Genomic DNA, 144,179 nt, shown 5'->3' on the forward strand with positions numbered 1-144,179 from the left:
CAAAGACTGATTTTTTTGGCGTAAGCTTAGAAATGTGAAGTAAAATATTTTTGATCTATTTAAACTATCACTGACTTATTCTTGGCCCCAGTTATATGTGTGCAAAGGACAACAGAAGTCTGGTTAAGGAGAAGTATTGCCTTTTGCAGTGAGACAGATTCACAGACATCTTGCCTGCCTAACCCCCAACTCATGTTTTACTCATCCAGGGAAGCTGAGTTAATATGAGTCATATCCTATCATCCCACAAGGTGATTGGAATAAAGCTAGAAACCTCACCCATAATTAGATAATGTTTTGGGGAAACTTTATTATCCACTGACCCACAAAGAATGGCATAGAATGCATAATAAGAATCCTGGCAGCCTGTGCCATAGCTTCTGAAACAATTTGTCAACTTAGGGAAAAATGTATGCTACTGGGCTGAACTGTGTGTGTCTTTTTCCTCTTTTTTCCATATCCACCATTTCAAAAATTTAGGTCAAATTACAGTGCAAGGCATATTAAACAAATTCCAAGGAATTTCACTAGTTTGATTTTTAAATTCCAAGACAATGCCAAAGTAATAATTATATTTTACTTTGCTTCTTTTCTAAGGAAAACTATATAATTTTCTTTCACCAATAGTCTACAACCACGGGTAGCTAAATATATAAAGTACTAAACATACAAACATACTAAACATACAAATACAAAAAAATTATATTTGTCCCAACAAGGGAATCAGTTTATTTCAGATCACCTTTCTTAGAATCACATATCATCATTATAAATGAGATAAAAACAGGTAAACTATATGTTAAGGATGTCTGAGGAGTATAAATAGTGTGAACCTAGACAGCAGTAGTGACAAAATTTCTGCTTTCTTTTATGATTGCAGAAGAAATGCATGTTATTAGTTGTACTTTCCAAGAAAAAAAGACCAGTTAAACAGAGAGTATCACATAAAAATTGATGATCTTCTCAGCAGAGAACAAGATGGCAGAGGAGAAGGCAGATGTGGAGTACATCTCTCCTATGGATACATCAGAAATACACCTTCAGACACAGAAGTGCATCCAGAACACCAGCTGAGAGGAGACACGGGTACTTGACCAGTGGAAAAGATTATATAGGGCCAAGCAAAACTTGGTAGGACAAAGGAACTAGGAGGAACAAACAGGAGTGTTAGTGGGAGTGGACCTGCCCTCAATGGGTGGGAGAACGGAAGCAGGGGTTCGATCCCAACAGCAGGGCAATTGTCTGAGTCAGAGGAGAAACATTTAAGCCTGAGAATGAAACAGCTGATCTGTGGCAGACTCCTCTAAACAAATAATAAAACAAAAATACAAACTCAGTCATCAGCAGACAGGTTTACACCTCACTCAGCTTTGCCCATCAGAAGAAAAACAAACAGATAAATAAAAACTCAGCACAAATCTCACCCTATGCAAAGCTGACACAAACCACTGGACCAAATTCAGTCCAGTTCATTTGCTCAGTTGTGTCTGACTTATTGCGACCACAGGAATCACAGCACGTCATGGCTCCCTGTCCATCACCATCTCCCGGAGTTCACTCAAACTCACATCCATCGAGTTGGTGATGCCATCCAGCCATCCCATCTTCTGTCATCCCCTTCTCCTGCTGCCTCCAATCCCTCCCAGCATCAGAGTCTTTTCCAATGAGTCAACTCTTTGCATGAGGTGGCCAAAGTACTGGAGTTTCAGCTTTAGCATCATTCCTTCCAAAGAACACCCAGGACTGATCTCCTTTAGAATGGACTGATTGGATCTCCTTGCAGTCCAAGGGACTCGCAAGAGTCTTCCCCAACACCACAGTTTAAAAGCATCAATTCTTTTGCCCTCAGCTTTCTTCACAGTCCAACTATTACATCCATACATGACCACTGGAAAAACCAGAACCTTGACTAGATGGACCTTTGTTGGCCAAGTAATGTCTCTGCTTTTAAATATGCTATCTAGGTTGGTCATAGCTTTCCTTCCAAGGAGTAAGTGTCTTTTAATTTCATGGCTGCAGTCACAATCTGCAGTGGTTTTGGAGCCCAGAAAAATAAATTCTGACACTGTTTCTACTGTTTCCTCATCTATTTCCCATGAAGTGATGGGACCAGATGCCATAATCTTCATTTTGTTGAGCTTTAAGCCAACTTTTAACTCTCCTCTTTCACTTTCATCAAGAGGCTTTTTAGTTCCTCTTCACTTTCTGCCATAAGGGTGGTGTCATCTCCATATCTGAACTTATTGATATTTGTCCCGGCAATCTTGATTCCAGCTTGTGTTTCTTTCAGCCCAGTGTTTCTCATGATGTACTTTATATATATGTTAAATAAGCAGGGTGACAATATACAGCCTTTATGTACTCCTTTTCCTATTTGGAACCAGTCTGTTGTTCCATGTCCAGTTCTAACTGTTGTTACCTTAGAAGGGCAGAAGCAAATGAAGAAAGAATTCAAACTTCTTCAAGGAAAGAATTAAAATTTCCTTGATGTCTGGGAAAAGGAGACCTGAAACACAATAATTAAAAAAAAAAAAAAAGAAGAAGAAGAAGAAAGAAAGAAAAGGCAGAGAAATACTGCAAAAATGAAAGAGCAAATTAGAAACACAGAAGTCCAAATAAAATGAAGAGGAAATAGGAAAATTACCTGAAAAAGAATTCAGGATAATGGTAGTAAAGGTGATCAAAAACCTTGAAAAAAAATGGAGAAAATGTAAGAGTTAATTAACTAAGACCCAAAAGAATCAAAGAATAAACATACAGAGAAAAACAACACAATTACTGAAATTAAAAATACCCTAGAAGGAGTTAATAGCAGAATATCTGAAGAAGAAAAACTCTTCAGTGAGCTGGAAGATAAAATGGCAGAAATAACTACTGAAGAGAAGAATAAAGTAAAAAGAATGAAAAGAACTGAGTATAGTCTCAGAGATCACTGAGGCTATATAAAACACATCAACATTCTAATTATAGGGGTCCCGGAAGAAGAAGAGAGAAAGAACAAATAGGAGAAAATTTTTGAAGAAATTATAGTTGAAAATTTCCCCAACATGGAAAAGGAAATAGCCAATCAAGTCCAACAAGCACAAAGAATCACATACAGGAAAAAACCAAAGAGAAACATGCCAAGACACATGCTAATCAAACTGACAAAGACAAAACACAAAGAAAGAATATTAAAACCAACAAAGGAAAAGCAAAAAGTAACATACAAGGGAGACCCCACCTGCTTAACAGCTGATCTTTCAGCAGAAACTCTGTAGCCCAGAAGGGAATGGCAGGACATATTTAAACTACTGAAAGGGAAAAATCTACAACCAAGATTACTGCACCCAGCAAGGATCTCATTCAAAATTGAAGGAGATATAAAAAGCTTTTCAGACAAGCAAAGTTAAGAGAATACAGTACCACCAAACAAGCTTTACAACAAATGTTAAATGGACTTTTATAGCCAAGAAATACAAGAGAAGAAAAAATATCTACAAAATCAACCCCGAACAATTAGAAAATTGCAATAGGAACATATATATCAATAACTACTTTAAATGTAAATGGATAAATGCTCCAACTAAAAGACGCAGATTGGCTGAATGGATATTAAAATAAGACCCATATATATGTTGTCTAGAAGAAACCCACTTCAGACCTCAAGATATATATAGATTGAAATTGAGAGGATGAAAAAATATATTCTATGCAAATGGAAGCAAAAGAAAGCTGGAGTAGCAATCTTCATATCAGACAAAATAAACCTTAAAATGAAGATTACCAGAGATAAGGAAGGATACTACATAATGATCAAGAGATCAATCCAAGAGGAAGACATAACAATTGTAAATATCTATGCACCGAACATAGGAGTACCTGAATACATAAGACAAACACTAACACACATAAAAGGAGAAATTGAAAGTAACATGATAATAGCAGGGACTTTAACACTCAACTTACACCAATGGGCAGATTATCAAAACAGAAAATTAATAAGGAAACACAAGTATTAAAGGATACATTATATAAGATGGATCTCATTGATATCTTCAGGACATGCCATCCAAATGCAGAAGAATACACCTTCTTTTCAAGTGCACATGGAACATTCTCCAGGATAGACCACATCTTGGGTCACAAATCAAACCTCAGTAAATTTAATAAAACTGAAATTATATCAAGCATCTTCTTTGACCACAATGCTATGAGACTAGATATTAATTACAAGAAAAAAACTGAAAGAAACACAAACACTTGGAGATTAAACAACACATTTCTAAATAACCAACAGGTTACTGAAGAAATAAAAGGGAAATCAAAAAATTTATACAAACAAATCATAAAGAGAACATGACAGCTCAAGACCTATGGAATGCAGTAAAGCAGTTCTAAAAGGGAAGTTTATTGCAATGGAATCCCAACTCAAGAAACAAGAAAAAGATCAAAGAGACAACCTACCTTTACACTTAACGCAACAGGAAAAGAACAAAAAATACCCAAAACTCAGTAGAAGGAAAGAAATCATAAAGCTAGGAGCAGAAATAAATGAAAAAGAATGAAAGAAACAAAATTAAAGATTAATAAAACTAAAAGTTGGTTCTTTCAGCAGATAAGCAAATTTGACAAATCCTTAGCCAGATTCGTCAAGAAAAAAAAAAGAGAGAAGAATCAAGTCAACAAAATTAGAAATGAAAAAAGAGAGGTTACAAATATGATGCAGAAATACAAAAGATTATGAGACTATTATGAAAAACTATATGGCAATAAAATGGATACCCTGAAAGAAATGGAGAGATTTTTAGAAAAGTTCAGTCTTCCAAGAAAAAAGCAAGAAGAAAGAGAAATTATGAACAACTCAATCACAAGCACTGAAATTGAAGCTGAGATCAAAAATCTCCCAGAAAACAAATGCTCAGGACAAGACGGCTTCACAGGAGAATTCTGTCAAAAATTCAGAGAAGAGTTAATGCTTGCTGCTGCTGCTGCTGCTAAGTCACTTCAGTCGTGTCCAACTCTGTGCGACCCCATAGACGGCAGCCCACCAGGCTTCCCTGTCCCTGGGATTCTCCAGGCAAGAACACTGGAGTAGATTGCCATTTCCTTCTCCAATGCATGAAAGTGAAAAGTGAAAGTGAAGTCGATCAGTCGAGTCCGACTCTTAGCGACCCCATGGACTGCAGACTACCAGGCTCCTCCATCCATGGGATTTTCCAGGCAAAAGTACTGGAGTGGGCTGCCATTGCCTTCTCCGGAGTTAATGACTATCCTTCTAAAACTCTTTCAAAAAATTGCAGAGGAAGGAAAACTTCGAAATTCATTCTAAGAGGCCACCATCACCCTGATACCAAAACCAGACAAAGACAACACACAAAAAGAAAACTACATTCCAATATCACTGATGAACATACATGTAAAAATTCTCAAAAAAATTTTAGCAAAGAGAACTTACCAACACATCAAAATGCTCATACACCATGACCAAGTTGGGTTTATTCCAGGAATGCAAGGATTCTTCAATATACAGAAATCAATGTGATACACCATATTAACAAAGTGAAAGATATAAACCATGTGATCATCTAAATAGATGCAGAAGAAGATTTTGACAAAATTTAACACTTCTTTATGTTTAAAATTCTTCAAAAAATGAGCATAGAAGGAGCCTAGCTCAATATAGTAAAGGACGTATACGTAAACCTACAGCAAACATTATTCTGAATGTTGAAAAACTGAAAGCATTCCCCCTAAGATAAGGAAAAGACAAGGTTTCAACACTTTCTTTCATGACTATTATCCAATAATATTCTGGAAGTCCTAGCTTCTGAAATCAGAGAAGAAAAAATATAAAAGGGATCCAGATTGGAAAAGAAGTAAAGCTCTCACTGTTTGAAGATAACATGATAATGTACATAGAAAATCCTAAAGATAGTATCAGAAAATTACCATAGCTAATCAGTGAATTTAGCAAAGTTGCAGGATACAAAATCAATACACAGAAATCACTTGCATTTATATCTACTAACAATGGAAGATCAGAAAGAGCAATTAAGGAATCAATCCCATTCACCATTGCAACAAAAAGAATTAAATATCTAGGAATAAACTTACCTAAGGAGATGAAAGAACTGTACACAGAAAATTATAAGACACTAATGAAAGAAATCAAAGATAACATGAACAGTTGTAGAGATATTCCATATTCCTGGGTAGGAAGAGTCAATATCGTGAAAATGACTATACCACCAAATGCAATCTACAGATTCAATATGACCCCTATCAAATTACCAATGCATTTTTCACAGAACTAGAAAAAAAAAAAATCACAATTCATATGGAAACACAAAAGACCCTGAATAGCCAAAGCAGTCTTGAGAAAGAAGAATGGAGCTGGAGGAATCAATGTTCCTGACTTCAGGTTATGCTGCAAAGCTATAATCATCAAGACAGTATGGTACTGGCACTAAAACAAAAATATAGACCAATGGAACAAGTAATTATCCTCCAATAAGAAAATTAATTTAAAAATGATCTATTTTTCTTTCTTTTGGTGCTTTTTTTTTCTTTTAAATTATTTTTATTATTATTATTATTTTTAATTGAAGGATAATTGATGCTTTTGTACTGCGGTGTTGGAGAAGACTCTTGAGAGTCTGTTGGACTGCAAGGAGATCCAATCAGTCCATCCTAAAGGAGATCATTCTTGGGTATTCATTGGAGGGACTGATCTTGAAGCTGAAACACCAGTACTTTGGCCACCTGATGCAAAGAGCTGACTCATTTGAAAAGACCCTGATTCTGGGACAGACTGAGGATAGGAGGAGAAAGGGACGACAAAGGATAAAATGGTTGGATCGCATCACCCACTTGATGGACATGTGTTTGGGTGGACTCCGGGAATTGGTGATGGACAGGGAGGCCTGGTGTGCTGTGGTTCATGGGGTCGCAAAGAATCGGACAAAACTGAGAGACTGAACTGAACTGAACTGAACTGAACTGAACTGAACTGAACTGAATTGCTTTACAGAATTTTGTTGCATTCTGTCAAATGAATGAATGAAATTGTGAGTCAGCCATAAATACACATATATTCACATCCTTTTGAACCTCCCTCCCATCTCCCACCACATCTCACCCCTCTAGATTGATACAGAGATGCTGTTTATGTTTCCTGAGCCATGCAGCCAATTCCCATTGGCTATCTATTTTACATATGGTAATGTAAGTTTCTATGTTACTCTTTCCATACCTCTCACCCACTACTCCCCTTTCCCTATGTCCATAACTGTATTCTCTATGACTGTTTGTCCATTGCTGCCTTGGAAATAAATTCTTCAGTACCATTTTTCTAGATTCCATATATATGCATTGGACTATGATATTTATCTTTCTATTTCAGACTCACTTCACTCTGTAAAATAGGTTCTAGATTCATCCACCTCATCAGAACTGACTCAAATATGTTCCTTTTTATGGCTGAGTAATATTTCATTGTGTATATGTGCCACAATTTCTTTATCCATTCATCTGTCGATGGACATTTAGGTTGCTTCCATATTCTAGCTATTGTAAACAGTGTTGCAATTAACAATGGTATACACAAGTCTTTTAATTTTGGTTTTCTGAGGGTGTATGCTAGGAGTGGAACTGCTGGGTCATATGGTGATTTTATTCCTAGTTTTTTAAGGAATCTCCATAAAGTCTTCCATAGTGGCTGAATCAGTTTACATTCCCACCAACAGTGCAAGACTCTCCAGCATTTATGGTTTGTAGACTTTTTGATGAGGGCCATTCTGACCAGTGTGAGGTGATATCTCATTGCAGTTTTGATTTGCATTTCTCTAATAATGAGTGATGTTGAGCATCTTTTCACATGTTTGTTAGCCACCTGCATGTCTTCTTTGGAGAAATGTCTGCTTAAGTCTTTTCCCCACTTTTAGATTAGGTTGTTTGTTTTTTTCTGGCATTAAGCTGTATGAGCTGCTTGTATATTTTGGAAATTAATCCTTTGTCAGTTGTTTCATTTGCTATTATTTTCTCCCATTCTTAGGGGTGTCTTTTCACCTTGCTTATAGTTTCTTTTGCTGTGCAAAAGCTTTTAAGTTTAGTCAGGTCCCATTTGTTTACATTTGTTTTTATTTCCATTACTCTAGGAGGTGGGTAATAGAGGATTTTGCTATGATTTATGTCTTCGAGTGTTCTGCCTATGCTTTCCTCTAAGAGCTTTATAGTGTCTGGTCTTATATTTAGGTCTTTAACCATTTTGAGTTTATCTTTGTGTAGGGGTTAGGAAGTATTCTAATTTCTTTATTTTACATATAGCTGTCCTGTTTTCCCAGCACCATTTATTGAAGAGGCTGTCTTTGCCCCACTCTATATTCTTGCCTCCATCGTCAAAAATAAGGTACCCATATGTGCATGGGTTTATTTCTGGGATTTCTATCTTGTTCAAATGGTCTATATTTCTGTTTTTGTGCCAGTACCATACTGTCTTGATGACTGTAGCTTTGCAGCATAACCTGAAATCAGGAACGTTGATTCCTCCAGCTCCATTCTTCTTTCTCAAGACTGCTTTGGCTATTCAGGGTCTTTTGTGTTTCCATATGAATTGTGATTTTTTTTTTTTCTAGTTCTGTGAAAAATGCATTGGTAATTTGATAGGGGTCATATTGAATCTGTAGATTGCATTTGGTGGTATAGTCATTTTCACGATATTGACTCTTCCTACCCAGGAATATGGAATATCTCTACAACTGTTCATGTTATCTTTGATTTCTTTCATTAGTGTCTTATAATTTTCTGTGTACAGTTCTTTCATCTCCTTAGGTAAGTTTATTCCTAGATATTTAATTCTTTTTGTTGCAATGGTGAATGGGATTGATTCCTTAATTGCTCTTTCTGATCTTCCATTGTTAGTAGATATAAATGCAAGTGATTTCTGTGTATTGATTTTATATCCTACAACTTTGCTAAATTCACTGATTAGCTATGGTAATTTTCTGATACTATCTTTAGGATTTTCTATGTACATTATCATGTTATCTTCAAACAGTGAGAGCTTTACTTCTTTTCCAATCTGGATCCCTTTTATATTTTTTCTTCTCTGATTTCAGAAGCTAGGACTTCCAGAACATTGTTGAATAATAGTCGTGAAATAAAACTGTTGAAATCTTGTCTTTTTCCTTATCTTAGGGGGAATGCTTTCAGCTTTTCAGCATTGAGAATAGTTTGCTGTAGATTTATGTATACAGCCTTTACTATGTTGAGGTAGGCTCCTTCTACGCCCATTTTTTGAAGGGTTTTAAATATAAAGATTTCCAGTTGAGCTAGTTCAAATCTGTGAAAGTGCTACATTCAATATGCCAGCAAATTTGGAAAACTCAGCAGTGGCCACAGGACTAGAAAAGGTAAGTTTTCATTCCAATCCCAAAGAAAGGCAATGCCAAAGAATGCTCAAACTACTGCACAATTTTGCTCATCTCACACACTAGTAAAATAATGCTCAAAATTCTCCAAGCCAGGCTTCAGCAATACGTGAACCATGGAATTTCAGATGTTCTGCTGGTTTTAGAAAAGGCAGAGGAACGAGAGATCAAATTGCGAACATCCACTGGATCATTAAAGAAGCAAGAGAGTTCCAGAAAAATAGCTATTTCTGCTTTATTGACTATGTCAAAACCTTTGACTGTGTGGATCACAATAAACCGTGTAAAATTCTGAAGAGACGGGAATACCAGACCACCTAACCTGCCTCTTTAGAAACATATATGCAGGTCAGGAAGCAATAGTTATAACTGGACATGGAACAACAGACTGGATCCAAATAGGAAAAGGGGTACGTCAAGGCTATATATTGACACCCTGCTTATTTAACTTATATGCAGAGTATATCATGAGAAACGCTGGGCTGAAAGAAGCACAAGCTGGAATCAAGATTGCTGGGAGAAATATCAATAACCTCAGATATGCAGATGGCACCGCCCTTATTGCGCAAAATGAAGAGGAACTACAAAGACTCTTGTTGAAACTGAAAGAGGAGAGTGAAAAAGTTGCCTTAAAGCTCAGCTTTCAGAAAACTAAGATCATTGCAACTAGTCCCATCACTTCATGAAATAGATGGGGAAACAGTGGAAAGAGTGGCTGACTTTATTTTTTGGGGCTCCAAAATCACTGCAGATGGTGATTGCAGCCATGAAACTAAAAGACACTTGCTCCTTGGAAGGAAAGTTATGACCAAACTTGATAGCATATTAAAAAGCAGAGACATTATTTTGCCAACAAAGGTCCAACTAGTCAAGGCTATGGTTTTTCCAGTGGTCATGTATGGATGTGAGAGTTGGACTGTGAAGCAAGCTGAGTGCCAAAGAATAGATGTTTTTGAACTGTGGTGTTGGTGAAGACTCTTTCGAGTCCCTTGGACTGCGAGGAGATCCAACCAGTCCATTCTAAAAGAGATCAGTCCTGGGTGTTCATTGGAAGGACTGGTGCTAAAGCTGAAACTCAATACTTTGGCCACCTCATGCGAAGAGCTAACTCATTGGAATAGACTGATGCCTGGAGGGATTGGGAGCAGGAGGAAAGGCGATGACAGAGGATGAGATGGCTGGATGGCATCACCAACTTGATGGACATGAGTTTGAGTGAACCCTGTGAGTTGATGATAGACAGGGAGGCCGGGTGTGCTCCGATTCATGGGGTCATAAAGAGCCAGACACGACTGAGTGACTGAATTGAACTGAACGTAAACATAAAGAGGTGTTAAATTTTGTCAAAGGCTTATTCTGTACCTATTGAGATGATCATATGGTTTTTATCTTTCACTTTGTTAATATAGAGTATCACATTGATTGATTTATATATACTGAAGAATCCTTGCATTCCTAGAAGAAACCCAACTTGATCATGGTATATGAGCTTTTTGATGTGTTGCCGAGTTCTCTTTGCTAAAAATTTTTTGAGGATTTTTGCATCAATGTTGATCAGCAATATTGGCCTGTAATTATCTTTTTTGGTGGTTTTGTCTGGCTTTGTTATCAGGGTGATGGTGGCCTCATATAATGAGTTTTGAAGTGTTCCTTCCTCTGCAATTTTTTGAAAGAGGGTTGGAAAGATCGGCATTTTCTCCTCTCTAAATGTTCAATAGAATTCTCCTGTGAAGCCACCTGGTCCTGAGCTTTTGTTTTTTTGGGAGATTTTTGATCACAACTTCAACTTCAGTGCTTGTAATTGGGTTGATCAAATTTCTATTTCATCCTGGTTCAGTCTTATAAGATTGAACACTTCTAAGAATCTGTCTATTACTTCCAGGTTATCCATTTTATTACCATAGTGTTTTTCTTAATAGTTCTTATAATCCATTGTATTTCTACACTGTCTGTTTTAACTTCTTTTTCATTTCTAATTTTGTTGGTTTGATTCTTCTCTCTTTTTTTCTTGATGAATCTGGCTAAAATCATGTCAATTTTCTTTATAATATAAAAGAAACATCATTTAGTTTTTTAATCTTTACTATTGTTTCTTCCATTTCATTTTCATTTATTACTGCTTGGATCTTTATGATTTTTTTCAGCTCAGTCCAGTTGTTCAATCATGTCTGACCCTTTGCGACCCCATGGGCTGCAGCATGCCAGCTTTCCCTGCCCATCACCAAATCCCAGAGCTTACTCATCCTCTATCATCGCCTTCTCCTCCTGCCTTCTATCTTTCCCAGCATCAAGGTCTTTACAAATGAGTCAGTTCTTCACATCAGGTGGCCAAAGTATTGGAGTTTCAGCTTCAGCATCAGTCCTTCCAATGAATATTCAGGGCTGATTTCCTTTAGGATAGACTGGTTGGATCTTCTTGCTATCTAAGGGAATCTCAAGAGTCTTCTTTAATACCACAGCTCAAAAGCATCAGTTCTTCAGTGCTCAGCTTTCCTTATAGTCCAGCTCTCTTATCCATATGTGACTACTGAAAAAACTATAACTTTGACTAGACAGACCTTTGTTGTAAAAGTAATGTCTCTGCTTTCTAATATACTGTCTAGATTGGTTATAGATTTTCTTTCATGGGGCAAGTGTCTAATTTTGTGGCCACAGTCACAATGTGAAGCTATTTTGGAGCACACGAAAAGAAAGTATCTCAGTGTTTCCACTTTTTCCCCAACTATTTGCCAAGAAGTGATGGTACCGGATACGTTGATGTGAGTTTTCTGAAGGTTGAGCCTTAAGCCAACTTTTTCACTCTCCTTTTTCACTTTCATCAAAAGGCTCTTTAGTTCTTTGCTTTCTGCCATAAGGGTGCTGTCATCTTCATATATGAGGTTATTGATATTTCTCCTGCTAACCTTGACTCCAGCTTGTGGTACATCCATCCTGGTATTTCTTTAGATGTACTCTGCATAGATGTGAAATCAGTCAGTTCAGTTCATTTCAGTTGCTCACTCGTGTCCAACTCTCCGTGACCCCATGAATCGCAGCATGCCAGGACTCCCTGTCCATCACCAACACCCAGAGTTCACTCAAACTCATGTCCATCTAGTCATTGATGCCATCCAGCCATCTCAGCCTAAGTTATCCCCTTTTCCTCCTGCCCCCAATCCTTCCCAGCATCAGAGTCTTTTCCAAAGAGTCAACTAATCACATGAGGTGGCCAAAGTATTGGAGCTTCAGCTTTAGCATCATTCCTTCCAAAGTATCCAGGGCTGATCTCCTTCAGAATGGACTGGTTGGATCTCCTTGCAGTCCAAGGGACTCGCAAGAGTCTTCTCCAACACCACAGTATAAAGCATCAATTTTATGGTGCTCTGTTTTCTTCACAGTCCAACTGTTGCATCCATACATGACCACTGGAAAAACAATAGACTTAACTAGATGGACCTTTGTTGGCAAAGTAATGTCTCTGCTTTTCAATATGCTCTCTATTTGGTCATCAATTTTCTTCCAAGGTGTAAGCCTCTTTTAATTTCATGGCTACAGTCACCATCTGCAGTGATTTTGGAGCCCCCCAAAATGAAGTCTGACACTGTTTCCACTGTTTCCCTTTATTTCCCATGTAGTAATGTGATCACATGCCATGATCTTCGTTTTTTGAACTTTGAGCTTTAAGCCAACTATTTCACTCTGCTCTTTCATTTTCATCAAGAGGCTCCTTAGTTCCTCTTCACATTGTGCCATAAAAGTGGTGTTATCTGCATATCTGAGGTTATTGATATTTCTCCTGGCAATCTTGATTCCAGCTTGTGCTTCATCCAGCCCAGCGTTTCTCATGATATACTCTGCATAGAAGATAAATAAGCAGGGTGACAATATACAGCCTTGACATACTCCTTTTCCTATTTGGAACCAGTCTGTTGTTCCATGTCCAGTTCTAACTGTTGCTTCCTGACCTGCATATAGGTTTCTCAAGAGACAGGTCAGGTGGTCTGGTATTTCCATCTGTTGAAGAATTTTCCATAGTTTATTGTGACCCACACAGTCAAAGGCTTTTGCATAGTCAATAAAGCAGAAATAGATATTTTTTTCTGGAACTCTCTTGCTTTTTCCATGATCCAGCGGATGTTGGCAATTTGATCTCTGATTCCTCTGCCTTTTCTAAAACCAGCTTGAACATCTGGAAGTTCATGGTTCATTTACTGCTGAGGCCTGGATTAGAGAGTTTTGAGCATTACTTAACTAGCATGTGAGATGAGTGCAATTGTGCAGTAGTTTGAACATTCTTTGACATTGCCTTTCTTTGGGATTGGAATGAAAAGTGACCTTTTCCAGTCCTGTGGCCACTGCTGAGTTTTCTAAATTTGCTGGCATATTGAGTGCAGCACTTTCACAGCATCATCTTTCAGGATTTGAAAGGGCTCAACTGGAATTCCATCACCTCCACTAGTTTTACTTGTAGTGATGCTTTCTAAGGCCCACTTGACTTCACATTCCAAGATGTCTGGCTCTAGGTGAGTGATTATACCATCATGATTATCTTGGTCATGAAGATCTCTTTTATACAGTTCTTCTGTGTATTCTTGCTACCTCTTCTTAATATCTTCTGCTTCTGTTAGGTCCATACAATTTCTGTCCTTTATTGAGCCCATCTTTGCATGAAATGTTCCCTTGGTATCTCTAATTTTCTTGAAGAGATCTCTAGTCTTTCCCATTCTGTTGTTTTCCTCTATTTCTTTGCATTGATCGCTGAAGAAAGCTTTCTTATCTCTTCTTGCTGTTCTTTGGAACTCTGGATTCAAATGCTTGTATCTTTCCTTTTTTCCTTTGCTTTTTGCTTCTTTTCTTTTCACAGATATTTGTAAGGCCTCCATAGACAACCACTTTATTTTCTTGCATTTCTTCTCCATGGGAATGGTCTTGATTCCTGTCTCCTGTACCATGTCACAAACCTCTGTCCATAGTTCACCAGGCACTCTGTCTATCAAATCTAGTGTATTACATCTATTTCTCACTTTCACTGTATAATCATAAGGGATTTGATTTAGGTCATACTTGAATGGTCTAGCGGTTTTCCCTACTTTCTTCATTTTACGTCTGAATTTGGCAATAAGGAGCTCATGATCTGAGCCACAGTCAGCTCCTGGTCTTGTTTTTGCTGACTGTATACAGCTTCTCCATCTTTGGCTGCAAAGAATATAATCAATCTGATTTTGCTGTTGAGCATCTGGTGATGTCCATGTGTAGAGTCTTCTCTTATGTTGTTGGAAGAGGGTGTTTGCTATGACCAGTGTGTTCTCTTGGCAAAGTTCTATTAGCCTTTTCCCTGCTTCATTCTGTATTCCAAGGCCAAATTTGCCTGTTACTCCAGGTGTTTCTTGACTTCCTACTTTTGCATTCCAGTCTCCTATAATGAAAAGGACATCTTTTTTGGGTATTAGTTCTAAAAGGTCTTGTAGGTCTTCAAAAAACCATTCATATTCAGCTTCTTCAGCATTACTGGTTGGGTCATAGACTTGGATTACCGTGATATTGAATGGCTTGCCTTGGAAATGAACAGAGATCATTCTGTCATTTTTTAGATTGCATCCACATACTGCATTTTTGACTCTTTTGTTGACCATGATGGCTACTCCATTTCTTCTAAGGGATTCCTGCCCACAGTAGTAGATACAATGGTCATCTGAGTTAAATTCACCCATTGCAGTCCATTTTAGTTCGCTGATTCCTAGAATGTCGATGTTCACTGTAGCCATCTCGTTTGACGTCTTGCAATTTGCCTTGATTCATGGACCCAACATTCCAGGTTCTTATGCAGTATTGCTCTTCACAGCATTGGACCTTGCTTCTATCACCAGTCACATCCACAACTGGATATCGTTTTTGCTTTGGCTCCACCCCTTCATTCTTTCTGGAGTTATTTCTTCACTGACCTCCAGTAGCATATTGAGCACTGAAGAAGTGAATGGCAAGCCACTTCAGTATTCTTGCCTTGAGAACCCCATAAACAGTATGAACAGTATGAAAAGATATTAAATAAGAAGTTTTAAAATATACAGTCTTTACCAATTTGTAACCAGTCTGTTGTTCCATGTTTAATTCAATTGTTGCTTCCTGACCTGCATATAGATTTCTCAGAGGCAGGTCAGGTGATTTGGTATTCCCATCTCTTGAAGAATTTTTCACAGTTTGCTGTGATCTACACAGTCAAAGTCTTTGGCATAGTCAATAAAGCAGAAATAGATGCTTTTCTGGAACTGTATTGCTTTTTTAATGATCCAAAGGATGTTAGCAATTTGCAACTCTGGTTTCTCTCCCTTTTCTAAATCCAACATCTGGAATTTCATAGTTCATCTACTGTTGAAATCTCACGTAAAGAATTTTGAGCATTACTCTTCTAGCGTGTGAGATAAGTGGAATTGTGTGGTAGATCGAGCATTCTTTGGTATTTCTTTTCATTGGGATTGGAATGAAAACTGACATTTTCCAGTCCTGTGGCCACTGCTGAGTTTTCCAAACTTGCTGGCATATTGAGTGCAGCACTTTCACAGCATCATCTTTTAGGACTTGAAATAGTTCAACTGGAATTTCATCACCTCCACTAGGTTTGTTCATAGTGATGTTTCCTAAAGCTCACTAGAGTTCGCATTCTTGGATGTCTGGCTCTATGTAATTGATCACACCATCGTGATTATTTGGGTCATGAAGATCTTTTTTGTATATTTCTGTGCATTCTTACCACCTCTTCTTAATATCTTCTGCTTCTCTTAAGTCCATACCATTTCTGTCTTTATTTTGCCTATCTTTACATGAAATGTTCCCTTGGTATCTCTAATTTTCTTGAAGAGATCTCTAGTCTTTCCCATTCTATTGTTTTCCTCTATTTCTTTGCACTGATCACTGGGGAAGACTTTCCTATCTCTCCTTGTTATTCTTTGAAACTCTACATTCAAATGGATATATCTTCCCTTTTCTCCTTTGCCTTTCATGTCTTTTCTTTCCTCAGACATTTGTAAGGCCTCCTCAGAGAACCATTTTTTGTTTTGCTTTTCTTTTTCTTGGAGATGGTCTTGATCACTGCCAACTCTGCAGTCTCACGAACCTGTATCTCTAATTCTTCAGGCACTCTATCAGATCTAATCCCTTGAATCTATTTGTCATTTCCACTGTACAATTGTAATTAATTTGATTTAGGTCATACCTTAATGGTCTAGTGGTTTTCCCTACTTTCTTCAATTTAAGTCTGAATTTGGCAATAAGGAGTTCATGATCTGAGCCACAGTCAGCTCCCAGTCTTATTTTTGCTGACTGTATAGAGCTTCTCCATCCGTGGTCGCAAAGAATAAAATCAATCTGATTTCGGTATTGACCATCTGGTGATGTCCATTTGTAGAGTCTTCTCTTTTGTTGGTGGAAGAGGGTGTTTTCTATGATTTCTTTCCTTCTGCTACTTTTGGTGTTTTTGTTGTTGTTGTTGTTCTTTTTCCAGATTTTTTAGGTTGTGTATTCCATGTTTTACTTGTTTCTTAAGGTAGAATTGTTTTGTTATAAACTTCCCTCTTAGAACTGCTTTCGCTGATTCCCAGAGGTTTTGAGTTGTTGTCTTTTCATTGTCATTTGTTTCTAGAACTATTTTGATTTCCCTTTTGATTTCTTCAGTAACTTGTTGGTTATTTAAAAACATGTTGTTTAATCTCCACCTGTTTGTGTTTCTTACAGTTTTTTCTTTTTCTTCCTTGTAATTGATATCTCTTCTCATAGTGTTGTGTCAGAGAAGATGCTTGATATAATTTCAATTTTATTAAATTTATTAAATTTATTATTGTGTTAAGGTCAATTTCTTTTATGCTTGTTAATGTTTGTCTTATGTATTGAGGTGATCCTATGTTGGATAAATAGATATTTACAATTGTTATGTCTTCCTCTTGGATTGATCTCTTGATCATTATGTAGTGTCCTTCCTTATCTCTTGTAATCTTCTTTACTTTAAGGTCTACTTTGTCTGATATGAGGATTGTTACTCCAGCTTTCTTTTGCTTCCCACTTGCATGGGATGTATTTTTCCATCCTCTCCCTTTCAGTCTATATGTGTCTTGAAGTCTGAACTGGGTTTCTTGTCACAGCATATATATGCGTCTTTTTTTTTTTTTTTTTTTTAATCCCTTTAGCCAGTCTGTGTCTTTAGTTGGAGCATTTAGTCCATTTACTTTTAAAGTAATTATTGATATATTTGTTCCTATTGTCAATTTCCTAATGGTTTAGGGTTGATTTTGTAGATCTTTTTTCTTCTGTTGTATTTCTTGATTATGGAAGCCCTTTTAAAATTTGTTGTACATCTTGTTTAATGGTACTGAATTGCCTTAACTTTTTCTTGTCTGAAAAGCTTTTTATTTCTCCTTCAACTATGAATGACACCTTTGCCAGGTATTGTAGTCTTGGTTGTGTATTTTTCCCTTTCAATACTTTAAATATATCCTTCCATTCCCTTCTGGCCTACAGAGTTTCTGCTGAAAAATCAGCTCTTAGCTTATGAGGTTTCCCTTGTATGTCACTTTTTGCTTCTCGCTTGCCACTTTTAATATTTTTTTCTTTGTGTTTAGTCTTTGTTAGTTTGATTAGTATGTGTCTTGGTGTGTTTCTCCTTGGGTTTATCCTGTATGGGAATCTTTGTACTGCTTGACCTTAATTGACTTTTTCCTTTTCCATATTGGGGAATTTTCAAATATAATATCTTCAAAATTTTTCTGATAACCTTAACTTTCCTCTTCTTCTTTTGAGACCCCTATAATTTGAATGTTACTGCATTTGATATAGTCCCAGAAGTCTCTGAGGCTATCCTCAGTTCTTTTCATTCTTTTTACTTTATTCTACTCTTAAGAAGTTATTTCTAGACTTTTGCATTGCAGCCGTTCTTACTGGTGTGAAATGGTACCTCATTGTGGTTTTGATTTGCATTTCTCTGATAATGAGTGATGTTGAGCATCTTTTCATGTGTTTGTTAGCCATCTGCTGGAGAGGGTGTGGAGAAAAGGGAACGCTCTTACACTGTTGGTGGGAATGCAAACTAGTACAGCCACTATGGAGAAGAGTGTGGAGATTCCTTAAAAAATTGCAAATAGAACTGCCATATGACCTAGCAATCCCACTGCTGGGCATACACACTGAGGAAACCAGAATTGAAAGAGACACATGTACCCCAATGTTCATTGCAGCACTGTATATAATAGCCAGGACATGGAAACAACCTAGACGTCCACCAGCAGATGAACGGATAAGAAAGCTGTGGTACATATACACAATGGAGTATTACTCAGCCATTAAAAAGAATACATTTGAATCAGTTCTAATGAGATGGATGAAACTGGAGCCGATTATACAGAGTGAAGTAAGCCAGAAAGAAAAACACTGATACAGTATACTGACACATATATATGGAATTTAGAAATATGGTAATGATAACCCTGTATGGGAGACAGCAAAAGAGACACAGATGTATGGAATGGACTTTTGGACTCTGAGGGAGAGGGTGGGATGATTTGGGAGAATGGCACTGAAACATGTATACTATCATGTAAGAAACGAATCACCAGTCTATGTTCAATACAGGATACAGGATGTTTGTGGCTGGTGCACGGGGATGATCCAGAGAGATGATATAGGGTGGGAGGTGGGAGGGGAGTTCAGGATTGGGAACTCATGTACACCCATGGCTGATTCATGTCAATGTATGGCAAAGCCAATACAGTATTGTAAAGTAAAGTAAAGTAAAAATAAAAATAAAAAAAGAAGTTATTTCTGCCATTTTATCTTCCAGCTCACTGATTTGTTCTTCTGCTTCAGATATTCTGCATAGATTGATTCTAGAGTATTTTTAATTTCAATAGTTGTGTTGTCTATATTTATTTTTTAATTATTCTTAGTCTTTATTAATTGATTCTTGCATTTTCTCCATTTTGTTTTCATGGTTTTTGATCATCTTTACCATCATTATTCTGAATGCTTTTTCAGGTAGTTTGCTTATTTTCTCTTCATTTCTTTGGAATTTCTGTGTTCCTAATTTGTTCCTTCATTTGTGTAGTGTTTCTCTGCCTTTTCATTATTATTAATATATATATATTTTTAACTTAATGTGATTCAGGTCTCCTTTCCCAGACTTCAAGGTTAAATTCTTTCTTTCTTCTGGTTTCTGCCCTCCTAAGGTTGGTCCATTGGTTTGTGTCAGCTTCACATAGGGTGAGATTTATGCTGAGTTTTTTTTGGTTGTTTTTCCTCTGATAAGCAAGGCTGAGTTAGGTGGTAATACTGTCTGCTAATGATTTGCTTTGTATTTTCTTTTTTTGTTGTTGTTTTTGCTTAGATGAGACTTCCTGCAAGGGCACTACTGGTGGTTGGGTGATTCCAGGTCTTATATTCAGGTGGTTTCCTTTGTGTAATTTCTCACTATTTAAGATTAGTTCTAGGGTTAGTTCTCTGGTTGTCTAGGGTCTTGGAGTCAGTACTCCCACTCCAAATGCTCAGGGCTTGATCTCTCTCCAAAAAGCAGCCTATGTCCAATCTACCAAGAAAAATTTCACCTGAAATGAAAGGACCTTTACTCGAGTTCAAATAGCAATGCACAAGAACACAATGGAGCAGTGGAAACTCGGTATTGCCTGCCATGTGGATAGGCCTCCTTGGATTGAAACAGATGACTAGAGGGTCTGTCTTTGGCTGTGGTCAGCAGAACTCTGGTGTTTATTAACATTTGTTTTTATTTCTAGCAGGTACTCAAAACTTACACAATCTCTTCTAAAGAAACAAGACATTTTTACAAGTTAGTCCATGGAAATGGACTTGTGCAGAGAGATACAAGTCTTCATAAAAGTGTTTCTATTTTAATATAAAAAAGAAGAGATTGTTTGACAGAAAAACAACAAAAATAATCATGGGATTTCAGAAATTACAAAGGGATAGATAGATATGAATGACAAATATTCAGGTCTCATTTTGAGTCTCCCCTCAGTCTCCTATGGATATTGCCTCAGCCTAAGAGTATGTCATAACTCAGTGAAGAACATGGCATAAGTTTTTTGACAGGTTACCAGCAACACTACACTCTATTTATTTGGGTCTATCATATAGTCAAAACTTTGTGATTTTTGATTACTGGGAATGACTACAACATGGTCATGACTGAGAGGAAATCACTTAAGTTGTAATTAATTCTGCTTCAGTACATGCCTTAGGAAAAACTGCAACCTGACAGCTGTCCTTCATCCCTAGTTTTCCTGGTCATTATTTACAATGAAGTCAACCAAGCACTGTTGAAACTGAATACTAGATAGAGGGTGTCCCCTTCCTTTAGCACGAGCTGTTTTATACACAATTGTGAAAATGCTAGATTTGCCTTCAGTGCTTTTCTGCCCTCACAATCATATTTGGTACCCTGTACTACCTGTTAGCCACCTTGCTACCTAAAAATAACTGCCAGGTAATATAAGATTTAATAAACTAATTCAAGTTCTGGCATCAATGTTTCAAAATGGTTAATAAAATATAAATATTTTGAATAATGGTTAATATTTTAACCAAAAGAAATACATCTTATATATATCATTACATTCTTCTTTCTGAAACTATATTTAAGCAATAACAACTTTTTCACATCACTTACATCAGCATTTTCCAACTCCAGTGTGCATTTGGGTTCTATCACTTAGAAGGACTTATAAAATACTGATCACGGGGCTCTTCTTGAGACTGATTTGGTACACATAAGAGTAAGGGCTTTGGAGTATGTGTTTACAAAGAACAGCCAGGATTGAAGGCAGCTGATTAAATCACATCTTTGAACAGCAGCAGCTTAGACTGTATGAATTTAAGATTGGTGTGGGTGATTTGATTCGTTTTCTACAGAGTGATTTGATATGAATTTGCTTTATTGCATATTTGGGTAAATTCAGGAGATTCTGCATGTTGAATTAATAATAAGTAAGATGAGACGATAGTGGATCATCTTATTTCTATGGTGTTACATGTCTGGTCAATGATTTCACCTTCCATCAATGTCCATAGTTTTTCTATTGAAATAGTTCATTGTCATTATGCTGTTCCAGAAAGGTAGATGCCTCTAAATGGCTTAATATATGTTTTTTTTTTTTTCTTTAAAGTTTTTAACATGAGAATATTAGATTCTCAGATGTGATTTTAGGGAGAAAACATATTGGTAAAAATGCCTATGTATTAATCCTTTAAACTGTGGTTTTATAGTGTTCATTAGACATACGTTTTCAAATAGTGTTGCATATTTGTGTGCTATCCAATCTCTTTATAGAAGATTCACATAGGTATTCACTAGAGATTAATAGGTAGTTAAATTCTGTCCCACCCTCCACTCTCTACCTTAACTCAAGGTCTAGTGGAAATTATGGTTCATTAGACTTCAACAAGTTTACATAGATGTGTTTATTCTAATCAATGTGTCTGAGAAAAGTTACACATCAAGAAACAGATGGCATCCTGGATTTTAGGCAATCACAGAAGTTTAGGAAATGCTTTATTTAACTTTCGATGTACCTGCTCCTACAAAATCCAAGCAATTTTTGATTGTTTTAATTCTGCTTCACATTTGAATATTGTGTAGTATTCTTTAAGTGTTCAGTTTGTTCTCACTGCTCATCTGTATCATAATCAACTATTTTCTGTAACTAGAGAAATCTCAAAACAGGTGTTTAAAAGTGCTGCTATTTTCCATTTGGCTTTCAAAAGGAGAACAATACAAACAATCATTTCCCTCAGCTTTGGCTCTGCACCATGGAGAAAATGCCATAACAGAAGCAATATCTCAGAAATAAAGCAACATGTATTCTGTCTTCTGGGAAAGCTATGGGGCACTTGAAAGATGACTTGGTTGTGGGACAAGCACTGCAAAAAGGGAATAATTAGAACCCAGCTGTCATTATTATTAAGATAAGGAGAGAACAGGATAAGGAACAGGTGGAAATACATTATGAATTGTACATAACTTTAAAATGCATATGTTTAATGACACCATTTTTAAGGGGCCATTAAATCTTTCCTTTTTTTATATCAGTCTACATAAGAGGGAAAAACTCAGGTTATCCAGTATCCCTTGCACTGAGCTTTTGTATGAATCTTCAAATACCTGTACTCTTTATTTGATCCCTTCTCAGCTCCAGAATTTCTTTCTCTTTGCTTTCTAATATTCATCCTCAAACTATTTCCTGATAGTTACTTACTTACTCTAACTAAAGTGTTACTCTCCTTTGAAGGCACTTATATTCCCAGCAGCTCTCTCAAATTCTGGCAGGTTTTTTTTTTTTTTTTTTTTTCCCTTCCACAACCACAACACAACTGAGTCTAGAAGTAAGGCAGGTGATCTCCTTCACTCCTTTTCCATGTTTAATTCTCAGCAATTTGCTAAAACTGTTCTTGCCAAGTACACGTTTGTCTCACTTTTTTTAAATCCAGTATTCTTCATGTTTATTATTAGTTTTTATCTTCATTGATTTAAAAAAGGTGACATTGGATCCAGTAGATGATTCTCTTCTTGGATTTACTTTCTTCACATTGCATTGAGAAAACCACTGTCTCTCCCCCGCCTCCCCCTCTCCCCCCCCCCGAATACATCACTAGTAACCCTTATCAGTTTCTCCTGATGATCTCTGCTCTTCTCTTTGACATTTGTTGACATTCCATGGGAACTTACAATTATCCCTGTAGTAATGCTCAGCTTCTTTCTCAAACCCTACATTAGTTCATCATGAGATCCTCTTAGCTCTACTCTCAAATATCTCCTCAATATGGTCTTCAGTGCCACTTCCCTATTCTCAACTTCTCCTACCCAGATCAATGCAATAGGTACAGCCTAGGAAGTCTAATTATTTCCACTTTTATCTCTTGAATAAGTTATGGACTGATTTAGAGAGAAATATTAAATTCTGTGATTGTAAAATCTGAGAAGAATAGATTCTATATGACAGTCTTAATTTTCAACTTTAATATCGAAGAAAGGCATAACTGCTGCCTAGGGTCAGAGACTGGAGAAAAGAACAGATATCTTTAAAAACTTAGCTGCATCTGAGAAGACCATGTATCTGTTCACAATTATCAGCAGAGAAAAAAGAAAAAAAGAATAGCTCTAACTCTCTTTCCCTTTCTGATCATAAATTATAAGGTCACTAATTACACAGCAAATTTCTAGCTATCATACTGCATTTTCTGTATTAGCTTGTATTCCATAGTTCCCATATTTAACAGGAGGGACTATTACATTCAAAATACTGTAAGTGGCTATGCCTCTAAAATACAGAATTTGGAAAGAGTTAGATAATCATAGAACATGATATTGACTAAATTATAGTTCGACCAGAACCATGCCATCAGAAAGGGAGTTATCTTTAAGCTCACAATCTAATCAGTACTGAGAGCAGTTTACTATTTTGATGCTATAAAGCAATGTGGATTGCTGTGCTGCACTGTGCTTAGTCATTCAGTCATAAAAGAGTCTTTGCAACCCCATGGACTGTAGCCTGCCAGACCCCTCAATCCAATAGGGTTCTCTAAGCAAGAATATCGGAGTGGGTTGCCATGCATTCCTCCAAGGGATTCTTATCTACCCAGGGATAGAACCCAAGTCTTCCACATTGCAGTCGGATTATTTACCATCTGATTCACAAGGAAAGCCCAAGAATATGGGAGTGGGTGGCCTATTCCTTCTTCAGGGGGAATTCCAGATGCAGGAATTGAACCAGGGTCTCCTGAATTGCAGGTGGATTCACTACCAGCTGAGCTATCTGGGAAGCCCAACACGGACTGCTAGCAAAAACAAGAGTGGGAGTTGACTGTGGCTCAGATCCTAACTCTTTATTGCAAAATTCAGACTTAAATAGAAGAGAGTAGGGAAAACCACTAGACCATTCAGGTAGGACCTAAATCAAATTCAATAAAATTATACAGTGGAAGTGACAAATAGATTCAAGGGATTAAATCTCTTAGATACAGTGTCTGAAGAATTACGGACTAAGGTACCTAACGTACCTGGAGACTGTGATCAAAACCATCCTCAAGAAGAAGAAATGTAGAAAGACAACTGTGTTGTCTGAGGAGCCCTTACAAGTAGCTGAGAAAAGAAGAGAAGCAAAAACCAAAGGAGAAAAGGAAAGATACATCCATCTGAATCAACAACAAGTAAAGTTGCTCATGTCTGACTCTTTGTGACCCCATGGACCGTAGCCCACCAGGCTCCTCCATCCATGGAATTTTCTAGGCAAGAGTACTAGAGTGGGTTGCCATTTCCTTCTCTAGGGGAACTTTCTGACCCAAGGATCGAACCTGTGTCTCCCGCATTGTGGGCAGATGCTTTACCCTCTGAGCCACCAGGGAATGCCAACAGTTTCAAAGAATAACAAAGAAAGATAAGAAAGCCTTCCTAAGTGATCAATGTAAAGAAATAGAGGAAAACAACAGAATGGGAAAGACTAGAGCTCTCTTCAAGAAAATTAGAGGTACCAAGGGAACATCTCATGCAAAGGTGGGCACAGTTAAGAACAGAAATGGTATGGGCATAAAAGAATCAGAAGATATTAAGAAGAGGTGGCAAGAAGATACAGAACTATACAAAAAAGATCTTCATAACCTAGGTAACCTTGATGGTCTGATCACTCACCTATAGCCAGACATCCTTGAGTGCAAATTCAAGTGGACCTTAGGAAAGATCACTATGAACAAAGCTAGTGGGGATGATGAAATTCCAGTTGAGCTATTTCAAATCCTAAAAGATGATGCTGTGAAAGTGCTGAGCTTAATATACCAGCGAATTTGGAAAACTCAGGACTGGAAAAGGGCAGCTTTCATTCCAATCGTAAAGGAAGGCAATGCCAAAGAATACTCATACTACCACACAATTGCACTCATCTCACACACTAGCAAAGTAATGCTCAAAATTCTCCAAGCCAGGCTTCAACAATAGATGAACCGTGAACTTTCAGACGTTGAATGTAGTTTTAGAAAAGGCAGAGGAACCAGGATCAGATTGCTATGATCCATTGGATCATAGAAAAAGCAAGAGAGTTCTAGAAAAATGTTTGCTTCTGCTTTATTGACTAGGCCAATGCCTTTGACTGTGCGGATCACAACAAACTGTGGATAATTCTTCAAAAAATGGGAATACCAGACCATCTTACCTGCTTCCTGAAAAATATGTATGAAGGTCAAGAAGCCACAGTTAGAACCAGACATGGAACAATGGACTGGTTCCAAACAGGGAAAGAAGTACATCAAGGCTATATATCATCACTCTGCTTATTTAACTTCTATGCAGAGTGCATCATGGGAAATGCCAGGCTGGATGAAGCACAAGCTAGAAACAAAATTGCTGGGGAAAATATCAATATCTTTCATTGATATTTTTGAAATATCAAGATATGCAGATGATGCCATCCTTTTGGCAGAAAGTGAAGAGGAAATAAAGAGCCTCTTGATGAAAGTGAAAGAGAAGAGGGAGAAAGCTTGCTTAAAACTCAAAATTCAGGAAATGAAAATCATGGCATCTGGTCCTATCACTTCATGGCAAATAGATTTGAAAACAATGACAAACTTTATTTCGGGGGGCTCCAAAGTCACTGCAGACGGTGACTAAAGCCATGAAATTAAAAGATGCTTACTCCTTGGAAGAAAAGCTATGACCAATGTAGACAGCATATTAAAAAGTAAAGACATTACTTTTCCCACAAAGGTCTGTCTAGTCAAATCTATGTTGTCATATAGGGATATGAGAGTTGCTCCATATAAAAAGGCTGAGTGCCAAAGAATTCATGTTTTTGAACTGCAGTATTGGAGAAGACTCTAGAGTCTCTTGTACTGCAAGGAGATCAACCCAATCAATCCTAAAGGGAATCAATCAGGAATGCTCATTGGTGGGACTGATGCTGAAGCTGAAGCTCCAAATCTTTGGCCATCTGATGCGCAGAGCTGACTCATTAGAAAGGACTCTGAGGTTGGAAAGATTGAAGGTAATAAAATATTGGATGACAGAGCATGAGATTTTTGGATGGCATCACCAAATAGACAGACATGTTTGAGCAAGCTCCAGGAGTTAGTGATGTAAGGAAGCCTTGTGTGCTGCAGTCCATCGGGTTGCAAAGAGTCGGATATGACTGAGTGATAGAACTGAACCAATAATGACTGAAACTCTCTATGGAGCTTATAGACAACACATTGATAATAAACTTCCACTCATTTAAATTTTAACTTCCTGAAATTAAAAGTACTCACAGTTTGGTATGCTTTCCTATATACATTTGTCTCTTCTTGAAAAAAAAAAAAAAAAACAAGCTTTCTTGAAAACTAAAAATCAAATCATATTAAACATACCACTATAAAGATTGATTTTTAAAATTTAACAGCAAACCATAGGTATGTCTCTGATACATCCATAAAGATCTAACCCACTTTTAAAATCTTCTATACTATTTTCTAGTATGAATGAATAATATATGATTTAATCATTCCTGTATTACAGAACATTCAGGTTTTCTCAGGCATTTGGACCTTCAAAAATTCTGTTAATAGAGATTCCCTGGTGGTTCAGTGGTAAAGAATCTGCCTGCCAATGCAGGAGACACAGGTTCAATCCCTGGTCCAGGAATATCCGACATGCCCCAGAACAACTAAGCCTGTGTGCCACAACTATTGAAATTGTAGTCTAGAGCCTGCGAGCTGCAACTACTAAGCTCACATGTTGCACCTACTGAAGTCCAAGCATCCTAGATTCACTGCCCCACAGAACAGAAGCCACTGCAAAGAGAATATCATGCACCACAACTGGAGAGTTGCCCTTACTCACCACAACTAGAGAAAAGCCATACAGCAAAAAAGACTCAACATAGCCAAAAATAAATAAATAAAATTTAAAAATAATTCTTTTATAAATATATATAAATAGATGAATAGATAAAGTAGATAGATGTATAGAGTAGATATGATTAAATATTAATATAGATATTTTCTTAGCTTCTTATCTGTAATAGCCTCTATTTGAATTTATGCAAAATATTGAATAGATTTTAATGTTCATATTTTCATTGCATTAATTTGACTATAGCTAAACTTTTTCCATTCACAGTATAATTTAATTGTTTAAACTGAGACCATCAGCAGCACTTTTACTTAAACTTTATTTCTAATAAAATACATTGATAAAATCACCTTAATATTAAAAAAAAAAATAATAGGCAAAAATGTTAACCTGCTATCACTCCTCTGAAAGTGTTTGGTATTTTAATGTGAAATGTCTACTTTGCATTATAGACATCAACACATTTAACTAAAATATAAGTGGCTATTCAGCTGGCAAAGTTCCTAAATAATGTAGTTTTCAAAACAGCAGAAATCAGCAAAGAAAATTTAGTTGAAATTCATTTTAAACTTTAAATCATTTCTTGAGGACAAGGAAATCAGGGTGAAGACAATTTAATCCATGGAAAGTATCTTTAAAACTTTTCTCAAAATCTTACCCACTCAATTTTCTCTACATATTGAAATTTTTCCCCACAGACTTCAACAGCCATACAAAAAGTCTGTTATCCAGTTCATGAAGCTTTTTTCTTTCATTTCACATCACTTTTTTCAAACCCTATAATTTCTATCCTATTCTGAAACAAGTTCCCCTCTTTGTTTCTTTTTCTTATTGTTCCTAGTCAGTTATACAAAATACCTAAGAATATGTTGAGGAAGAAAACAGATGCTAAGAACACTCATAGGTCAATATTTTTTTTTTTCCAATCATATTGATCTTAGAAGTCTTTAGTTGTTAGTTATTCTGAAGATTTTCTTACGATGATTGATTTTATTAGAAGGGTGATTTTGTATAGGAGGGTGATCACCTCAAAAGTGATTCAGTTATTATATTCAAGTATTTTTCATGTAAGCTTTTCTTAAGTAGAGAGATGTATTAAATTTTCTTACAAATTAAAGAAACATCATAAACATATATCTTTATTTAATAAACATGTTTCCATAGTCTAATATCAGTAACACAATACAGTGTAGATATTATGACAGAAAGTTTTTCAGATGCTTATAGATGGTGGAACAACTAGCACATCAATTAATTAGTGCTTTTGCTTTATGTTTCTATCATAAAAATTAACATTTAAATATTATTTATTTATGAATACAGATATGAACATGTTACTCTTGATGAAATGTTGGTAAAAAGTTAAACATTTTCTCTTATATATGACAGACAAAAATGACTAATAAATCTAGAGTCATTTGTTCCAATAAATAGACTAATTAATTGACATGCTTGAAACTAATTAATAATAATAGATTAGTAAATCAACAGTTTGAAAATATCTACTTAAACATAATCATATGCAATCATGATGCAGCTGTTTTATCATTAGATATAACAGTTATACCTGACCATTATCTTAACAAAGTATCCTCTTTATATATATCTTTAATCCTCTGTGAAAGTGAAAGTGAAGTCTCTCAGTCGTGTCTGACTCTTTGCGACCCTGTGGACTGTAGCCTAACAGGCTCTTCTGTCAATGGGATTTTCCAGGAAAGAATACTGGAGTGGGTTGCCATTTCCTTCCCCAGGGGAACTTCCCAACCCAGGGATCGAACCCTGGTCTCCTCTGTAAAAAGCATTAAATATTTTTTAAAAGTTAGTAGATGGGCCAATTATAATATTAAATAAGGTTTGAAAAATATTTAAAACTCTTAGATTTGATATAATAAAACTGACTATTCTCTTGAGTGTAGGTTCAAATACAATTATAAAACAAAATAGAAACAGATTTTATTCATTTCATCAATTTTTAAGGAATTTAATTTGTAAATTAGTTATTTAATTAATATTGATTAATTGGAACTTCTTTGATAAATGAGACAATCTTACAAAAATATTGATTCTGAATGAAATAAAAGATTATTGAATAAGTTATGATTGATGAAGGTGATCCTTCCTTAGAAACTCAATAGTTTTCTGCTCTTAGGTAATTCATTTTATTTTAAATGGAACTTTGGGTTTTACAGGTAAAGTATGGAGCAAGAATACAGTCAGTAAGCCAAGGTATTAGAAAATTCAATTCCATAGCTACTTACCGAACATCCGCCTTTAAGGCTATTAGGCATACTTCAAATCCTGAAAGATGATGCTGTGAAAGTGCTGCACTCAATATGCCAGCAAATTGGGAAAACTCAGCAGTGGCCACAGGACTGGAAAAGGACAATTTTCATTCCAATACCAAAGAAAGGCAAAGCCAAAGAATGCTCAAACTACCACACAATTGCGCTCATCTCATATGCTAGCAAAGTAATGCTCAAAATTCTCCAAGCCAGGCTTCAGCAATACGTGAACCGTGAACTTCCTGATGTTCAACCTGGTTTTAGAAAAGGCAGAGGAACCAGAGATCAAATTAACATATGCTGGATCATGGAAAAAGCAAGAGAGTTCCAGAAAAAACATCTATTTCTGCTTTATTGACTATGCCAAAGCCTTTGACTGTGTGGATCACAATCAACTGTGGAAAATTCTGAAAGAGATGGGAAAACCAGACCACCTGACCTGCCTCTTGGGAAATCTGTATGCAGGTCAGGAAGCAACAGTTAGAACTGGACATGGAACAACAGACTGGTTCCAAATAGGAAAAGGAATACCTCAAGGCTTTATATTGTCACCCTGCATATTTAACTTCTATGCCGAGTACATCATGAGAAACGCTGGACTGGAAGAAACACAAGCTGGAATCAAGATTGCCGGGAGAAATATCAATAACCTCAGATATGCAGATGACACCACCCTTATGGCAGAAAGTGAGGAGGAACTAAAAAGCCTCTTGAAGAAAGTGAAAGAGGAGAGTGAAAAAGTTGACTTAAAGCTCAACTTTCAGAAAACGAAGATCATGGCATCCTGTCTCATCACTTCATGGGAAATAGATGGGGAAACAGTGGAAACAGTGTCACGCTTTATGTCTTTGGGCTCCAAAATCACTGCAGATGGTGATTGCAGCCATGAAATTAAAAGACGCTTACTCCTTGGAAGAAAAGTTATGACCAACCTAGATAGCATATTCAAAAGCAGAGACATTACTTTGCCGACTAAGGTCCATCTAGTCAAGGCTGTGGTTTTTCCAGTGGTCATGTATGGATGTGAGAGTTGGACTGTGAAGAAGGCTGAGCACCAAATAATTGATGCTTTTGAACTGTGGTGTTGGAGAAGACTCTTGAGAGTCCCTTGGACTGCAAGGAGATCCAACCAGTCCATTCTGAAGATCACCCTGGGATTTCTTTGGAAGGAATGATGTTAAAGCTGAAACTCCAGTACTTTGGCCACCTCATGCGAAGAGTTGGCTCATTGGAAAAGACTCTGATGCTGGGAGGGATTGGGGGCAGGAGGAGAAGGGGACGACAGAGGATGAGATGGCTGGATGGCATCACTGACTCGTTGGACATGAGTCTGAGAGAACTCCGGGTGTTGGTGATGGACAGGGAGGCCTGGCGTGCTGCAATTCATGGGGTCGCAAAGAATTGGACTCGACTGAGCGACTGAACTGAACTGACCTGAACTAGGCACATCACAATCTTTTGAGAAAATGCTAGGTAAAGGAAGGCCTAAACTGAACTTTTTTTAAAAAACAAATTATTTTTAATTGTAGGATAATTCCTTACAATGTTGTATGGTTTCTGCCATATATCAACATCAATCAGTCATTGGCATACTTATGTCCTCTCCCTCTTGAACTGATAACCTTTTGAAATTGTTACTATGCCATCCAAAAAGTCCTTACTCAAAGTAATAACAGGGAATCCAACCTGTAGATAATAAAGACAATATTTCTGTGTTTGTTATATATTTGTAAATTTTCTGTTGTTTAACATGGTGAAACAAATAGTTTTATTCTCCCATTTTAGGATCCCTATCTGGCCTGAAAATTAAACCAACAAAGAGAGGTTAAATAGGAAAATAGAAAAAAAAATCAATATAAACTTTTTATAGTATGGGAGCTTTTGGGAAATAAAGACCCAAAGAAACAATAAAACCTGGGTATTTTAATGCTACGTTTGACAAAGAATGGGCAGTCATGAAGAAATACAATAGGGGAAAGAGTAGGAGGTAGATGAAGTAAATGGGAACTTAGTGCAGGCTGTTTGTTCACTTTTCTCAGTATCCTTCTGTCTCCAGAGATAATGATTCTCCTGTCCTCTGTGTATACAGAGGGCATATATCACATGAGGTCCTTATGATCTACTTCAGAAGAGAAGTGCAGAGTGAAAGTTAGAATCCCCTTCCTTCTCAGACTTCCCAGGTTGTCCAGTGCTCCCAATGCAGGAGGCCTGGTTTTGATCCCTAGTCAGGAAACTAGATCCCTCAAGCTGCAACAGTTCACATGCCACAACTAAAGATTCCACACGCTGCAACTAAGACCTGACACAGCCAAAATAAATAAATATATATATTTAAAAAATAATGGCTTTCCTTCTTCTGCCATTTTTTTTTTCAGATTCTTTCAGCTGAAAATATTCAATATTTCAAGCTGCTATGTTTTTTGGTGGTGTGTCCAAAATCCCATCACTAGGTAGGTACTGGATATGATTCCAGCAATGTGACCTAACTTATTCCATAACACTTTGTTGCTTTCTATAAGAGATTCTATCATAAGCCATTTATTCCTTAATATAATTTAGAAAAGCACTGGAGGTGATATGTGGTTGATGTGACCATTGTGGTTAAGTGGTATTAAGAAGCAACATGAATAAAATACAACCACTAAACCCTCACTGTGGAGTATGGCACGATAGTTCATCTTTGGGTTTTATGCCACCTGTCAGCATTTACTTTATTCATTGTAGCTTGTGTTACCCATTAAAGCATCATTAAAATAAATTCTAGGAAAAAGCACACTCATCTTTGCCTCTGATTACAAAGAGTGAAGACTGTATTTCAACGCAGATTTTAAATATTTGTATCATAATTGGACACAAGCTGCTCTGAACATCTGCTTGTTATCAAGAACAAGAATGACGTATCTCTTGCTCTAGATTTGTTTAATGGACAAATTCAGAAATGATGCTTACAATATGCTGAGACTTTGAGCCAGACCCTTCATTTTTTACAAGAATGAGTTGCAGGAATTTAAGTGAGAAAAAAAGAAAATGCTGCCTCCAGCAGATATAGACAACTTCATTCCACAAAGTTATCATTCATGAAAAAATTTTTACTTAGAATCTCTTAGTCTAAGGTATAACATTTTGTAATTAAAATTTTGTTGGCCTAAATACCCAGGTGCATAATCACTCATTATTCATATCTTCTGAATCCATTAAACTTGTCATTAGTAATAATCTATCCTTGTTTATTTTTTGTCATTTTTCCCAATATCTCAAACATTTATTTTTCATTAGTTTAATAACTCATCACTTGTTACTCAAGATGCATATTAATCAAAAATGTCTTTAAAAACCCTAGCTGTATATTACACAAAGATTTACTCCATCACCTGGTGCTGATTTAGAATTTGTTAAGCAAACTCTTTTAAACTATAAACAAATTAATACATTTCTTTATTCAAAACATATTTGTTGAACATTTATTACATATCTGACAAACATGTTTGGCATGAGAGAGTCTGTGCTGAGCAAAGAGATATGAACCTGTTTCTACAAGGAAAAGAAAAAAAATTAATTGAGTAATCACTAAATGATGTATAACACCATCTGCTATGCATTATAATGGAAAGAGCTCAGTTCTATGAGATTACTGACTTAAACTTGGAGGTCATGAAAGACAACTCTGCATGATTAAAACTTAAGCTGAGGTCTGAAGGATGTTAGAAAAAGAAGGAAAAAGACTAGAGGTGGTGCAAGAATTTTTCAAATGCAGAACAACATGGGCAGCAATTATATGGTAGAAAAGAGTTCACCACCCTATAGGATTGAAAAACAGGCCCATGTGGCTGGAGCATGTGGTGCCAAGAGGGAGATGTTGTGAGATGAGAGTGGAGAAGTAAATAAGGGTTATGTTAAGCTATAGTCATGTTGATGATACAAGTCTTAATATTTCAGGCCATAGAGATTATTGGTTTAAAAAGGGGCATAATTTTATATTTAAACTTTGATAATATATGGATTTCCCTCATAGTTCAGTTGGTAAAGTTTCTGCCTACAATGCAGGAGTTAAGTTCATTTCAGTTCAGTCGCTCAGTCGTGTCTGACTCTAGGCAGACCCATGAATTGCAGCACGCCAGGCCTCCCTGTCCATCACTAACTACTGGAGTTTACTCAAACTCATGTTCATCGAGTCCGTGATGCCCTCCAGCCATCTCATCCTCTGTCGTTCCCTTCTCCTCTTGCACCCAATCCTTCCCAGCATCAAAGTCCTTTCCAATGAGTCAACTCTTCGCATGAGGTGGTCAAAATTTTGGAGTTTCAGCTTTAGCATCAGTCCTTCCAATGAACATCCAGGACTGATCTTTAAAATGGACTGGTGGGATCTCCTTAGGTCCAAGTAACTCTCGAGTCTTCTCCAACACCACAGTTTAAAAGCATCAATTCTTCGGTTCTCAGCTTTCTTCACAGTCCAACACTCACATCCATACATGACCACTGGAAAAACCATAGCCTTGTCTAGATGAAACTTGGTTGGCTAAATAATGTCTCTGCTTTTTAATATGTTATCTAGGTTGGTCATAACTTTCATTCCAAGGAGTAAGTGACCTTTGATTTCATGGCTGCAGTAACCATCTGCAGTGATTTTGGAGCTCAAAAACATAAAGTCAGACACTGCTTCCACTGTTTCCCCATCTACTTCCCATAAAGTGATGGGACCAGATGACATGATCTTAGTTTTCTTAAGGTTGAGCTTTAAGCCAACTTTTTCACTACCCTCTTTCACTTTCATCAAGAGGCTTTTTAGTTACTCTTCACTTTCTGCCATAAGGGTGGTGTCATCTGCATATCTGAGGTTATTGATATTTCTCCCGGCAATCTTGATTCCAGCTTGTTTCTTCCAGTCCAGCGTTTCTCATGATGTACTCGGCATAGAAGTTAAATATGCAGGGTGACAATATACAGCCTTGATGTACTCCTTTTCCAACCAGTCTGTTGTTCTGATGTACTCTTTTCCAACAACCAGTCTGTTGTTCCATGTCCAGTTCTAACTGTTGCTTCCTGACTTGAATATAAGTTTCTCAAGAGGCCAATCAGGTGGTCTGGTTTTCCCATCTCTTTCAGAATTTTCCACAGTTGATTGTGATCCACACAGTCAAAGGCTTTGGCATAGTCAATAAAGCAGAAATAGATGTTTTTCTGGAACTCTCTTGCTTTTTCCATGATCCAGCATATGTTGGCAATTTGATCTCTGGCTCCTCTGCCTTTTCTAAAACCAGCTTGAACATCACGTATTGCTGAAGCCTGGCTTGGAGAATTTTGAGCATTACTTTACTAGCATGTGAGATGAGTGCAATTGTGCAGTAGCTTGAGCATTTTTTAGCATTGCCTTTCTTTGGGATTGGAATGAATATTGTCCTTTTCCAGTCCTGTGGCCACTGCTGAGTTTTCCCAATTTGCTGGCATATTGAGTGCAGCACTTTCACAGCATCATCTTTCAGGATTTGAAAGAGCTCAACTGGAATTCCATCATCTCCACTAGCTTTGTTCATAGTGATGCTTTCTAAGGCCCACTTGACTTCACATTCCAGGATGTCTGGCTCTAGGTGACTGATCACACCATCGTGATTATCTTGGTCATAAAGATCTTTTTGTACAGTTCTTCCGTGTATTCTTTCCGCCTCTTCTAAATATCTTCTGCTTCTGTTAGGTCCATACCATTTCTGTCCTTTATCAAGCCCATCTTTGCATGAAATGTTCCCTTGGTATCTCTAATTTTCTTGAAGACATCTCTAGTCTTTCCCATTCTGCTGTTTTTCTCTATTTTTTTGCATTGATCACTGAGGAAGACTTTCTTATTTCTCCTTGCTATTCTTTGGAACTCTGCATTGAGATGCTTGTATCTTTCCTTTTCTCCTTTGCTTTTTGCTTCTCTTCTTTTCACAGCTATTTGTAAGGCCTCTCCAGACAGCCACTTTGCTTTTTTGCATTTCTTTTCCATGGGAATGGTCTTGATCTCTGTCTCCTGTACAGTGTCATGAACCTCTGTTCATAGTTCATCAGGCACTCTATTTATCAGATCTAGTTCCTTAAATCTATTTCTCACTTCCGCTGTATAATCATAAGGGATTTGATTTAGGTCATACTTGAATGGTCTAGTGGTTTTCCCTACTTTCTTCAATTTAAGTCTGAATTTGGCAATAAGGAGTTCATGATCTGAGCTACAGTCAGCTCCCAGTCTTGTTTTTGCTGACTCTATAGAGCTTCTCCATCTTTGGCTGCAAAGAATATAATCAATCTGATTTTGGTGTTGACCATCTGGTGATGTCCATGTGTAGAGTCTTCTCTTGTGTTGTTGGAAGAGGGTGTTTGCTATGCCCTGTGCTTTCTCTTGGTAAACCTCTATTAGCCTTTGCCCTGCTTCATTCTGTACTCCAAGGTCAAATTTGCCTGTTACTCCAGGTGTTTCTTGACTTCCTACTTTTGTGTTCCAGTCCCGTATAATGAAATGGGCATCTTTTGGGGTGTTAGTTCTAAAAGATCTTGTAAGTCTTCATAGAACCATTAGACTTCAGCTTCTTCAGTGCTACTGGTTGGGGCATTGCCTTGGATCACCGTAATTTTGAATGGTTTGGCTTGCAAATGAACAGAGATCATTCTGTCATTTTTGAGACTGCATCCAAGTACTGCATTTCAGACTCTTTTGTTGATCATGATGGCTACTCCCTTTCTTCTAAGGGATTCCTGCGCACAGTAGTAGATATAATGGTCATCTGAGTTAAATTCACCCATTCCAGTCCATTTTAGTTCGCTAATTCCTAGAATGTCGACGTGCACTCTTGCCATCTCCTGTTTGACCACTTGCAATTTGCCTTGATTCATGGGCCTAACATTCCAGGTTCCTATGCAATATTGCTCTTCACAGCATTGGACCTTGCTTCTATCACCAGTCACACCCACAACTGTGTATTGCTTTTACTTTGGCTCCATCCTTTCATTCTTTCTGGAGTATTTCTCCACTGATGTCCAGTAGCATATTAGGCACCTACCAACCTGGGGAGTTCATTTTTCACTTTACTATCTTTTTGCCTTTTCATACTGTTCATGGGGTTCTCAAGGCAAGAATACTGAAGTGGTTTGCGATTCCCTTCTCCAGTGGACCACATTCTGTCAGAGGTCTGAGAATGCAGGAGACTGGGTTCAATTCCTTGGTTGTGAAATTCCCTTGGAGAAGGAAATGAAAACCCACTGCAGTATTCTTGCCTGGAGAATCCCATTGACAGAGGAGTATGACAGGCTACAATGTGTGGGGTGACAAGAGTTGGACACCACTTAGCAACTAAACTGCTACTCAGTTCAGTTCCAGAGAAGACAATGGCAACCACTCCAGTACTCTTGCCTGGAAAATCCCATGGGTGGAGGAGCCTGGTAGGCTGCAGTCCATGGGGTGGTGAAAAGTTGGACAGGACTGAGTGGCTTCACTTTCACTTTTCACTTTCATGCATTGGAGAAGGAAATGGCAACCCACTCCACTGTTCTTGCCTGGAGAATCCCAGGGACTGGGGAGCCTGGTGGGCTGCCGTCTATGGGGTCGCACAGAGTCAGACATGACTGAAGCGACTTAGCAGCAGCAGCAGCAGCAACAGCAGCAGTTCAGTTCAGTCACTCAGTCTGACTCTTATGCATTACTGATAAGAATGTAAAATGGTATAGCCACTGGAAAACAGTTTGATACCTCAAAAAGTATCAATCAGTTCAGTTCAGCCACTCAGTCTGTCCGACTCTTTGCGACCCCATATACTTCAGCACCCCAGGCTTCCCTGTCGATCACCAACTCCCCCAGCTTGCTCAAACTCATGTCCATTGAGTCGGTGATCCCATCCAACCACCTCATCCTCTGTCATCCCCTTCTCCTGCCTTCAATCTTTCCCAGCATCAGGGTCTTTACCAAGGAGTCAGTTCTTCACATCAGGTGGCCAAAGTACTGCAGCTTCAACTTCAGCGTTAGTCCTTCCAATGAACATTTAGGACTGATTTCCTTTAGGATTGATTGGTTTGATTTCCTTGCAGTCCATGGGACTCTCAAGAGTTTTATGAGAGTTTTATCTCAAAGTAATGCCTCTGCTTTTGAATATGTTGTCTAGGTGGTCATAGCTTTTTCTTCCAAGGAGCAAGCATATTTTAATTTCATGGCTGCCATCACCATTTGCAGTTATTTTGGAGCCTCCCAAATTAAAATCTGTCACTGTTTCCATTGTTTCCCCATGTATTTGCCATGAAGTAATGGGACCGGATGCCATAATCTTCATTTTTTGAATGCTGAGTTTTAAGCTAGCTTGCCTGTGAGTGTCCTAGACTTGCCTGTGAATGTTTTCTTGTGTTCCAAAATCACTGCAGATGGTAACTACAGCCGTGAAATTAAAAGACACTTGCTCCTTGGAAGAAAAGTTATCGCCAACCTAGAAGGAATATTAAAAAGCAGAAACATTACTTTGCCAACAAAGTTATGTCTAGTCAAAGCTCTGGTTTTTCCAGTAGTCATGTATGGATGTGAGAGTTGGACTATAAAGAAAGAATTGAGTGCTGAAGAATTGATGCTTTTGAACTGCGGTGCTGGAAAAGACTCTTGAGAGTCACTTGGAGATCAAAGAGATCCAACCAGTCCTTCCTAACAGGAATCAGTCCTGAATATTCATTGGAAGGACTGATGCTGAAACTGAATCTCCAATACTTGGCCACCTGATGTGAAGAACTGACTCAACTGAAAAGAACTTGATGCTGGGAAAGATTGGAGGCAGGAGGAGAAGGGGACAACAGAGGATGAGATAGTTGGATGGTATCACCAACTCAATGGACATGAGTTCGAATAAACTCTGGGAGCTGGTGATGGATTGGGAGGCCTGGCGTGCTGCACTCCATAGGGTCACAAAGAGTCAGAAATGACTGAGTGACTATTCTGAACTGAACTGAACTTTTCACAGTCTCAGTATTGAGGCTGTATAGTCTCTGATTTCTGGGTCTCAAAGTATTATGATCCATATATAATCTTGAGTTTAGCAGATTATAAATCTAGCATCCTTGTGGTCTTAAAGTTTCAAAGTCCAACTTATTTGTATTCTCCCTGACTGAAGGTAGATAAAATTAATTTCACAGTGTTTGTTTAAATGGCCCTCCTGGAGGAAAAGGCCTGAATTCATTGTTTAAATCTTTGAAAAGTGAGGTAAGTTGTCTAACTGAAGCTGCAATGGAAACTAAACCCAATTCAAACTTCAATATTATCAAAGATAATAACCCAGTAGAGGCAGAAGAAATTGAGAACTGAGCTGAAATTCAAAGAGCTTTTCCTCTTATTTCTTGGTGTTTATATTTTAAAGCCTTGCTTAAACTGCCCCCTCAGCCTCAAACAAGATGGACTCCTAATAGACACAACATGACCAGTCGAGTGTTGACCCATACAAATATGTGCACTCATATATTTGTGTGTACATATATATGTACACGGGCTTCCCTGGTGGCTCAGAGGTTAAAGCATCTGCCTGGAATGCGGGAGACCTGGGTTTGATCCCTGGGCTGGGAAGATCCCCTAAAGAAGGAAATGGCAACCCACTCCAGTACTCTTGCCTGGAGAATCCCATAGAGGGAGGAGCCTGGTAGGCTACAGTCCATGGGGTCGCAAAAAGTCAGACATGACTGAGCGACTTCACACGTATATGCACACATATAGTATATATATATATATATAAATGACTTAAAACTCATTATTAAATAAACTAAGATTATGGCATCTAGTTCCATAAATTCATGGCAAATAGATTGGGAAAAAAATATTAAGCAATGACAGACTGTGTCTTCTAAAGCTCTAAAATCACTGCAGATGGTGACTGTAGCCAGGAAATTTGAGGACACTTCCTTCTTGGAATGAAAGTTATGACAAATCTAGATAGTATATTAAAAAACACAGACATCACTTTGCTGACAAAATCCATATACACAAAACTATGATTTTTCCAGTAGTCATGTACAAATGTAAGAGTTGGACCAGAAAGAAGACAGAGTGCTGAAGAATTCATGCTTTCAAACTGTGTTGCTGGAGCAGACTTTAAAGACCCTTGGACTGCAAGGAGGTCAAACCAGTCAATTCTAAAGGAAATCAACCCTGAATACTCACTGGAAGGACTGATGCTGAAGCTGAAGCTCCAGTTCTTTGGCAACCTAGTGTGAAGAGCCAACTCATTGGAAAAGACCCTGATGCTGGGAAAGACTGAAGGCAGGAGGAGAAGGGAACAACAAAGGGTGAGATGGTAGAATGGCATGACCAATTCAATGGGCATGAACTTGGGCAAACCCCAGGACGTAGCAAGGGACAGGGAGGCCTGGTGTGCTGCATTCTATGGAGTCACAAAGAGTGGGGCACAACTTAGCAACTAAACAAAAGCAATACGTATAATAACTTGTGATCATAAAAATAAAATTCAACCAGAGATATAGATATATCTATTACTTTAATTTTGCAAAATTATTATCCCCTGGCTTTCACAAGGCATTCTCCTGACTAAAGTTGTACTCTGATATTCGGGAATTGGCATGAGTTCCGAATCAATGTCCAGGAGAAGGCAATGGCAACTCACTCCAGTACTCTTGCCTGGAAAATCCCATGGATGAAGGAGTATGGTAGGATGCAATCCATGGGGTCGTGAAGAGTTGGACACGACCAAGCGACTTCACTTTTCACTTTCATGCATTGGAGAAGGAAATGCAACCCATTCCAGTGTTCCTGCCTGGAGAATCCCAGGGATGATGGAGCCCGGTGGGCTGCCGTCTGTGGGGTTGCACAGAGTAGGACATGACTGAAGCGACTTAGCAGCAGCAACAGCAGCAGAACCAATGTCCAGTTGTCTATTCCCAGTACACATTCATATCTGTATGTGGACTTTGACAAATTTCCTTGGTGGCTCAGATGGTAAAATGTCTGCCTACAATGCAGGAAATCAAGGTTCAATCCCTGAGTCGGGAAGATCCTCTGGAGAATGAAATGACAACTCACCACAGTACTCTTGCCTGTAAAATCCCATGGACAGAGTAATGTGGTAGACTACACCCCATGGGGTCCCAGAGAGTTGGACACGACTGAGTGACTTACTTTCACTTTGACCAATTTAGTGAATATTGGTGGAAAATTAAAGAATACACTTATGGCACTTTAAAAAGTTTTGTTTTCAAGATATTTCCTGTTATTCCAGGGGCCAATTCTGTAAAATGATTCTGATAAATATTTAGATTCAAGTCTTTGATTATCCAATGTAGTGACTCAGTTGAGAACTCAGTTCAAAGATAACTTCAATTTCATACTTTCAGTTTTACCATCAAGCAAACCCTTAGTAGGTTTATCATATATATTTCACTCCTAGTAAACACATAATCAATTCAGTTCATTTCAGTTGTTTAGTCATGTCCGACTCTTTGTGACCCCATGAAACACAGCACTCCAGGCCTCCCTGTCCATCACCAACTCCCGGATTCCACCCAATCCATGTCCATCGACATCCAACCATCTTATCCTCTGTCTTCCCCATCTCCTCCTGCCCTCAATATTTCCCAGCATTAAGGTTTTTTCAAATGAGTCAGCTCTTCGCATCAAGTGGCCAAAGTATTGGTCTCAGCTTCAACATCACTCATTCCAATGAATAGCCAGGACTGATCTCCTTCAGGATGGACTGGTTGGATCTCCTTGCATTCCAAGGGACTCTCAAGAGTCTTCTCCAACACCACAGTTCAAAAGCATCAATTCTTTGGTGCTCAGCTTTCTTTATAGACCAACTCTCACATCCATACATGACCACTGGAAAAACCATAGCCTTGACTAGACAGACCTTTGTTGACAAAGTATGTCTCTACTTTTTAATACGCTGTCTAGGTTGGTCATAACTTTCCTTCCAAGGAGTAAGCATCTTTTAATTTCATGGGTGCAATCACCATCTGCAGTGATTTTGAAGCCGCAAAAGATAAAGTCAGACACATTTTCCACTGTTTCCCCATCTATTTGCCATGAAGTGATGGGACCAGATGCCATGATCTTCGTTTTCTGAATGTTGAGCTTTAAGCCAAACTTTTCACTCTCATCTTTCACTATCATCAAGAGGCTCTTTAGTTCTTCACTTTCTGCCATAAGAGTGGTGTCATCTGCATATTTGAGGTTATTGATATTTCTCCCAGCAATCTTGATCCCAGCATGTGCTTCTTCCAGGCCAGCATTTCTCATGATGTACTCTGCATAGAAGTTAAATAAGCAGAATGACAGTATACAGTCTTGACGTACTCTTTTTCCTATTAGGAACCAGTCTGTTTTTCCGCGTCCAGTTCTAACTGTTGCTTCCTGATCTGCCTACAGGTTTCTCAACAGGCAGGTCAGGTGGTCTGGCATTCCCATCTCTTTCAGAATTTTCCACAGTTTATTGTGATCCACACAGTTAAAGCCTATGTCAAATGCTTTGGCATAGTCAATAAAACATAAATAGATGTTTTCCTGGAACTCTCTTGCTTTTTTGATGATCCAGCGGATGTTGGCAATTTGATCTTTGGTTCCTCTGCCTTTTCTAAAATGAGTTTGAGTATCTGGAAGTTCATGGTTTATGTATTGCTGAAACCTAGCTTGGAGAATTTTGAGCTATTCTTTACTAACATGAGAGATGAGTGTAATTTTGCAGTAGTTTGAGCATTCTTTGGCATTCCCTTTCTTAGGGACTGGAATGAAAACTGACCTTTTCCAGTCCTGTGGCCACTGCTGAGTTTTCCAAATTTACTGGCATATTGAGTGCAGTATTTTCACAGCATCATCTTTTAGGATTTGAAATAGTGCAATTGAAATTCCATCAATTCCACTAGCTTTGTTCGTAGTGATGCACTTCACATTCTAGGATGTTTGGCTCTAGGAGAGTGACCATACCATTGTGATTTTCTGGGTCGTGAAGATGTTTTTTTTTTTTTTTTTTTTTTGTACAGATCTTCTGTGTATTCTTCTCTCCTCTTCTTAATATCTTCTGCTTCTGTTAGGTCCAGACCGTTTCTGTCCTTTATTTAGCCCATCTTTGCATGAAATGTTCCCTTGGTATCTCTAATTTTCTTGAAGAGATCTCTAGTCTTTCCCATTCTATTCTTTTGTTCTATTTGTTTGCATTGATCGCTGAGGATGGCTTTCTTATTTCTCCTTGCTATTCTTTGGAACTCTGCATTCAATGGGTATATATTTCCTTTTCTCCTTTGCTTTTTGCTTCTCTTCTTTTCACAGCTATTTGTAAGGCTTCCTCAGACAGCCATTTTCCTTTTTTGAATTTCTTTTTCTTGGGGATGGTCTTAACCCCAGTCTCCTCTTCAATATCACAAACCTCCATTCATAGTTCATCAAGCAGTTTATCAGATCTAATCCCTTGAATTTATTTGTCACTTCCAACGTATAATCATAAGGGATTTGATTTAGGTCATACCTGATTAGTCTAGTGGTTTTCCCCACTTTCTCCAAGTTAAGCCTGAATTTGGAAATAAGGAGTCCATGGTCTGAGCCACAGTCAGCTCCCAGTCTTGTTTTTGTTGACTGTATAGACCTTCCTCATTTTTGGCTGCAAAGGATATAATCAATCTGATTTTGGTGTTGACCATCTGGTGATGTCCATGTGTAGAGTCTCTTCTTCTGTTGTTGGAAGAGGGATTTACTATAATCAGTGCATTCTCTTGGTAAAACTCTATTAGCCTTTGCCTTGCTTCATTCTGTACTCCAAGGACAAGTTTGCCTGTTACTCCAGGTGTTTCTTGGCTTCCTACTTTTGCATTCCAGTCCCCAATAATGAAAAGGACATCTTTTTTTGGTTGTTAGTTCTAGAAGGTCTTGTAGGTCTTCATAGAACCATTCAACTTCAGCTTCTTCAGTGTTACTGGTCAGAGCGTCGACTTGGATTACCATGATATTGAATGGCTTGCCTTGGAACTGAACAGAGATCATTCTGTCGTTTTTGAGACTGCATCCAAGTACTGCATTTCAGACTCTTTTGTTAACTATGATGGCTACTCCATTTCTCTTAAGGGATTGCTGCCAGCAGTAGTAGATATAATGGTCATCTGAGTCAAATTCACCCATTCCAGTCCATTTTAGTTTGCTGATTCATAGAATGTCAACATTCACTAATGCCATCTCCTGTTTGACCACTTGCAATTTGCCTTGTTTCATGGGCCTTACATTCCAGGTTCCTATGCAATATTGCTCTTTATAGTATCAGACCTTGTGTCTATCACCAGTCACATCCAAAACTGGGTATTGTTTTTGCCTTGTTTCCATCCATTCATTCTTGAGTTATGTCTCCACTGATGTCCAATAGCATATTGGGCACCTACCAACCTGGGGAGTTCATTTTTTAGTTTACTATCTTTTTGCCTTTTCACACTGTCATGGGGTTCTCAAGGCAAGAATACTGAAGTGGTTTGCCACTCCCTTCTCCAGTGGACCACATTCTCTCAGACCTCTCCACCATGTCCCGTCCATTTTGGGTGGCCCCACACTGCATGGCTTAGTTCCATTGAGTTACACAAGACTGTGGTCCATGTGATCAGATTGCCTAGTTTTCTTGACTGTGGTTTCAGTCTGTCTGGTCTCTGATACCCTCTCTCAGCACCTACTGTCTTACTTGGGTTTCTCTTACCTTGGACGTGGGGTATCTCCTCACGGCCATTGCTCCTGACCTTGGATGTGGATCATAATCAATCAGGTAAGAGCAAAAATGAATGTATGTAAAAGTATTATATTTATCAGTATCTCTCAGATACCTACTATAATGGTTAGACTCATTAGTAAATGGTGGTGAAGTGCTAGTACTTTTCCACTGGAACTATATAACCTTACTTATAATCAAATATCCCATTTCAAAAGTAATATTCAGACTTTTGCTTCCATCTTGCTGAAGACAGCTACAGAAACAATGTCTTGTTGAAGGGAGTGACTCCTGGATCTTCTTGGAACCTATTTAACATATATATAAAGACATGACAAACTCCTTCAAGAAGGTTCTCAGCCTGCCTTTGGATGCTTTTCTTTTCATTATACAATTAGATTTCTCAAATCTCTACTTCATTTAGTGAAGTAGACTGTCAGGTCCAGATTTCTTGCCAAACAGCTGAGCAATCTGTCAGACTTTCTCCCAGAATCTGTGGTAAGTGTACCCATACTAATGTGTTTGACTTAATTTAAACTTGTGTTTCTTCTTACTTGTTCTAACACCACTAAAATTATTTTTATACATAGTTATCAGGTCACTTCTTGTATTAATTCACAACATTTTACAATTACTTTGCTATGTATGCTTTTATCTCCTGGGTAAGCTTTTCTACTTGTATATTCAGAGTATACTTGAACCTGAATTACTTGAATTTTACTTGAATCTGGGTAAGATTTTCTACTTTTACATTCAGAATACACTTGCTTTCCCGGTGGCTCAGATCGTAAAGAATCTTCCTGCAATGAGGAAGACCTGAGTTTGATCCCTGTGTTGGGAAGATTCCCTGGAGAAGGGCATGGCAACCCATTCCAGTTTTCTTGCCTGGAGAATCCCCATGGACAGAAGAGGTTGGTGGGCTGCAGTCGATGGGGTCACAAAGAGTTGGACATGGCTGAGTGACTAAGCACATGAATCTGAAACGAGTTAATTTTTCTAAAGGAAATGAGGAGTGCTAGAGATTAGCTCTTGGGAAATTTGGAATCACCTTTCTAAAACAAAATAGCAATTAAAAAGGAAAATAAGAACAACAGTAACAATAAAACACTGCATGGAGTGAGGTCTAAACATGGCAGGAATACATTTCTTAAACAAAAAGTCAGGGATTTTGGCTAATGAGGACAAAATTACTGGAAGGACTAGAGGAGGAGAGTCTTATTTTCAAATTCCATGACTGACTCACCAGGGAAGCAACTCTGATTATGTTTGAATTCTTGAGAAATGTCTATACTTAAAAATGCAATACAGAATTTAATCAAAAGCCATTGCTACCACTCTATCTTTTGATAACAAGAAAGCTGGGGAGTAGACACTGAAACATAGTCACAGAAGATTATCATGTTAACAAAAATTTTCTTACAGAAAGGAAAAATCAAAACATGTCCAAAGAAGAAAGTAGAAGGCTTCCTCTTTTCATTTACCTCTACTTTTCAAATTCCAGATACATTTATAGATACAACCACTTAATAGATAGAAATTAATTTACTCTTTGCAAAAGAATGGAATGATGGCTAAGTTACACAATCCAGAGTGCCCACCATACTATACAAGACAAATCAAAGCATCTTGTCAGATAATTGCTATGATAATTAGAAAACATAGCTATATACACAGGTGTATGCATGTGTTCTAAGTCACTTCAATCATGTCCAACTCTTTGCATCCCAATGGACTGCAGGCCACCAGGCTCCTCTGTCCATAGAATTCTCCAGCCTAGAATACTGGACTGGGTTGTCATGCCCTCCTCCAGGGAATCTTCCTGATTCAGGGATTAAAACCAAATCCTCTGTGACTCCTGCATTGCAGGCAGATTCTTTACTGCTGAGCCACTGGGGAAGCCCCACAGAGGTGTAGCCATACATATATATGAAGACTTTCCAATTTGTAGCCATGTACTGTAGTGTCAAAGTGGCTTGCTCCTAAAGATATTTCACACAGATAGAAATAATTTAGACATAATCATGAAAAACACTCCTTTGATGTATGTCAATAATTTCATTGCTATGTTACTAATGAGAAGACAGATGGATGAATACTGTGATTTCAGCTGGTGGCCTGTTGTGTAACTTGCAATTAAGCCTTAATATCATTCTTAGTAGAGTATTGCTGTGCTTAGTTGTGTCCAATTCTTTGCAATTCCGTGAACTGTAGCCCACCAGGCTCCTCTGTCCATGGAATTTCCCAGGCAAGAATACTGGAGAGGGTTGCCATTTCCTTCTCCAGGGGATCATGCTGACCCAGGGATTGAAACTGTGTCTCTTGTGTCTCCTGCATTGGCAGGCAGATTCTTTATCACAGTGCCACATCGGTGTATTCATATTCCACATTATTGTATGAAAGGGCAGCTGGAAATGCAGGTTTTAATTAATGCAGAAATAATTATAGAGCTGGTTACAAATAAGCTATAATGCATAAATATTTATGATATCTAATATTCTTCTATGCTTTTTAGCCAGAATTTTTATTTACTCATTTAGTCATCATTTTGGATTGGTGACTTCTCCATTTTAATGAGAGAAGAGTTGGCCTTTTATAATTAGTGATGTAAATTGTTACCAATAAAGTGGAATTTGAGTAGTTATAACTGACTTCTAGACAAATGTTTCCTACCAAATCTCTTACAGTTCCTAAGCTCCTGGTTGTTAGCATCACTTCCTAAAACTTAGCTAGATTGATACAGCTGGAGGGGTAGGTTATTTATTTTTTCTATAAAAGCTGTTGCAGTTTAAGAGATCTCAGGATCTCAAAAAACTGAAATTAACTACTGGTAAAATTAGAAATAATGAAGGTCAGGACTCTGGTCTTGTCTCATATGAGAAAGGTGTTTTTAGTAGAGAACTGTTCCCAACATAGCAAAGTGTTATGGGCTCCAGTAGTCATGTTTAAATCCTAAATTCTAGGACCTCAGAATGTGACTGTATCTGGAGAAAAGGTCATTAAAGAAGTAATTAAGTTAAAGTGAGGTCTTGTGTTGGGCTTTGGCCCAATATGACTCATGTCCTCATTAGAAGAAATTAGGATACAGGTGACAGAAGGAACACTATGTTAAGACATAATAAGCAGCTCATCTATAAGTCAAGAAGAGAAGTCTCAGAGCAAACCTTCAGTAACCTTGATCTCAGACTTCTAGCCTCCAAAACTGTGAGAAAATGGATTTCTATATTTAATCTACCTAGTCTGTGGTACTTTGTTATAGTAGCTTTAAGACATCTACAAGGGAATGCCAAGTACCTTGGTTAGGATGTGCATGCTTAGTCACTCAATCCTGTCTGACTCTTTGCAACCCAATGGACTGCAGCCCACCAGGCTCCTCTGTCCATGGGGAATCTCCAGGCAAGAATACCAGCGTGGGTTTGCATGCCCTCCTCCAGAAGATCTTCCCAATCCAGGGATCAAATCCAGGTCTCCCACATTGCAGGCAGATTCTTTACCAACTGAGCCAACAGGGAAGCCCTGGTTAGGATAAGACTGAATATAATCTTAAGTTTTGTTTTGTTTTGTTTTCTTAAATTATTAGCTGAAAGGGTCTGAAAGAGAAAAATTGAGTGTGTTTTGTTGTTGTGTTCAGTCACTAAGTTGTGTTCAAATCTGCAACTCCATGGACTGCAGCAAGTCAGGCTCTTCTGTCCTCCACTGTCTTCTGGAGTTTACTCAAATTCATGTTCATTGGATCGGTGATGCTATCTAATCCTCTCATCCTCTGCCACCCCTATCTCCTTTTGCTTTCAATCTTTCCCAGCATCAAGGTCTTTTCCAATGAGTCAACTCTTCCCATCAAATGGCCAAAGTATTGGACCTTCAGGTTCAGCAAGCCTTTCCAAGTCTCTCTGAGGGTTGATCTCCCTCAGAATTGACTGGTTTGATCTCCTTGCTGTCCAAGTGGTGCTCACAAGTCTTCTCCAGCATATTTCGAAAGCATCAGTTCTTCAGTGTTCAGTATTCTTTATGGCCCAACTCTTGCATCTGTACGTAACTAATGGAAAAACAATAGCCTTAACATAGCTTTAAGTGTGCTTATTCTAGAACTATTTGCTCAGGAACTATATTTAGAGCACAGTATAGCCTACAGTTACTGAGAGTTCAACATATTATATCACATTTAAGAGAATTTCAATGCTATTATCATTGTGGTTTCTACTAAGAAGATCTCGATTTACCAATGCACACATACATACTCCATCACTCACTCACCCTGGCTCATACAAGTAGAGATGGATTGACTTGAAAGCTGTTGATGAAAATGTTAAGCTTCAAGGCTATCATGTGCTCAGATCTTTTCAAGTCTCTGTACTTAATTTTGTGTTTGTAATTTTACATTACTCCAAGAATTAGAATCCCCATCCCCAAAGTAGTGTGTCCCTCTGTGCATTTGTGTGTGTGTGTTCTGTCGATAAAAACTAGAAAGATGACTAGTGTTTACATATTCCCTCTCTAGGTTGTCAATGGGTGACTTCCTAATAGTAAGGACCCTACCGTATAGTTTCCAAAAAGCCTATCAGAGTATTTGACCTACAATACCATTCTACAAATATTTGTTAGTGAAACGGAGAGAGGAAAGGAAGACAGCATAATTAAAACAAAAATAAATTTTTTTTTTTTCAAAAATAAAGGTGCTATAGATTTTGAGTCTAAAAAAAAAAAAGAAAAAGAAAGGAGTTACAAGAATGCAGCAGCATAAAGTTAAGTTTTAAAAGTACTATTTGAGCAAGATGATCTCATTATGAATGGAGATTATATAGTCTCACTTATGACATGAAGTTTTAAACTGTTTACTTTTAATAAGCACCAAAATTAATCTACTGAATTTATTTTGTCCAGTTACTATTATTTCATATTTAAATATTAGGCAGATTTCATTGATTACACTTAAAAAATCAATTTTTATGTGTCTTCCAATATGATAGAATATTTCTTCAGGAAACTGTTAAAGATATCCAAACTGGAGCCGATTATACAGAGTGAAATAAGCCAGAAAGAAAAGCACCAATACAGTATCAGTTCAGTTCAGTTCAGTTCAGTCACTCGGTCGTGTCCAACTCTTTGTGACCCCATGAATCACAGCACGCCAGGCCTCCCTGTCCATCACCATCTCCCGGAGTTCACTCAGACTCACGTCCATTGAGTCAGTGATGCTATCCAGCCATCTCATCCTCAGTCGTTCCCTTCTCCTCCTGCCCCCAATCCTTCCCAGCATCAGAGTCTTTTCCAATGAGTCAACTCTTAGCATGAGGTGTCCAAAGTACTGGAGCTTCAGCTTCAGCATCATTCCTTCCAAAGAAATCCCAGGGTTGATCTCCTTCAGAATGGACTGGTTGGATCTCCTTGCAGCCCAAGGAATTCTCAAGAGTCTTCTCCAACATCACAGTTCAAAAGCATCAGTTCTTCGGTGCTCAGCCTTCTTCACGGTCCAACTTTCACATCCATACATGACCACAGGAGAAACCATACAGTATACTAACACATATATATGGAATTTAGAAAGACGGTAATGATAACCCTGTATGCAAGACAGCAAAAGAGACACAGATGTATAGAACAGAACTTGGACTCTGTGGGAGAGGGAGAAGGTGGGATGATTTGGGAGAATGGCACTGAAACATGTATACTATAATTGCAGAAACGAATTGCCAGTCTAGGTTCGATGCAGGATACAAGATGCTTGGGGCTGGCGCACTGGGATGACCCAGAGCGATGGTATGGGGAGGGAGGTGGGAGGGGGTTTCAGGATTGGGAACTCATGTACACCTGTGGTGGATTCATGTTGATGTATGGCAAAACCAATACAGTATTGTAAAATAAAATAAAGTTTAAAAAAAAAAAGATATCCACTAGCTTCAGTGATGCTTGCTTCTGTGTGCACTCTATTTGATTTTGTCATTGCTTGAGAATGCTTCAAAGAGACATACATCTAAATTCAGGAGATCATTAATGGAAACCAAACCCAGCTTATTGTGTTACAGTCATAAAACTTATGTTCAAATTATAGCTACATCCTTTATAATTCAACTAATCAGTTAGGTGAGGAGACAACAACATAGTTCAGCCTTGATATGGTTCATATTTCTTGAAGCATAATAAAGAACAGACAACGAAATAGGATATCAGCTGCCAAAATCACTGAAAAAAAATGACATGTAAAAGTTTTATATCTGTAGAATTATCTGTTTTTATTGCCTGATTGCTCTGCAGTTTGTGGGATCGCAAAGAGTCGGACATGACTGAGAGACTGAACAACAAAATGATTTCTGAAATTAAAGTATTGCATATTTGGATATTTCAAAATGATGTAACCTTAATTTATAAACATATGGGAACAAGAATCAGAATAAAACATGGTCACTTACCAACAGTGCTATTAGAGGATGCTGGCATCTTTTTTCTTCCTTCTCTATGCTTTTGATATATAGGGATGATAAGAAGAAAGGAGATGGTCATTTGATTTAGAAGCAATGGTTTAAAATACTGGTGTCATATATATCCTCTTATGTTTTAGCCCCATACTTAGTTTTTAAAAGAAGTTGAACTAGATGATCTCTAATTAACTGTACTAACTGTATTTATTTTTCAGTAAGGACTTTGCCACCAAAAGGGAACTTCACAGAAAAATTAGGAAGTAATAGGCAATATGATTGTCCAACCAATCCCTATATCAGCCTGTAGGGTTGCACTTGGCCTTTGAATGTATGAAAGTGAATTACATACACACTGACACACAAATACACAAACATTACTATTGTCTTTTTTCTAGTTACTGTACCTTTTTACAGCATGATATATAATGGTGAATATTTTGGAGAATCATTAAATTCTCTGTCAGACCTCAATGGTTTAGAGTACCAGAAGTAGAATAAAGGACATGAACTTCCAGGCAGGGGGGCGGGAAGAAGGGAGAGAGAAAAAGAGTGAGAGGAAATCATTATGTCTGCTGGCATACCACACTGAATAGGGTTGATTGCCATAAAAGCAAGACATCAGTTCAGTTCAGTTCAGTCACTCAGTTGTGTCCGACTCTTTGTGACCCCATGAACCGCAGCACTCCAGGCCTTCCTGTCCATCACCAACTACGAAGAGTTTACCCAAACTCATCCACTGAGTCGGTGATGCCATCCAACCATCTCATCTTCTTTCGTCCCCTTCTCCTCCTGCCCTCAATCTTTCCCAGCATCAGGGTATTTTCCAATGAGTCAGCTCTTCACATCAGGTGGCCAAAGTATTGGATCTTCAGCTTCAACATCAGTCTTTCCAATGAACACTCAGGACTGATCTCCTTTAGGAGGAACTGGTTGGATCTCCCTGCAGTCCAAGGGACTCTCAAGAGTCTTCTCCAACACCACAGTTCAAAAGCATCAATTCTTCAGTGCTCAGCTTTCTTTATAGTCCAACTCTCACATCTATACAAGACCACTGGAAAAACCATAGCCTTGACTAGATGGACATTTGTTGACAAAGTATTGTCTCTACTTTTTGATATGCTGTCTAGCTTGATCATAACTTTCCTTCTTTTGAAAAGCAGGGCCTAGGGGTCATCAAATCATTCAGAATGTGAAATAATACAAAATGTGAGTCTAAATGGAAGCAAAAGACTTGGAGAGCATTTAAGGATGTTACTCTCTATGAATGTGCCGATTTCTAAACTCTAGGTAAGAAAACACAGGAGAAAAAAGTGTAAAAATATTTAAGGAATAGAGGTCAACTAAATAAACAGATACAGGCTTCTAGAGATGGACTTTACAAATAAGGTTGAGCACTGAAGAGTTGAAACTTTCTAACTGTGGCTGTGGAGAAAACTCCTGAGAGTGCCTTGAACTGCAAGGAGATCAAATCAGTCAATCCTAAAGGGAATCAACACTGAATATCCATTGGAAGGACTGATGCTGATGCTGAAGCTGAAGCTCCAATATTTTGGCCACCTGATGTGAAGAGCCAATTCATTAGAAATCTCCTGATGCAGGGAGAGATTGAAGGCAGGAGGAAAAGGGGATGACATAACCAACTCAATGGACATGAGTTTGAGTGAACTCTGGGAGATGGTGTAGGACAGGGAAGCCTGGTGTGCTGTAGTCTGCCAGACAGAACTGAGTGACTGAACAACAAGCCATTTAACTAGGGCTTCCCTGATGGCTCAATCTGTAAAGATTTTGCCTACAATGTAGGAGACTGGGTTAGATCCTGGGCCAGGAAGATCCCCTAAAGAAAGAAATGGCAACACACTCTAGTATTCTTGCCTGGAGAATCCCATGGACAGAGGATCCTGGTGGGCTACAGTCCATAGGGTCTCAAAGAGTGATAAGACTGAAGCAACTTAGCACACATGTAAGCCATTTAACCGAGATAACATTATTGTATAGTCTATGAGTGAATGAGTGAAGTCGCTCAGTCGTGTCCGACTCTTTGCAATCCCATTGACTGTAGCCTACCAGGCTGCTCCCTCCATGGGATTCTCCAGGCAAGAGTACTGGAGTGGGATGCCATTTCCTTCTCCAGGGGATCTTCCCAACACAGAGATCGAACCCGGGTCTCCCACATTCCAGGCAGATGCTTTAACCTCTGAGCCACCAGGGAAGCCCATACATTAATACAAAGGTGTAGATTACAAAATCACTCCTTTTGATTAATGAAGGTGCCTACCTCTTTAATTTAAACTTTACTTACCTGTATTAAGAGCAAAAAATCATTCTGAATTTAGCAGCTCCATGTAAGTTGCCATAGTATACAGAAAACTTATACATTTTCCAAATCACTGCAATTAGATATCTTCTCAAAAGAATATAACCTAAAGTAAACTGTCTTTGAAAAAGAGAGCACAATTGGAAAATTATTTCAAAATAAGTTTTTCATTATGCAAGCGATAAAACATTACAGAATAGTTTAAATTTAATGACAACTTAGATATAATTGTTGAAGAGCATTAAACCATTTATTTTTATTTGAGAAAAATTAATGTAGACAGTGTGAATTAATGTATATGGACACTAACTCTATTATTAATACTTTAAGGAGTTGAAGAATAATGATACTTTCATATAATGCATACTAAATGAAGTTCATCACCTCATCTATTTGTATAAGCCAGTTATTTGAGTATTATAGTTAACAGAGTATTATTGCCCCCTTATTTTTTTTTTCCAAGCTAGAGGGACAATCACAAAGTGTAGACATAAGTCCACTCTATATCCTTGCATGCTTTAGCTCTTTGTGAGTCTCTCACATTTACTATGAGAGAGTAAATGAGAGACTCACATATATTCTTTTCACCTAACTTATAAATTTCATCTCTAATTGGATTTGATTCTTTTAGGCTTATAGATCAGACTGACATAACTGATTTTTTCTTAAAAAGTGTATGCTTTTTATAGGGATAATATTCCTAACATGGAACAATTCTTAAAGATTTTAGAAGAGTATGGTATTGGGTGGGAGTTTATGGGTGCCTCCATCCCTGCTAAAACAAACAAACAAACAAACAAACAACAGGTACGTCCATTTTCTAATATCTGGAACCTGTGAATCTGAACTTGAAAAAGGGACTTTGCAGATGGAAGTAAGTTAAAGATCTTGAGATGAAATCTCACCGGATTTAGGGCCTATCCAGTGACAGCTGTCCTAAGACCTTACTAGAAAAAAAGTACAGAGAGATTTTGGACACAAAGACACTGAAGTCATGTGATAACGGGTGCAGAGGTTGAGTTATGCAGCCACAAGCCCCATGCCCCAAGGGGCATCTGGAGTCACTGGAAGTTGGAAGAGGCGAGAAAGGTTTTCCCCTAGAGCCTCTGAGGGAGTATAGCCCTACTGACACCTTGATTCAGACTTCTGACCTTCAAAATTATTAGAAAGTAAGTTTTTGTGGTTTTGTTTAAACTACCTTGTTTCTAGTAAATTGTTATAGCAACTCTAGGGAAAATACAATGGGTATTACTTAAAATGGAAATTTTAAAAAAATTATAAATCATTCTTTTTTTCCCCAAGATACTTTCAGAAATATTTGCATATTTGTCTGGGCTAAAATCTACATAATTCAAAGTTCTAGACAGAAAATTGGCCATGTTAAAGAAAATGTAGTTATTTATCTGTTACAAATAATATATGACATTTGTCTTTATATTCTAAAATACTGTATTTAAAAAATTGAGCAAATGTTCATAGGGCATGCATGATCATGTTTTGCACACAAAAATGGATATTTTAAGCGTAACTTCAAATGAGCATTAGACAGTTTCAACCTATGTGTGTAATAACCTGTTTTTGTGCTTCTGAGAAAGCAACTTAGAGTGTATCAACTCACAGCTGTTCCTCTCATAAGATTTTTCTCTGCTGGAATAGATAGGGCTTTCTGAATAAAATTTATTACACTCTACAAGCAATAGAGAGCTCTCTTCAATTGTTTCAAGTGGTCAAATTTGATAAAAGCAATTATAGCCTGAGGAGTGATGATCATTTCCTACCTAATAAAGTAGAGTAAGTGAACATTACAACTCAACAACAATTTATAGCACTAGGTATAATCTGTGAGGTCAGAGGCAGGGGGCATTTCTAATTTGGGATGATTAAGTATTCAACTTGAGCCAAGGAATATTATTTATAAAGCCAAAATCAAGCAGCAATGTGAATGTTCTGAAAATGGAATCTTTCTTATATTCAATGTAGTGTTTAATGGTTTCACAGGACTCTACTGGGTGGTACTTCAGTAAAAGCACATATTATATTTCATATTAGTTAAGGTACCTTACTCGATTTTTAAAAATAATTGTTTTAAACTTCATAGATTCTTCCACAGGCATCACTTGAGACTAGAAGTTTATTGGTGTCCGCTGAATTGATTTTATTGTTCTGAAATTGGTAAGTATTTTCTCTTAGAGAAATAAAGTTGTATAATAGCATTGTTCTTATTTTACAGAAATAATGTAGACATGTGCATGCTATTGATAATTGAAATATGATGAAGTCAGTTTTCTTGTATCTGCTGTCCCTGCATTGCATGCTTCTAGAGCAGTTCTAAGATTTTAAAAGATACTTGTTTTTGCATAGTTGTTTATGTGGAGTTTTTCTAATATTTCTTTTTTCTTTATTGCTTGAATTTTGCTAGAATATGATCTCTTTTGACCCATTCAATCATTCTGTGAAGGGACATTTTAAAGCAACTATTATTATAACTCACTATTTTTTTTCAAGTTTGTTAGTGAAGATTATGAGAAGTTTATGAACTGCCTAGCTATATGATGAGATCAAAGTGAGGGCATCTCCACTCTGATGCTGTTTTAAATCCCACTCACTACAGCATTCTGATGAGATGATAAAGGATGTCTGGAGTTTAAACCAGAAACTTATGTAATACTCAGGATTACCTCAAGGAATTTTTGCTAGTTACCTGAAACTACAGTAACCTGAACCAACTTTTTTTATATATTATATCTTTAGATACCAGTATTTAAATTTTAAAATATACTTAGGATATAGCATTTCTAGTAAATCTGAATATAAGGCCACAAAACTAAAAAAGAAACCAAAAATTAATCATAGACTAATGTGGTCAGGATAAGTTAAATTTTTCTGTGGTTAAAACAAACAAACAAACAAAAAACACAAACTTAGTGACATAAAACAACAAAGATTATTTCTTATTCACAAAATAACCTCAAATGCAAATAGATTGTATGGAAGGGCAGAGGGGTTAGTGGAAATTATTCTTTGTGGCCTTCTAGGGATACAGACTGACTGAAGCTTCATCTCAGCACATACTTCCATAATTGTCATGGCACAGAAAGAAAACAATTAGAAGATCTCTATTCTGCAATTAAATACTTTGTCATGGAAGTGCTTTACATTATTTTTATCCCATATTCATTCAACAGAATTCATTGCATTCATTGCGTGCAACCTCAGTCGTGTCGGACTCTTTGTGATGTCATAACTCTAACCTGCCTGGCCCCTCTGTCCATGGGATTTTCCAGATAAGGATACTGGGGTCCATTGCCATGTCTTCCTCCAGGGGATATTCCCCACTCAGGGATTGAACCTGCGTCTCCTGCGTCTCCTTCATTGCAAGTGGGTTCTTTATCTGCTGAGCCACTGGAGAGGCTCAATCACAATTAATCACACCTAATTTCAAAAAGGAGGGGGGTGCTTCCCTGGTAGCTTAGCTGGTAAAGGATCTGCCTGCAATGTTGGAGATCCCGGTTCCATTCCTGCTTCAGAAAGATCCCCTGGAGGAGGACATGGCAACTCACTCCAGTATTCTTGCCTGGAGAATCCCCATGGACAGAGGAGCTTGGCGGGCTATACAGTCCATAGGGTCACCAAGAGTCAGACACAACTGAGCAACTAACCACAGCACAGAACAATTTCAAAGGGAGGGAAAAATACAATATTCAGGTGTGCCTGGAAGGGAGAGAAGCCAGATGTTAGTGAGCATGTTGAAATGTGTGTCACAGGTGTAAAGGTAGACTTTTATTTATTTACTTATTTTAAAATTAGGGCTTATCTTTTGGATATAACTGTAGATCATTCAAAGTAAGATGCAGGGTTTGAGAAGTGAAAGAAGCTTTGGCATTTTATTGGGTTTATGTAGAAATTCAATGTAAAAATTTCTACTTAAATCCTCTTCATGAATTCTTGAATAATTCCAGTGATGATGTGTTAACTATTTAGCCTGTTAGCTGTTATTCTACTGGACAACTCTATTATTGAAGCCTATTATGTTATTCGAGCCTGAAATCTATGAAACTGAAGCTCTCACTTATTAATCCTCATCCTGCCTTCTGAGCACCATCAGCTCAGTTTAGTCACTCAGTTGTGTCCAACTCTTTGTGAACCCATGAACTGCAGCACGCCAGTCCTCCCTGTCCATCACCAACTCCTGGAATTTACTCAAACTCATGTTGATTGAGTCAGTGAGGCCATCCAATCATCTTGTTCTTTGTCGTCCCCTTCTCCTCCCACCTTCAATCTTTCCCAGCATCAGGGTCTGGGCATCATATAACACAACAAATTGACTTGACAAAGTCCACAAAACTAGCTGAAGTAAAATTTAAGGAACTCCAGACTATAGGGCTAATTCTTGAACACCAGATGACATGTACCCTACAAGGTTATAGCTGGCCCTTAGGATATAATATTTTATTTATCTACCTCATCAAGTGTTCCACACCCCTCATGTTGTTGTTAAGTCCACAGGGGAACTCTAAGTTTGAAAATATAATTTATCATATCTTTATACTCTTAAAAATGCAATCCTAAAATCACAGTTAGATACCAATTGCAATCAGTAGGATGGCTATCAAAAAAGAAACAAATAGTAAGTGTCAATGATGACATGAGGAAATTGGAACCCTTGTGCATTGTTGATAAGATGTATAAAGCTGGTACACCCTTTGTGGAAAACAGTATGGTGGTTACTCAAAATATTAAACTTAGAATTGTCTTATGATCCAGCAATTCTACCTTTGGATCTAAACGTAAAATAACATAAAGTGAGAACCAGAACAGATATTTGTACATTCCTGTTCATAGAAACACTATTGGCAATATCTAAAAGGAGAAATCTATTCAAATATCCATCCACAGTTGAATGTATAAACAAAATGTGGTATATACACACCAATGGAATATTATTCAGCCTTAAAAAACACATGAAAATATATATGCTACAATATGGATGAAATTTGAAGACACCATGCTAATGGAATAAGCCAGAGATCAAAGGACATATATAGGTTTGAGTCTACTTATACAAGGTATCTAAATTTGTCAAATTCATAAAAATGGAAAGTAGAATGTTAGTCACCAGTAGCTGGTGGGCATGGAGAATGGGGAATTACTATTTGATATATATAAGGTTTAAGTTTGTGAACATAAAAATGTTATAAAAATGGATGATGGGGATGGCTGCACACCAGTGTGAATGTACTTAATATCACTAAACTATATACTTAATAGTGGTTAAAATGGTAAAATTTTTGTTATGTATATATTTTACCACAATATAAAAGGAAAAAAAAATGCAAGCCTGTTTCATACTTAAGGATTTTTACAGCCTTAAGGAAGTAATTTTCTAAGAGACTTAATCAGATGTGCTTCATTCACATGTGCAAAATATACAGGTAATTAAATAGAGGCCCAAAGAATGTCAGTGTAAAATGAAGATCTGGTAACAAAATAAAAATATGCTGTTTAATTCCAAGCACCCTTGATCATAATGTAGCCTGTGAATTGGATCACCTATTGCTATACTACTTATAATATGCAAATAGTTGTTTATATAGGATCTGCTCGATTTATACATGGGTTTCTAAATTACCAACACATCCAGGAAATGATAGCAAGGACGAGTTTTACTTATTATATTCCTTACTTAGAGTCCATCAGTCCTGCACTATCTGTTAAATAAGACTCAACCTGACCTTAATTCCAACTAAAACAATGCCAACAATGCCAATATTCCACCAAAATTACTGGGCTCCAATCGATACATTCAGCATTTCCTCTCTTGGCTGAAATGAGCTTCTATTATTTATCTTCTTTCTCCAAACAGTGTATTTTCTTGGTGATTTATTGCTTTAAGAATTTGGAATCCAAGGAACAAAACAACTTATAATCATTAGTCCATTTAGAGAACTGATGATCCATGTAAACTCCATTTGCCTACATCTCTGGATTTCACTTTCAAAATCAAGTTCCCTGGTATATTTGGATCAATACCTGACAATACCTAGGAGATACTGCAGGTTTACTTCCATACCACCTCAATAAAGAGAATATTGAATAAAGTCAGTCATATAAGTTTTTTTCTAGGGGGGAATTCCCAGTGCAAATAAAGTTATGTTGACACTGTACTGGTTTATTAAATGTGTAAATAGCATTATGTCTTAAAAATGTACATACTTAATTTAAAAATGCTAATCATTGAAGGAACCTTCAGGAAGTCATAATCTTTTTGCTGGTCTTATGTCTCTGTCGATGGCTGCTGAAGGTTGGATGGCTTTGGGAATTTCTAAAAATAAGACAACAATGAAGCTGGCCACATCAATTTTCTCTTCTTTTCAGGAACAATTTCCCTGCAGCATTCAATGCTGTTTGATAGTTTTTTACTCACTGTAGAAATTTTCTCCAAAATTGGAGTCGATCATATCAAACATTGTCACTGTTTTATAAGCTTAATTTATGTAATAGTCTAAATCCTTTGTTCTCATTTCAACAATCTTCACAGGATATTCACCAAAAGTAGATTTCATCTGAAAAAAATAGGTATCTTTGCTCATCCATAAGAAATGACTCCTTGTCCATTTAAGGTTTATCATGAGATTTAAGCAAATCAGTAACATCCTTAGGTTCAATTTCTAATTCTGTTTCTCTGGCTATTTCCATTGGACACATTTGCAGTTACTTCCTCCACTGAATTCTTGAACCTTTTGAAGTCATCAAGGAGTATGTCAAGGCTGTATACTGTCACCCTGCTTATTTAAATTATATGCAGAGTACATCATGAGAAACGCTGGACTGGAAGAAACACAAGCTGAAATCAAGATTGCTGGGAGAAATATCAATAACCTCAGATATGCAAATGACACCACCCTTATGGCAGAAAGTGAAGAGGAGCTAAAAAGCCTCTTGATGAAAGTGAACGAGAAGAGTGAAAAAGTTGGCTTAAAGCTCAACATTCAGAAAACGAAGATCATGGCATCCTGTCTCATCACTTCATGGGAAATAGATGGGGAAACAGTGGAAACAGTGTCAGACTTCATTTTTGAGGGCTCCAACATCACTGCAGATAGTGACTGCAGCCATGAAATTAAAAGACGCTTACTCCTTGGAAGAAAACTTATGACCAACCTAGACAGTATATTCAAAAGCAGAGACATTACTTTGCTGACTAAGGTCCATCTAGTCAAGGCTATGGTTTTTCCTGTGGTCATGTATGTATGTGAGAGTTGGACTGTGAAGAAGGCTGAGTGCCAAAGAACTGATGCTTTTGAACTGGGGTGTTGGAGAAGACTCTTGAGAGTCCCCTGCACTGCAAGGAGATCCAACCAGTCCATTCTGAAGGAGATCAACCCTGGGATTTCTTTGGAAGGAATGATGCTAAAGCTGAAACTCCAGTTCTTTGGCCACCTCATGCGAAGAGTTGACTCATTGGAAAAGACTCTGATGCTAGGAGGGGTTGGGGGCAGGAGGAGAAGGGGACAACAGAGGATGAGATGGCTGGATGGCATCACTGACTCGATGGACGTGAGTCTGACTGAACTCCGGGAGTTGGCGATGGACAGGGAGGCCTGGAGTCCTGCGATTCATGGGGTTGCAAAGAGTCGGACACGACTGAGTGAGTGAACTGAACTAAACTGATGAGGACTGGAATTGACTTCTTCAAAATTCCTGTCAATGTTGATATTTTTACCTCTTTCCATGAACCACAAATGTTCTTAATAGCATCTAGAATAACAAATCCTGTCCAAGTTTTTAATTTACTTTACCTAGATATATCAGAAGAGTCACTATCCATGGTAGCTATAGCCTAAGGAATCTATTTATTAAATTAAGACTTGAAAGTCAAAATAACTCCTTCATCTAAGGGCTCCAGAATGGATGTTACTTTTACAGGCATGTTCAGTTCAGTTCAGTTCAGTCACTCAGTCGGGTTCAGTTCTTTTCAACCCCATGGACTGCAATAACTGTCCATCACCAACTCCCAGAGTTTATTCAAACTCATGTCGATTGAGTAGGTGATGCCATTCAATCATCTCATCCTCTGCTGTCTGCTTCTCCTACTGCCTTCAGTCTTTCCGAGCATCAGGGGCTTTTCAAATGAGTCAGTTCTTTGCATCAGGTGGCCAAAGTATTGCAGTTTCAGCTTCAGCATCAGTCCTTCCAATGCATATTCAGGACTGATTTCCTTTAGGATGGACTGGTTGGATCTCCGAGGGACTCTTCAGAGTCTTCTCCAACACCACAGTTCAAAATCATCAATTCTTTAGGGCTCAGATTTCCTTATAGTCCAACTCTCACATCCATACATGACTACTGGAAAAAACATAGCTTTGACTACATGGAAAGGCATGAGAATAGCATTAATTCATCATACATGTCATCAGACTTCTTGACTGAACAGATGCATTGTCAATGATTGATAAATATTTTTTATATTTATTTTTTTTAATTTTACTTTATTTTACTTTACAATACTGTATTGGTTTTGCCATACATCAACATGAATCCACCATGGGTGTACAAGTGTTCACAACCCTGAACCCTAACCATCCATCTGGGTCATCTCAGTGCACCAGCCCCAAGCATCCTGTATCCTGCATCGAACCTAGACTGGCAATTCATTTCTTATACGATATTATCCATGTTTCAATGGCATTCTCCAAAATCATCCCACCCTCTTTCTCTCCCACAGAGTCCAAAAGACTGTTCTATACATCTGAGTTTCTTTTGCTGTCTCGCATACAGGTCTATCATCACCATTTTTCTAAATTCCATATATATGCGTTAGTATACTATACTGGTGTTTTTCTTTCTGGCTTACTTCACTCTGTATAATCGGCTCCAGTTTCATCCGCCTCATTAGAACTGATTCAAATGCATTCTATTTAATGGCTGAGTAATACTCCATTGTGTATATGTACCATGGCTTTCTTATCCATTCTTCTGCTGATGGACATCTAGGTTGCTTCCACGTCTTGGCTATTATAAACAGTGCTGCGATGAACATTGTGGTACATGTGTCTCTTTCAATTCTGGTTTCCTCGGTGTGTATGCCCAGCAGTGGGATTGCTGGGTCATAAGGCAGTTCTATTTGCAGTTTTTTAAGGAGTCTCCACACTGTTCTCCATAGTGGCTGTACAAGTTTGCATTTCCACCAACAATGTAAGAGGGTTCCCTTTTCTCCACACCCTCTCCAGCATTTATTGCTTGTAGACTTTTTGATCGCAGCCATTCTAACTGGTGTGAAATGGTACCTCATTGTGGTTTTGATTTGCATTTCTCTGATAATGAGTGATGTTGAGTATCCTTTCATGTGTCTGTTAGCCGTCTGTATGTCTTCTTTGGAGAAATATCTATTTAGTTCTTTGGCCCATTTTTTGATTGGGTTGTTTATTTTTCTGGAATTGAACTGCAGGAGTTGTTTGTATGTTTTTAAGATTAGTGGTTGTCAATTGCTTCATTTACTATTATTTTCTCGCATTCTGAAGGCTGTCTTTTCACCTTGCTTATATTTTCCTTTGTTGTGCGGAAGCTTTTAATTTTAGTTAGATCCCATTTGTTTATTTTTGCTTTTATTTCCAGTATTCTGGGAGGTGAGTCATAGAGGATCCTGCTGTGATTTATGTCAGAGCGTGTTTTGCCTATGTTCTCCTCTAAGAGTTTAATAGTTTCTGGTCTTACGTTTAGATCTTTAATCCATTTTGAGTTCATTTTTGTGTATGGTGTTAGAAAGTGTTCTAGTTTCGTTCTTTTACAAGTGGTTGACCAGTTTTCCCAGCACCACTTGTTAAAGAGATTGTCTTTAATCTATTGTATATTCTTGCCTCCTTTATCAAAGATAAGGTGTCCATAGGTGTGTGTATTTATCTCTCGGCTTTCTATTTTGTTCCATTAATCTATATTTCTTTCTCTGTGCCAGTACCATACTGTCTTGATGACTGTAGCTTTGTAGTAGAGCCTGAAGTCAGGCAGGTTGATTCCTCCAGTTCCATTCTTCTTTCTCAAGATTGCTTTGGCTATCCGAGGTTTTTGTATTTCCATACAAATTGTGAAATTATTTGTTCTAGCTCTGTGAAAAATACCACTGGTAGCTTGAAAGGGATTGCACTGAATCTATAGATTGCTTTGGCTAGTATACTCATTTTCACTATACTGATTCTTCCTATCCATGGACATGGTATATTTCTCCATCTATTAGTGTCCTTTTTGATTTCTTTCACCCGTGTTTTATAGTTTTCTATATATAGGTCTTTAGTTTCTTTAGGTAGATATATTCCTAAGTATTTTATTCTTTTCATTGCAACGGTGAATGAAATTGTTTCCTTATATTCTTTTTCTACCTTCTCATTATTAATGTATAAGAATGGAAGGGATTTCTGTGTGTTGATTTTATATCCTGAAACTTTACTATATTCATTGATTAGCTCTAGTAATTTTCTGATGGAGTCTTTAGGGTTTTCTATGTAGAGGATCATGTCATCTGCAAACAGTGAGAGTTTTACTTCTTCTTTTCCAATTTAGATTCCTTTTATTTCTTTTTCTGCTCGGATTGCTATGGCCAAAACTTCCAGAAATATGCTGAATGGAAGTGAAAGTGGGCACCCTTGTCTTGTTCCTGACTTTAGGGGAAATGCTTTCAATTTTTCACCATTGAGGATAATGTTTGCTGTGGGTTTGTCCTATATAGCTTTTATTATGCTGAGGTATGTTCCTTCTATTCCTGCTCTCTGGAGAGTTTTTATCATAGATAGATGTTGAATTTTGTCAAAGGCTTTCTCTGTATCTATTGAGATAATCATATGGCTTTTATTTTTCAATTTGTTAATGTGGTGAATTACATTGATTGATTTGAGGATATTGAAGAATCCTTATATCCCTGGGATAAAGCCCATTTAGTCATGGTATATGATCTATTTTAATGTGTTGTTGGATTCTGATTGCTAGAATTTTGTGAAGGATTTATGCATCTATGTTTATCAGTGATATTGGGCCTGTTCTTCTCTTTTTTTGTGTGTGGCATTTTGTTAGGTGTTGGTATTAGGGTGATGGTGGCCTCATAGAATTATTTTGGAAGTTTACCTTCCTCTGCAATTTTCTGGAAGAGTTTGAGTAGGATAGGTGTTAACTCTTCTGTAAATTTTTGGTAGAATTCAGCTGTGAAACCATCTCGACCTGGGCTTTTGTTTGCTGGAAGATTTCTGAATACAGTTTCAATTTCTGTGCTTGTAATGGGTCTGTTAATATTTTCTATTTCTTTCTGGTTCAGTTTTGGAAAGTTGTACTTTTCTAAAATTTGTCCATATCTTCCACATTGTCCATTTTATTGGCATATAATTGCTGATAGTAGTCTCTTATGATCTTTTGTATTTCCGTATTGTCTGTTGTGATCTCTCCATTTTCATTTCTAATTTTATTGATTTTATTTTTCTCCCTTTGTTTTTTGATGAGTCTGGCTAATGGTTTGTCAATTTTATTTATCCTTTCAAAGAACCAGCTTTTGGCTTTGTTGATTTTTGCTATGGTCTCTTTTGTTCTTTTGTATTTATTTCTGCCCTAATTTTTAAGATTTATTTCCTTCTACTAACCCTGGGATTCTCCAATTCTTCTTTTTTCTAGTTGCTTTTGGTGTAAAGTTAGGTTATTTATTTGACTTTTTTCTCGTTTCTTGAGATATGCCTGTATTACTATGAACTTTCTGCTTAGCACTGCTTTTAGAGTGTCCCACAGGTTTTGGCTTGTTATGTTTTCATTTTCACTCATTTCTATGCATATTTTGATTTCTTTTTTTTATTTCTTCTGTGATTTGTTGATTATTCAGAAGTGTGTTGTTCAGCCTCCATATGTTGGAATTTTTAATAGTTTTTTTCCTGTAATTGAGATCTAATCTTTCTGCATTGTGGTCAGAAAAGATGCTTGGAATGATTTCAACTTCTTCGAATTTACCAAGGCTAGATTTATGGCCCAGGATGTGATCTATCCTGGAGAAGATTCCGTGAGTGCTTGAGAAAAAGGTGAAATTCATTGTTTTGGGGTGAAATGTCCTATAGATATCAATTAGGTCTAACTAGTCTATTGTATCATTTAAAGTTTGTGTTTCTTTGTTAATTTTCTGTTTAGTTGATCTATCCATAGTTGTGAGTAGAGTATTAAAGTCTCCCACTATTATTGTGTTATTGTTAATTTCCCCTTTCATACTTGTTAGCATTTGTCTTACATATTGTGATGCTCCTATGTTGCATCGATATTTATATGCATATATATTTATAATTATTATATCTTCTTCTTCGATTGTTCCTTTGATCATTATGTAGTGTCCTTCTTTCACTTCTTTCACAGCCTTTGTTTTAAAGTCTATTTTATCTGATATGAGTATTGCTACTCCTGCTTTCTTTTGGTCTCTATTTGCATGGAATATCTTTTTCCAGCCCTTCAATTACAGTCTGTATGTGTCCCTTGTTTTGAGGTGGGTCTTGTAGATAACATATATAGGGGTCTTGTTTTTGTATCCATTCAGCTAGTCTTTGTCTTTTGGTTGGGACATTCAACCCATTTACGTTTAAGGTAATTATTGATAAGTATAATCCTGTTGCCATTTACTTTATTGTTTTGGATTTGAGTTAATACACCCTTTTTGTGTTTCCTGTCTAGAGAATATCCTTTAGCATTTGTTGGAGAGCTGGTTTGGTGGTGCTGAATTCTCTCAGCTTTTGCTTGTCTGTAAAGCTTTTGATTTCCCCTTCATATTTGAATGAGATCCTTGATGGATACAGTAATCTGGGCTGTAGGTTTTTTTCTTTCATCACTTTAAATATGTCTTGCCATTCCCTCCTGGCCTGAAGAGTTTCTATTGAAAGATCAGCTGTTATCCTTATGGGAATCCCCTTGTGTGTTATTTGTTGTTTTTCCCTTGCTGCTTTTAATATTTGTTCTTTGTGTTTGATCTTTGTTAATTTGATTAATATGTGTCTTGGGGTGTTTCACCTTGGGTTTATCCTGCTTGGGACTCTCTGGGTTTCTTGGCTTTGGGTGGTTATGTCCTTCCCCATTCTAGGGAAGTTTTCAACAATTATCTCCTCAAGTATTTTCTCATGGCCTTTCATTTTGTCTTCTTCTTCTGGGACTCCAATAATTCAAATGCTGGAGTGTTTCACATTGTCCTGGAGGTCTCTGAGATTGTCCTCATTTCTTTTAATTCTTTTTTCTTTTTTCCTCTCTGATTCATTTATTTCTACCAAAAGCACAGGCGAATGCGACCAGCTGGCACACTAAGTGCACATGGCTGAGACCGGCCAGTGCACTAATCATGGCCAAGACGGGCTACCCACGTCCGAGGTCAGGGGCAGAAGCCGAGAGTGCCCGGCTGCGATGGCACAGGAATGGCTGAGAGGAGCTACCCAGCTTCTGAGGTCGGGGCGGAGGCCGAGAGGAGCCACACGGCGTCCAAGGCCAGGGGCGGCAGCCGGGATGAGCAACCCCATGCCTGAGGCAAGGGGTGACGGCTGGGAGGATCAACCCCATGTCCAAAGAGCAGAGGCTGCCTGGATGCAAGAGGGCCTAGAGGAGCCATCACACGTTGAAGGTCAGGAAGGGCAGTGGTGAGGAGATACCCCTCATCCAAGGTAAGGAGCAGCGGCTGCACTTTGCTGGAGCAGCCGTGAAGAGATACCCCACGCCCAAGGTAAGAGAAACCCAAGTAAGATGGTAGGTGTTGCAAGAAGGCATCAAAGGGCAGACACATTGAAACCATACTCACAGAAAACTAGTTGATCTAATCACACTAGAACCACAGCCTTGTCTAACTCAATGAAACTAAACCATGCCCATGAGGTAATGCGAGACGGGTGGGTAATGGTAGAGAGGTCTGACAGACTGGTACACTTGAAAGGGAATGGCAAATCACTTCAGTATTCTTGCCTTGAGAACCTCATGAACAGTATGAAAAGGCAAAATGACAGGATACTGAAAGAGGAACTCCCCAGGTCAGTAGGTGCCCAATATGCTACTAGAGATCAGTCGAGAAATAACCCCAGAAAGAATGAAGGGATGGAGCCAAAGCAAAAACAATACCCAGTTGTGGATGTGACCAGTGATAGAAGCAAGTTCCAATGCTATAAAGAGCAATATTGCATAGGAACCTGGAATGTCAGGTCCATGAATCAAGGCAAATTGGAAGTGGTCAAACAAGAGATGGCAAGAGTGAACATTGACATTCTAGGAATCAGTGAACTAAAATGGACTGGAATGGGTGAATTTAACTCAGATGACCATTTCATCTACTACTGCAGGCAGGAATCCCTCAGAAGAAATGGAGTAGCCATCATGGTCAACAAAAGAGTCTGAAATGCAGTACATGGATGCAATCTCAAAACGACAGAATTATCTCTGCTCATTTCCAAGGCAAGCCATTCAATATCACGGTAATCCAAGTCGATGTCCCAGCCAGTAACGCTGAAGAAGCTGAAGTTGCATGGTTCTATGAAGACCTACAAGACCTTTCGGAACTAACACCCAAAAAAGATGTCCTTTTCATTATAGGGGACAGGAATGCAAAAGCAGGAAGTCAAGAAACACCTGGAGTAACAGGCAAATTTGGCCTTGGAGTGCAGAATGAAGCAGGGCAAAGACAAATAGAGTTTTGCCAAGAAAATGCACTGGTGATAGCAAACACCCTCTTCCAACAACACAAGAGAAGACTCTACACATGGACATCACCAGATGGTCAACACTGAAATCAGATTGATTATATTCTTTGCAGCCAAAGATGGAGAAGCTCTATACAGTCAACAAAAACAAGACCAGGAGCTGACTGTGGCTCAGATCATGAACTCCTTATTACCAAATTCAGACTTAAATTGAAGAAAGTAGGGAAAACCTCTAGACCATTCAAGTATGACCTAAATCAAATCCTTTATGATTATACAGTGGAAGTGAGAAATAGATTTAAGGGTCTAGATCTGATAGATAGAGTGCCTGATGAACTATGGAATGAGGTTCATGACATTGTACAGGAGACAGGGACCAAGACCATCCACATGGAAAAGAAATGCAGAAAAGCAAAATGGCTGTCTGGGGAGGCCTTACAAATAGCTGTGAAAGGAAGAGAGGCAAAAAAAAAAAAAGGAGAAAAGGAAAGATATAAGCATCTGAATGCAGAGATCCAAAGAATAGCAAGAAGAGATAAGAAAGCATTCTTCAGTGATCAATGCAAAGAAATAGAGGAAAACAACAGAATGGGAAAGACTAGAGATCTCTTCAAGAAAATTAGAGGTACCAAGGGAACATTTCATGCAAAGATGGGCTCGATAAATGACAGAAATGCTATGGACCTAACAGAAGCAGAAGATATCAAGAAGAGGTGGCAAGAATACACAGAAGAACTGTACAAAAAAGATCTTCACAACCCAGATAATCACGATGGTGTGATCACTCATCTAGAGCCAGACATCTTGGAATGTGAAGTCAAGTGGGCCTTAGAAAGCATCACTACAAACAAAGCTAGTGGAGGTGATGGAATTCCAGTTGAGCTCTTTCAAATCCTGAAAGATGATGCTGTGAAAGTGCTTCACTCAATATGCCAGCAAATTTGGAAAACTCAGCAGTGGCCATAGGACTGGAAGAGGACAGTTTTCATTCCAATCCCAAAGAAAAGCAATGCTAAAGAATGCTCAAACTACCACACAATTGCACTCATCTCACATGCTCATTAAATAATGCTCAAAATTCTCCAAGCCAGGCTTCAGCAATACATGATTTTCAAGCTGGTTTTAGAAAAGGCAGAGGAGCCAGAGATCAAATTGTCCACATCCGCTGGATCATTGAAAAAGCAAGAGAGTTCCAGAAAAACATCTCTTTCTGCTTTATTGACTATGCCAAAGCCTTTGACTGTGTGGATCCCAATAAACTGTGGAAAATTCTGAGAGAGATGGGAATACCATACCACCTGACCTGCTCTTGTGAAATATATATGCAGGTCCGGAAGCAACAGTTAGAACTGGACATGGAACAACAGACTGGTTCCAAAAAGGAAAAGGAGTACCTCAAGGCTGTATATTGTCACCCTGCTTATTTAACTTATATGCAGAGTACATCATGAGAAACACTGGACTGGAAGAAACACAAGCTGGAATCAAGATTGCCGGGAAAAATATCAATAAAGTTTGAATTTTCAAAAATACAATATTAAAAAAAAGAAGACAAAGAAGAAGGAAAAAAAAAAGTCACAAGTATTATTAAATATATATATATATGAAGTTTGCTTTAAAAATAGGGTCTTTTTTGAAAAGAATAGTAGGTTATAAAAATGAAAATTAAAGGAGTAATAGAGGACTTAAAAAATTTAAAAATGTTTAAAAAAAGAAGAAAAAGAAAAGAAAAAAGATGATCGTAAAAATAACAAAGATATATCTAGGACTTTCTCTGGTGTTGTGGGCAGTGTGGGGTCAGTTCATTTTTGGAAAGTTCCTTGGTCCAGCTTATATTTCTCAAGGTCTATATGCCCCTTCCTATGTAGTCGGTACTAACGACAGGGTTTTAATCTATTGCACCTGTCACTTCCAAGGCGGTTCCCTCTGTTTTAGCTTCTTCTGTTTGCTGGTCTCTTCAGTGTCTGATTTCCGCCTTGACACAACGGAGGCAGTGGTGGACACTTTTTTTAGACTCACTTGTTCAGTCTCACTGTGGGGAGAGAGGGAAGCTGCAAACAAATAACACTGGCGTGTGCTTGCAGTGTCTCAGTCACACTGGGCCTGCCCTTGCTCAAGGCGCACACAGCTCAGGCTCTAGGTTGCTCCACCAGGAACCATCTGAGGCCGGCCCTGGGCTACATGCACCTCCCAGGTCTAAGTCACTCAGGCTCAGGCACTGAGGTAGTCCTCAGAGGTGCAGACTCGGTTGGGCCTGCGTTTTTTGCCCTTCCCAGGTTCAAGTAGCTCAGGTGTTTGGTGAGTGCGGTCACTGTGACTTATTGCCTCTCCTGTCCCTGCTGTTCAGTTTTCTGGGTGTACAACTGGCGCACCTTCTCAGGTGGATGATGACTCTTTTCAAAGACAATGAGGTGCTTTTCTGGGTGCCTGATGTCCTCTGCTGGCATTCAGAAGTTGTTTTGTGGAATTTACTCAGCATTTAAATGTTCTTTTGATGAATTTGTGGGGGAGAAATTGGTCTCCCTGTCCTATTCCTCCACCGTCTTAGGACTGCCCCCCTTGATAAAGTTTTGAAAGAAATATTTTTCTGTCTAATTAGTAGATCTGAACAGTAGGCTTAACATATTCAATAAACTGTGTTGTAAACAGATGTGTTGTCATCCAGGCTTTGTTGGTCCTTTAACAGAACATAGGAAGAGCTGATTCAGCATAATTCTTGAGGGTTCTAGAATGGTAAATAATCAGTGATTTCAGCTTAAAAGTCACCAGTTGCATTAGTGCATTAACTCCTAACAGGAGTCAGTCTATGTTTGAAGCTTTGAATCCAAGCATTGACTTCCACTGTCTAGTTGTGAAAGTCCTAAATGTCATACCTTCCAAAAGAAGGTTGTTTTGTCTGCATTCAAAATATGTTGCTTAGTGTAGCCACCTTCATTAATTATTTTAGTTAAATCTTCGGATAACTTGCTGCAGCTTCTACACAGTACTTGCAGCTGCATCTTGCTCTTTGATGTTTTAAGGCCTCTCCTCGTAACCTCATGAATCAACTTCTGCTAGCTTCAAATTTTCTTCTGCAACTCTCTCAGACTTCACAGAATTGAAGAATGTTAAGGGGCCTTGCTCAGGATTAGGCTTCAACTTAAAAGAATGTTTTGTCTATATTGATCTTCTATCCAGATCAGTACAACTTTCTCCATGTGAGCAATGAGGTGTTTTTTTTGTTGTTGTTGTTTTTTGTGTTTTTTTTTTTTTTGCTTTCTTATGACTCTTGTGTTCATTGGAGCAGCACGTTAAATTTCCTCAAAAACTTTTCCTTTGCATCCATAGCTTAGTTAACAATTTGGTACAAGAGGCCTAGGTTTTGACATAAATTGATTTTTGACATGCCTTCTTCAGTAAGTTTAATCATTTCTAGCTTTTGATATAATGAGAGATGTGTGACTCTTTCACTTTCACACTTAAAAGCCATTGTAAGGCTATTAACTGGCTTAATTTCACCATTGCTGTAGCTCAGGGTATAGTGAAGCCTGAAGAGAGGGAGAGAGATGAGAGAAGGGTCGAGTAGTCAGAACACACACATTTATTCGTTTAATTTGCCATGTATACAGGTATGGTATGTGACTGGTCCCCTAAAAAAAACTAAAATAGTGACATCAAAGATCATTGACCACAAGTCACCGTAACAACTATAATCAAAACAAAAAAGCTTAAAGTATTGTGAGAATTACCAGAGTGTGAGATAGAGACACAAAGTGAGCAAATGCTGCTAGAAAAATGGCACAGACAGACTTGCTGGATGCAGGGTTGCCCAAATATCTTTGTTAAAAATGTGATTTCTGCCAAGTGCAACAAAGCAAAGTGCAATAAAACAAGGATTTGATTATTGGCAGAAGGAGAGCAAATCTTTCCATCCCTAAATCATGTGGGTAAGAAAGTACCCCAAGGTAAAACAATGCTGCTAAAAAAGAAAGCCTAATTCCGCCAAATAAGATGTAAGGGAAAAAAGTGGTAGTTTGTAGGGGAGTAAGTGGGAGAATTTGAAATGAGGACACAAAAATTGAGCCAGAATGAAGGGGGAAGGGGCCAAAGATAGTCGGTTTCTTATGCTATTAATAAAGAAGTAAGTTCAGAAAAGAAAGATTAGAGTCAGTATGCCGCTGCTGCTGCTAAGTCGCTTCAGTCGTGTCCGACTTTGTGCAACCCCATAGACAGCAGCCCACCAGGCTCCCCCGTCCCTGGGATTTTTCCAGGCAAGAACACTGGAGTGGGTTGCCATTTCCTTCTCCAATGCATGGAAGTGAAAAGTGAAAGTGAAGTCGTTCAGTCGTGTCTGACTCTTAGCGACCCCATGGACTGCAGCCCACCAGGCTCTCCATTCATGGCATTTTCCAGGCAAGAGTACTGGAGTGGGGTGCCATTGCCTTCTCCAAACTATGTATAGATACCTTAAAAATAACTTTATGGCTAAAAAATGTTAACATCATCAGAGCCTTCAGCAAGTCATTAAATAAAGGTGTTTGGAATTAAGGGTTTTTTGCAGGTGAATCATACACAAGATTTTTCTTTATTAGCTCCACCTCTTGAACCTTCAATATTTTATCTTTTCACTTTATTTCCATTATTTTATTCATCTCTCCTTCCTGTCTTCAGTCTTCCCTTTTTTATTCTCTGTTTTCTTTTGTTCTTTTAAAAAAATCTCCCTTTTATTTACTTTTCACTCTACATTTTGCGCTATTTTCTCCTTATACAAACTTTGAATTAATTCTGTCCTCTACTTTCCACCAACCCTACTCTGTGACTCACTAATTATATTGTTTTTCTTTCCCTTGTCCATTACTCCATCCAGTCCCTTTTGTTGTATGGTAGCTCTTCACAAACATGGATATTTTTAAATAACACTTTGATTTGAACTTAACTGTAATGTTTATAACTCAACTGCTTTGTAAGTGTAATTTTCAGTTTCACATAAGAAATAAATAGTAAACAAACTTGATGATTATTTTTGTTTGTTGGTTGGTTTACGTGTAACCTCACATTAGCTTGCCTGATGGCTCAGCAGTAAAGAATCTGCCTGACAATGCAGGCGACATGGGGTGATTACTGGGTCAGGAAGATCCCCTGGAGAAGGAAATGGCAACCACACTCCAGTATTCTTGCCTAGGAAATCATAAACTAAAAAATGGTGCTCATCAAGGGCACTTGCCATCTGTCTCGGCTAAGACTGAATCCTGCGCTGCTATAGCTATTGACCTTCCAGAAAAGCATCTATTCCTGCTTTATTGACTATGCCAAAGCCTTTGACTGTTTGGATCACAATAAACTGTGGAAAATTATGAAAGAGATGGGAATACCAGACCATCTGACCTGCCTCTTGAGAAACCGATATGCAGGTCAGGAAGCAACAGTTAGAACTGGACATGGAAAAACAGACTGGTTCCAAATAGGAAACGGAGTACGTCAAGGCTGTGTATTGTCACCCTGCTTATTTAACTTATATGCAGAGTACATCATGAGAAATGCGGGGCTGGAAGAAGAACAGCTGGAATCAAGATTGCCGGGAGAAATATCAATAACCTCAGATATGCAGATGACACCACCCTTATGGCAGAAAGTGAAGAGGAACTAAAAAGCCTCTTGATGAAAGTGAAAGAGGAGAGTGAAAAAGTTGGCTTAAAGCTCAACATTTAGAAAATGAAGATCATGGCATCTGGTCCCATCACTTCATGGGAAATAGATGGGGAAACAGTGGAAACAGTGTCAGACTTTATTTTGGGGGGGCTCCAAAATCAGTGCAGATGGTGATTGCAGCCATTAAATTAAAAGACACTTACTCCTTGGAAGAAAAGTTATGACTAACCTAGATAGCATATTCAAAACCAGAGACATTACTTTGCCGACTAAGGTCCATCTAGTCAAGGCTATGGTTTTTCCAGTGGTCACGTATGTATGTGAGAGTTGGACTGTGAAGAAGGCTGAGCACCGAAGAATTGATGCTTTTAAACTGTGGTGTTGGAGAAGACTCTTGAGAGTCCCTTGGACTGCAAGGGGATCTAACCAGTCCATTCTGAAGATCAGCCCTGTGTGTTTTTTGGAGGGAATGATGCTAAAGCTGAGGCTCCAGTACTTTGGCCACCTCATGCAAAGTGTTGACTCATTGGAAAAGACTCTGATACTGGGAGGGGTTGGGGGCAGGAGAAGGGGACGACAGAGGATGAGATGGCTGGATGGCATCACGGACTCGATGGACGTGAGTCTGAGCGAACTCCAGGAGTTGGTGATGGACAGGGATGCCTGCCGTGCTGTGATTCATGGGGTCACAAAGAGTCGGACATGACTGAGCAACTGAACTGAACTGAAGAGGGTGGAGAAATGAGGTACTTTGTACTCCAGGGAACCTGGTGGAACAAGTTTTTCAGATCAGTTCACTCATTTAGTCATGTGTGACTCTTCGTGACCCGATGGATTGAAGCATGCCAGGCTTTCCTGTCCATCACCAACTCCTACAGTTTGCACAAACTCATGTCCATGGAGTCAGTGATGCCACCCAACCATATCACCCTTTGTTTTCCTCTTGCCTTCAATCTTTCCCAGCATCAGGTTCTTTTCCAATGAGTCAGTTTTTCACATCAGGTGCCAAAATTATTGGAGCTTCATCTTCAGAATCAATTCTTCCAATGAATATTCAGGATGATTTCCTTTAAGATTGACTGGTTTGACCTCCTTGCTGTTCAAGGGACTAGCAAGAGTATTCTCCAACACCACAGTTAAAAGCATCAATTCTTTGGCACTCAGCTTTCTTTATGGTCCAACTCTCACATCCATACATGGCTACTGGAAAACCATAGCTTCAACTATACAGACCTTTGTAATGAAATGTCTCTGCTTTTTATTATATTGTCTGGGTGATAGCTTTTCATAGCTTTTCATGTCACAGCTTTTCTTCCAAGGAGCAAGCTCTTTTTAATTTCATGGCTGCAGTGATTTTGGAGTCCAATAAAATAAAGTCTGTTACTGATTCCACAGTTTCCCCATCTTTTTGCAGTGAAGTAATGAGACAAGATGTCATGATCTTCGTTTTCTGAATGTTGAGTTCCAAGCCAGCTTTTTCATTCTCCTCTTTCACTTTCATCAAGAGGCTCTTTAGTTCCTCTTCACTTTCTGGCATAGGGGTGGTGTCATCTGCATATCTGAGCTTGTTGATATTTCTCTGGGTAATCTTTATTCCAGCTTGTGCTTCATCCAGTCCAGCATTTTTCATGATGAACTCTGTATATAAGTTAAATAAGCAGCGTGACAATATACAGGCTTGACATACTTCTTTTCCAATTTGGAACTAGTCTGTTGTTCCATGTCTGATTCTAACCATTGCTTCTTGACCTGCATCCAGTTTTTCAGGAGGTAAGGTGAAACAAATATTTAAATAGTTAGATATTTTCAGGAACTGATTACATGATTCCAATCCTTTCATCTCTTCATAGAGATGTTGTTGTTCAGTCGCTCAGTCATGTTCAAATCTTTGAAACCCCGTGGACTGCATCATGTCAGGCTTCCCTGTCCTTTACCATCTCCTGGAACTTGCTCAAACTCATGTCTATTGAGTTGGTGATGCCATTCAACCATCTTATCTTCTGTCATCCCCTTCTCCTCTTGCCTTCAATGTTTCCCAGCATCAGGGCCTTTTCTAATCCTTTCGTGATGACATCAGCTCTTCTTAATTAGCAGAAAATCTTTTGTAAAATGAGTGCTTGATTGCACTAAACTCCCCCTTCACCAAAATTGTATATATTGACCTTCCCCTACTACCTCTCTGGGACAGTTTCTCAGAGCTATCTGAGGTGCTGTCTCTTATGCTGCAGTTCTCATTTTGGCCCCAACAAAACTTAACTTTCAACTTTCATACGGTGCATCTTTTTTAGTCCAAAAATCCCACCGACAGAGGTGTCTGGTGGACCATAGTCCAGGGGGCCTCAAAAGAGTTGGACATGACCTAGCAACTAAACAACAACAACAACCTCACAAGGGGGATTTCATGAAAATTCAGTTTAAGTGAGTTAATTCTGTATTAGTTTTTGATGGTTGCTATATCAAATTACCATAAAGTTAACAAATTGAAGCAATCCAAATATGCTATCTTATAGTTCTGTAGGTCAGAAGTCTGACATTGATCTTACCAGGCTAAAATACAAGCATCAGCAGGCTACATTCTTTCTGGAGGCTCCAGTAGAGAATCCTCTCCTTGCTCATTTATATTTTTGACAAAATTCATTTTCTTTCAGTTTTGGAACTGAGTTCTCCTTTATCTTGCTGGGTTTCCCAGCTCTACAGGTTATCCTCATTCCACTGCACACAGTATACTTCTTTCATCTTAAGAGCCATTAATGGTGGTTCAAATTTCTCTCACACCCCAAGTCTATTCTGTCTCTTTCTTCTATTGTTCTTTCTCTCTGATCTAATTTTCTCCCTTCCTTTTCCACTTTTAAGGACTCAAGTGATTAAACTGGGCCAACCAGTATAATTTCTGATAACTTCATAACCTTTCTTTAAATCTCAGGTTTTTCTACTCTATTTATTTTCATCATAATTTTAATTTCAAGACAATGTATGTTATCATACCCAAAGACTTGCAAGAATTTCCAGGCTGTGGAGAATCATGATTGTGTCACTTAGAATCTAAGAAAGAGGAAAATTTGTTGAAGGAAACCAAGATGCCATGGGTCAAGGATTAGCAAGAATGAGAAAGCATTAAAATTCTAGGACTATACAACTGTTCTAGATGGACCTATTTCCAGGGCAAGAAAAGAGATCCAGATGTAGAGAATGGACAAGTGGACATGACAAGGAGTGGGGCTAGGAGAGTGGGATGAATTGTGAGAGTAGGATTGACATATTACACAATCATGCATAAAATAGCCAGCTAGTGGGAAACTGCTATAAAGCAGAAAGAGCTCAGCTTGGTGCTCTGTGATGACTGAGAGGGGTGGGATGGGGCTGGACTGGGAGTGAAGTCCAAGAGGGAGGGGATATATGTATAAATATAGCTGATTCACCTCACTGTACAGCCAAAAGTAATACAACATTGTAACATGATTATACTCAAAAAAAAAAAAAAAAAAAAAGAAGAAGAAGAAGAAGAAGCCAAACAAAACAAAAATCTAGGCCTAAACAGGAAGCAAGAATAATGAACTTGCTGGAGTCTTGGGAGAGATGGAAACATAGAGGGAAGTGCTGATTAACCTGTTATATACTGATATATATTGATTATATATACTGATTATATATTGATGTACTCAGAAATAGGATAACAGCATACTCAGAGAATGGAAAAAAGAAATATCTCCACATTTCCCAATTTTGAACCAGTCTGTTGTTCTATGTCAGACTGTAACTCTTGTTTCTTGACCTACATACAGGCATCTAAGGAGGCAGATAAAGTGGTCTGATATTCCTGTCTCTTTAAAGGTTTTCCACAGTTTGCTGTGATCCACACAAAGTTTTTACCATAGTCAATGAAGTTGGAGTTTCTGGAATTCTCTTGCTTTTTCTATGATCCAATGGATGTTGGCAATTCTATCTCTGGTTTCTTTGCCTTTTCTAAATCCAGCTTGTGCATCTGGAGGTTCTCAGTTCATGTACTGTTGAAGCCTAATTTGGAAGATTTTGAGCACTACCTTGCTAATATGTGAAATGACCACAATTGCATGGCAGTTTGAACAATTTTTGGAATTGCCCTACTTTGGGATTAGAATGAAAATGGACCTTTTCCAGTCTTGTGGCTACTGCTGAGTATTCCAAATTTGCTGGCATATTGAGTGCAGCATTTTAACAGCGTTACCTTTTAGGATTTGAGATAGCTCAGGTAGAATTTCAGCACCTCCACGAGCTTTGTTCACAGTCATGTTTCATAAGGCCTGCTTGAATTCACACTCTAGGATGTCTGGCTCTAGGTGAGTGATCACACCACCATGGTTATCCATGTCTTTAAAACTTCTTTGTACAGTTCTTCTGTATATTCATCCACCTCTTCTTAATCTTTTCTGCTTCTGTTAGTTAGGTCCTTACTGTTTCTGTCCTTTATTGTGCCCATTTTTGCATGAAATTTTCCCTTGTTATCTTTAATTTTCTTTAAGAGATCTCTAGTCTTTCCCATTCTATGGTTTTCCTCTATTTCTTTGCATTGTTCACTCATTAAGGCTTTCTAATTTCTCCTTGCTATAGTTGGAACTCTGTATTCAGTTAGGTATATCTTTCCCTTTCTCCTTTGCCATTTGCTTCTCTTCTTTTCTCAGCTATTTGTAAGGTCTTCTCAGACAACCATTTTGCCTTCTTGCATTTCCTTTTCTTTTGGATTGTTTTGGTCACTACTTGCTGTACAATGTACAAACCTCTGTCCATAGTTCTTCAAGTACTCTGTCAGACCTAATCCATTGAATCTATTTGTCTCTTCTACTGTGTAATCATAGGCATTTGATTTATGTTATAACTGAATGGTCTAAGTGTTTTCCCTACTTTCTTCAACTTAAGTCCAAATTTTGCAGTAAGGATTCCATAGTTTAAAGACCCTTAAAATAAGGCATCAGGTTTGGAACAGTGGGAAATGTTAAATCTTTGCTCCACAAATTCATAGCTTAGGCTGTTTGTTAACATCAAATATCCAGTCTCATTACTGTCAACTAAAGATGACATTTCCCAACATTCTTCATACTGTGAAATGGCTCTGCGGCTAAATCCTACCCAGTGGAGTAGAAGTGATATTTACAACTTAAGCATGGCTTTCTTAAAGAGAAAGAATGTGTCACCTGCTTCCTTTCTCCTGTTAGCTTGAATTTGGACCTAGAAAAGTATAGATGATCCATCATTCAAAATGAAGAGAAAAGCAACATCCTAGAGTATAGTGGAAAAATAATGTATAATAAGCCTGTGTTGTTAGCGCCTTGGATCTCCTCTGCTGTACTATGGTTGGCTATCCTGACTTAAAAAAAATTTACATGAATATGTCTCCTATTTAGGTAACAATTTTTTCCAAGTCTTGATTTTGCAATTAAACTTTTGTCATGTGAGTTGTCTCTAAGACTAATTCTCCTATAAAATAGGAGTATTATAGCCATGTAGCTTGTTGTGGAGCCTAAGTAGCCTTGTGAAGCCAACTGAAACATAACAGGCATTCAGTGAGATAGTCTAGGGAAAAAATGATATTAATAATCCTTTATTGTATTAAGTATTCTAAGAAATGCAAATTAAATATTGGAGACAATATAACCTAATTTGGGTATATGACTATAATTATTCATAATTGTGCCCTCAGAATAGCTGCTTACAAGTTATCTAGAAATCAGACAGTAGGGTATATAATTAGAAAATAAAATTAAATTGTGTATTTTACCAGCTATTCTTTCTTTTCGTCATGATGGGCTTCTGGAAAGCATGTTGTAGAGGAGATTATCATAAAGCAAATCATGCTCCAACAGAGAAACAACTGAGAGCTTAATCACTGACAAGGAGTGTGAATAAAATAAGTCATAAATGTGATAAATGTACTTATTTCTTAAAGTATAGTCCAAGATTTGCAAAGGAATAAAACAAATTCTGCAAATCAAAGCCTCCCTAGACATCAGAAATTTAATCCAGATTCCCAACATCGCAAGTGAGAAAACAGACCTAGAGAGTTTGATGAGATTGTAAACTTTATCTGGATATCATCTCCCTTTTAGAGTAAAACAAAAATTCTTTACAAAATGGTTTTTCAAGGCAGATACAGGTAGAGGAGAAAAGGAGGTACTCGTCCCACAAATTGGTGAGGAAATTTTCTTAGTTATGAAGAGGATTTTGAAGACTTTCCTTATGTTTAGGCTTCCCTGATAGCTCAGTTGGTAATGAATCCATCTGCAATACAGGAGACCCCAGTTTGATTCTTGGGTTGGGAAGATCTGCTGGAGAAGGGATAGGCTACCCATTCCTGTATTCTTGGACTTCCCCTTTGGCTCAGCTGGTAAAGAATCTGCCTACAATGTGGGAGACCTGGGTTTTATCCCTGGGTTGGGAAGATCCCCTGGAGAAGGGAAAGGCTACCCACTCCAGTATCCTGTCCTGGAGAAGTCCATGGACTGTATAGTCCATGGGATTGCTTCCTTATATTTATGTTCCTAAATCACTTCCAACTGCATCTTCCCTAAACCTATCCATCTCTATTGGTACTAGAATAGTTGTATAGATTTTAGAATATTTAAATAGACTATAAATTCTTATATGACTCATCATAGCCTATAAAATGAAATAATGTTTCTTTGTTACTTTTTCCAAGTGAACTATACCACTTCATATTCATCTCACTATGCCCCCTTTTGTTACCACAACATCTGGCTCAATTTGGTAATACAAACATATGCAAATCTCTAAATATTCTTCTTATTTTTCATGTAACCAAGCTGTTGGTGATATATGTATATATACACCATTAGCCAAAATGCTTTGACCTCCCATTATTGTCCCAATTCATTTCTATGTACTTTTTAGGACTTAGTTCAGGGATGTTCTTCTGGTTCTCTGTTTTTAAGTAGAACATTAGGTGTCTCTTACCTGTTCTACTATACTGTAAAACCGTGTTTTATGATGCATTTTTACTTGGTCCCACTACTGTCTTTTGTCTGGGTGTTCTCAGATAAATAGCAGATATTCAAACAAAGTTCAAGCCACAACTATAATTAGAGATTTTTTAAAAAATCAAGTTTCAGAGGAACTGTAAAGATGGCGGAGGAATAGGACGGGAAGACCACTTTCTCTCTCACAAATTCCTCAAAAGAACATTTCAATGCCGAGCAAACTCCACAAAACAACTTCTGTAGCCTGGCAGAGGACATCAGGCAACCAGAAAAGCAGACCATTGTCTTCAAAAACAGGTAGAAAAAAATATAAAAGACGAAAAAGGAGACAAAGGAGGTGGGGAGGGAACTCTGTCCCAGGAAGGGAATTTTAAGAAGAGAGGTTTCCAAACACCAGGAAACACGCTCCCTGCCGAGTCTGTGGCGAGCCTTGGAAACACAGAGGGCAAGATAACAGGAAGGAAAAATAAATAAATAATTAAAACCAAGATATTGCAAGCCCAACAGTAACTCCCCCAGCGGAAAAGCGGCACAGACACCTGCATCCGGCATTGGGAAGTGGGGGCAGGGCAGGGAAGCGTGGGAGGCGCGGGCTGCAGTGCTTTGTAAGAATCAGGCAGGAACGCCCCACGAGCAACCAGAATGATCTAACTTGGGCTAGCAAACCAGACTGTGGGATAGCTACTGCACGAAAAGCTCGAACATAAGACACCACCAGGACCGAGCACAGAACCAAGAACGGAATGGAAAAAGCCGGCTGCAGACCATCCCCTGCCGGGGACAGGCAGCCAGAGCCGTAAGGACTGGAAAGGGGCAATTGCAGACCCGGAGAGACTTTACTTACCTAACTGCAAGCAGGCTTCTTTGCTAAGACTTCTGGGGGTGCTGGGCAGTCACAACCTGCCTCACAAGGGGCGCCAGTGGTCCACCCAGAAAACTGAGCAGCAGAGGCAGAAAAGGCGACAAGTTGCAGCGATCGCGCTCGCCAAACTCCTGAGCTACTCGGACCTGGGAAGGGCACAAAATGCAGTCCCAACCGAATCTGTGCCTCTGAGGGCTACCTGAGCGCTGAACCTGAGCGGCTTAGACCAGGGAAGTGCACGCAGCCTAGGGCCGGCCCCAGACAGTTCCCAGCTGAGCATCGTAGAGCCAGAGCGGTTTGAGCGCCGCGAGAAGGGACCCGTCAAGCGGGGCTGAGACACTGTGTGCACACGACAGTGCTATTTGTTTGCAGCATCCCCCCTCCCCACAGCGTGACTGAACTAGTGAGCCTAAAAAACCAGCAAACAGAAGTTAAACAGAGGGAACCACCTTGGAAGTGATCCCACACGGCCCACAACATCAGAGAAGGGTTAGATATATTTTTACTATTTTTAAAATCATTCCTTTTTTTTTTTTTTTTTGCTTTTTGTTTTTTTTTCTCTTTTTTCTTTTTTTTAATTGTTAAGTCTTCTATTTCTCCTCTAATTTTTATTTCTATAATCTACTATTACTATTAAAAAAAAAAAGACTTTTTTGTTTTTTTAAGGCAAACACCATGTATAGTCTTTGGATGGTTGTTGGTGGTTTTTTTTTGTTGTTGTTGTTGTTTTTAATAATTCTTTTTTTTTTCTTTCTTCCTTTTTCATTCTGCTTGTTTTCTTTAATATTGTATTTTTGAAAATCCAACCTCTACTCTAGATTTTTAATCTTTGCTCTTAGGTTTTTGTTGTCAATTTTGTACATTTAAAAACCCAAACTTCACTACCCAAGTTTACCTGAGAGCGAGATTACTGGCTTGACCACTCTCTCCTCCTTTGGACTCTCCTTTTCCTCCACCAGGTGGCCTCTGTCTCTTTTCTCCCCCATCTCTTCTCTATCCAACTCTGTGAATCTCTGTGTGTTCCAGACGGTGGAGAACACCTAAGGAACTGGTTACTGGCAGGATCTGTCTCTCTCCTTCTCATTCCTCTCTCTTAACCTCCTGGTCACCTCTGTCTACTTCCTCCCTCTCCTCTTCCCCATATAACTCCGTAAATACCTCTGAGCCGTCCAGACTATAGAGTGCACATAAAGAAGTGACTACTGGCTAGCTTGCTCTCTCCTCTTTTGATCTCACCGCATCTCATTCCAGGTACCTCTAACTACCCCCTCCATCTTCTCTTCTCCTTGTAAATCAGTGAACCTCTCTGAGTGTCCCTTAATGTGGAGAAACTTTTCATCTTTAACCTAGATGTTTTATCATCAGTGCTGTATAGATGGAGAAGTCTAGAGCTACTGTAAAAATAAAACTGAAAACCAGAAGCAGGAGGCTTAAATCCAAAGCCTGAAAACATTAGAGAACTCTTGAATTCAGGGAACATTAAGCAATAGGAGCTCATCAAATGCCTTCATACCTACACCAAAACCAAGCTCCACAAAAGGGCCAACAAGTTCCAAAACAAGACATACCACTCAAATTCTCCAGCAACACAGGAACACTCCCCTGAGCTTCAATATACAGGCAGCTCAAAATTATTCCAAAACCTTTGATGTCTCATAACCCATTACTGGTCACTTCACTGCACTCCAGAGAGAAGAAACCCAGCTCCACACACCAGAACTCCAACACAAGCCTCCAAAACCAGGAAACCTTGACAAGCCACTGATAGAACCCCACCCACAGTGAGGAAGCTCCATAATAAAGAGAACTCCACAAATTACCAGAATATAAAAAGGCCACCCCAAACGCAGCAATATAACCAAGAGGAAGAGACAGAGGAATACTCAGCAGATAAAGGAACAGGAGAGTTGCCCACCAAACCAAACAAAAGAGGAAGAAGTAGGAAATCTACCTGAGAAGGAATTCCGAATATTGATAGTGAAAATGATCCAAAATCTTGAAATCAAAATGGAATCACAGATAAATAGCCTAGAGACAAGGATTGAGAAGATGCAAGAAAGGTTTAACAAGGACCTAGAAGAAATAAAAAAGAGTCAAAATATAATGAATAATGCAATAAATGAGATCAGAAACACTCTGGAGGCAACAAATAGTAGAATAATGGAGGCAGAAGATAGGATTAGTGAAATAGAAGATAGAATGGTAGAAATAAATGAATCAGAGAGGAAACAAGAAAAACGAATTAAAAGAAATGAGGACAATCTCAGAGACCTCCAGGACAATATGAAACACTCCAACATTCGAATTATAGGAGTCCCAGAAGAAGAAGACAGAAAGAAAGATCATGAGAAAATCCTTGAGGAGATAATAGTTGAAAACTTCCATAGAATGGGGAAGGAAATAATCACCCAAGTCCAAGAAACACAGAGAGTTCCAAATAGGATAAACCCAAGGCGAAACACCCCAAGACACATATTAATCAAATTAACAAAGATCAAACACAAAGAACAAATATTAAAAGCAGCAAGGGAAAAACAACAAATAACACACAAGGGGATTCCCATAAGGATAACAGCTGATCTTTCAATAGAAACTCTTCAGGCCAGGAGGGAATGGCAAGACATACTCAAAGTGATGAAAGACAATAACCTACAGCCCAGATTACTGTACCCAGCAAGGATCTCATTCAAATACAAAGGAGAAATCAAAAGCTTTACAGACAAGCAAAAGCTGAGAGAATTCAGCACCACCAAACCAGCTCTCCAACAAACTCTAAAGGATATTCTCTAGACAGGAAACATGAAAACGGTGTATAAACCCGAACCCAAAACAATAAAGTAAATGGTAACAGGATCATACTTATCAATAATTACCTTAAACGTAAATGGGTTGAACGCCCCAACCAAAAGGCAAAGACTGGCCGAATGGATACAAAAACAAGACCCCTCTATATGCTGCTTACAAGAGACCCACCTCAAAACAAGGGACACATACAGACTGAAAGTGAAGGGCTGGAAAAAGATATACCACGCAAATAGAGACCAAAAGAAAGCAGGAGTGGCAATACTCATATCCGATAAAATAGACTTTAAAACAAAGGCTATGAAAAGAGACAGAGAAGGCCACTACATAATGATCAAAGGATCAATCCAAGAAGAAGATATAACAATTATAAATATATATGCACCCAATATACGAGCACAGCAATATGTAAGACAAATGCTAACAAGTATGAAAGGGGAAATCAACAATAACACAATAATAGTGGGAGACTTTAATATCCCACTCACACCTATGGACAGATCAACTAAACAGAAAATTAACAAAGAAACGCAAACTTTAAATGATACATTAGATCAGTTAGACCTAATTGATATCTACAGGACATTTCACCCCAAAACAATGAATTTCACCTTTTTCTCAAGTGCTCACGGAACCTTCTCCAGGATAGATCACATCCTGGGCCATAAATCTAAACTTGATAAATTCAAAAACATCGAAATCATTCCAAGCATCTTTTCTGACCATAATGCATTAAGATTAGATCTCAATTACAGGAGAAAAACTACTAAAAATTCCAACATATGGAGGTTGAACAACACACTTCTGAATAACAAACAAATCACAGAAGAAATCAAAAAAGAAATCAAAATATGCATAGAAACTAATGAAAATGAAAACACAACAACCCAAAACCTGTGGGACACTATAAAAGCAGTGCTAAGAGGAAAGTTCATAGCAATACAGGCATACCTCAAGAAACAAGAAAAAAGTCAAATAAATAACCTAACTCTACAACTAAAGCAACTAGAAAAGGAAGAATTGGAGAACCCCAGAGTTAGTAGAAGGAAAGAAATCTTAAAAATTAGGGCAGAAATAAATGCAAAAGAAACAAAAGAGACCATAGCAAAAATCAACAAAGCCAAAAGCTGGTTCTTTGAAAGGATAAATAAAATTGACAAACCATTAGCCAGACTCATCAAGAAGCAAAGAGAGAAAAATCAAATCAATAAAATTAGAAATGAAAATGGAGAGATCACAACAGACAACACAGAAATACAAAGGATCATAAGAGACTACTATCAGCAGTTATATGCCAATAAAATGGACAACGTGGAAGAAATGGACAAATTCTTAGAAAAGTACAATTTTCCAAAACTGAACCAGGAAAAATAGAAAATCTTAAGAGACCCATCACAAGCACGGAAATTGAAACTGTAATCAGAAATCTTCCAGCAAACAAAAGCCCAGGTCCAGACGGCTTCACAGCTGAATTCTACCAAAAATTTTGAGAAGAGCTAACACCTATCCTACTCAAACTCTTCCAGAAAATTGCAGAGGAAGGTAAACTTCCAAACTCATTCTATGAGGCCACCATCACCCTAATACCAAAACCTGACAAAGATGTCACAAAAAAAGAAAACTACAGGCCAATATCACTGATGAACATAGATGCAAAAATCCTCAACAAAATTCTAGCAATCAGAATCCAACAACACATTAAAAAGATCATACACCATGACCAAGTGGGCTTTATCCCAGGGATGCAAGGATTCTTCAATATCTGCAAATCAATCAATGTCATTCACCACATTAACAAATTGAAAAATAAAAGCCATATGATTATCTCAATAGATGCAGAGAAGGCCTTTGACAAAATTCAACATCCATTTATGATAAAAACTCTCCAGAAAGCAGGAATAGAAGGAACATACCTCAACATAATAAAAGCTATATATGACAAACCCACAGCAAACATTATCCTCAATGGTGAAAAATTGAAAGCATTTCCCCTAAAGTCAGGAGCCAGACAAGGGTGCCCACTCTTACCGCTACTATTCAACATAGTCCTGGAAGTTTTGGCCACAGCAATCAGAGCAGAAAAAGAAATAAAAGGAATCCAAATTGGAAAAGAAGAAGTAAAACTCTCACTGTTTGCAGATGACATGATCCTCTACATGGAAAACCCTAAAGACTCCACCAGAAAATTACTAGAGCTAATCAATGAATATAGTAAAGTTGCAGGATATAAAATAAACACACAGAAATCCCTTACATTCCTATACACTAACAATGAGAATGTAGAAAAAGAAATTAAGGAAACAATTCCATTCACCATTGCAACGAAAAGAATAAAATACTTAAGAATATATCTACCTAAAGAAACTAAAGACCTATATATAGAAAACTATAAAACACTGATGAAAGAAATCAAAGAGGACACTAATAGATGGAGAAATGTACCATGTTCATGGATCAGAAAAATCAATAGAGTGAAAATGAGTATACTACGCAAAGCAATCTACAGATTCAATGCAATCCCTATCAAGCTACCAGCCATATTTTTCACAGAACTAGAACAAATACTTTCAAGATTTGTATGGAAATACAAAACACCTCGAATAGCCAAAGCAATCTTGAGAAAGAAGAATGGAACTGGAGGAATCAACTTGCCTGACTTCAGGCTCTACTACAAAGCCACAGTCATCAAAACAGTATGGTACTGGCACAAAGACAGACATATAGATCAATGGAACAAATAGAAAGCCCAGAAATAAATCCACACACCTATGGACACCTTATCTTTGACAAAGGAGCCAAGAATATACAATGGAGTAAAGACAATCTCTTTAACAAGTGGTGCTGGGAAAACTGGTCAACCACTTGTAAAAGAATGAAACTAGATCACTTTCTAACACCGCACACAAAAATAAACTCAAAATGGATTAAAGATCTAAATGTAAGACCAGAAACTATAAAACTCCTAGAGGAGAACATAGGCAAAACACTCTCAGACATAAATCACAGCAGGATCCTCTATGATCCACCTCCCAGAATACTGGAAATAAAAGCAAAAATAAACAAATGGGATCTAATTAAAATTAAAAGCTTCTGCACAACAAAGGAAAATATAAGCAAGGTGAAAAGACAGCCTTCTGAATGGGAGAAAATAATAGCAAATGAAGCAACTGACAAACAACTAATCTCAAAAATATACAAGCAACATATGCAGCTCAATTACAGAAAAATAAACGACCCAATCAAAAAATGGGCCAAAGAACTAAATAGACATTTCTCCAAAGAAGACATACGGATGGCTAACAAACACATGAAAAGATGCTCAACATCACTCATTATCAGAGAAATGCAAATCAAAACCACAATGAGGTACCACTTCACACCAGTCAGAATGGCTGTGATCCAAAAATCTGCAGGCAATAAATGCTGGAGAGGGTGTGGAGAAAAGGGAACCCTCCTACACTGTTGGTGGGAATGCAAACTAGTACGGCCACTATGGAGACAGTGTGGAGATTCCTTAAAAAATTGCAAATAGAGCTGCCTTATGACCCAGCAATCCCACTGCTGGGCATACACACCGAGGAAACCAGAATTGAAAGAGACACATGTACCCCAATGTTCATTGCAGCACTGTTTATAATAGCCAGGACAAGGAAACAAGCTAGATGTCCATCAGCAGATGAATGGATAAGAAAGCTGTGGTACATATACACAATGGAGTATTACTCAGCCGTTAAAAAGAATTCATTTGAATCAGTTCTGATGAGATGGATGAAACTGGAGCCGATTATACAGAGTGAAGTAAGCCAGAAAGAAAAACACCAATACAGTATACTAACACATATATATGGAATTTAGAAAGATGGCAATGACGACCCTGTATGCAAGACAGGAAAAAAGACACAGATGTGTATAATGGACTTTTGGACTCAGAGGGAGAGGGAGAGGGTGGGATGATTTGGGAGAATGGCATTCTAACATGTATACTATCATGTAAGAATTGAATCGCCAGTCTATGTCTGACGCAGGATACAGCATGCTTGGGGCTGGTGCTTGGGGATGACCCACAGAGATGTTATGGGGAGGGAGGTGGGAAGGGGGTTCATGTTTGGGAGTGCACGTAATAATTAAAGATTTTAAAATTAAAAAAATAAAAAACTAATAAAAGAAAGGTAATGCCAAAGAATGTTCAAACTACTGCACAATTGCACTCATCTGACAAGAAAATAAATAAATAAATAAATAAATAAAAATAAAAAATTGTTTCTTCACTTTCAGTCTAGTTTACTTCTCCTTCTCCCATATTGCCTTATTTGAGTTCTATAAAATAAGTATAAATGACTTGTCAAGAGACTCTCACTGATTTGCATAAAGAATATAGTTTTATGTAATCATAATTCCATGCCTTAAAGAATTTAACACTGGATATAATTAACAGTAACTTCATTTGTCTTAGGCTTAAGCTGAATCATGTAATTGGCCTATAGGTAGTTGAGGCAAACTTGACATATATAAATTGAAAAGTTACTTAATATTGCATGAACATAATAATATATGTGAAACGTATAGAATAAGCCAGTATGTTCTACAGTATGAAACGGGGAAGAAAAAGCAACAGCCATAGCAAATGGAAAGGGCTCAGTGGAAAAATATAACCATTGGGCTTAATTGAAAGCTATGTACACTTTCAAAAGATACCAAGGGGGTAGGCATTTTCCAGGAATTTGATTATAAATAGAATGAAAAGGGACTTACTTCCCTGATGGCCCAGTGATTTAGAATTTGCTTGCAAATGTGGGAGACATAGGTTTGATCCCTATTCTGGGAACTAATATCCCACATGCCACAAGACAACTGAACCTTAGTGCCACAGCTACTAAGCAAGCATGTCACAACTAATGAAGCTTACACACTCTAGAGTCTGTGCTGTGCTCTACAAAGAGAAGGCTGTACACTACAACCAGAGAATAGCCCTTACTCACCACATCTAGAGACAGAACACATGCTGCAACAAAGATCCAGAATAGGCAAAAAAAAAAAGAAAGAAAGTAAAGAAAGTAGAAGTTAGAAACAATAAAATCTATTTTTTCAATAAACATCTATGAGAAATGTTGAAATTGTCATGGTAAACAATCATCAGTTCAGTTGCTCAGTCATATCCAACTCTTTGCAACCTTATGGACTGCAGTACACCAGGGTTCCATGCCCATCACCGACTCCCAGAGCTTACTCAAACTCATGTCCATTCAGTTGGTGATGCCATCCAACCATCTCATCCTCTGCCATCCCATTCTCCTCCAGCCTTCAATCTTTCCCAGCATCAGGGTCTCTTCAAATGAGTCAGTTCTTCGCATTAGGTGGCCAAAGTATTGGAGTTTCAGCTTTAGCATCAGTCCTTCCAATGAACATTCAGGACCGATTATTTTTAGGATGGACTGGTTGGATTTCCTTGCTATTCAAGGGACTTTCAAGAGTCTTCTCCAACACCACAGTTCAAAAACATCAGTTCTTCAGCGCTCAGCTTTCTTTATAGACCAACTCTCATATCCATCCGGGGCTTTGACTGCTGCTCCTGCTAAGTCGCTTCAGTTGTGTCCGACTCTGTGCAACCTCAGAGACGGAAGCCTACCAGGCTCCCCAGCCCCTGGGATTCTCCAGGCAAGAACACTGGAGTGGGTTGCCATTTCCTTCTCCAATGCATGAAAGTGAAAAGTAACAGTAAAGTCGCTCAGTCATGTCCGACTCTTAGCGACCCCATGGACTGCAGCCAACCAGGCTCCTCCACTCATGGGATTTTCCAGGCAAGAGTACTGGAGTGGGTTGCCATTGCCTTCTCCAGAGCTTTGACTAGAAAGACCTTTGTTGGCAAAGTAATGTCTCTGCTTTTGAATATTCTGTCTAGTTTAGTCATAACTTTTCTTCCAAGGAGTAAGTGTCTTTTAATTTCATGGGTGCAGTCACCATCTGCAGTGATTTTTGAGCTCCTCACATTAAAGTCTATCACTGTTTCCATTGTTTCCCCAACTATTTGTCATTAAGTGATGGGATCAGATGCCATGATCTTAGTTTTCTGAATGTTGAGCTTTAAGCCAACTTTTTCACTCTCCTCTTTCTCTTTCATCAAGAGGCTTTTTAGTTCCCCTTCACTTTCTGCCATAAGGGTGGTGTCATCTGCATATCTGAGGTTATTGATATTTCTCCCAGCAATCTTGATTCCAGCTTGTGCTTCATCCAGTCCAGTGTTTCTAAAGATGTACTCTGCATATAAGTTAAATAAGCAGGGTGACAATATACAGCCTTGATGTACTCTTTTCCCTATATGGAACCAGTCTATTGTTCCGAGTCCAGTTCTCACTGTTGCTTCTCAACCTGCATACAGATTTCTCAGGAGGCATGTCAGGTGGTCTGGTATTCCCATATCTAAGGATTTTCCACAGTTATTGTGATTCACACTTTATTGACTTTGTCATAGTCAATAAAGCAGAAGTAGATGTTTTTCTGGTAAATTATCATAGTAAATGATTATTGTGATAAATAATGCTGCATTAAATTAATTTATATACACTTACTGATGGTTTCTCTCTGGAACTAGGGTCAGGTTTGCCATTGCAGCATATTTATTAATGTGGCTAACATGGTCTAGGTAAAGACATGAGAAGGCAAATGATATACATATAAATCTCCTTTTATCCCCATCTATTGCATAATTTCTATAAAATCAAACAATCTCTTTGACTCAAATATTCCATTTGTAATAAAAGATAAGTAAAGTTATCTAATCCCAGATATGGTAGTTTGCGCTTTTATCTTGTCCAAGAGAAGATCTCAGAGACTTATATTCTGAATACCAAGTTTGGGACATATACCAGCTATTGACAAAGCAATTCATCATAAATCACTGTGGTAATGATACAGATATTTTACTAAGCTAATTATCCATATTTAGTGAGCATCTATTATATGCTAGTGCTGTGCTTGATTTAAAGGTAAAGAGGCAAAGAAATGCAATAAGTTCTGTTTCAAAAAATTCATAATCCAGCTACTTAGAACATATTGAAGTAGTGAACTGGTAATAAGTTCAAGGTTCTGACTATGCATTTAACTGTCATGCTTTCAGGTGACCCACTAGAATGAGGAAAAATTCTATTGGTCATAAGATGGCATCTAAGTTAGAAAGCAGCTGGTTCATGTTAGCAAAAACTAATTTCAATGAAGTGCCAGGGGGAAATGTACTCACATAAGAGACAAACTTCTTGTTTATTTTGATATGTAATCATTGAAAACCAATCCCAGTCTATACATGGTTAAAAATACAAATCTTCCTTTTGAAGCAATTTAATGCATTAAAATGAATATTGGACAAGTGACTGGAGATTAGACGTCTAGTCCTGAGACTTTCTAGTCCTTGACTCAGTGTGTGATTGGCAGCCATGCACTTACTTTCTTTGAACTTCAGTTTCCTCACTTGCAAAATGATAAGATACTTGCTATACAAACTTCTGCCTTTCTTCTGCTCAATAACTTCATAAACCTTGGGATTTTCATACAAATGTAAATCTGAATGTTCTCCTCTGTTTAGGGATTCTCTTAAAGTATTTGCACCCTTGTTTATTTAACAAAGTAGTGCTTTTATGCTTATATAGACTGGTTAGTATTGGATTTGTAAACACAGTTGAGGCATTCTGAAATTACTCTTTCTATACTGCTTGTTACGTAAGATGAGAAAATAGAGAATGTTTTAAAAGGTTGAAGAAAATTCAGGGAATATTTTTTTAAAAAATGATGGAGTACCTTGATTCACCAATAATACGACAAGCGACTAGAGGTCAGGGATCCTGGCTTTTACTTCCTCTTATTCGCTGTAAGGATGAGTATACTAATGCAAGTAATCAAATCTTAGTAGAGTATGAGCTATTTTGTAGGATTAAGAACTATTAAAGATCACCCTTATAAAGGAGCAGAGGTTGAATTCTTAATGAAATACATTTTTTTAATAGACACCTACTGCCTGTCTTAAGATGCCAGAAGACTGTCATTATGACATCTTTTGTCTTAATAGTTGGAAATACATTCACCAGATCTCTTAATATATTTCAAAAAATTGATTTTTAAAGAATGGACCTAAATAGCAAACCTAAGTCACATCTTGCACTAGTTATCACTATCTTATTTGTGAGAAACTGTTTGGCATGGTTTATCTGGAACAGATGTAATCTTAACGTTGAAAACTTTTCAGTCTCATATAACCAGAAAATGTGTTTGTTGATTCAGCTTTACAAGTTATGTTCACTGTTATCAACTTGCATTTCTGATCATGATGTCTAGAGAGTATAACCCTATTGTACAATTGCATCTGGATTCTAAGAAGCTGTTTGTTAAGGTGGAAATTGCACTCAGAGCCTCTAGGGCTCAATTCATTGACAGGAGAAATCCAATGTAAGGCTGTATGTCACTGTCTTCTTCCCATGTGTGTCTTATAGTCATTGTAAGATTAGAACTAAAACAGTTCCTTGTTTCCACAAAACTGTGTGGGATTAAAGCTCAATTTTCAGTAGAATACATGTTAACTTGGAAATTAAAGGAGAATTCAACATGTATTGGAAAAGCATTGTATAGCCTGTCAAACACTTATCTGTTTATATTCCAAGTGACCCCTTTGTTCTTGAATTTCCCAATCCACATGATGCCATGGTTAAAACTTACAGAGTTCAATTTAAATACTACATTAATGCAACATTAAGGTTGACATTTTTAATCATTAATAGTTCTGAGCCAAATAATTCAGAGTTACCTTTCACAGCCACTGCCACCAAGGCAAATTTATACCTCACTTATTTTTTAATAAATTCAGCACAAAAAAATTGAACATATGTGCACAAACCAAAACAGTTTCTATCCTCAAGAAGCATGTAATTACCAGGACTTTTAAAATATAGCACAAAGGAAAAAAAAAAAAACAATTTCACATTTATCAAGCCCATTTGTGAACTTAAATAAATCCAAAGAGCTGGCATGTTGGGACCTGATTTCATTTCTTAAATTTATTAAGTAATTGATAATATTTTCTTTAGTTTACTATGCCATAATTAACGTTTAACTACAATGACAGAGGTTAAGGATTCCATGTTTTGGTTAATTTATAGTTGACTAGTTAGGTGGTAAGATACATGGAAATAAAGATGATTTGCATACGTGTATAATCTATTCTTAGAAGCATTGTATGTGTGCTTAGTCACTCAGTTGTGTCAGACTCTGTGACCCCATGAACTATAGCCTCCCAGGTTCCTATGTCCATGGGAATTCTCCAGGCAAGAATACTGGAATGCATGCCCTCCTCCAGGGCATCTCCACAATGCAGGGATCAAACCCAGGCCTCCCATACTGCAGGTGGATTCTTTACCATTTGAGCCACCAGGGAAGTCCTTGGAAGCATTAATTGCAGCATACTGTGGCTACAGGTTAATTGATACCTTAGTTCTTTTGAACTGATCATTAATTAATTTTTAAGTTGTTTGAAACAATCCATTTTCAGTCATTTTACCAGATATTATTGATTGTCTATCTGTTATTCATTCTTCTCATAATCCTTCCTAAATAATCTCTGATCCTTGTGTGAGTATTTACCTTCTCCCAAGTAGTTTACATCTTTTAGACCTGTGCTATATAGTATGGTAAACATTACCTACATTGGGTATTTAAACTTAAATTCATTAAAACTATATAAAATTGAAACATATTAGGCAGGTTTCACATAAGAATAGTAGTTTAGTAACTGCCATATCATATGGACCACAGCCTTGTCTAACACAGTGAAACTATGAACCAGGCCATGTAGGAACACCCAAGATGGATGGGTCTTGGTGGAGAGTTCTGACAAAATGCGGTCCACTGGAGAAAGGAATGGCAAACCACTTCAGTATTCTTGTCTTGAGAATCCCATGAACAGTGTGAAAAGGCAAAAAGAGAGGACACTGAAACATGAATTCCCCAGGTTAGTTCAGTCCAGTTCGGTTGTTCAGTCGTGTCTGACTCCCAGTGACCTTATGAATCACAGCACGCCAGGCCTCCCTGTCCATCACCAACTCCCAGAGTTCACTCAGACTCACATCCATTGAGTCAGTGATGCAATCCAGCCATCTCATCCTCGGTCGTCCCCTTCTCCTCCTGCCCCCAATCCCTCCCAGCATCAGAGTCTTTTCCAATGAGTCAACTCTTCGCTTAAGGTGGCCAAAGTACTGGAATTTCAGCTTCAGCATCATTCCCTCCAAAGAAATCCCAGGGCTGATCTTCTTCAGAATGGACTGGTTGGATCTCCTTGCAGTCCAAGGAACTCTCAAGAGTCTTCTCCAACACCACAGTTCAAAAGGTTTAATTCTTCAGCAATCAGCCTTCTTCACAGTCCAACTCTCACATCCATACATGACCACTGGAAAAACCATAGCCTTGACTAGACGGACTTTTGTTGGCAAATGTCTCTGCTTTTCAATATGCTATATAGGTTGGTCATAACTTTTCTTCCAAGGAGTAAGCGTCTTTTAATTTCATGGCTGCAGTCACCATCTGCAGTGATTTTGGAGCCAAAAAAAGTAAAGTCTAACACTGTTTCCCCTGTTTCCCCATCTATTTCCCATGAAGTAATGGGACCAGATGTCATGATCTTCGTTTACTGAATGTGGAGCTTTAAGCCAACTTTTTCATTCTCCTCTTTCACTTTCATCAAGAGGCTTTTAAGTTCCTCTTCACTTTTTGCCATAAGGGTGGTGTCATCTGCATATCTGAGGTTATTGATATTTCTCCTGGCAATCTTGATTCCAGCTTGTGCTTCTTCCAGCCAGCGTTTCTCATGGTGTACTTTGCATATAAGTTAAATAAGCAGGTCAGAGAAACCTATATGCAGGTCAGGAAGCAACAGTTAAAATTGGACATGGAACAGCGACTGGTTCCAAATAGGAAAAGGAGTACATCAAGGCTGTATATTGTCACCCTGATTATTTAACTTATATGCAAAAACAACACCCAGTTGTTCATGGGACTGGTGATGAAACTAAAGTTTGATGCTTTAAAGAGCAATATTGCATAGGAACCTGGAATGTTGGCTCGAGGAATCAAGGCAAATTGGAAGTGATCAAACAGGAGCTGGCAAGATTGAACATAACCATTTTAGAAATTGGCGAACTAAAATGGACTGGAATGGGTGAATTTAACTCAGATGACCATTATATCTACTACTCTGGGCAAAAATCCCTTAGAAGAAATGGAGTAGCCCTCGTAGTCAACAAAAGAGTCTGAAATGCAGTACTTGTATGCAATCTCAAAAACAGCAGAATGATATCTGTTTGTTTCCAAGCCAAACCATTCAATCACAGTAATTTAAGTCTTTGCACCAATCAGTAAGGCTGAAAAGGCTCAAGGTGAACAGTTTTATGATGATCTACAAGAACTTCTAGAACTAACACCCAAAAAAGATGTCCTTTTCATTATAGAGGACTGGAATGCAAAAATAGGAAATCAAGAGATACCTAGAATTACAGGCAAATTTGGCCTTGGAGTACAAAATGAAGCAGGTCAAAGGCTAATAGAGTTTTGCCAAAAGAACACACTGGTCATAGAAAGCACCCTCTTCGAACAACACAAGAGAGGACTCTACACATGGACATTACTAGATGGTCAATGCTGAAATCAGATTGAGTATATTCTTTGCAGCCAAAGATGGAGAACCTCTATAGACTCAGCAAAAACAAGACTGGGAGCTGGCTGTGTCTCAGATCATGAACTCCTTATTGCCAAATTCAGACTTAAATTGAAGAAAGTAGGGAAAACCACTAGACCATTAAGGTATGACCTAAACCAAATCTTTTATGATTATACAGTCAAAGTGACAAATTGATTCCAGGGATTATATCTGATAGACATAATGCCTAACGAACTATGGACAGAGGTTATGACATTATACAGGAGGCAGTGATCAAGACCATCTCCAAGGGGTGGGGGGTGGGGAATGCAAAAAAGGCAAAATAGTTGTCTGAGAAGACCTTACAAATAGCTGAGAAAAAAAGAGATGCCAAAGGCATTGAGAAAAGAAAAGTATTAACCATTTGAATGCAGAGTTCCAAAATATAGCAAGGTGAGATAAGAAAGCCTTCCCCAGAGATCAATGCAAAGAAATAGAGGAAAACAATAGAAAGGGAAAGACTAGAGATCTCTTCAAGAAAATTAGAGATACCAAGGGAACATTTCATGCAAAGATAAGCACAATAAAGGATAGAAATGTTATGGACTTAACAAAAGAAGAAGATACCAAGAAGAGATGGCAAGAATACAAAGAACTATACAAAAAAAAATCTTCATGGCCCAGATAACCATAATGGCGTTATCACTCACCTAGAGCCAGACATCCAGGAATGCAAAGTAAAGTGGGCCTTAGGAAGCAACACTATGAACAAAGCTAGTTGAGGTGATGGAATTTCAGTTGAGCTATTTCAAATCCTAAAAGATGATGCTGTGAAAGTGCTGCTCAGAATATGCCAGCAAATTTGGAAAACTCAGCAGTGGCCACAGGACTGGCAAAGGTCATTTTTCATTCCAATCCCAAAGAAAGGCAATGCCAAAGAATGCTCAAACTACCACAGAATTGCACTCATCTCACATGCTAGCAAACATGCTTAAAATTCTCCAAGCCAGGCTTCAACAGTATGAGAACCATAAATTTCCAGATGATCAAGCTGGATTCAGAAAAGGCAGAAGAACCAGAGATGAAATTGCCAACATGTGTTGGATCATTAAAAAAGCAAGAGAGTTCCAGAAAAACATTTACTTCTGCTTTATTGACTATGCCAAAGCCTTTGACTATGTGGATCATAACTTACTGTGAAAAGTTCCTCAAGAGATGGGAATACCAGACCACCTGACCTGCCTCCTGAGAAATCTGTATGCAGGTCGAGAAGCAAGAGTTAGAAATGGGCATGGAAAAACAAACTGGTTCCAAATTGGGAAAGGAGTACGTCAAGGCTGCATATTGTCACACTGCTTATTTAATGTATATGCAGAGTACATAATGAGAAATGCCAGGCTGGATGAAACACAAGCTGGAATCAAGATTGCCAGGAGAAATATCAGTAGCCTCAGATATGCAGATGGCACCATCCTTATGGCAGAAAGTGAAGAAGAACTAAAGAGCCTCTTGAAGAATGGGAAAGAGGAGAGTTAAAAAGTTGCCTTAAAGCTCAACACACAGGAAACTAAGATTGTGGTATCTGATCCCATCACCTCATGACAAATAGAAGGGGAGACAATGAAAACAGCGACAGACTTTATTTTATTGGGCTTCAAAATCACTGCAGATGGTGACTGCTGCCTTGAGATTAAAAGACACTTGCTCCTTGGAAGAAAAGCCTTGACCAACCTAGACAGCATATTCAAAAGCAGAGACATTACTTTGTCAACAAAGGTCCATCTAGTCAAAACTATGGTTTTTCCAGTAGTCATGTATGGATGTGAGAGTTGGACTATAAAGAAAGCTGAGTGCTAAACATTTGATGTTTTTGACTTGTGTTGTTGGAGAAGAGTCTTGAGAGTCCCTTGGACCACAAAGAGATCAAACCAGTCCATCCTAAAGGAAATCAGTCTTGAAAATTCATTGCAAGGACTGTTGCTGAAGCTGAAACTCCAATACTTTGGCCACCTGATGGAGAAAATTGACTCATTTGAAAAGACCCTGATGCTGGGAAAGATTGAATGCTGTAGAAGGGGACGACAGAGGATGAGATGGTTGGACGGCATCACTGACTCAATGGACATGGGTTTGAGTGAACTCCTGGCTTTGGTGATGGACAGGGAAGTCTGGTAGGCTACAGTCCATGGGTTTGCAAAGAGTCGGACATTATGGAGTGACTGTACTGAACTGACTGAACAACTTCTTGCCTTGGAATAGCTTTTGAAAGTGAATGCAGCCATTCACCACATTCTATTTTCCTAATAATAACATTTCTCATAATATCTCAACATTTTACATTTGAATATAAAGGGCAGAAAAACCAGTATACTAATAAATTTTTTGCATAAAAACTGAACAATTTAAATGAGAAGGAAAACAACTGTCAGTTATATCTAGAAGCATCAGTATGGAAAACAATAAAACAATAAAAATGGTAGTTGCAGGAAAGACAAGTAGCATTATAGTTTTGAACTGATATTATGGGATAAAAGAAAACTGTAGAGCTGTATAAGTGTATTAACACAAAAAATTTTTACTACAGTCAATATAATGAAGGAGTAAATTTGCAGTTTCCTAATTAATACAGTCAACCTATAGTCTAAATTTTATTATTTAGCCCAAAGTAGCTTTTTCCCCATTAATATAATTCACCAAATAATTTCCAAATTCAGGTTTTGTGTACGTGCTATCTGACACTGAAATTCACAAATGGCTCATATATTAATATATATGTATACATACATCGAAACTAAATTTATAACACTTAACAGATAGTTTAATTGGTTTAATCCCCACTTAAATATGTTCACTCAATTAAATTATCTATTCCCCCTAAATCTCCTGCAGGCATGGAACTCCTGATTTACTTTTTCTCATCATTGTGAATTGTATCGGTGTGCTGTTAAAAATCAGTTAGATAGAACCAGATGGAGAAAAAATCAGGTAAATTTATTCTAAAAGCTGTCATATTTAAGAAAATCTTTAATTCTTTTTCACTTTGAAGGATTTTTTCTGATGTTTACAAGCCATAGAGGAACAAATTTGCATAAATTTTACATGCTAATTAAGAGTATAATTATAATCATTTTATATGCTTTTTCAATGCTGTTAGTATTTCATTATAATTGAATTAATAGTCCAAGATACTACTTTTAATTTATGAATGAAAAACTCACTTGTACATTTTATTCTTATGCTGATTCACTAGTTCCATACCATTGTTCATGTGGAATGAAGCTAGTAATCTCACATTAATAATAATAATTTTAATCTAATAATCTGTATACTAAATTTCTGAACATATAGTTACTCAGAACAATAGCATAATTATGATTAACTCCATCCCAGAAAATACAAAATAACTGGATTCAAAGTTTTTTATCAAGATATACATTACAAAATTGACAGGGTAATACATATTGCAATATATTTTAAGAATTCCAAATAATTTTGAAACTTTTGTTTGCAGGAAAGACGTTTCTTCATGTATGATAGCTTTTGGTTAACTAAAACTGTTCTTTTACCCTCAGTTCTCCATTTTTTCAGGTTGCATTTTTGCACTATTTCAAGGGGATAGAGCCCATGAATACAGACTAAATTTTGTCAAGTGAACATAATCAATGAAAGTTCATTTTGTAACTTGTAAATTTCCCTTCATTTTCAACATACTTGCATTGTTTTCAAGTTCCCAGGTAGTGCTAGTGGTAAAGAACCCATCTGCCGATGCAGGAGATGCAGGTTCGATCCCTGGGTCAGGAAGATTCCCCAGGAGGACATGGCAATCCACTCCAGTATTCTTGCCTGGAGAATCCCCACGGACAGGGGAGCCTGATGGAATACAGTACATAGGGTCACAAAGAGTTGTACATGACAGAAGCAGCTTAGCACAGCACACACAGTTTGGCAATAGTTTTATACACTCACACACACACACACACACACACACACACACACACTATAGTTCCATATGTGTGTGTGTGTATTCCAAGCATTCTAGAACATAAGAGACATTATCATGAAAATTTCCTGAAATTCAATAAATAAGATATCAGGTTACTTACATGACAATCTAAATGCCATAACTTTTGGACTTCACAAAGATAGACATTATTAAAGTGCAAGGTATTTTAAAGCAGCTTCTCAGTGTGGCCAAGAGCTGTTCAATTTTTCCCTTTAAATGAAGTGAAAGGATGTTGATAGAACCTAAAATAATGTTCTCATCCTGTTTGATTTAGTGTGTAATTTGAAGGCTGCCAGAGATTTGTTCAATGGACCTTGATGGATGTTTCCAATCATTGCTTTTTCTAGCTGTATCAAGGCCAAGGTCCACCAGATGTCAGTACAATATAAATAATCCAAACTCTCTTATTTAAAAGTCAAATATAGAATACAAAAAGAGAAACTGCCATAAAATAAAGCCATTTCATTAAATTTTAAAAGATTTACCTCTACCAAATTGTAGAAGTTGTAAAACTGAACAATATATGATATCATTCTTAATGGTTTCATTTTAACAGTTATTTGTTAAGGTAATCAGATAAAGCTGATTTTGTATTTTTCCTCCTTTTCCCTGCTTTATTATTATTCAGTGGTAGTTTTGCCAGATGACTTCTTCATTCACTGACCATTTTATACATTAACATTTTTTTTAATTTTCTCTTGATATTTATTTTTTTCTATTATAGAAACCATGTCAAATCATGACAGCAGCATGTTCCCTAACATATTTTGTTTCCCTTGATCACATTTAAATTAAAGATAAATGGGAACACCTGCTGACAATGAGTTGAATCCTTGAATGTTTAGGTATGCCAATAACTTTTTCCATATATTTTTAATATTATACTTTTAGTTCCTGATGAGAAAGTTGTTAGTTTACATCGTTAACCCAAACATACCTACTAACAGAGATATGTAAGAAAAAAAGATTCAATAGAAGTGAGTGAAAAGTATAACCAAGCCAATCTTTGCCTTTCTTTGTTCATGGATTCTTTGTGTGAGAAGACCATTTAAAAGGTTTGCTCCTTCAGTAACAAAGAACTCTCTTTCTCTCAGATTTGGCTTCTTTCTCTCCAATTTTTTTTCTTTTACAATATTGACAACTTTGTCTTACTATACCAAGTGTGACTACTGCATGAAGATACATAGTGATGGAATGTAAGGACAAAGTAATGGACAGTCAGTCCAATTTGTATGCTTCCAATTGTTCATCATATATTTTTGCCAACCTTAGAGTTATGCCATAGGCAGCATCTTCAGCTATGGAGCTCAAACCCATATCTCTTATATCTCTACGTTTCCTGTACTGGCAGGCAATTTTTTTTTTTGTTTTTTTTTTTTTTTACCACTAGCACCACCTGGGAAGCCCTCATTTCATTAAAGAAATACCAGATTAGAGCTTTCCTCTACTACTTAGGTAATTTTTTCCTCACTACTTTGAGTATGCTCAAAAATACTTTTCTATTTCTTTATACACTGATATTTGCTTATTCTTTTCATTTAAATACATAAAGTGTCTACTTTCTGTGCCACATTCTGTCCATTCCATGAATTTATATTCAAGTGAAAAGAATCAGTCATCATCCTGGAGGCTGGAGTTGTGATATCATTCTCTATTGCAAGGGGTCAACTTGCAAAATGTAAATGCATCTGATTTATTTAAATAGTTATGCTGGGTTGAGTCCAATAATGTCAAGAAAGCTTAGAGTTCATCCACCTGAGGAATGATGATCTAGATCCTATCAGCAAAGCCAGCCTAACTGGTCAAAATGCCAGCAACACATGAAGGAAAATCTGAACAATTTTCAAGAAAATACTAGTAAATAAAACTGATTAATCTATAGGAAAACTAAAAACAAATAGGATACTCCTTTTTAAATGTATCACACTTGTTAAAAAGAATAAAAATCATGATTAAATGGATTAAAATATATTCGATATGATTAAACATTCTTTCCTGATTTCAAAAACTATAGCAAATAAAAATAAATGGAAATTTCCTTAAAGGAAGGCAAAAACAAAGCACATAGAGCAGTGGTCCAAACCCTTTCCAAATGTCAAAGAAAAAGAATACCTGATATTACCATGATTCCTGTTTCAAAATTGTATCATACTGAGCAAAGTGAGTCAGACAAAAACTCATATCACTTATATGTAGAACCTAAAAAATGACATAAATGGACTTTTTTATTTTACAAAACAGAAATAGATTCACCATCTTAGGAAATAAATTTAAGTTTACTAAAGGGGTAAGATGGGTGATGGAATAAATTGCAAGTTCAAGATTAACATATATACACTACCATATATAAAGTGTAGCACAGGGAACTCTAATCAATACTCTCTAATAATCTATGTGGGAAAATAATCTTGAAAGGAATATATGATTATGTATAATTACATGTATAACTATATGTATAACTATAACATATATGTATATGTATATAACAAAATCACTTTTCTGTACACCTGAAACTAACACAGCATTGTAAATAAACTCTGAAAAGTGAAAATGAAAGTGTTAGTTGCTAAGTTGTGTCCCACTCTTTGCAACCCTAGCCTGCCAGGCTCTTCTGTCCCTGGGATTTCCCAGGTAGGAATATTAGAGTGACTTGCCATTTCCTCCTTCAGGGGATCTTCCTTACCTAGGGATCAAACCTGCATCTCCTGTACTGGCAAGCAGAGTCTTTAGCACTGAGCCACCAAGGAAGTCTGATTTAGTTAGTGTTAAGAGGCACCAAAATGAAATAACAGAGCAACTTTGTCTTCAGTTACATTTTGCTCTAAAGAGGTAACCTGGAGATTTAAACATTGTATTGAACTTCTCTTTTCCCATCCCCTCAGTTGGCAAACATGTTTCAAGTTCAAATTAAACAACTTATAAACTCTTACTGCATAACTCATATATCTACCTGGGGCTGTCATTCTATGGTGCATCAGGGAAAGGGCAAAGTATTATTTTCATGAAGTTTCATTTTAGTATATCAGAGCCCCTACAGTGTGAGGACCTTTGAAAAATCCAAAAATAGATAGTACGTGCTTAGTGGAGAAAATTCAGGATTTAAAGCTGATTGTACCTAAGGAAGGATTTAATTATTTTTTTCTTAAATTGTCCCCTGGGATATTTTTAAATAGATGGTACCTTTCTTTCATCTCTTTTAAGGCTTACTGATTACTGTGTGTTTTCCTCTTGGAAGATGAAGAATTTAAGAACCTGGTATAGCAAAGAGTTCAAAGCCTATCATAATCAACCAACATATCTGAGTATATAAAGAAGAAAACTGCCACAAAAGGAAACCAAGGGAAAAAGTGGGACAGCAGTGTAAATTACACAAGTACAGTTTGCAAACTGATGGTGTCTAAAACAAGCCAAAGATTTTACTGTAGCTTTGTCTTGAATGTAAAATATCTCCTGCCTAGATCTAGCAGATTTCTCGACATGATCTTCTGCCGAGAAACAAAAACAAAACAGTTACTTTTAACTTTTCTATATCTTTGAGTATCTTTTAAAGTTACATGATGCAGTGGAATTTTTTCATTGATGAAATAGCAGCAAATATGTTGCATGTGTTAATTTGTAATTGACTCACCAGAATGGGAAGGGAAGTGAAGTGAAAGTCGTTCAGTCATGTCTGACTCTTTGCAACCCCATGGACTGTAACCCACCAGGCTTCTCTGTACATGGGGATTCTCCAGGCAAGAATACTGGAGTGGTTTGCCACGCCCTCCTGGAGAGGATCTTCCTTGAAAAGGAGAAGTGAACTAAAGGTGAAAAATAGTAACAAATGTAGATATGCTGAATTGCTGAATGATCCTTCAGGGAAAACACACATATGTACACACACACACACACACACACACACACACACACTAAATAAATAGATAAGTAATAAAAGAAACAAAAATGTCATTCAGTGCTGTACAGTGAATGGGTACCTAATCTGTTGAAAACTCCACCCTATCCTTTACTCTGTAGGAGTGCATGATTACAACAGCTAAAGTTACACTCACCCTGCTTATTTAACTTATATGCAGGATACATCATGAGAAACACTGGTCTGGATGAAGCACAAGCTGGAATCAAGATTGCTGGGAGAAATATCAATAATTTCAGATATGCAGATGACACCATCCTTATGGCAGAAAGCGAAGAGGAGCTAAAGAGACTCTTGATGAAAGAGAAAGAGGAGAGTGAAAAAGTTAGCATCAAACTCAACATTCAGAAAACTGAGATTATGGCATTTGGTCTCATCACTTCAAGGCAAATAGAAGGGTAAACAGTGGGAACAGTGAAAGACTTTGTTTTCTTGGGCTACAAAATCACTGCATATGGTGACTGCAGCCATAAAATTAAAATTGCTTGCTCCTACGAAGAAAAGTTATGACCAACCTAGACAGAATATTCAAGAGCAGAGACATTATTTTGCTAACAAAGGTCCATCTAGCCAAAGCTGTGGTTTTTCGAGTAGTCATGTATGAATGCGAGAGTTGGACTATAAAGAAAGCTGAGTGTCAAAGGACTGATGTTTTTGAACTGTGGTGTTGGAGAAAACTCTTGAGTCACTTGGACAGCAAGGAGATCCAACCAGTCCATCCTAAAGGAGATCAGTCCTGAGTATTCATTGGAAGGACTGATGCTGAAGCTGAAACTCCAATACTTTGGCCACCAAATGCAAAGAACTGACTCATTTGAAAAGACCCTGATGCTGGGAAAGATTGAAGGCAGGAGGAGAAAAAGATGATAGAGGATGAGATGGTTGGATGGTATGACTGACTCAATGGACATGAGTTTCAATAAACTCCGGGAATTGGTGATGGACAGGGAGGCCTGGCGTGCTGCAGTCCATGCGGTTGCAGAGTCAGACATGACTGAGTGACTGAACTGAACTGAATTGAAAGTTACAGAAAAACAGAGTGAAATATTTCAGTTCTTAGGATCTGAGTACAAACAGCAGCTCTGACCTTTAAATCTCTAGTGACTAAGAGCAGTGTTTCAACCTAGAACAAAGATTTAAAAAGATTAGTAATCAATTAAAAGAAATACTGTAGGTTTCTGAATTAACTGATCATTTACAGCTAATAAATAAAAAGTCAAAATTTTACTCTTATCCACTTGCTTGATAGGTGTCCTGTAGAGGGTTTCATGTGGCTGGAAATGGTATATAGAAAGCATTATGCTTTTTACAAGAAAAAAAATGTTTATTCATATTTCACATTACCATTTCCAAGCAACTTTTAACAACTGTTAAACAGGGAAAATGCAGAAGTAAATGAATACAGTATGTGCATCAGGGAAAGTTTATCACAGTGACTGAAAAAGCACTTTCAATTTCATGCCTCTTTTTCAGTCAGTGTCTGCATGAAACAACCACTGGTAGCCATTTGATGTCAAAGGACTGCAAAAAGGAGAATGAGCCAGGGCCATCAGGCCTAGAATAATTAGTGCTGATATATTTTGTGAACAAGGGTTATCAGAATGAAATAGTCTGAAACCCTCTCCTGCTGTATAATGCACACTTAAGATATATATAGTTCATGACTGTAATAGAAAAAATATGTATAAACAGTGAGGACCCTTGCCAACCTCCAGGACCAAAAGCATGTAGGAATGGCTACCTGATTTTTCCTTGATTGACAAGTTGCTGAAACCTAGAAACAAAATTAAATGGTAGACAGTCTTTAGGATTACTCTGGCAAATGCTTCTTTTAACCTAAAAGGAATATAGCTTTTAAACTATAATACATAAAATACGTAGGTTATATAGTAAACCTACAAGATGGAAACTTCCTTTTGATATGTTAGTTTTCTCTTCTTTTATCCTAAGTTTGGCAGATAAAAAAGTTTATAAATAGCTTTTTGATAATTAATATTTAGAGATTGCCAAAATTAAGTTTATTATTATTGCTTTTCTTTCTTTCAAAATATGAAACCTTAGGGTTAATTTACAGCCATTCTAGGCAATTCAAAGATAGTTTAAGACATAAGGAATGTCTTGTCAGTTTTGTAATTCTGAATATAGGACTAAGTTTGAGAAAGGAAATATCAAGAACTGAGAGGGAAGAACATACATGAGAAAATAAATCATAATTTTCCAAGGTTAGGAGACAGTTACAACCATAATTTAAAAACCAAATTGTAAGTAAAACTAATTAGGATTTTAACTTTTTTCAAAAATAGAGAAATGTTAAATTGATATAAAAGAATGTCATACATAGTGGGAGGTAACAAAATATTTTGAAAAGAAGAACTTGTGCATTCTTGAAACAGAATAACTTTGTTGTCTCACAGAAGGAAAATCCATTTTTTCCCATTTTATCATCCATGTAAAAATTTAGAGAAAAACTATTAATAAATTCATACTTACACATAAACCCACTAACAAGCAGCTAATTGTGTTTAATATTTTAATACATTTTATTGTTTTTTATATTGATATTTATAAGCTTTTAAAATAATCAAGATCATTTTATGTATATGGCTATACATATATAAATATATTTATATTTACATAAATACATAATAATATTAGAGCTTATACACTTAGATTTATAAGTTTACTTAACTTACTGACATGGTAAACAAAATAATATATATTTAAATGCATAATCTTGAGTATAACAATTCACTAAACTGCCATGCCACATTCATTTACTAATATAAATATTCATATCTTTCTGTAATTATTATATATAGTATACTCACAATCATTATATTAATATCATCTTAACAGAATAATTAATTTTTGTTTCTTCCTGGTACAAAGAAAAGACAGTTGACCGATAGTTATGTAATTTTTATTCATAAGCATGTTTCATATCACTGTTACAAATTTAAAAATGGCAAAAACTCCTTCACAACTAACATTATCTGAACTCATTTAACCATTTGATGATCCCTAGCATTTAAAACTGTGTAAGAGCTAATTTGGGGCTTCCCTGGTGGCTCAATGATAATGGAGCTTCTTGCCAATGAGGAGACTTGGGTTCGATTCCTGGATTGATGAGTGAAAAGACAAATGAGTGTCCATAAGTCACTTCTGTCATGTCCTACTCTTAGGGAAATCATGGACTGTAACCTGCCAGGCTCCTCTGTCCATGGGATTCTCCAGGCAAAAAATACTGGAATGTGTCACAATGCCCTCATCCAGGGGATCTTTCCCACCCAGGGATCAAACTCACATCTCCTGCATTGGCAGGTGGGTTCTTTACCACTAGCACCACCTGGGAAGCCTGAAAAGACAAACAATAGTCTTTAAATTAGAATCACTAACTCACTTTAAATTTTCAAAGATGCATATATTTATCACATCTATTATATAAAAATGTTCTAATTTAGAAAATCCTGTAATCCCAATACTGAACATATACTCTAAGAAAACTAAAATTCAAAAAGATACATGTACCCCAATATTCACTGCAATATTATTTACAATAGCCAGGACATGGAAGCAATCTAGATGTCCTTAAAGAGCTAACATTTTCAAAGTTCAAGAAACCAAACTAATTGTTCTTATTCCTTTTAGAAATTCTTAGCATCTATCTCTACAATTCTAGCATGAAAAATATAAGTAGCATTTTGTTTGATTAATTTTCAAAATTTTCCAATAAATGATAAAAGGAAATACAACTGAAGAATGGAGATAGAGAAAGATGGAGATAGAAAAGTATAGATACATATGGAGGGGAGAGAAGAGATACAGAAAGATGGAGAGAAACAGAGAGAAATAACTAATTATAGCTAGGTTAAACAATGACCTGCAGCTTTGACCATGTTATCAAGCCAGAAGATTAAAAGGGCATTGTTCGTTAATCTAGGAAGTGTAATAGACTGAAGTGAGAGGGAAGGGTTCTCATATTAAAAAGTCTTTCAAATAGACAAAATGTACCCATATATATTATTTGTAACTATTTATGACATTTATCTATTTATAATTTTTTTCTAAGATGTGGTTCCTGATTTTTCTCTGTGAGATTATACCCAAGTTCAAATATTTGGTACTATTAGTTCCATGACAAATAAGTATGTATAAACCCAGATGCTAGCCAGGAGACACATTAGAAAACCATATGCTCCCAGCAGCTTCTATAAAAGGTGAGAGATAAAGGATCAGATCTCTCAAATGCTATTTCTCATGTTATGAGTTTAGGAGTGCTAAGAAATAGAAGAAAGGAAAAGGAAATCATAAATAATATCACCAGGCCAGTGAACCAGTGAAGTTGCTCAGTTGTGTCCAGCTCTTTGAGATCCCATGGACTGTAGCCAACCAGGCTCCTCCATCCATGAAATTTTCCAGGCAAGAGTACTGGAGTGGGCTGCCATTTCCTTCTCCAGGGGATCTTCCCAACCCAGTTCTCCAACCCAGGTCTCCCACATTGCAGGCAGACGCTTTACCATCTGAGCTACTGGGACAACCCATTATCACCAGGCCAAATGGCATTAATTATTTAATCTTTTTCAGTGCCCAAATAAAACAAGGCAAATAGTAAACAGACCAGGATTTAGTTCAGACTCTAGATGGAAGAAACTTGGAAAGAGGAGATGACAAAGACCTCTGGCATTCAGTATCCTTGCCAAGTCCCCTGGTCCCAGAAGTGAAAGCACTGTCTATCTTGGGGAAAGAGGAGGATGTAATCTCCACATTTTTTAGAGATCCTGCATAAGAACATGAGACAGCAAGCAAGAAAATGGAAAGATTTATATCTACTAGTCCAGAAAATACATTCAGTTCAGTTCAGTTACTCAGTCATGTCCGACTCTTTGTAACCCCATGAATCGCAGCACGCCAGGCCTCCCTGTCCATCACCAACTCCCGGAGTTCACTCAGATTGACATCCGTTGAGTCAGTGATGCCATCCTGCCATCTCATCCTCTGTCATCCCCTTGTCCTCCTGCCCCCAATCCCTCCCAGCATCAGTCTTTTCCAATGAGTCAACTCTTCACATGAGGTGGCCAAAGTACTGGAGTTTCAGCTTTAGCATCATTCCTTCCAAAGAAATCCTAGGGCTGATCTCCTTGAGAATGTACTGGTTGGATCTCCTTGCAGTCCAAGGGACTCTCAAGAGTCTTCTCCAACATCACAGTTCAAAAGCATCAATTCTTCAGTGCTCAGCCTTCTTCACAGTCCAACTCTCACATCCATACATGACCACAGGAAAGACCATAGCCTTGACTAGATGGACCTTAGTTGACAAAGTAATGTCTCTGCTTTTGAATATGCTATCTAGGTGAAGATACGTTAGGAAAAATCAAACTGCTTTTGATTTCTGATATTTTACAGAAATGTTGTAAACTCAAGCAATTAAGCAGGTGAAAAGGAAAAGAGAAAGAGGGAGTGTTGTGTGTGGGAAGAGAGAGATATTCCATGAATATTAGTTAATTGTCATCACTTCTTTGAAAGATTGGTCTATGTGCAGGAAAGTGTATTTACAAGATCTGTTAAGCATTCTCAGTTCTAGAAGAAGCTAGCCTAAGAATAAGGTTGTGAAAAATACCTTCTGTGATCTAGAGTTTGTTAAGAAAATTGGCTGCAGAAAGATCTTAACTTTCTACATTCTTAATTTAGACAAAAAATAGGGAAGTTAAGAAATTTGCCAAGGTCATATCATTTGGGAATGCAAAGCAAAATTAAAATTTGGCTAGCAATGGGGCTAGCCAGTAGAAGTTAGATACTTAACAGATATATTTCCATTAAATCCATAAGCAGAAGAAGTAAAAGGCAGGAGTGAAACAATAGGATACTAAGCTATGGGAAGATGGATTATCCAAGCAAAAGAAAAAAACAGATCAATGAAGGTTGGGTTACAATACTATGCTAGTGAACTAGAGTAATTATATTGATTGGAACAAAACCCTGACGAAACATTCTCTTAGAATGTATCTGCCCACTCAATCACAATATGCATAACTTGCTTACAAAGAGGTTCCTGAAATCACTATTATCATTTTTATGCTAGAGCAAAGGCATAATAGTTTTGAAAATAGACATGTTCAACCCTGGGATAGTTTCATAAAAACTGGGTAAACAGACTTGAATTGAATATTAAAAGGATCTGAATACCAGATGAAAGAAGAACTCTAAGAGGGATGATATCAGTGAGGTAAGAAAGGATCAAGAATTTCTAACCTGACAGCATCTGCAGAAATTGGAGTGTCTGATGTTAAGGACCAATTTGTGCTTAGTTGTTCTGTTGTGTCCAGCTCTTTGTGACTTCATGGACTGTAGTCCACCAGGTTTCTCTGTCCATGGGATTCTCCAGCCAAGAATACTGAAATGGGTTGCCATTCCCTTCTGCAGGGGATCTTCCCAACCCAGGTATCAAACCCGGTCTTCTGCATTGCCAGTGGACTCTTTACCATCTGAGCCACCAAGGAAGCCCAATAACTGATTCATGTTCTTCCCAAAATTCATATGTTGAAGGCTCAATTTCCAGGACCCTCAGAATAGAACCATATTGGGAGCAAGGGTGTTTAAAGTGGCAGTTAAATTGAAATGAGACCATTACAGTGAGCCATGATCCAATGTCATTGATATCTTTACTGAAAAAGGAAATTTGTACACATGAGAAAGACATGGGGGATGCTTGCACACAGAGGAAACATCGTGTGAAGACACAGGAAGAAGGCAGCCTTTTGCAAACCAAGAAGAACAGCCTAGGGAGAAACCAAACCTACTTACACCCTGATGTTGGATTCTAGCCCTCAGGACTGTAAGATGATAAATTGTTGTTGTTTGAGTCACTCATCCTTTTTTGTTGTGACAGATCTAGCAGATTACCATAGTGGGTACCTCTGATTCTGTATCAGTACTAAGACTTCTTCAGCTGTTGCTTTTATTTTCCCCTCTCTCCTAGCCATGGTTCTGAGTCTCTAGATATGAGTGTGTGTGTTTAATAGATAAATTCCACCAGAGAAATGTGTGTTAAGTTGTCTTTTAGACCCATCTCCAGAGATCTTATCTTTCCAAATTTGAGGTAAAGCCCAGAAATCTGAAAATTTACAAGTACTTAACTCTGAGATTACTAAGAACACGCTTTTTGAGATCTACTTCCACCGATGAATGTATACATGGAGGGATATTCACATCTGGGGGACTACGTACACAGGCATTATCTAATGAGTTTGAATCATGTACAGGAAAATTAGGAGGGTAGGTGTTGCCTTTGTGCTCTCCTTTTAAAATCATAACTGCTGTGTTCCAGACACTTTTTTTTCATGATTGTATGATGTCTCAGTTTTATTCATTTAATAAATTATATAGTGAATTACTTTATTATGAGAAGATAGTTCATATGTTATGTCTTTCATGCTGGGATTTTTGTTCAGTTTACATACAGTTTGATCATCACTATGGTAGAAACATGGCTGGTGTCTCAAGTATATATATGCTGCATGAGAAAGGTTGCAACCCTTCATTTAAAGCACTGTCATTGTTATTTTGAAATTCATCATAATTTTTTAACAAAGAGCTTTCATTTTCACTTTGCACTGGGCCCTGCAAATTATGTAACTACTACTTCTGGGTACCAAACTAAGTTTATGACTTATTAGAAAGACTTCTATACTTCCTTTGGGTTTCATTTATGTTTTCAGGCTCAGAAACAGAGTTGAATAAAAGCCCCCATGACAGGAGTTACCCTTCATGTTTCATTGTCACTGATGATAGGGAAAGTGTAGCTGAAGCGTTATTGTCTTCTGTGTGTTTTTCACATAATAGTGTTAGTGGTTCAGTCATGTCTGACTCTTTGCAACCCCATATATTGTAGCCTGCCAGGCTCCTCTGTCCATGGAATTCTCAAGATAAGTGTTCTGGAGTGGGTTGCCATTCCCTTCTCCAGGTATATTCTCCTGCATTGCAAGCAGATTCTTTACTATCTGAACCACTAGGGAAGCCTTATTTTTTACCCTACACAAAGACAAATAAGAAACCCTGGTTTTAAAAGCCATCAGGTAAATCTGGTATGACCCTCTTTCTTTATCTTTATCAACTATTTTAGAATGTTTTAACCACACGTTTATGGCACAGCTCATTTCTCATACTTAAAATATACTAAGGAAAACCATGTTAGGAGTGTCACTCCTACATTTCAAGCTACAGAACTTCTTTTGTCCTTTGTTTTCCCTTCTGTGTTAAGCATAATTATGGAAAAGAAGATTTTTATCTTTTCAAAATTATATGTTTAGAGAAGAATTACAGTACCTCTTAAAACAGTTTTCAGTCCTTTTTTATTCCCTCTCAATTCATACTTGTTATACCCTAAGAAACAGAATTATATATTACAATTTAGAGGAAATTACCTCCTGCATATCTGTATTCTATAAATTTAATTCCAGAGAGCCAATCAAGGCTTAAATATGGATTAAAATGTATATACAGAAATGAGAACTATGATTACAAAAATATCCAATATATATTTATATTTATTGTGTGTCAGGAAGTTTTCTAAGTGCTTTACATATATCAATTTCTAGATCTTCACAAAAACATTTTAGATAATGATACCAAATCACCAAGAAGTACAATCACTTGACCCGACACCTAAAGTCATTCATTTCACAGAGGAGACATGAAAACTGCATTCAGTATTACTTAGTGTTAATAGGTAGAATATAAACAGAAAATTTTCAAACACTCTTGTTTTTTAATAAATAAAACTACCAACTTGTGCCTGCTTATGTCTTCTCAGTGTAGCAGCATATAGTTTATCACTCAGAACAAAAGTATGTCAAATACCCACAATCAACTACAGCAAGATCTAAGCACCATATCTTGATGGCCTATGTTAATATTTTTAATAATTTATTGAATTAATGTTACTATAGGACAGTATGCCTCAATATGGGTTATTAGCACTCGAGGACTATTTGAAATAAAGGGCCATTTGGGGACTAAAGAGTGAAATATCTGCAGTGTGTGACCCTTTAAATATATTAACGTTCTTAATAAGGGATAATCTCAAAACATCAAATTGAAATATACAATAATTGAGCTCCATAAGCTTAACACTTATATCACTGCAATTATTGAGCCTTCAGTTCAGTTCAGTCTCTCAGTCATGTCCGACTCTTTGCGACCCCATGAATTACAGCACACCAGGCCTCTCTGTCCATCACCAACTCCTGGAGTTCACGCAGACTCAGGTCCATTGAGTCAGTGATGCCATCCAGCCATCTCATCCTCTGTTCTCTTCTCCCCCTGCCCCCAATCCCTCCCAACATCAGAGTCTTTTCCAATGAGTCAGCTCTTCGCATGCGGTGGCCAAAGTACTGGAGTTTCAGCTTTAGCATCAGTCCTTTCAAAGAACACCCAGGACTGATCTCCTTCAGAATGGACTGGTTGGATCTCCTTGCAGCCAAAGGAACTCTCAAGAGTATTCTCCAACACCACACTTCAAAAGCATCAATTCTTCAGCGCTCAGCCTCCTTCACAGTCCAACTCTCACATCCATACATGACCACAGGAAAAACCATAGCCTTGACTAGATGGACCTTAGTCAGCAAAGTAATGTCTCTGCTTTTGAATATGCTATCTAGGTTGGTCATAACTTTTCTTCCAAGGAGTAAGCGTCTTTTAATTTCATGGCTGCAGTCACTATCTGCAGTGATTTTGGAGCCCCCAAAAATGAAGTCTGACACTGTTTCCACTGTTTCCCCATCTATATCCCATGAAGTGATGAGACTGGATGCCATGATCTTCGTTTTCTGAATGTTGAGATTTAAGCCAAATTTTTTAACTCTCCACTTTCACTTTCATCAGGAGGCTTTTTAGTTCCTATTCAGCTTAGGTGAATACAAATATGGAAAACAAAGTCTGTGTGTGTGTATCCAATGAGGATGACTTTATTCACTCTAACATCAGATCATGTGTGGAAAGAAAGCTGAGACGTTCCTGGGATAGAATGTCCTGGTGCATATACAAGGTCACTCAGCTTTCAGCAAGGTTGCCTTAGATCTCGGAAGCAGAGGGAGTTAAACTGGAGAAAAGAGAAAGTAAAGCCCTAGATCAGAGCCAGGATGATTTTGCAGATCTATAGGAATGAGGCAACAAGGAGAAATAAAGATATGAATAAGAATGACTAGGAAGGCTAAATAAACTTGAGTTTGCATGTCAGAGTGGAGATGAGGGTCATGGGAAATTATGGGCTAAGGTAGAGACCTGAGAAAAGGTTTTCAATGACTTCCATTGATGGAAGCTAATCATACTTAAGAGTCTGTCACAAAAAAGAGTAGTGAGCAGATTAGGGTAATAGGTGAATTGGCCCTATAAACAACTTTTTATATGAGTTACAAAATCTGGCATAAAATGGAACATGGGGTGTTATCTCTTCTGCTTGATTTCTTATGTATATATGGAGGCATCAGCATTAGCCTTAAAAATATGATTTTATTATCTGAAATTCAACAGAAGTAAATAAGAATAGAAAAATTCATTTATTTACCTAGTCAACAAATATTGGCTGAGCACCTACTCTGCCAAGCATGTTCTAGGCTCTGGTGATATAGCAATAAATTAAGAAGATAAAAATCCATGATCTTGGAGACCTTACATCAGTTCTGACTGGCTAGAATGCTATTCTAGGAAGGAACCTAGAGCCAAATTAGCTCTTCAGATGGGATGAGCCATGATCTTTATCAATATCAGCCACACACAGGAAACATAACTGTACGTCTGCCTGTGCATGATGTCTGCGTTTTGCTGGGAGGGAGGTCTCACCAGAGGTATTGATTGATGTTTGCATATTCACAAATACAGAGTAACAGGTTCTGAAATTTCTCCTCCCATTTATCTCCTACTTGTAAATATGTTACATTTATCCTAGCTTCCAAAGCTGAAGTAGGGGAAAATTCTCCCTAGATAAAGCATTATAAATGACTAATTTGTGCAGGTGAATTGAAAAATGCTAAACTTATGCTGACAGATTTTGACATTTTAGACTTACTGGTTCATCTCAATAAGAAGCAGCATTTGGAAGATCTGGAATAAAATTCACTGCATTTGTTAGCTCACTGACTAGCAAATGCAAAAAACTAACTGCATATTTTGATCAAACTACTTTCAATCCATAGCATCCCACATTCAGCAGTGTATATAAATGAGGCCTTTTTGCCTTTCCAAATATTTTGACCCAGATACTAACAATAGTGAAATAGTGTTATTTGCTCAGTCGATTCTGACTCTTTGTGACTCCACAGACTCTAGCCACCCAAGCTCCTTTGACTATTGGATTTCCCAGGTAAGAATACTGGTTGGGTAGTCATTCCCTTCCCCAGGGAATATTCCTGACTCACGGATCCAACTCCTGTCTCATGCATTGCAAGTGGATTCTTTACCCTCTGAGCCACCATATCCAGTGGCCAGTATATAAGCCACTAAATGCATGATTATATACCAGGGCGTTTGTCAGAAAGTTTTATATAAATTAATCCACTCGTTAAAAAAAAATAATTCAGTGTGGTAGATACATGTCATATGATTACTGTGTTTCATAGATAAAGAAACTGAGGTACAGAGAGATTGAATAATTTACCCACATTTGCAGTTAGCAAGCATAAAAGCAAGGATATGCCTTTATTTTAGGGGGCTCCAAAATCACTGCAGATGGTGACTGCAGCCATGAAATTAAAAGATGCTTACTCCTTGGAAGGAAAGTTATGACCAACCTAGATAGCATATGCAAAAGCAGAGACATTACTTTGCCAACAACGGTCCATCTAGTCAAGGCTATGGTTTTTCCAGTGGTCATGTATGGATGTGAGAGTTGGACTGTGAAGAAAGCTGAGAGCTGAAGAATTGATGCTTTTGAACTGTGATGTTGGAGAAGACCCTTGAGAGTCCCTTGGACTGCAAGGAGATCCAACCAGTCCATTCTAAAGGAGATCAGTCCGGGGTGTTCATTTGAAGGACTGATGCTAAAGCTGAAACTCTGTGGGAGAGGGCGAGGGTGGGATGATTTGGGAGAATGGCACTAAAACATGTATAATATCATATGTGAAATGAATCGCTACTCCAGGTTCGATGCATGATACAAGATGCTTGGGGCTGGTGCACTGGGATGACCCAGAGGGATTGCATGGGGAGAGAGGTGGGTGGGAGGTTCAGGATGGGGAACACATGTACACCCGTGGCAGATTCATGTTGATGTATGGCAAAACCAATACAATATTGTAAAATAATTAGCCTCCAATTAAAATAAATAAATTTATATTTTAAAAAATTTAAAAAAAAAACCTAGAAAAATAAATAAAGCTGAAACTCCAATACTTTGGCCACATTATGTGAAGAGTTGACTCACTGGAAAAGACTCTGATGTTGGGAGGGATTGGGGGCAGGAGGAGAAGAGGACAGAGGATGAGATGGCTGGATGGCATCACTGACTCGATGGACGTGAGTCTGAGTGAACTCTGAGAGTTGGTGATGGACAGGGAGGCCTGACAGGCTGTGATTCATGGGGTTGCAGAGTTGGACAGGACTGAGCGATTGAACTGACTGACTGATGAACTTGGTGTGGTTCTCATATGCTCGTAGCAGTTTGCTGTCTAAACACTACATTCCTGCTGCCTTTTCAATTTAAACCACATTTATTTATCCTAGTTTTTAATGTCTTTAACCTACTTGTTGTTGATGAAAATGAAGAGAAAGGATAAAAAGAAAAATACAGCAATGAAATTGTTTAATCTATTCAACAATTATTTATTGTGTGCCTATTGTGTTGTACTAAGCACAGTTTTGGTGCTTGGGACACAGTGGGGGGGGGGGGAAATCTAGGTCCCTACTTTTATGAGATATTCTAGTGTTCAAAACAAAGGGATAGATGATATTTTTGAGGTAGCAAAAATTTCTATGAATAAATAACATAAAATACTATATGAGTATTGAGAGCTAGTAACAGGTGGTCCGAGAAAAAGCCTTTCTGAGAGGTGTCACATGAAGTCAGTAAGTCATGAAAATATCTGCAGAATTTCTTGACAGAAGGAAGAGCAGGTACAAAGGCTATAAGAAAGACGTTTTGCAGAAAGAAGACAGTTTAAATTAATAGGACCTTATGATAAACAAGTAGCCAGGAGCTATAATAAACACTGGGGCTTGTGGAGCATGGTAACACTGAACTTTATTCTCATGTCAAACAAAACTATAGAGCAAAGAACAAAAAGCCCTCATCAAATCTGCTGGTGAGAAACGCTGAAGTCTTGAGTAGAAAATGAAACATCACTCACAGACCCTGCAGCTGGGCGTTGACTTGCCAGGTACATTTTTGATTTTGTAGTTGGGTCTTATTTTTAAGGAACATGAAGTCTTACTGGCTGATAGCCTCAGCAAAAGGATTTAAATGAGGCTCATCACAGCCTACAGGGCATGTGTTTGAAAGACAGAAAAGTACAGATGTAAGTTTGTAAAACACTGCACTGTTGCTGCTGCTGCTAGTTGCTTCAGTCGTGTCCGACTCTGTGTGATCCCAGAGACGGCAGCCCACCAGGCTCCCCCATCCTTGTGATTCTCCAGGCAAGAACACTGGAATGGGTTGCCATTTTCTTCTCCAATGCATGAAAGTGAAAAGTGAAAGTGAAGTTGCTCAGTCCTGTCCGACTCTTAGCGACCCCATGGACTGCGTCTCACCAGGCTCCTTTTTCCATGGGATTTTCCAAGCAAGAGTACTGGAGTGAGGTGCCACACTGCACTACAGAAGTGTAAATAATAGCAATTTTTGTTTAAAACATTCATAGCTTTTCATACACTCTCCATATGTCCCCTTCTTTCATAAACTCTTATTCTAGTTACCCGAAGTGAAAATGAAAGTAAAAGTTGATCAGTCATGTGACCCATGGTCCATGGAATTCTCCAGGCAAGAATACTGGAGTGGGTAGCCTTCCCTTCTCCAGGGAATCTTCACAACCAAGGATCAAACCCAGGTAACTCTCCTTGAAGGTGCATTCTTTACCAGTTGAGCCACAAGAGAAGCCCTGAACATACAGGTAAAATTTTGGACATGGTTGTCAACTGCGATGACTATACATATTTGTCCCCAAAAAGAAGTCAATAAAAGATTCAGTTTCACTGTGCTCTGTGAATGCCAAAGACAACTAAAACACAGAATATTTACTTTTAAAATGGTTATAGGTAGAATTACAATAAAACCTTTGAAAACTGTCAGCATCTCTATTGTCCATATTGGCATTTTGGGGACATATCTGTAAAAAATCATTTAAAAAGAAAAAAAGATGCTATTGGACTCCTACCCTAGTCCTACTCTGCCCTTGGATTTTTATATTGACAAATCAAAATTTTAAAATAAATAATCCTAACTTCTAACTTCTATTAAAAAGTATCTTTAAAAATCATGCAGTTTAGTTCAATGCACTATTGAACTTGGAAATATAAATAATTATAACTCATTGAATTTTTATCTAGAAACAACTGAGAAGACAGTATTCATTCAAAAACACTGTAGCCATTTCAGATAACTTAACTTCTTGTTTCACCAGAATATGTCCGAAGATTGTTAAAAGAGTGGTTTACTAGCACCATGGATGTTATTATGCACATACTGCTTAGGTTGAGGCCACATCAGCAGTTTTTCTATAATCTCTTTTTTTTTTTTTTCAGAGTTTTATGGGTGCTATAGTCAAACAAAAGGATATTGGATATGTAAACTGCTTCCAAAATCTTAGAGAAGAAATCATGACTCAAGCTCCTTATTTCCTCTCTCCAGACATCTAACACAAGAGAGCAAAGGTAGCAGTAAATTGCAAACCAATCTGTGGGTACCAATAAAGGAAGCATAAAATCTGACTGCATATATAGCTCTGCAAACACAAATCTGCCTTTAGATCTAAAGTTACAAAATCATTTGTAACATTAACAAAAGGTTTCTCTGTGATGGTGGTTGGATTCCATCACCAAAGCAAAGCTAATCAAGAGTTTCTAAGGTTTGCATTTCATAAGCTCTACATTGCTGAGTCTTAAGTGAGAAGCATGATTTTTTATTCTTTTTCCATGGTAAAAGGTAGCTACAGAGAGAATTTTTCTACAGGCAATGCCATGCAAGGAAGGGAAAAAAAAAAAGACAAAAAAATACAGTAAATATATTCTTCGTGTTGACCATGTGGTGAGATATTCTTTAATTTCATCACAACTACAATCTGATTTTAAAAAATTCCTCACATAAAGCAGAAAACCCCCATGCAGATAAAAGAATTCAAGGTATATCATGAAGTGAAACAGAACCAAGGACCTTTTTCATCTTAGGTGATGATTAGTCCAAACCCAGCAGAAGAGCTATTCTACCAGGTGAAACTATAGCTAATTTTTATAGGATTGAGGACATTCTTTGACTTTGTAGCTACAATATGACCTATGATGAAACATTTAAAGACAAAAGAAGATCAATGTGAAGAGATGTGAAAGATAAAATAGACTGACTCCTTTTATTTATTCTCTCTGAAGAAAAATGGTAAAGCTACATGTCTTGGTTAGATTAAGCCAAACATGTTTCTACAAAAGATCTTGTATGGGAAGCTGTGTAAAGCAAACTACTGCCAAATAAGTCACTGGTGCTTAGAAGAGTAAGCCATAGACAGTACATTCTCATTATTTGCATAGTTATGATTTATGAAGTTGCATGGAACTCTGAACTAGGGAATATGAATCACTGCTGCTGCTAAGTTGCTTCAGTCATGTCCAATTCTGTGTGACCCTACAGACGGCCACCCACCAGGCTCCGCCGTCCCTGTGATTCTCCAGGCAAGAACACTGGAGTGGGTTTCCATTTCCTTCTCCAATGCACAAAAGTGAAAAGTGAAAGGGAAGTTGCTCAGTCATGTCCGACTCTTTGCGACCCCATGAACTGCAGCCTACCAGGCTCCTACGTCCATGGGATTTTCCAGGCATGAGTACTGGAGTGGGTTGCCATTGCCTTCTCTGTATGAATCACTACCCCTAGGAAAAAATAGAAAGTTAGGTACTTGTTGGGTCACAGTGTCAAATGATCAATAAAATACTTTATATCATGTGTGTTTCTGTTAAATGACAACTTATTTTAATATACTGTTGATCCATGAACATTAAACTCATAGTCAATAGTACTATAGCTCCTGCTTGAGAGAAGCTCATCTTACATGTGTAATTACTTTATAAGGCATGCCACAGTCTTCTTGAGCTTTGGAAAACTAGACAGTGTTTCAGCACTACCCTTGTCAAGGCACTGTAAACAGCAAAATATCACCAACATAATGCACAAAAATAAAAACAATGGAACGCTAAATAGACTGCAGAAAGGACACTACTTATAGTATGAGAGCTGATGCAAGAAGGCAGAGCTTTGCCTCATTCAGACTTATGTGGCAACTCAAACTTTTTGCCTCTGTACATAAGTGCATGTCTTCAAAAGACCTTAAGAGTATTGTTGTTGAGGATACAGATAAACTTTAGCAAATGGGTTAATTCACAAATATGGACTTTGGAAACTAAGAATCAACTGTATTCCAAAGGATTAGTTTATTAGAAAAGAAAAATTCAATGGAAAAGAAAAGAACTTCTCAAAACATATTCAGAAGGTTTAGCATCACCTGTATTATCATTCTAAAATCAATACTAATTACAAATTAAATTATTATTTAGTTAAATTATATATATTATTTAAAAGTATCCCCAAATTGATTTTATTGACTTTCCTTTAAACTGTTCATTTTAAGTATGCAGATTATGTGAACTATCTCTGCAGGCTATTAGTTGGCTAATTAAAAACATTCTTAATAGTTCACATAAATAAAAATATAATTGTCTCATGTCCATCTGTAACATAATGAACTATTAAATGAAAAGTAAGAACCTATTATACATACATATACAAATATATTATCAAAAAATAACATCTTTTCTCTCAAAAGAGATCTTTCTCAACATACCTTTTGAGTCAAGTCTCCTAATTGCTAAGTCATAGTAGGTTATCAGCTAGATATATAAAATTTGGATTTCAGTGAAATCATATCCATTAGTGGTTGGGGATGGGTGACTGAGAGAAAACTCTAGTTATTCCTCCCCCAGTTCTGATCATTTTTGCTAGAGCTACCCCTAATAAAATAATATATTTAATGAGTAGTCTTTTGCAAAGTGATAATAAAAGTATGTTTAGAAAATGTTGCTAGTTTTAAAGTGAGCTATATATATGTTTTAAGTAAAAATAATGTGCTTTTCTACGTAAACATAACTTCAAGATAAAACCCCACCCTCTTCCTCCAACTAGATTTCCATCTCTAAAGATAACATAAAAATTCTACATAGTTCAGGGACTGTCAGAAATTATAAGAGAAATTGTGTTCATTTTCAAGAGAAGTTAGCACCCAAAGATTTTCTTTAGCCAGAAGCTTGTGATAAGTTAGAAACCATGATGTGATTTTTAAATAAGCTTTTCAAATGTATATTACAATGTGTATCATAGCCTGAGGAAATAGTATTTGATGGAACATCCTAAATACATATTTAAGCCATGAAAGAAAAACAACTTCTATCAAGTAAATAAAGCAATTTCTACCACCTCATGTATCCAATTACCACCAAATAATAAGAAGGAGAGGAATAAATTAATTGAAATAATTATACAGTCAATTGGGAATTCAAGGTCACAGACAGAGCTCTATCCTACTTTAAAGGCGAATAGCCAGCTGACTTTCTACTGAGAGTAGTTTATATTGGTAGTCAGGGTATCTTTAATATGGATAATGTCCTCAAGAGTTTACTAGACAAAAATCATTACATAAATCCAATCAGGATATTTAGTTTCTATATGTACACTGCACATTTGTTTAGTGCAGGGAGAAGCCATATTATAAAAGCAAGCAACTAGGCAAGAACAAATGCAAGGTGTTATAAATAATAAGGTTAAATCTCAACTGAAATGCATCTTTGATGTGTGATATTAGTCTGATTAAATGCAATTTGCATTAAATAATAAATTATATTTCTTAAGCACCAGCATTCTTTATAATTTATGTGAATGTCAACAATAAATATCTATTGTTATATAAAGGAATCATCTTAAGAATATTAATTTCCTTGATGAAATACCATGTTCTTATAAACAAGGAATTACACGCCAGCTGTCAGCATGTGCAGGGAAGGCTTAGGATATTTGTGATATAGTTTGGAGATTTTGTATATGAGACAATTTCTGCTCCTAAAATATTTTTCAAACTACTATAACTGAGCTTCAGATTTCACCTTTGGGAATCCATCGGGTCTCTCTCAAAAAATTGTCCATCCCCAAGAATTATTTATTAAATTATGAGGAATCTTAAGAATGATATCTGAAAACACAGGGAGGATAACAATCTAAGACTGTAATTCTATGGGAATTACACAGGGTATAAGTGCCTGGCAGGAATGGGTAATAGGAGAGTCTTCCAAAAAGAATTCATGGACTTTTAAACTCTGCCTAGATGCCACAGAAATCTGTCAGTCTTGTTCTGAAATATGGCCTACATATACAGGGGAAAAGTGACTAGATCACATGAACAATGTTAAATAAGGAATATTCTAGGAAGAAGGGGGAGAAAGAAATCCATGTGAATTTTCAAACTAAATTTTAAGAACAAACTTTCATAAATATTTGTTAAATTAAATTATATCCATGTCTTATCTTCTCAATTCTATTTTAATGTCTCAAAGAATTTTCCTTCTCTACTAACCACTTAGGCTGAAGCCGTAAGAAATTAACAACTAGAGCAAAAATGACCACAGTACTTTTCTTGGATTTAAAAGAGTAAGAGCTTCTTTTATCCACATGATTTAAGTGAAGGAAACTGAATTACTTAAAAAAAGAAATGTCATATCTCTGTCTGCAAAATTCCTTATTCTTACCTTCTCAAAGCAGTTCTAACCTTACAAATCGCGAGTAAACATGTAGGCATAGTGGAAATTACTACACAATCCTCATGATCTCATTTGATTATTATAAACCATTGAGACTGGTTGGGCACCTGTTAGCAGCCAAGAGAAAGCAAGTCTCTAAGTCAAATGTTTTGCCTAAGCTCACTTCATTCTTAGATTAAAAAAATAATAGAATTCAGGTTTTTTTTCAGACCTGTTCTTTTTCTTCTAGTAAATGCCTTATCAGTCCTCATAAGATGGCTGTTCTACCACTCTCTATGCATCCTCTTCCTGATCAGGCCCTGCCTCAGGCTTAAGTGAATGATTGCTCCCACCACTCTCCCTCCACCAACCCTGCTCTAAGCTGAAAGTTTAATCAGTGACTTCCTGTGTGATAGGCCAGAACCCCAGCTACTGTTCTAGCTCTCAGACCAAATGGCTCCAGTATATTCAGTCATCAACTGGAGACAGTAGCCCTTGCAACAGTTGCTAATCCAAAAGAGTTGTTGTTTCTCACAGTTCCCTTGGGCAACCAAGGAGTCTTCTTATGTTATGCCGTCTGTAACATACAGCTTCCTCCTCCCATGTGTATCAAATATTCAACTGTGTCCTACCTGCCATCTGTAGTACACGACGGAGTGTAGCTCCAGGATCCTTGCCTCCAACTTGTAAGAGTCCCTGTCCAATGAATCATTGAAGCTTCTGTCACTAACTCTGGATTCTTTCTTTGGTTGCAGGATTGGGCAGGGCAGCCCAACAAAATCATACTATATCGTCCCATTCATATGTTCTTACCAACTTAGGCTTCTTTTATCATTATTACCCAGTGGAGATAATTCCATCTCTTTCAATCATCTTTACTGGCTCTTTCTTTCAGTTCAGATCAGTTGCTCAGTCGTGTCCGACTCTTTGCAACCCCATGAATCGCAGCACGCCAGGACTCCCTGTCCATCACCAACTCCCGGAGTTCACTCAGACTCACGTCCATCAAGTCAGTGGTGCCATCCAGCCATCTCATCTTCTGTTGTTCCCTTCACCTCCTGTCCCTAATCCCTCCCAGTATCAGAGTCTTTTCCAATGAGTCAACTCTGTGCATGAGGTGGCCAAAGTACTGGAGCTTCAGCTTTAGCATCATTCCTTCCAAAGAAATCCCAGGGCTGATCTCCTTCAGAATGGACTGGTTGGATCTCCTTGCAGTCCAAGGGACTCTCAAGAGTCTTCTCCAACACCACACTTCAAATCATCAATTCTTTGGAACTCAGCTTTCTTCACAGTCCAACTCTCACATCCATACATGACCACACGAAAAACCATAGCCTTGACTAGATGGAACTTAGTCTACAAAGTAATGTCTCTGCTTTTGAATATGCTATTTAGATTGGTCATAATTTTTCCTCCAAGGAGTAAGTGTCCTCTAATTTCATGGCTGCAGTCACCATCTGCAGTGATTTTGGAGCCCAAAAAAATAAAGTCAGCTCCTAGCTATCAGTGCTCCAATCCCATTTTTCTATTTAAGTAATAAATCAATCATTATGAAGAAGAAATAATAGTAAGAAAAATAGATATTAATCCCACTCACCTTCACTGTATTCATACACTGCTTGATTTGTACCCATCTGAGGCATGGAGGAAAGGCTGTTTGAGATAAAGGATAATTTTGATAAACAAAATATCACCAAAACAGGAAAAGAAAATTATTAGGATTAATGCGGGAATAGACTAGTTTATTTTTATAGACTTTCAAAGTGCTAAAAACCCTTATTTATTTAGTGTGTTATTTAAATTCCATTCAGCCAATTGAATAACAAAAAGTTGCCCAAGGCCACTGAAGATGAGAGTCAGGACACTCATTAGGAAGAGCCTAGCTAAAAATATTTACAATGAATGTGAATTTAGACTTGATCCCTATCTGGTCCATGGCCCTGAATATTTACACTGGCTTCTGCAAAACCTCCACATCTCAGGGCTGCACTTATCCCGATAATTACTTTTTTAAGTGCCTGAGAAGATCATGATTATCTTTTCCCATAGCATTTGAACAATTATCTATATGTTTAGTTAATTGCTTCTTCCTTTTCTCAATAATAAAGTTAGTCAGATCTTACATCAGATAAAAAGACAAAGGAGGAGGTGGAGGTCACTGAAAATTAGAGAGCAGTGAGCTTGTTCTGCATGCAGATACTCTATTGAAGAAGTGATAGCTAGGGTACTCAAGCAGCTAAAATTTTGGATTGTTCCTGAATGACTGGGCACATCTGAGGGAAGGAAAAAACCAGTAACTCAAAGACTATAACTTGGTGCTGTGAAGATATTTCTTATTATGGAAGTTAATATAATGAACATATGCACATGCACACACACACCCTACATAGTGAATGACCATAATTGCACAATAACAGTATCTCAACCTTTAAAAATACATTAACAGAATATTACACTTATAAGTAATCACTTGTCTCCACTCAGCCTATCTCTGTTATTGCCAGACTTTTTTTTTTCTGAAATACCACTTTTTTTGTTCCTTTCCTCATTTTACTCCACCCTCAAAAATGGTAATTCAAAAAGTGTAGCTTTGAATGAGGCAAGAAGAAAATAAAGCAACCAACATCAGGGAAAAAAAAAAAAAATCAGAAGACATTGATAAATTTTTCTCAAGTTGTTTCATATGTTTATAAGGTGGATTCTTTTACTAAATGATAAACTTTTTCTAGGCCAAATTCTGCTTTCTTTCTTTCTTCTTCTTTTATTTCTGTTCTTCTTTCTTCTTCTTCTTCGTTTTTTTTTTTTTTTTTTTTTTTAATTACTGTCTCTCTTTCTTAGATCTACCATAGCATTGAGTCCTAGATTAGGTGCAGATTAAACTCTGGAAGAATACCTCACAAAAATCCCACAAAATAACAGCAACAAAAACCAGTAGAACAATTCACATATATTATATAGTGATTCCTTTTTTAAAAGCTTTTATTTGTACCCTGAAAATTGAAGCTGTATAACTTTCTAAAATATTGAATTGACAATGCTGAATATGACACCACTGTAAACTAAATACTTCTAACATTTCCCCTGTTGGTGTTTATAGCAGAGTGTGGCTATGCTATTAAGGATAGAACTGCTCCACATAAACCACTGAGGGAAAACATCCCTTTGAAAAAATATCAATAATTAATTCAGAAATGGCTGGTTATGAGTAAGAATGGAATCAGGTACTTTGAAGTTTTAAGGATGGCTCCTAATGAGGTCTCTCAGTCTTCACTGAAGAATAAGCAGGGTACAGTGAGAAAACAAAGAGTTCTTATGCTGGGGGAGCCCTGACTGCATTCTCTGTAGAGCAAATCTTAAAGCCTGAAGGTCTCCACAATGTCATCAGAGAGCAAGAGCCAATCAAGTGAATGTGTATTATATAAGAGGTGCTCTGCTGTTGTATATGATATCAAGATCTGCCAATATTTCCAGCTCCAGTCTATTTTTTTAAAGGGCAGCAAGTGGTCCTGAATATATACTGATGAAATATATGTGGGTTGACATTTTAAAATTCAGGCAGAATAGCTATGCTATCATCTTAAATGATATTCAGTGTCTATAGGGCTTCCTCTAAATACCATTGGAATTATACTTCTCAATTCCCTATGAATCAAAATTAAGAAGAAAAACTACCAAAATTTTCACACTAAACTAGCTTATGTCAGAAGATGCTTAAAGACAGAACTGAATATGTGAGATGGGAAAGCAAATAACATTTAACCCCAGTATCATTGTTATTGCTTTTGGAATTCTTACTGCCTTGTTTTATGGGGATATGTATTCAACTAGGCTCCTCAATTACTCAATAACAAAGCCATCATTATCAGAGAGTAAATGAGATGATAAAAAGTCACAACAATATTTCAATATTCCATGATACAAACACAGTATTTTTTTTAAAATATTTCCACACATTTTAAACTGGCATCAACTTCAACACCCTAACATACTTTACTGTTTTAATTTTACAGAGAAGTAAAGTAAAATTCATTAGAGAATGTAACCAAGATACCTAGTGGCCTGTAACTGCCAACACACTTCTTACTTCCTGTAGGGATACTCTTTAGTATGTTTGTATGCTTGTTCCCCTAGTTAAAGAACAATGTATACCTCCAAAATGAGAGACTTGAGGATACACACATTCTTCTTGGGCATCCTTAGGAGTGATCATTTAAAGCAACTTTAACTGTGTTAAAAATTTTCCAATGAGGCAGAGCAGTAAAGAGAAGAGCACTGGCAGAGAGTGTTTTGGAAAAACATACTGAACCACTCACATTTCATAAGAGCAGAAAGCTTCAACTTGACATCAATCCTGGGCTTGTAAGGATTTAGACTTGAGAAAAGATAATATAATGTGCAGCAGTTCTAAGCATCCGTCAAGTTCTTGGTGGAAGTAAATATTTCGGAACAGCAAAGAAATGTTGAAGAAGCAGCTGCTCCTTTTAGACCATGGCAAAGTCTATAAGGTATTAGAAAAAAGAATCAAACAGAACTAATTTGCCTACCCGCCTTCTTAGACGAGCTTCTGCCTGGGGACATAGGTGAATCTCAGTTGAATCAAATATTCTACCAATACTCTGGTGGCGGGCTATTTTGTTCAAGCACTTAAAAATGAAAGTAAGGAGAAGCAATCTGATAACATGTTTTAAAAGCTGAGGACTACTGAGGACTTGTCTGGTTGTTCAGTGGTAAAGAACCTGCCAGTCAATTCAGGAGATGCAAGAGACATGGGTTTGAACCTTGAGTTGGAGAGATCCCCTGGAGAAAGAAATGGCATCCCACACCAGTATTCTTGCCTGGAAAATCCCATGGACAGAGGAGCCTGGTGTGCTACAGTCCATGGGGTCACAAAGTTGGACATGATTGAGCTCACTCACAACAGAACCAGGTTGGGAATTATCTTAATCTCCCTCCAAATAACTTGGAAAACAAGTCTTATCTTCCAAGCAAATGCTTTATGATTCATATATGATCCCAGTAACAAGATTAAGTTTTCCAGAATTTGTAAAAAACTTCTCATACTGAGATATTGAATTAAATTTAAAAGATTGCTGGATGTTTTCGAGCAGTATTACATTCAGAATTACAAATGGAAATGCCTATACTTTATTAAATTTTAATTAGAAAAGTTCACATACACATAAAAGCAGTAACAACAAATTTCCAGAAAAATATTGTACCGTGAACTATATAGCAAATAATAATCCACGGGACATAGTAGGAGAAGGTGATAGAAGTTAGTAGATCTCTTTTCTCAATGCCTCCCATGGTTTTAATGACATCTTTAGTGCCTACTATCTTTAAAAAACACTAAGCTATATCCTTGCTAGTTCACTTCTATATTGATAGCTTTAGTCCTTAACATGTAGTAAGACACATGATGATTATATAATATTTAGCTGATGGATAGTTGTGAAACTGGAACAAGGAAAAGTAAAGCAAAATAAAGGCACCGGCAGTCATTCCCCACCTGTCAAAGTCTTGCCCCCTGTCTCCTTCTCAAAACCACCTAAGGTCTCACATCATCATTACCACCCCAGCAGGACTAAATCTTTACAACTGTGCCCTATGCTTACAACCTTCTTCCTCTACTTTATTTCTTTTTAAGTCCAAGTTCTTTAATATCCTTCAGATAAGAAAAAAAAATCTAATTTAATACTTTAATAATCTCAGTAAAGAGGCTTCCTAGTAAGAATTAAGTGACCTTGTACCACACTTTAATAGGAGTATCTGTCATTTTGGATATCCAGTAGCCTTCATTACTTAATTAATGATGAATTTTATACCCAGCAATTTTAGTAACTCACTGCATATTCTAGGGGATTAGATGCCTGTCCAAGAGAAGACAAAATTGACCCAACAGGTTTGTGGGGCTAAAAATAAATAAATAAATAAAATACAATCTTGATATTTCACTTTTAAAGATTGGATTTCTGGATTCTGGGGAAAAAATGGTGTATCTGGTAACACTAGTCCTGAATTATATTAAATGTCAAAAATTAATTAGATATGAATTTGGGATTTATCCTTCTTGTGTCTATGCTCTAATTTCTCTACAATCCCAGTTACCTCCTTCATTTTATTTGTCAGCTGCTTTTTGTAGTCATTTGACTATTATCTCCACCTACAAATAAAGTTAATAGGACTTCAGGAGTTGATTTTTAGGCTTAATTGGTTAGAAAAAAATAGAACTAAAATTAAAATAATTAAACGTAAGTTTCTTTGAATTATCATTGAATAGATATAAAGTAGAGATTCCTGTTCAAATAAATTAACAAAAAAGCTTGGTAAACATATTCTAGGAAACACAGTAAGTATAGTCATTATAAGCTTTCTAAAGATTTCAGTCATATAGAGGCAAATAAATACTCCAAAAATATGGCCTTCTTTGGGTTGATGGTTTCACTGAATATTTAATGTAAAATTTAGACATGATATTTTAAATTTTGCTTTAACAGGACATATGTTTCATACGCCCTCTTTATATTTGAAAAAAATATGATTCACCAAAGATATATATTTCTACATAGTGCTTTACTTTGAGATACTTAAAGTAGCTTAATACTTTAAGTTATGACAACATAAACTTATTGTCATAGTTATTAAGATGCTCAGAGTCAATTTAGCCTGAAGCAGAGATATCTTCAATAACATTTATGCACAGAGTATTTATATATATATATATATATATATATATATATATACACACACACACACACACATACATACTGTATTTTTTGGCTAAGTAAACATAATGAGAAGCCTGCAAAATAAAGCTGTAAAATAAAGAATTTAAACAGTCAGAAGCTTCCAAATTCAGTTCTTGCTCATGGAATTATTCAATTGAGTTATATCCTAATGGTTCAGAAATTCAGGATATACAGATTTTTTAAAAAAATTATACTGTTTTATCCTTGAATGCACCTGAACCATTTCAACCCCCTCTTGAGATGAGATATTTCTAAAAAATGTTGTAAAATATTTTAAAACAATTGGAAACATGAAATGCAAAATATTCAAACTTTATGTTCCATCTTTCCCTTTTCAATAACTCTCCACTATACCCATAGCCAAAAGTTAAGGTATTGGATAAAAAAGTTACATGAGGGTAGATGAACCACTTTGAAAAAGCTTGGTATCCACATTTTAGGATATTTGTAAATGTTACTGGATCACTTCAAAAATATTCATAGAGAGATCAATTTTCAAGTTCCTTCTGTTTTTTTTTTTTTTTATTCTTTCACTTTTGTCACCTTTAAAGCTGTATTGAAAATATTAAAGAATTCAGAAACTGTGATGGGACAAATATATCATTGGCATTAATCAAGATAAACTCAACATATCTTCTCATGACAATTTTTAATAAGCAATGCACTTTGATGATATTCCTCTTGTATCTGGGTATTTGTCATTGCTGTTGTTGACCAGTCAGGTCCTGTCCTACACTTTGTGACCCCTAGGCTGCATGCCAGGCTTCCCTGTCCTTCACTATCTCCCAGAATTTGATCAAATGTCCATTGAGTCCAGGATGCTATCTAAACATCTCATCTTCTGCTGCCCTCTTATCCTTGTGCTTCTAATCTTTCCCAGCATCAGGATATTTTCCAATGAGCTGCCTCTTCACATCAGAAAGCCAAAGTATTGGAGTTTCAGCTTCAGCATCAGTCCTTTCAATGAATATTCAGGGTTGATTTCTTTTAGGATTGACTGGTTGGATCTCCTTGCTGTCCAAGGGACTCTCAAGAGTCTTCTCCAGCATCACAGTTCAAAAACATTAATTCTCTGGCAGTCAGCCTTCTTTGTGGTCTAACTTTCATATCTGTACATGACCACTAGAAAAACCATAGCTCTGACTATGTGGACTTTTGTCAGCAAAGAGATGTCTTTGCTTTTTAACACACGTCTAGGTTTGCCATAGCTTTTCTTCCATGGAGCAAGCATCTTTTAATTTAATGGCTGCAGTCATCATCCACAGTGATTCTGGAGCCCAGGAAAATAAAATCTGTCACTGTTTCCAGTTTTTCCCCTTCTATTTGCCGTGAAGTGATGGGACCAGATGCCATGATCTTAGTCTTTTGAATGTTGAGGTTTAAGCTAGCTTTTTCACCCTTCTCTTTCACTCTCATCAAGAGGCTCTTTAGTTCTTCTTCACTTTCTGGCAGTAGAGTGGTATCATCTGCTCATTTGAGATTGTTGATATTTCGTCTGGCAATCCTGAGTCCAGCTTGTGATTCATCCAGCCTGACATTCTACGTATAAGTTAAATAAGCAGGGTGACAATATACAGCCTTGTTATATTCCTTTCCCAGTTTGAAACTAGTCAGTTGTTCCATGTAAAATTGTAACTACTTCTCCTGGACCCACAGACATTTCTCAGGAAAAAAGTAAGGTGGTCTGTTATTCCCATCTCTATAAAAAGTTTCACAGTTTGTTGCCAGAGCACATCTGGGTAATGAGCTCTACCTATTTGCCAATTTGAGTTTGACATTTGCTTTATTTGTCTGTGCTATATGTTCATGGTAAACCCTTAGCATGCATGAGTCAAGGTATTATCTTTCAAGGAAATTTTATGAAGCTAACCATAGATATTTTCAATAAGAACACTAGGAAATAAAAAAGCAAAGTATCAATACTGATAAATCTCATTGGGTTTCCTAGGTGGTGCTAGTGGTAAAGAATCTGCCTGCCACTTCAGGAGATGTAAGAAATGCAAGAAATATGGGTAGAATCTCTTGCATGTGTGTTAGGAAGATTCCCTGGAGTATGGAATGGCAACCCACTCCAGTATTCTTGCCTGGGAAATTCCAGGGACAGAGGCGCATGCCAGACTACTGTCCATGCATGGGCCACAAAGAGTTGGACATGATTAAGCACATAGAAAGTAAATCTCATTAAATACATAATGCAAAATGAAGTTTAGAAATGACAAGTATTCTGTGAACATTTAGAACAAATTCAGTCTCCTCTATCCACAATATTAGGAGATTAAAAATTAGACTGCATTTTATCATTATCATTGTAAACTGTGCTATTTGGTTTGTGGCATATACTTAGGTCTCTGTAAAATGTTCTTATTCAATTTATGTTTTACAACTGCTAACATGTAGGAAAATGGAGAAATACAATATAATTTCCACATAATGAAATGAAAGAATAAACACTGATGGAAAGTTAGGGTGTTATTAACTTCAAATTTGCCTTCACATGAGGATGTGTGAAAAAGTCAGCATATATTTTAGCAGGATAGACAGAAATGGGACTGGAATATGAGATATATTGTTGGATAATTTATCTTACCTTGGCCTACCTCTCCATTCCTATACTGCTATCAGAGTTCAGGCCATTATTACCTATTACCTGAGATATTTTAATAGCTTTTCAACTCATCCCATCAGTTTAAGTCACTTTCTTACATGCTGCTATATTCAACATCCTGAAAAATATATTTGTGTACATTGCTCATCTTAGTTCAAAATCTGAAGAGTTTTCATTGTCCTAAACCTAGAATAGAAATTCTCAGGCTAAATCAAGTGTTTCAATAGTCTGACAAAAATCTACTCTTCATCAATACTACTCAATATTTCAAGGACCTTACCTTTCAGGTAAATCTAATCATCATGAAGTAATCACTCATACACTCATTACTGGAATGGCTTTCTCTACATCAAGGTGTGCAAATCTTACCTGTCACTTAGAGTTTGTTTAAAGTGACAAATTTCTTACATGTTCCTAGAATCCATACCTCTTCTGGAAACAAACTTTCTCTCCTGTAGACAAAGCTAGAACTCTGCTGCCAGTGTTTGCTAAAAGTGTTTTCTTCCTTAAAATCCACTTAGTTGGGACTTCCCTGGTGGTACAGTGGATAAGAATCCACCTGCCAACAGAGGCAACACTGGTTCAGTCCCGGGCCGGGAAAGATTCCACATGGAGTGGAGAAACTAAGCCCATGTGCCACAGCTGAGCCTGACCTCTAGATAGAGCCTGTGCCCTGCAAAGAGAGAAGCCGCTGCAATGAAAAATCCGCACACCACAACGAAGAGTACCCTTGCTAACTGCAACTAGAGAAAACCCTCACACAATGATGATGACCCAGTGCAGCTGTAAATAAAATGAATAAATAAAATTTAAAATTAGAAAAAAAATCATTTAGTCACAGATATTTATCAAAGTAACAAGTATGAGAGTGTTTACTTGAACCATTTTGTTTACATGTAAACTAAAACCGAAAACAAAACATTTATGTAAAATACTTGACAGGATACTTTCTGTTTTATTAGGTAGTTAGTCAAGAGTATTTTCCTTTCCATGACTGGTTTATTACTATAAAATTCCATAGCATCAAATTTATTTTCTTGTATATAACAAATGCTCAACAAATCTTTGTTGAACTAGAAGATGGTCTTTTTAGCTCATTTTTCATTTCTTTAAAACTGTTATATTAATGAAATTAAGTATTGTGTTATATAATTCATTTATGAAAATGTCCATTTGCATGGACACAGACCTGTATATACTGTAATGTACAACTGATAATACTTTTACTTTCCAAACTCAAAGAACAATTTTAAATATTCATAATTAATTATTTCTAGTAATCAGAATAAATAATTTCTTCTTTTTTTGAAGAAAAAACTAAATGTACTATTTACCTTTCAAAAGAGAAACTAACAAAGCTGAAAGTATCTTAAATACCTGATAATAGATATTGTCTTTTATTATACTTAACAAAGCAGCAGAATCTTCTGTTTCTATTCTATAGCTTTGTGCCGTATAAACCAATTAGCTCTGCATACAACTACAAATAAATTACAATCATTAATTCAGCATATAAAATTATTACTTTCAAAGATATTTGTTATCAAGTGAAATTAATGATCACCTCTTTCCTATACAGAAAACATACAATGAATCATTATTCAATGATGACTGACGATATTAATATACAGCAAGCATACTGTTATAAAGAAATGAATTGTATTACCCCTTTGACACTCAGTTGTAACTAAAACTGTGTGATGTTTTAATGAACAGCTTCCAAATAATTGCATTAGAATCAACTACATATTTAAGTGTTAAAAGGCAACATAAAGACGGTAAGATTGCTTTCCCCAAAACTCAACAAAAACATACTTGTGTTTATTATCCCCTAAACTATTTTCACAGCATTTTATGAAACATATGATGTGTTCAGTAATATTTTGGGTGTTCTAAAAAAGAAAAAAAGTAGGAAGCACATTTCAATACTCAGAAAACTAAGATCATGGCATCTGGTCCCATCACTTCATGGCAAATAGGTGAGGAAACAATGAAAACAGTGAGAGACTTTATTTTCTCGGGCTCCAAAACACTGCAGATGGTGATTGCAGCCATGAAATTAAAAGACACTTGCTTGCTCCTTGGAAGAAAAGCTATCACCAACTCAGCATATTAAAAAGCAGACATTACTTTGCCAACAAAGGTCCATCTAGTCAAAGCTATGGTTTTTCCAGTAGTCATGTATGGATGTGAGAGGTGGGCTATAAAGAAAGCTGAGCACTGAAGAACTGATGCTTTTGAACTGTGGTGTTGGCGAAGACTCTTGAAAGTCCCTTGGACTGCAAGGAGATCAAATCAGTCCATCCTAAAGAAAATCAGTCCTGAATATTCACCTGAAGGACTGATATTGAAACTGAAACTCTGATACTCTGGCCACCTGATGTAAAGAACTAACTCATTGGAAAAGACCCTGTTGCTGGGAAAGATCAGAGAAGGCAATGGCACCCCACTCCAGTACTCTTGCCTGGAAAATCCCATGGGTGGAGGAGCCTGGTAGGCTGCAGTCCATGGGGTCACTGAGAGTCGGACACAACTGAGTGACTTCACTTTCTCTTTTCACTTTCATGTGTTGGAGAAGGAAATGGCAATGCACTCCAGTGTTCTTGCCTGGAGAATCCCAGGGATGGCGGAGCCTGGTGGGCTGCCGTCTATGGGGTTGCACAGTGTCAGACACGACTGAAGGGACTTAGCAGCAGCAGCAGCAGCTGGGAAAGACTGAAGGTGGGAGGAGAAGGGGACAACAGAGGATGAGATGGTTGGATGGCATCACTGACTTGATGGAAAAGAGTTTGAGTAAGCTCTGGGAGTTGGTGATGGAGAGGGAAGCCTGGCGTGCTGCAGTCCACGGAGTCACAAAGAGTTAGACAGGACTGAGTGACTGAACTGACTGACTTCAACAGTCAGTGCTGTGTTTTGTAATTTGACTCATGTTGTGAAGCAAAAACAGTTATCAGTTACATTTTATCTATGTTATTCATATATGTTACTGCATGTAGCAATAGTTTGTTTATTCTCATTACTTTACAGTATTCTGTTGCATAAATTTGTTTATCTATTCTTTATGTTGATGGACATTTAGGTTGTTTTTAATCTATTAAATAAGAATAGTGCTATTTTGATGGAGAAGGCAATGGCAACCCACTCCAGTACTCTGGCCTGGCAAATCCCATGGGTGGAGGAGCCTGGTAGGCTGCAGTCCATGGGGTCACTAAGAGTCGGACACGACTGAGTGACTTCACTTTCTCTTTTCACTTTCATGCACTGGAGAAGGAAATGGCAACCCACTCCAGTATTCTTGCCTGGAGAATGGATGGGGGAGCTGCCGTCTCTGGGGTCACACAGAGTTGGACACGACTGAAGTGACTTAGCAGCAGCAGCAAAGGATACACAAAATGTATTGACAGATATCACCTTCGAGGATGTTATAACTTAGTACATGCATGAAGCAGATAGCATTTTACACTACTTGATTAAACGGCGAGGTAGGTTGCATGGATTTTATAGCTACTTAGTTTTAAGAAAGTTCCCAAAACAACTTGGAATAGTTCTGTGCAACTGAGTGAATTATTTGCAATTCTCAGGATCATTTATTCATCTTGTGTTTCCTAGAACATGTTTACCAAGATTTTCATTTTCATGAAACTATGCATTCTACATCTATTCAAAGATAATTATATAAAAAAATTTTAAATAAATTATTATTGCTAATATTTTTATACTTAAATTTTAAAGGAAAAAAAAACAAAATAAAGATTTCTGGTTTTGACTTCAGCCTGAAGAGTGCTTGGAAGTCACCACTCTTGGATGTTTTAGAGATTTTAAAGAAAAATGCTGACTAGAAATCTAGAGAGACAGGCACATCCAAAGAGACACAATCAGGATATATTTATTGGGATGGAAACTTCTGGTGACATAAACTGTAGAAGACTTAAAATGCTGGTTTTGATTATCTGCCAGAGACTGAGTGTAAACTGGTCACAGAGTAAGAAATTTCTGAGAGCTGCACTCTGAGCAGGGTCCCCACACTCCTGTGAGCTTTCCTTCTAGAACTCCACCAATATTTCACAGAGAAGATCTAATAAGTATTCCTTCTTGTCTCTGGCAGGGGAAGGGAAGAGTAATCATGTGAAATATGCCTACAGCATGCTCCATAACAAAGGCTTACTCTCCAGGGATGAAGGCTATGCCAGATCCTTATTCTGTGTGTTCTCAGTCTTTAAGTTGTGTCCAGCTCTCAGTGACCCCATGTGCTTAGCTTGCCAGGTTCCTCTGTCCATGAGATTGTTCAGGCAACAATACTGGAGTGGGTTGCCATTCCTTTCTTCAGGGGATCTTCTCAACCCAGGATTGAACCTGCATCTCTTGCGTCTCATGGAGTGGCATGCAAATTCTTTACCACTGAGCAACTTGGACCTTCTAACCTTTGTATATAGCGTAAGGGGGAAAAATGCAATGGGAAAATGCAGCCACCAGGCAAGGCAAGAGAGTAAGGGACTGGAGGAAAACAGCTACAGTTCTTGAGAAACAATTGTGAGGGTCAAAGGCCCACTAAGAAATGGAGATTTTAATTGGAGGATTATAAAACACTCCTCCTCACTTACAACTTATTCCATACCAACAAGAGTCTCACTTTATAATAGTTTCAAGACACAGACTGTCTTTAAGGACTAGTTCTCAGGAAAGCCCAAAGTCAAGAAGGGAGAAAAGAATTAGGACACTATAGGCACCTACATCTATCAGTTCAGTTCTGTCACTCAGTCATGTTTAACTCTTTGCCACACCATGGACTGCAGCACACCAGGCCTCCCCATCCATCACCAACTCCTGGGGTTTACTCAAACTCATGTCCATAGATAACACTAAACACAGACTAATGCCTAGCCATATTAAAATAAATCCTTGCATTACAATCCTATTTACTTCAGTATCTATTACTTGATGTAACACATACAACATTTAACAACAAAAAAGTCATGCCAAAAGGCAACAAAAATATAGTCTGAAGAGACAATATAATCATCAGAGCCAGACTCAGATAACGACATGAATTTTGGAATAAGCAAATACAAAATTTAGAATAATCAAGAAAAATGTGTTAAAGAGCTCTAATGTAAAAAGTAGATAGCAGATATGAATGAATGAAAAATGTAAGCAGAGAAATGGACACGCTAATTAAATGTGAAAAGAAAATGCTGGAAATAAAAAATATTGTTATATCAATGGAGACTGCCTTTATTCAGCAAACCTAAAAGGTCAAAGAAATAATTAATAAGCTTGAAGACTGGTCAAAAGAAACTTTCCAACCTGAAACGCAAAAGGATTAACATGCATTTTTACACAAACTCATCCAGAACAGAAAAGATGAAAAACTCTTTAAAAGTAATTTTGTGATGCTTATATTTCTCTGACATAAAACCAGTAAAAGACAATAAAAAAAATAGAAATAATATAGAAAAACAAAAAAGAGAGGAAAATATATGTTAGGCAAATATCTTTCATGAATTTTGATACAATAGCCCTCAAAAATTTATGAGCAAACCAAATCCAAAATATATAAAAATAATTATAAAACATGACAAAGTAGAATTTATTATAGGTTTATCAAGCTGGATCAACAATTGAAAACAAATCAATGTAATCCACTATATCATCAGTCAAATCAGCTGACACACTGTGAAAGAATATTTGACAAAATCCAACACATATTCATGATAAAAATATTCAAAAAATAAGAATTAAAGGGAACTTCCTCAACTTAGTAAAGAATAGCTATAGGAAACTGACAGCTGATATTCTTTATGGTGAATGACTGAATGATACCCTCAAGATAAAGAACAAGGCATAGATATCTGCACTCATCAACATTTTTTCACATAATACTGGAGATTCTAGCCACAGAAATAAGGTTAAATAAGTAAATAAAATCCATATTGATAGGAAATGAAAAAAAAAACCTCTCTATTTTCAAATAATATGATTGTCTACATAGAAAATTTAACTAAAGATTTTTTAAAAATTCCTAGAAGCAATGAGTGAGTTCAGCTAAATTGCAGATTATAAAAGGAATGCAGCAAAATCAACATTTTTATATATTGATAATTAGATCCTCTCTGGTGGCTCAGTGGTAAAGAATCCACCTCCCAATGAAGAAAATTGGGTTCAATCCCTAGGTTAGGAAGATCCCTCGAAAAGGAAATAGCAACCCACTCCAAATTCTTGCCTAGGAAACCCCACCGACAGAGGAGTCTGGCAGGCTACAGTCCATAGGGTCATAAAGAGTCAGACACATCTTAGTGACTAAGAAACAACAAGCTAATAGTGAACATGCAGAAACTGAAGTGAAAAACTAATGTTGTTTATAAGTGCTCCCAAGAAAAGAAACACTTATATACTTACAAAACATGTGCAAGGCCCATAAGTCTAAATTACATTGATAAAAGATATAAACAGAATTATATTGAGTGAACGTATCTTTCAGTAAGACACCAGCTTCACTTCAGTTCCTTTCCCAACCTTCTGATGTCTAAAGACTCCACAGATGATTTGCATTTGCAATAAATTTTGAAGACATCTCATTATTACTATCATCATTATTATCATCATTGTCATCATCATCTTTATCATATCATCATTATATAAATTCTTCAGATTGGGGCTGTAGAGCTTCTACATAATTCTATTTTTTTTTTTTTTCCTCGTAAGTATTTTTTTAGAAGTAAAAATTACCCATCCCCTGGATCATTGCTTCTCCAACTGAAGGTACTTATGAAATAGGGAGTTTATTAGAATGAAGATGCTGGATCATTAGGTCTGTATGGGCCTGAGATTCTGCTGCCTTTTCAATGTTTTAAAGGATCCAATAGATCGACTGGATATGTTACCAGACTAGTTGCCTGACAGTAGGATAGAGTTATTTCAGAGTTCAATATTAACCTCCACTGTATATAGGTTGGGCATTAGTCATGCCTTATACCAATCAGACTGGATAGGATATAGTCTATGTTGTTAAGCTCATAAGTAAGCTCCAACTTTGCCACCATGACCAGTTTATAGATGAGCTCATTGAGAAAGTAGTACTGACATGTCTCAAGAAAATATGGTTGCTTGACTATGTAATTAATGATGGTATCTTCTGCATAAAATACAATAATTTATAAATTTGCTTCAGTCATAAGCATTCTCACTATCATTAGTTTTTTTTTTTTGATTAGCAGATAGTTGTTTTCCAATGTTATGTTTCTGCCAAGCAATAATGTGAATCAGCTTTATGTAGACATATATCCCCACCCTCCTTGAGCCTCATTTTCACCTTCCCTATTTCACTCCTCTAGGTCATCACAGATCACCAGGCTGAGCTCCCTGTGTTATACAGCAACTTCCCACAAGCTATCTATTTTACACATGGTAATATATATAATTCAATGCTATTCTCTCAATTTGTCCCACACTTTCCTTCCACCACTGAGTCCATAAGTCCATTTTCTATGTTTGTGTCTCTATTTTTGCCCTGCAAATAAGTTCATCAGAACCATTTTCCTAGGTTCCTTATAAATGTTATTTTCTCAAGATTCATTCACATATCTCTTCCTTTAAACAACGTGTACACAATGGAGTATTACTCAGCCATTAAAAAGAATACGTTTGAATCAGTTCTAATAAGATGGATGAAACTGGAGCTGATTATACAGAGTGAAGTAAGCCAGAAAGAAAAACACCAATACAGTGTACTAACACATATATATGGAATTTAGAAAGATGGTAATGATAACCCTGTATGTGAGACAGCAAAAGAAACACAGATGTATAAAACGGACTTTTGGACTCTGAGGGAGAGGGAGAGGGTGGGATGATTTGGGAGAATGGCACTGAAACATGTATACTATCATGTAAGAAACAAATTGCCAGTCTATGTTTAATGCTTGGGAATGAAGGATGCTTGGGGCTGGTGCATGGGGATGATCCAGAGAGATGATATGGGGTGGGAGGTGGGAGGGGGGTTCAGGATTGGGAACTCATGTACACCCGTGGCGGATTCATGTCAATTTATGGCCAAACCTATACAGTATTTTAAAGTAAAATAAAGTAAAAAAAAAAAAACAATTCTCTAATTTTCACATTTATCATCATATCAAAATTATTAGCCCAAGAAATGGAATATTTCCTCCCATATCAGTAAGCAAGTATGTCAAGTCATCAGCAATTGAAGCCCTTCAGTATGAGCCAGTGTTCCCCAAGGGCACTCAGGAAGGAGAAGAATACCTGCAATCTAGCAGCCATGAGACCAGTCACTCTATGGTGAGCACAAAGGGATCTCATGACGTGAAAAACACAGGATATTGACCATGAACTGATGAGATACATATGAAATAAAGTCTGTCACTGGTTCTGCTGTTTCCCCATCTATTTGCCATCAAGTGATGGAACCAGATGCCATTATCTTAAGGGAACCAGATGCCATGATCTTAGTTTTCTGAATGTTGAGCTTTAAGCCATTTTTTTCACTCTCCTCTTTCACTTTCATCAAGAGACACCAGAAGATTGGGATGGGCCTGAGATCCTGTTCCCTTTTCTGTGTTTCAACAGACCCAATATATTCAGCTTGACATAATTCACTAGATGAGATAATTTTTATTTTATTGGTGTTTCTTTTATAGTTTCTAAATATTCTAAAAAATATATAACTAAAATATTATTATCAAAACATAATAATATTTTAAAATATTAAGTTATTTGAACTAGTAATTCCATCACTACAAATCTAACCTAATAAATAGAATGGAAAAAAAATGTACATACAAATGTTCACTTGCAGTACTATTTTTACTAGATAAAAATAAACAGCTCAAATACTCAGTAATATAGTATGGTTAAATATGTCCATATGCTAATATCTAGATTCTTAGACTATGTTATGTTACATGACAAAAGAGAATTAAGGCGTAGGTAAAATTACGTTTGCTAATCATGACCTTGAGGTAAGGAGAGTAAATCTTGGTTTGTTCAGGTAGTTTTGATGTAATCACAAGGGTCCTTTTAAGAGAAAGAGGTGAGGCAAGAGGCCTGGAGTCAGAAAGAGATTTCTTATGGCTTTGAAGATGGAGCAAGGGACCATAAACCAAAGAATGCAGGAGATCTCAAGCACCTGAAAAAGTTAAAGAAACATATTTTTGCCTAGATCCTCCAGAAAGAATGCAACCTTGATGCATTCAGTGATAACACCTTGATTTCTAGTTCAAGGAAAGGCATTTAGAAGCTTTGATCTCTAGAACTGTAAGATAATAAATCTGTGTTGTTTTATGCCACTAAGCAATAGGAAACAAATCTATCAGTTTTTTTTTCCCCCTTTGCTAACTCATCATAGCAAAATCTTATGAGGATATAAGAATCAATTGAAGGAGGAATGACAATGAGATAAAAATAGTTACTGTGGAAATGTGAGAAACTTTTTCATGCAATTTACTGGAGTTTTCATAATTACTTAAGTCTGATATAAAACATACCACTTCCTCTCTGAAACTGGAAAATGGTATTTTTGCAGAAATATATGACTTTGTAGGTTATAAATGATTAGTTAACATAAAGCAAATAAATGATCCTGGTTACTTAGTATTTCATGGATAATAACCAATTCCTATTAAAAGCTTGGTAGCAAAACAAGAGTTAACCTCACAGAATTATGTTTAATTGCAAAAAAAGTCAATTTACTTCAAATGTTCTGATTGGGACTTTACAGAACACTATATTACAAGTTACCTGCTGTAATACCTGAAAACACCCTCTTCCAACAACACGAAAGAAGACTCTACACATGGACATAACTGGATGGTCAATACTGAAATCAGATTGATAATATTCTTGGCAGCCAAAGACGGAAAAGCTCTATACAGTCAGCAAAAACAAGATTGGGAGCTGACTGTGGCTCAGATCATGAACTCCTTATTGCCAAACTCAGTTGTAAATTGAAGAAAGTAGGGAAAACCACTAGACCATCCAGGTATGATCTAAATCAAATGCCTTATGATTATACAGTGGAAGTGACAAGTAAATTCAAGGGATTAGATCTGATAAACAGAGTGCCTGAAGAACTATGGATTGAGGTTCATGACATTATACAGGAGGCAGTAATCAAGACTATCTCCCCAAAAAAAGAAATGCAAAAAGGCAAAATGGTTGTCAGAGGAGGCCTTATGAAGAGGTATGAAAAGAAGAGAAGTGAAAGGAAAAGGAGAAAAGGAAAGATATATCTATTTGAATGCAAAGTTACAAAGAATAGAAAGGAGAGATAAGAAAGCCTTCCTCAGTGATAACTGCAAAGAAATAGAGGAAAACAATAGGATGGGAAAGACTAGAGATCTCTTCAAGAAAATTAGAGATACCAGAGAACATTTCATGCAAAGATGGGTACAATAAAGGACAGAAGTGATATGGATTTAATAGAAGGCATTATTAAGAAGAGGTGGCAAGAATACAAGAAGAACTATACCAAAAAGATCTCATAACCCAGATTATCATGATGGTGTGATCACTCACCTAGAGCAAGACATCCTTGAATGAGAAGTCAAGTAGACCTTAAGAAGCATTACTACAAACAAAGTTACTGGAGGTCATGGAATTCCAATTGAGCTATTTCAAATCCTAACAGATGATTCTGTGAAAGCAAAATTTGGAAAACTCAGCAGTGGCCACAAGACTGGAAAAGGTCAATTTTCATTTCAATTCCAAAAAAATGCTCAAGCTACCATACAATTGTACATATCTCACACGCTAGCAAAGTAATGCTCAAAATTCTCCAAGTCAGGCTTCAACAGTATGTGAACCATAAACTTCCAGATGTTCAAGCTGGATTTAGAAAAGTCAAAAGAACCAGAGATCAAACTGCCAACATTCATTGGATCATTGAAAAAGCAAGAGAGTTCCAGAAAAATATCTACTTCTGCTTTATTGACTATGTTGAAGACTTTGACTATATGGATCACAACAAAGCGTGGGCAGTTCTTAAAGAGATGGGAGTACCAGATCACCTGACCTGCCTCCTGAGAAATCTGTATGAAGGTTAAGAAGCAACAGTTAGAACTGGTCATGGAAAAACAGACTGTTTCTGAATAGGAAAAGCAGTACGTCAAGGGTGTTATTGTCACCCTGCTTATCTAACTTGTATGCCGAGTATATTATGAGAAATGTTGGACTGGATGAAGCACAAGCTGGAATCAAGATTACTGGGAGAAATATCAATAACCTCAGATATGCAGATGACACCACCCTTATGGCAGAAAGCAAAGAACTAAAGAGCCTCTTGATGAAAGTGAAAGAGGAGAGTGAAAAAGTTGACTTAATGCTCAACACTCAGAAAACTAACATAATGGCATCTGGTCCCATCACTTCGTGGGAAATAGATGGGGAAACAGTGGGACCAGTGTCAGACTTTATTTTATTGAGCTCCAAAATCACTACAGATGGTGACTGCAGCCATGAAATTAAAAGACACTTGCTCCTTGGAAGAAAAGCTATGACCAACCTAGACAGCATATTAAAAAGCAGAGACATTATTTTGACAACAATGGTCCGTCTGGTCAAACTATGGTTTTAGTCATGTATATCCATCAGAGTTGGACTAGAAAGAAAGAAATAATTGTGCACCTAAGAATTGATGTTTTTGGCCTGTGGTATTGGAGAAGACTCTTGAGAGTCCCTTGGACACCTAGGACATCAAACCAGTCAATCCTAAAGGAAATCAGTCCTAAATGTTCATTGGAAGGGCTAATGTTGAAGCTGAAACTCCAATACTTTGGCCCCCTGATGCAAAGAGCTGACACATTTGAAAAGACCCTGATGATGAGAACGATTGAAGGTGGAATGTGAAGGGGACGACAGAGGATGAGATGGCTAGATGGCATCACCGACTCAATGGACATGAGTTTGAGTAAACTCTGGGAGTTGTTGATGGATAGGGAGGGCTGGATGCAGCAGTCCATGGTGTCGCAAAGAGTCGGACATGGCTGAGCTACTAAACTGAACTGAACAAGCTGTTTTAGCAGAGAATGATGAAGCATAAGATAAACCACCATATACCATTTTGACTCTTTGTGCTATGTGTGTGCGCTCCGTTGCTCAGCCATGTTCAACTTTTTGTGAGCCCATGGACTGAGGCCTGCCATCTTCTTCTGTCCATGGGATTTTCCTGGCAAGGGTACTGGAGTGGGTTGCCATGCCTACCTCCAGGGGACCTTTGAGACTCAGGAAATTAAGCTGCGTCTCTTGAGTTTCCTGCACAGGCAGGTGAATTCTTCACCACTGTTCAACCTGCTTGGCATTTCTATCCAGCATCCTGGATTTGGACATAAGTTTTCCTCATTCATTAGAAAGAATTAGGAATTAGGGGGTAGACTGTGTGGTTGAACGGG

This window comes from Budorcas taxicolor, chromosome 1 (assembly GCF_023091745.1).
Source record: "Budorcas taxicolor isolate Tak-1 chromosome 1, Takin1.1, whole genome shotgun sequence".
NCBI classification, from domain to species: domain Eukaryota; kingdom Metazoa; phylum Chordata; class Mammalia; order Artiodactyla; family Bovidae; genus Budorcas; species Budorcas taxicolor.